We start from the raw sequence: 119,814 nt of genomic DNA, 5'->3' as shown, positions 1-119,814 counted from the left end.
TTGAGACCTTGCACGATTAATTTTATGAGGGGCAGTCAGAGACGGATTACGTCTCACACACACGACTGATGCTCCCATGAACACAATTTTTAAAGTGAAAAGCATTTCATTTGTTAATTTCCGAAACAGTGTAGAGTTCATCCTGATTGATGTCCGTGATGGCCCCTCATAAAATCTAACATGCAGGCAAACGTCATCGCCCAGTACAGTGACACAAAAAGGTGCTGCTACGCATTTTTACATGGGAAGAAATGACTTTATTGAAGAAACAATCTAGAACAAAGAAGAATATAGGGGACACGAGGAGGGCTTTCACAAATCGTCACAAATTTTACAGGCTGGCCCAGATATCTCATCCGTCTCTTTGTCGTGCTGCCTTTCAAGTCTTCCGTCTGCGAGGAAAACAGAGTCTTTCATGTGGATGTCTTTTCCTCAGCACCACCTCTTTTTCCTCTTAATTTCACTCAGACAGACTAATTAAATGTTCTCCTGCAAGTCTTCTCCAGTTCTTCCACATGTATCTAGTTAGTTAGTTAGTTAGTTAGTTCTTCAGCCATAAATACAATATATATAAAACGACGGCTGACTAACAATCCACATTCACGATGGCTGAAAAAAATGAATATATTACTTATGGTATAAACTAGGAGCTTTATTATTAATCGAGACTGGATATTGCATTGTAATATATTGTGTAGAAATGTACTGAAATGTATTCATCACTAATAAATATGACAGTTGAGTAACAAGCCACATTTAAAAGGCATTTTAATCAATGACTCAAATCTGCATTAAAAATCAACTATACCAGTGGGAATTGTATATATTCTTGAAATTATAGAAACCAATAAATGAATAATTAGTTCATACTAGTTAATACGCATTTTAAGAAAACAATTAGTTTTCTGATTGTTGAAATTACAAATTGCCCCTCTATGTCATGACATGTCATGACATAGAGGGGCAAAAAAAAATCCTCAAAATTAAAATACAACTTTCAACAGGACACTCTTGCATTTCAACAGGTAAACACAACACAAACATCTCTATTTGGTAGCACTTGAGATCGAAGAAAAAAACAAGAACTCTCATGAAAATATATATATATATATATATATATATATATATATATATATATATATATATATATATTTAAATATATATAAACCACGGTCCTGATAATAACAGAAGTACAGAGGATAAATTAAAATGTCTCATTTGGCAGTGTGACTTTACAGCGCAAATATTTGACCACTAATAATTATAGAAGGTTGTGTTTTTAGTGCACAGGCGGCAATGGTGATGTTGACTAAAGAACCACAGACAGCAGCAGCAAAAACATGGGAGTCATTTTAGTAGACTTTCTCGTCATGCCAGCTCTACATGTCTCTCCAGGTGTTGCCTTACCTATAGCAGCATATTGACAGAAAAAGAAGAATAAGAAAAACTTTATTTGTCTCACAATGGAGAAATTCCCAATTTACAGCCGCAAAGTTATGAAAGGGAGACAAAAAGTATAGAAGCTGCGGTAAAGGCAGCCACTCTCGCCAGGTGTTACGTTACCTATAGCAGCATATTGACAAAAATTGACCATCTTATTAAAAGCCTCTTATGTGTTGTCTGTCTGCAGCCTCTCATATGCAGAAGCAGCTAATTGGTTAATTGGATGGTGACTGAAGTAAACCAATTTCAAACAGGCTTGGAATCAAGGGTTCTCCTAGTTTCATGTGCTCCGAAATACACACCAAATTTGACATCTAAAGTTTCTACCACTTTACTAGAAAGGTAATCTTATGACAGTTTGATAATTAAAATAAATTCTGACCTCTCAAACCAATAATGACTGCCGCCAAATGCCACTAGGATGGATAGAAGCACAATACAATAATAATTTGATAAGCAGAGGTGACAACTTATAAAATTTTGCCGGAGCATTGTTTGTCATTTGTCAGCGGCCTGGGCACCCGTCGATCATCGTCCGTCAGTCATTATTTCAGGCCAAACCAAACTGAAATTGTCAGTCTGTCAGTCCCCCCCCCCCCCCTCTAAAAAACATATAACTGTCCAACAGATGAAAAATCCAACGTGATTAAAATGGTAAATGGAGTGCACCATATATCATTGTACCCTCGTCATACGGTGACTACCCAAAGAGCTTCACCCACACTTACAATTGGCATACATTTCACAGATACACTAATTTGCGAATCTATTAAACTGTTAAGTACAGCGGCAGCATGCTGGTGGAGGTAGCCACTGTTTAGCTTCCTAATAATCCAAAAGATTTTCATCTAAGATTTTAAATGCGGGCAGCCCGGTAGCCCAGTGGTTAGCACGTCGGCTTCACAGTGCAGAGGTACCGGGTTCGATTCCAGCTCCGGCCTCCCTGTGTGGAGTTTGCATGTTCTCCCCGGGCCTGCGTGGGTTTTCTCCGGGTGCTCCGGTTTCCTCCCACATTCCAAAAATATGCATGGCAGGCTGATTGAACACTCTAAATTGTCCCTAGGTGTGAGTGTGAGCGTGGATGGTTGTTCGTCTATGTGTGCCCTGCGATTGGCTGGCAACCGATTCAGGGTGTCCCCCGCCTACTGCCCGGAGACGGCTGGGATGGGCTCCAGCACCCCCCGCGACCCTAGTGAGGATCAAGCGGTACGGAAGATGAATGAATGAATGAAATGATTTTAAATGCTCTACCTTAACCACAATACTGCTCTGCATTGTGACCAAGGATAGAGTCCAAAACTGTGCTTGCAGTACTCCTGTCTATGAATGCTCGTCTTTGTCGTCATCTTCTTTTCCTTGGTTTATTGGTGGATTAAAGCTCTTTGGTGCGAATCGCCACACACTGTTCAGGAAGCACAAAGTGCAACCAAACAAATCAACACACGAGACCAGAGGGGGCGTGTTTCTATCAGACATCACCAAAACGGTCGTCCATCAGTGACGGACTGACGGATCGCCCGTTATGCTGGCAGAATGTCCACGTGCCACAGCCCAACAGGTTGGAAAACACTAATTTTGTAATTACGCTCCTTAATAAAAGCTCAAGGTCTTAAATAATAAGATGTCATAATTCATATCTAATATGATAATGTCTATTATTGCTCTCTACCGAATGATAATTCTGTGTGAATGAGTTCAACTCATGTATGAATGTCAACTTCATCATCTCGTCATTCACAGGCCATGAAAACACACACTTATCATCTTTTTGACCGCACTACCACCACACTAGATTTCCAATGAAACAATGTGCTTTAATCGCAGACTTTTGTCTTCAATTTGAGAGGGATTTGCAATACACCAAAATCAGGTATTGTTTTGGACATATAAAGGCAATAGATCTATATTTATATAGCTCTCAGTTACGATAGGGGGCTGGCTAGCTGCAGGCTAGCATCAATTATCCTCAGATTAAACCGAGTTTCCGAGAGAAACAAAACACCTCAGTCATGAACATAGCGATATCCAACCAGTTGTAATTCCAACATCCGTTTTATTAACCCGGGCTCTTCAGTGGGACATAGAAAGATTCGGTGGGGATGGCTTCCGTTGCTGACTTCAGTGAAACCAAACGGTGCGGGGAAAAAAGCAGCCCCTGAGGCTAGATCCGCCTCACTGCAAGATGATGGCTTCTGCGTCACTGGAAGAACGTAACCATGGATGCCGCCGTAACCGTGCATGCCGCCATCTTGTGTTCATGCTCGTGATGGAGGAAAAAAAAGTGTACCAAAAAACGCGTGTGTGTATAGAATATATATATATATATATATAGATTTTGCTGCCCTTGTATAACATATAATACTGTTAAAGTGCTTCCTTGCCTTAAATTTCATGAAAGTGAAACTATATTATCCTTCAATTCCATGATTTCCTTGGGACAATTTTGTCTTTTAAATATAGTGCATAGTACCTTTTCTGCTCCCATGGGTCATTTAAAAATTGCCAAAAGGAGCCTAGCTTGAAAATATCACTACATATAAACTATTTGAACTGACAAAGTAGAAAAGTGCATGCTAAACATTTTGCTAATACTTACATATAATAAAGTGCAAATTAACGGCCAAAGCACATACAAACGCTTATGGTAAAGTGGTTCCTTGAGAACATTTTTATTGAAAGGGTTGAAAAATAATCACCGCACATGGCTGACTATTAAGCTGGCATGTGTGGCCGTAGGGCGCAAACATCATAAAGTTGCTGTCAATGGTGCCATTGTGAGTGTGCGTCGTTGTCCTGCCACCATCATCATCATCACCACCATCACATTCTGCTTTTCACCATCACTCTTGCATCTAAGTCACAGTAAAAAAAAAAAAAAGACAACCATATCTCTATTTTTCACCGTGTTGATCTGTGTTGAATCTTTTCATTTACAACTTGCTGTCAAGAAATGAAATGAAATGATAGTTTGAAAAAAAGGACTGCATTTGATCTTACTATTTAATTGTATTTACAGTAACTGGTCATATTAATGTATTCTGGATGTTTAGTAAATCTTTTTAGTCATGATAAGTTGGTCTGTTAGACACCACAAATCAGTCAACCGAGACATGACAACATTGTTGCTTACGTATCATTGCACAATGGTTGACAAGCTTGGGAAATTTGATCAGATAACAATCCGGATGGTATTTTCCATCTTTGGGCTGGAGGACACAACATCAATGATTTTCCAAAAAGAATTGGAAATGTGTATTCGTCAGGCTACAGTACACTTGTCCACGTTGCTTCAGGCCATCTCAGATGAGCTGGGCCCCCGAGAAGCCGTTTTTCTTGGTGTTGTTTATTTCTCCGGTTACTCCAGTTTTTTCCTGTTGCCATTCACGTAACACAGTGGCCCGTGGCTTACTGTGACTATTAGCTTTATGTCCAAATAAACAGGCACCGATTTCACGCCATTTATAGTTGTAAGAAAAATGAGACGAGATCATTTCCATATTTGTAATTTTTGTGGAATTTTTGTGACAATGTGCCATGGGATATTTAAAATGGCTGCCTTGAATCAGTTAAGTATGGGTGGTTGGGGGGTTGTGGGACTTTTTATAAACCACTTCTATGGCAATCTGCACACGTCACTACATTGAGGAATCAGCATCTAAGGTGAACATGATGACTTTTATTTCATGCTCCAGATAATGTATGCAGCACTGTTACATGCTCCTCTCATATTGTGCTTTTGTATGGTATTATGATTGATTATTGATCATGACATGTTAGTGCTTGTATTCAGAAGTGGAAGAAGTCATGTCAGACCTCTTTGAAAGCCATGGACCACCTGCATGGGCTTTCACTGCAATTAACAAAAAAAAATAATTGACGCTTTTTCAAGTTTTGATATTTGAATGCCAATTTAAAATGGAACAAAGGCACGATACATTGATTTTCATCCCCCGCTCTCCTCTCCCAAACCCCGAAAAGATTTCTAAATGTCCCTCATCCGCTTGCTGTTCTGTTCCCCTGTCAGAATGAAGTTAGTAGCAAATAGATGCGGGCGTTTCCAAACAATAGTCCATTCATGATGCCTTTGCAATGCAATGATGATCCCGCTCTGGCCTGCACCAGCCTCCACAGCTGCACTGGAATGTAATCCAACAAGTTCTATGCTGCCACCCCCCACCCCCCCACCCCCCCAAAACCCAACATCCAGCCCTCCCTCCGGCTGCCTCCTCCATCTCTACCACGGTCACCACATCACCACTGCTAACACCATTGCAACCCAAGCCCCCCACCCCGCCTCCCCCCCACAAAAAGAGGCAAGAAACTAGAAGGAGGGAGCTGAGGGGGGGGGGGGGAGCACAAAGAGAGGATTCATGGTGGGTCACATACACTAGCAGGAAAAAAGAGCGGCACCCATTTAGGACTGGTGCAGCTGCACTAATTCATTGGGTGAAACTGAGAGGAGGCAAAAAAGGAGGGGCAGAGGTCAGAAAGCAGAATCATTTTTTATTCGTCCCACTGCCTCATCCACAAACACCTGCATCCCTTACTTCCTTCGAGGGTAAAAAAAAAAAAACAAGCAAGATGCCAGGCCTATTTCTTATCCACGTGTCACCATCTCATGACCCGTTCCCAATGTGACCGTTGTGTGTGTGTTTTTTTCCCAGCACTTTACAGCCTACACATCCAGATGACATAAAGCCCTCCAGCCACACAGTCACGGCAACCCCACTGTGTCATCTTCAACCATACAAGCTCAAAAATCTTTCAAAAATCTCATTATGCGCTCCTAACGAGGTGTACAGGAATCTCTGGAACTGGTTGTCCAAATACTTCAATCACATGTTTTGTTTTTTCTTTTTCTCAGTGATACTTGCAGTTTGGAATTCCCCCTGTGCAGACTGACTTCTTCTGGTTCCACACCAGCCCTAAGAGGGGTTTTTGGTTTTATTTGTTTGGGTTTTTTTTTTTTTGCGATTAGTCTACAGCCTCTCCTCTTTGACATTCTGGAAAATGTCTGCACCAGAGTCACAACAGCGGACCAGCACTTATCTGCCTGTGTCTTTTTCACAGAACTCAATGAATTGGTGTACAGAATTTGCTGCTTTTTCACGCATTTTTAACAGTATGCAGACAAGCCTGAATTTAGTCTTCCGTGCCTTTAGTGTTGTACAATATTGCAGCACTGAGATCCACTGGAGGCATAATTAAGTGGAAAAAGGCGGAAAAGGTCCCCTAACTAAGCTCCAGTTGTAACCAAGCAACCGAACAGAGAAAATACATTTTTGTGAGTGTTGTTATATTTTCTTTATGCCTTGCTGCTGGGCGTATGTCAAAGTAGCAGCCCTTTGAAGATTGATTCCTGTCTGACAGTTTGGATGCCCATTTCGGTGGTTAACCCTTTCATGCAACCTGATAACATGATAAGCTGTCAACTGTGGTAACCACTGCCCCTGAAAGACAATGGTTAAAACTCTTGATGTCTGTCGGTTTTACAATATAATATATATTGTTGTTTTTTTTTCTCTTTCTCCTTTCTTCTTTCTACATACATTCTTGCTGCTGGAGGCTGTAAATTTCCCCAGTGTGGGACGAATAAAGGATATCTTATCTTATCTTATCTTATCTTATCTTATCTTATCTTATGGAATATAATATGTACAGTATCTATAACGGGATTTTTCATCGATTGGGGTGAGTCTGTATTGCATCATCAATTCTTTGAATGTCGTTTGTCTCTACGCCAAGTGGTACCGCATCCTCCATTTTGCATCTGTTGCTTCCAGATATGATTCAATGACCATCAAGCCCACATATTCAACAGAATTCATGACAATGATTTCATCAACACATCAATTATTATGCCTAACCCTGCTTCCGAGAGTTTCATACAAGTCAAGCCAAACTACATTCAGAGTGCTGGAAAATCTGTATCATTTCAGACTCTTTTGTCACTATTTGGAACAAATGCCAGCATTCTTTTCCTTGCAGTGGCACGAGAAGCAGGAATGCCTCTCCGCCAATTAACATCGATTTAATGCAGACTGTGACCCGGCATGTGAATATTTGACTTCTATCTACATCTCTTGTTTGCTGTCGACAATTGTACGTTTTTCTTTTTTTTTTTTTTTTACTCCAGCCTTTGCTCTCCATCCAACGTCACACATTTTAAGAATTCCCCTCTGACTGTAGAAGAGGGTGTTTTTGTTTTCTGTATGCAATGCGAGCAACTTGGTCTAAATGTCAGTGAACATTAACATAATTTAACTCCCGATATAGAGATAATTCCTCAATAACTTTTTCACAAGATGGCTACTACACGATAATTTTTTAATGTATTAGTAAATAATGCAAGAGAAGAGAATAGAACATGCATGTAAATATCGTGGGTGAGCCCATCTGCCTCAAAGTCAAGAGCTTCTATGTTCGAGGTTAAGTGGTGCTGAGCTGCATGGGCCTGGGCAGGTTCAACATCTCAAATTTTTAGATTTGAATTCCGAGTGTCATGATTGGGTATAAAAGCCACACCACAGAAATGCTCATGTGTTCACAATCAATGATCGGGTAAGATCTACCACTTTGTGAAGAATTCTGTCAGTAAATAGTCCGACAGCTTAAAAACAACATTGCTCAACGTAAATTTGCAAGGAATTTTGAGATTTCATCTTCCGCAGCAGTGATTCCTAACCAGTGTGCCATGAGAATTTATCAGGTAGGCCGCAGAAAATTATACTATGTCAATGTAGCCACATAACAGGCCAAACAAACAAATGCTCTTCCACTCAATGACAGAAGATACATAATTAACCTATTTATACATTTCTTCTGAACTCTTTAGCTTAGTCATGTGTCATGAATTATTTTTTTCAATGTGAAACATGAGTCTTGAGTCAGTAAAGCTTTGGAAACACAGATCTATTGCCCATAATGTCATCAACATATTCAGAGAATCTGGATAAATCTGGCTAAATGAAACCAACATTGAATGCCCATGACCTTGGATCCCTCAGGCAGGACTGCATTAAAAACCATCCTGCCACCTGGGCTTAGGAACACTGAAGAAAATCATTGTCAGTCAACACAGTTCATTGCTACATCGACAAATGCAAGTGAAAACTCTTACTATGCAAAGCGAAAGCCATATATAAACAACACCCACAAACACCACCGGCTTCTCCGGTCGAGAGCTCATCTGAGATGGACTGATGCAAAGTGCAAAAGTATGCTTTGGTTTAACGAGACCACATTTGAAATGATTTTTGGAAATAGGGATGTGGTGTCCTTTGTGCCAAGGAGGAAAATGACTGTCTGGGCTGTTTTCAGTACAAAGTTCAAAAGACAGCACTTGTGACTGATCTTTATTTATTTATTTATTTATTAGGGACGTCCTTGCTTAAACACGTGTTAAAACACTGACAGCAGTCCAGGCCTGCCTCACATTGAAAATGTGTGGCTGCTTTGTGATACTCTTCTTATTGTTGTTTTTTGGTATAATCTACTCTGTAATTTCCACCACTACTATCTATATTGTTACTGGAAAGAAATGAATTGACCCACTGTGGGCATAAGAAAAATCAACGGAATTCTGTTCTATTTTAGTCTCAAAAATAGATTCCTGGATTCAAACCTTATCTTATCTGCACTGAAATTTGTGAAGTTCTCTACAGGCCCATACGCCGCGCTTTGCAAAATTAGTGCAAATCAGTTCAAAAACAAATTCTGTCCTAGTTATGTGTCGTTTTGTTTGACATGGTATCTTAGTGTGCTTTGTATTTGTTGCATGTCTAATATTTAGGCAATGCATATCGCTACCTAAGGAAGGACAACCCTATGATACAGTAGTGGTCTACACAACTGCAAGCCACAATAATAAACAAACTGAATCCCTGACTGAGTCAATCAAAACTAAACCTTGGTAGCTATTTACCAGACGCATTTTGGATCCAGATCTTGAAGCGAATAGTGTTAGAATGTAAAGATGCACTCAACGTTGTGACCAAAAAGTTTCGAACGATTTGATGTGCACCTGAGGAGTGACCATTTCACCTCCCCACAGATCATGAGACCTTGTCATCCCATCCTCTCCCCACTGTTCCCACTTACCCTCCCCCCCACCCCTCCCATCCCAGGCCAGGAAGAACTGTGTCTCAGACTCTCGTGACACTGTGGTTGGTGTGTGCGCAGATATGGAGAGGCCCATTACTGCAGTCACATGGCAGGTTAGCACAGGCACTGGTCTACCATGTGAGCTTTATTTTCCAGTTTTTTTTTTTTACTTACAGCCACAACCACCAACCCCCTAGGCTCTGACCAACAGGCTCACACAGGAAATGTCACAAAATGCATGTGGATGCTTTTTTTAAAGCTATACTTTCGATAGTAAAGATCGTTTTAAGGGTTGATTTGCATTATATGTCACTTGAGTTAAGCTGTGTTGAGCTAAGTATGTTGAATGTAAGTTTGGCAATTGTATGATATGTTTTTTTACACAGACATGAAGTAAAATGAGATTACGTGTTGTTGTTGTTTTTGTTTTGGTCAGGCTAAGGTGAATTTAGTTTATTTGGGCTGAGCAAAGACATGTTGCATTATGTCGCATTATGTTATGTTTAAGTAAACCGTGATGAGCAAAGATATATTACTTCGATAAATTGAACTAAGGTGATGTGAGTTAGATTTTGTTAGACACAAAAAACTGCGTTGATGAGTCAGTTTACAGTATGTCACTGTACGCTATTTTAGGGTTACTTTTCCTCATGTGTTGAATTAGTTACATTGTTTGACATGACCTTAGATTTTGTTTAACTAAAATTAGTTGTATCAAGTTTGGGTTGAGTTGGTTTGAAGTAGCCTAAATGTAACGTATATTTGACAAACAAAAAAACAACAACGATTTTGTCTTCATACTAAAACGGACGACTCAATTTAGAGAATTTGATTAATTGGACCTAAAGGCCACGGTCATATAATAAGCCATTCTTAAAGTATGTAGCTGATCTGCAGTATATCAAACGGGCAGTGGTGTGTTTTCCAAATAGATTTATCCGTGATATGGATGAATGAAGAAGGCCTGTGTTGCAGCTTGAACATGAGAACAACCTGCAGGAGAGGAAAAACAAACCACAAGACATTTTATCAACGTCATCTTGCGTGCATAACAATTTGCTTCTTTTAATGCCATCAAGCAATTTAAATGAAAGGAACTAGAATACTTCAGGCCAATTTAAAAAATGCCGCAGGCCATGGCTATACATGAAGTGTTATAGAAACTGTTCGTGTGCGTGTGCGCGCGCGCGTGTGTGTGTGTGTGTGTGTGTGTTGTCTCCATTAACAGGAACGCTATATACACTCATTAAAATTAAAAGTTCTTGTAAGAGCGCGGGGTGGTGGGGTTTATTCATTCAATGTTACGAAGCGCGTGATAATTTATTTTGCTTGGAGTTGTTTTTACGAGTTGTTTGCACAATTATTGAAAATATTATATTTATTATACTTATAATACAGTTCGAACATGCGTTTTGATTTTAAAATGTCAATTCCAAATAATGTATTAAAATGTGCATTTTTACGATATTCCTTGCCATAAAGATTAAAAAATGTAACCAAATGGCAATAAATTCATGACGTTTCTACCTTTTTGAATTAAAATACTTGCACTTTTCATTTACATTTATTTCACAACTTCATAACTTCACTTCGAAAAAAAAATCATCCGTCAGATTTAATAATTTCCGTATATTTAAATATATTCTATTTATGTGTATGTAACGAGTACACTTTAATGATAAATGCATTTGACTAAGCACGGATGCATAAACCAAGTGTATTGAAGTAGTCTTCTAATTTCTAAATCTAATTTAATCAGAAGCGAAAAGTGAAAGGTATTACAGTGCAACAATAAAAATTCATAACGAATGGTTCGATAGAAGCCCCCCACCCCACCCCCACCCCAATAAATGACTTCCACTTGCGTTGACGAGCGTAATTACAGCGCGCGCAGACCCACAGTTCGCTCCCTGGGGGTCGTGCACATCCAAGTGCATTAAGTCAACTTCTGTGCGCAAAACCGCAGCTTCCTCCCTTGTGCGCGGCGCCAACCTGAAGAGCAAACACTTTTGACACGCACTCACACGCGCGCAAAAACGAAAAGAATACAAAACTCACTTCCAGGCCTGGTCCGATGAGTTGATCAGTGGGGTGCAGGCATCGTGGAGGTACCCCCAACCCACTCCATCTTTTTTTCCCTCCTCCCTCATCTTCACCACCAAGCAACTTCACCCCCCGCATCCTCATCACCATAAATCCAGAAACTTGCAAATATATATAAATATATTATATGTGTGTCGCACGCGGAGAGCAGGCAGGCAGAGGCATCCCTTCTGCTGAAGAGGAATTTCTCTGTGTGCGCGACTAGTGTCAATGCTCGGACATAAGGGGAGAAAGGACGCACACATCGTTCTCTGTTATCATTTTTTCCCCTCCTTTCCTCTCTTCATGTTTGCAGCACAAAACTTCTTTTTGTTCCCCATTTTTTCATTTACGAGGGTTAATGGATAGAGGCTTGGGCGTTTGATCACATGGCTACAATTCACCTGAGATGTAGACAAAGAGAGCAAAGAGAGACGAGCGAGAGCCATGACAGACACAAGGGTCATTGTTGCGCTCCCAGTGCGGGGCAACCGTGCGTGAGTGTGCTTGAGTGTGTGTGTGTGTGTGCGTGCGTGCGTGCGTCTGTGTGTGTGTAAGTGTGTGTGTGTGTGTGTGTGTGCGTGCGCGTCCTTCCCAGAGCAGGCCACGCTTATCTGAGCAAATCGCGGCCTTCCAGCATGCACAGATCCTCCACGTCACGCCAGGCAAGATGCACAGCATCAGTCTCGCTCTGCGTGCAGGAAGAGGAACGTTCGCATTAAGTAAGAAAAAAAATCCCCCCCCCCCCCCCGGTTGACAAACACATGAATGTGGGCCTGTTCTTTCTTTTCAATGGTCGCTTCTTAACAGCAACTGTCCGTTTAAACAACCAACGAGTCTGTTTTAGGATGAACAACTGAGTCAATAGTTTGTTTTTTATTCAGCACTTTGGCCTGCAAGTTCAACAGATATTAAAGGGAAATTCAAATGAATTAGAAGTTCATTTTAATCAGTCGTTAGAATGTTTTAATTATATTATTAAGAAAATGATTAATGCTCATTCGCAAAGGAATGCCAATATGCTAAAAAAGCGCGTGCCTGTGAGTGTGTGTGTGCGCGCGCGTGTATGTATATATATTTAAACAATCTTGTTTTTGGTTTGAAATGTAGTCGCCAAACGTTGGATTAACATCACTGAGACATATTTTGTTTGCATTCATCTGTTAAATAATGCGTTGTTCATTCATTTTGAGACTTTGACTTGCAATGTAATCGATGCCATTTAAATTAATTTTAAAATCAAATTGTAATCATCATTCGTTTGAGAGGTTCTATATTTCAAACCTGGTTTTATGTAGCACCACCACCACTGGGAGGTTCATTGTCGATTCTTCTGGTTCTTTTGAAAGATGTTCTGTCAAACACCCATGATACCGTGTAGTGCCGTGTCGTTATTATAACAGGATTAATATCCAAGGCATGCCTTTCATTTATTTGGAGTGTATATTTGCAGTCCAATTAGCAGTCATTTCTCATATGGCCTATGATCAAACACGATTTCTGATAACGTGCTTTCGTCTCAAATTGTCAATGAAGGGCTTTTTGGACCTGAAATCAGATGCAATAAATATTTGATTAGGGTGACACCACCACTTAATGCATTAATAAAAGTTCAGGATAAGAATCACTGTTTATAGATGGATACATTATGTCCATATTATATGTGTATATCTTGCAAACATTTATTGGAAGCCTTTATAGATTATTCCTCGAAGCAAGATTGTGGGTCGCTACCTTAGTATGGACACTACCACACACCTGTCTCGCTCATTTTTCGTCATTTTCACAAAGATCTTCTAATCCCAAAAGCTATAATTCGACATTTCCTGTATGACACCCAATCAAACCGGAGAACTCCGCCAATTTGGGCTATTTAGATTCCCCTCCCTTTCGGATTTAATGCGGCCGCAAGATGTAATAAGTCAGTGGATGATTGTTTATTTGTTTGATGTAGCATGTCAACACTCGCAACAAAGCTGGCCTTCTCCGTACTCTAAATGGGCTCACTGTGAATACGTTTAAAGCGACTCCCATGTCACATCTCACCTCTTCCCGGTTGGAAACGGTGCAGCGACGTACGTACGAACGGGCCCGGCGTTAACGCCATCCTGCCCTCGTCCAATCGGCTACTGGCAGGGCGGGACGAGAGCCAATGAAAGCGCTGGGTTGAGCTACGGTGGGCGTGGCCGAGTGTGTGTGTTGGAATGCTGCCTCTCTGGGAATGTTTTCCACTTTCAATCCCCCCCACTTTTTTTCTCCCTCTCGCAGTCCTTCTCACAAGGCGCTCTTTAAGCTCCGGTGTCGCCACACAGAGCAGCCATTCATCGGCTCCACGTCCAGCCACACGCACTCCCATGTTGAACCACTGTGCGTCTCTACTGGTATGTTATGTAATTTTTTAACAAAAAATAATATTTTGTAAGTGAATGAAACGTTTAGTTTTACGCGATATTGATTTGCTAGATTTTTGGGGGATTTGGGGTTTGATTGTGATTTGATTAAATGTTTCATATTTGTTCGATTAATTTTGCGACATAAGATGCCATATATGCGGTACACCTGTAATTTTTCAAACGTACTCATCAGAAACAAATGTGATAATTTAATTATGAAAGTTGAGTATAAGTACTCTATGTTATGTTTTCTTGCAGGCGTAGCGGATTTCGGTGCGTAAAAAAAGGATCTGGTCACATTTACGCACCGCTATGGCTTCGTATTAGAGGAGTCCACACGAAGTGGCACCATCGCAAACTCCACATATTCTATTTCAAACTCTTTTAAATCAATTTAAAGTTGTTGTTAAACAAACTAAACAGTTTAAAAATGTCCGGAGAGGAGCACAGCATGTCCGAAGCGGAGCTGAGCCCCGGAGGTTCGGACGACGCTCACTCGCTCTCCCCGAGCCACGCCGGAGCTCCACCCGGTCACGACTCACCTCTGACCGGACCTCCGCCTCAGTTGACTTCGCTCTGTGTGGCGGACGGCTCCGGGGATCACAGGTCCACGGTCAAGTCGGAGGAGGACGACGATCGCTTCCCCATCGGCATCCGCGAGGCGGTCAGCCAGGTTCTGGACGGCTACGACTGGACCCTGGTGCCCATGCCGGTGCGCGTCAACAACGGAAACAAAGCCAAGCCTCACGTCAAGCGGCCCATGAACGCCTTCATGGTGTGGGCCCAGGCGGCCAGGAGGAAGCTGGCCGACCAATACCCCCACCTGCACAACGCGGAGCTCAGCAAGACCCTCGGCAAACTGTGGAGGTTTGTACGAAAAAGAACACCGCGCGCACACAGTCACACTTCATTTCCTGCGCAATTTGCGCCAAAAAGTAGGAAAATGAGGAGCCTAGATTGGTGGACGCGAAAAAGACAAACAGCAACTAAAGCGTGTTGTTTGTTCGAGCGTGTTTAATTTGTGCTTCAACCACGAAGTCATTTGAGCACCCAATTACACGCGCGTCTCCATTTACGCACGGCGCCAACGCGTGCTATTTGCGCATATTTTAACTTCCACATTAACTTTGGAGAGTAAAAACGCTCCTTGTTCTCCTTCCTGCAGGCTGCTCAACGAGAGCGACAAGAGGCCATTCATCGAGGAGGCCGAGAGATTGAGGAAACAGCACAAGAAGGACTACCCGGAGTACAAGTATCAGCCCCGGAGACGCAAGAACGGCAAACTGACGCCCGCTAATGAGTCGGACAGCCCGGGCGAGGGCGAGGCCAGCCACTCCCAGTCTCACTACAAGAGCCTGCATCTGGAGCACAATGGGGGTGCGGGGTCACCTTTGGGCGATCTGCACCACCATCATCATCACCACCACCACCCTGCGAGTAGGTGGCACTCTATACCAGTGGCCAAGGACAAAATGTAGAAGGGGCTGGGGACAGTTTTCACTTCGGGGGGAAAAAAGAGCAAAATCTCATAGCAATAGTAACAGTTGGGCAGCATCAATTATAAAAGAGATGAAAAGGAGAAAAAACATTTGGTTGCACATGATTAAAATATGCCGACCCTACGTAATTTTCTACTCTTTTCCTAAAAAACAAAAACCCAAAACAAAACAAAACCCTCAATTGATGTGTATTCGTTGAACAAATGTGAATTCTGTTAAACCGATGTAGACCGACATGTTGGATTTAAGTAAATCCAATAGAGCCATTTGTTATAATAATACTAATACTAATAATTATCATTATTATCATTTATTTATTTTGTGAAATAGTGGTCACTCACTTCTACTGAACAAGTACGGTGACCCTGAAGGGTTGGAAAGGGCCATTGGTGGACAGATGGTGATTACCAACCAATTGGCACATAAGTGTGTTCTGACTTTGCGGTCCTTACTGTAGGTTTGCTGCAGGAAATTATCCAAAGTGTTTTCTTTTTTTTGTTCAAATGTAACTTTGTCGAACGATCTATGTCCGCAACGTTTCGTGACAGGTAGAAAAATGACATAGTCTTCCAATCGGAACAAGGTAATTATTTAACTTGTGTATCCACGTTTTGTGAGATTTTTTTTTGTATGTTTCTAATATAAAATATGGCTCAATATAGTTTGTTAAATCACCATAACTGAAATGTATAAAGGTAAATAATAATAATAATAACAAACCAAAAAAATCATAATAATGGCTCACCACCAAATAAAAATGTCCCAACAAGTGATGCACAGGTTAATTTATGTATACGTAGCACGGTGCTCCACTGGTTAGCACGTCCGCCTCACATTACAGAGGTCATGGGTTCGATTCCGGGCCCTCCCCTTCCGGTGTGAAATTTGCATGTTCTTCCCATAACTGCGTGGGTTTACTCCCACATTCCACAAACATGCATAGGTTAATTGAACCACTCTAATTTGTCCCAAAGTGAAATTTTGAGTGCGAATGTTTGTCGATGTGTGCCCTGTGATTGACCGGGAACCAGTTCAGGGTGTACCCCCGCCTACGACCCAAAGAGTGCTGCAATAAGCTCCAACACGCCCATTACCCTTATGCGCATTGGTGTCAAACTCCGGCCCTGGAGGGCTGCTGTCCTGTATGTTTTCCCATCTATCCCTGTTGCAACACACCTAATTCAAAAAACAGGATCGATATCAGGCTTGTGCGGAGCTTGTTGATGAGCTGTTTGACACCTAAGCTCTTGAAGACAAGCAACTTGGATTTCTTATTACGTATCTTATGCCAGCTCGTGGAAGAGAATTAATTGTTCAGCCTTCACTGTACATTACTGGCATAAATAGTTAAACAAAGATACAGTAATCCGTGTAGATACTGTAAATCAGGGGTGGGAAAACTACGGCCCGCGGGCCAGATCCGGGCCTTTGGTCTTTTTAATCCGGCCCGCCGAAGATTGGTGCACAATTAAGGTTTGATTGCATTTGTTTTGTTTGGACTTGTAATGACGTGTATTTCAACACCAGGTGGCGCAGTTACTGCAAGTTGCAGAGCACAGGGAGGGAGGGAAAGACGAAGAAAGAGGGAGAGAGTAATGACCAAGGGAAAGTGATATGTATCTGATTAAACGAAGTGGGTAAAAAAGTACAAAAGATTCAGGAGACACCTGGAGTTGGAAAGACTCAAATGTGTCGAGCGTGAAAAACAGGGGGCTCAGTACACATCCTTGAGGAGAACCGGTGCTCAGTGTGATGGTGAGGAGAATGTTACATTATTACTGGCATACAAAGACATTGTGCTATCTTATTTATGTTCTATTTCTAACTTTTGGCCCGGCCCTCCACAATATTTTCTGCTTCTCATTTGGCCCCGCCGGGAAAATAATTGCCCACCCCTGCTGTAAATGATAAAATGTCACAACAATATTGTGCAGTACAGTGTTTCTCAAACATTTTACACCAAATACTACCTAAAAAAATACTACGCTCGTCAAGTACCACCATCATAAAAACATGAAAATGCAGTGGGTTAACATTGTAACCTAATGTTGATTAAATAGAGGAAAATAAAATAACAATTCAATTAAAATAAACGTATTTCACATTAAAGTTTCATGAAGAATTGTAACAAAATAAATATTTGAAAACAACACTGTACTCTATTAAAGAAACGCGCTGTATTGGATTTAAATAAATGTTGAAGCTCTTGCGCTAGATTTAATTCAGTGGTTTTTTCCTTTACCACCAAAGCAAGCCCATGTACCACCAATGGTGTTCCTACCACTTAGAGAATCACTTTTATTATGGGATTTTCCAGCTCATAAGATACTTCATTAAATGATGTACCATATGTATAATCCTGGTTCTGTTAAACTAAGCAAATCTGTCTCTTCCAGGTCAGGGTCACAGCCCTCCGACACCCCCAACCACCCCGAAAACAGATCTCCAGTCAGGCAAACTGTCAGACAGCAAGCGCGAAGGGGCAGCCGGAGGGGCTGGAGGATCAGGGGGGTCCAGGGGACCACTTGGTGTAGGGGGCGAAGGATCCTCTGCTGGTCCTTCATCATCCGGCTCCAAGCCGCACATCGATTTTGGCACAATGGACATCGGCGAGATTAGCAACGAGGTGATGTCCAACATCGAGCCTTTCGACGTGAACGAGTTTGACCAATACTTGCCCCCCAACGGGCATCCCCAAGGCATCGCCGGAGCCCCCGCTGCGGGGACCTCGGCCTCGTCCTATGCCTACGCCCTGGCCGCTGCCAGCGGCCACTCGGCCTGGCTCTCCAAGCAGCAGCAGCAGCCTCAGGGCTCCCCTACGTCCTCTGACCACTCCAAGGCCTCGATCAAAAGTGAGTCTGGGTCTGGGAGCCACTACGCCGAGGCCTCGTCGTCACCCTCTTCAGGCGCGCACGTCACCTACACGCCACTCAGTCTCCCTCACTATGGCTCTGCTTTTCCTTCGCTGGCCTCCAGAGCTCAGTTTGAATACGGAGACCACCAGGCCCCTGGGGCGTATTACACCCACTCCAGTCAAGCCCCCGGGCTGTACTCAGCCTTCTCGTACATGGGCCCTACACAGAGGCCTCTGTACACCACCATAGGCGACCCCTCTAGTGTGGCTCCCTCTCACAGCCCCACACACTGGGAGCAGCCTGTTTACACCACACTCACAAGACCCTGAGGACAGAGTCCGGGATATATGGGAAGCGGGCGAGAGCAACCATGTGCATGTGTTTGCCAATGGGAGTTCGCATGATGTGCGCGTTTGTTTGTATGTCTCCGCCATATTGATGTAATTAGAGGTTTTTACTTTTTTAGCTGATAAAATGCATCCACAGTTGTTCATTGGGGTTCTGCAGCCAAGCGAAACGATACATTTGGAAACAATGTGTGCCATCCTGAATATAAGTGACGATGTACAGCAATTGGAAAGAGGCCAATGGAGTGTTTTATATACACGAATGATAACCCTGGAAAGGATATTGGACTGACATCATCCCATTTATTAACCAAACTAAAGGAGACTCTTGTATTGTTTTTTAAAACCTTTTTTATATTGGTAGTGTCATTGATGTTGATGTACTAGAGTACCGGTAACTTTATTGTGACTGACATGATAATACTGACACAGCGTCACCACTGCTTCTGGAACATGTTTCGTTCAAACTTTGCCCCCAATTAAGGCTTATTTTTGGCAACGGTAACATTTTTTCTTTGGTGATAACTCAGTCTGTCTGTGTGTTTCTTTGTCTTCTATCCTTTACTGCTTATTTGATCTGAAGCATTTATGGGAATAATAGGAAAAAGAGAGGGAAAGAGAGCTTCTATTTCACATTTTCGCTCCATCTTGGACACTTTACCTCAACTCTCATTGTCATTTTGTGCCAATAGCAGAGGACATTTTCCATGCCTGCTCAGTAAGAGAAAATGTTGAACTATCTCACTTTTCTTTCTTTGTAACAATTTGCCGAATCAACTATGATCGCTACCGTTTTGGAACAAGTTGTAGTACAAAGTTCGATCCAGTCTGTTGAGATGATTGGCCAGCTTTGGGTCCTGCTTAAGGATTACTTGGAATCACATGTACAATAGTTCCGCATTTTTTCTACTTTACCGTTGTTCCTATAGAGCGGCCCAAATAGGCTACCGTACTTCCTCTGTGGCGATGTGAATAATATTCAATACCATATGGGCTTTACTTTACACTATGTGATGCTTACTTTCGAATTTTATACTGACCCTCTTACCATGCAGTTTTTTTTCGCTATAAGTATGCCACACCTTTTGCTTCCTCCATATTTTGTATAATTCTGAATCGTTTTGTAAAGTGTTTGCCAAGTATTTTGCTTCCTTACAACAAATAGTGATGTTGAAATATTATTGTTGTCATCTATTAAATCAATTTATTTATAAAAAAACAATTGTGTAATATCAGTTTCTTTACTATTTATGTCAATATAAGTGAAGAACAAACCATTACCATGTTATTTTATGCAACAGTCGCAGTTAGGATCAAGCACATGCTGCTCTTAGCAAGTGAATACGGAGAAAAGCAAATTATAAACCACCGCTGACGTGTGAACTGTAATAATAACACAATCAGCGCCCCAACAGCTTAAGCTGTTTAGTGTGTTTGTATGCACAGTAGGCTAAAATGGACTACTAATTCCTAGCATTTAATCGGCTGGGGAAGGCGTTTTACTGCAAAAAGACAAAGAGAGCCATTGAGCGAGCAAGAGGGATCGAAAGTGAGAGAAGGGGAGGGTGTTAAGAGGCAGGGAGCAGGCCAATTTCAACCTTTCACTAATGGCCTTCCTTGCACGCTGCCCTCTTCTCTCCACCTGAATAAATGCATGTCTGACAAAATAAATTTCAAAACAACTTCAATGGGGGGGGGGGGGGGGCATCATATGTCCTCCTGTTCCTTTCCTGTGCTAAGTGTGTTTTAACCAAGTGATGCCACAGAACATCTAACGTTGGGGGTAGCCAAACACTGGGTCCAAGTTACATACAGTACATTCAGAATTATAATAATACATAATATACATCCCTTCATTTTTTTATAGCACTAATCTTTTTAGGCTCACTGGTCACCTGACCTGTCAGTCAATCATGTAGAAATAGACAACCGTTCAAAATAACATTCACACCTTCACCGGATGTGAACTGAACTCACATATTGTCACGTTTTGGGAAAGCTGAATCAAATTTGGAATCCCAAAAAGTGCAGACGCCAACAAGGTCTACGTAGCAAACAACTGTTTTAATGTAACAAAATCGCACCGACAAAGTATTAACATGGTCCAAACAGGGTCCAGGGAGCACACAAAAGCGCTTGCACAAAAGGTATTAACATAAAGCACTGGTCCAAACAGGGAGCACAAGAAACAAGTAACAAAAAGCACAAAAGGCAAGCGGAGATAACAAAAACCGCAGATACAAACGAAAAACAATGTATCAAAACACACGAGAGCAAAGCCGAATCACAAAATAAAAAACATACTAACATAATAAACTGCACCGAGAAGTCAAAAGCGAAAAACTACAAGATCTATAGCAAAAAAGGGTCTATGAGCAAGGAAGCAGCCACCAAAACCGCTGAGAGACGAGCTGTAAGGTCCGGTTCACGCCAGGATGGCAAGCCACCTTAGACGAGTGCCCCCACTGCAACACCTCTGAGCGCAGAGGTGGAGGTACAATAAACTTCCCTGCGGGACAGCCAGCCGGGATTTGGGTTCCGCCTTGGGCCTCCTGGATCCTCCGTTCGATCTCCCATCTAAGTGCTCCCAAAATGCAGTGGTCGGGAAGAATGCTCCATGGTTCGCTGCTCCTCTCCGCGGGGTCATGAATACGGGATAGAGCGTCAGGTGTTATGTTCTTGGAGCCACGACAGTTGGTAAGTGTGAAGTTGAAATGTGTAAGGAGAAGCGCCCACCGGGCTTGACGTAAATGTAGTCTCTTGGCAGAGCGAATGTATGCGAGGTTCTTGTGGTCAGTGTACACAGTGAACGAGCCAATGCCGCCATTCCTGCAGAGCCAAAACGACAGCTCGGAGTTCCCGAATTCCCGCGTCATAGTTGGCTTCGGCTGGACTGAGACGACGAGAGAAGAAGGCAAACGGGTGGAGTCTCTGGTCAATTGGGGAACGCTGAGACAATACCGCCCCCATTCCTCAATCCGAAGCGTCCACCTCTACAACAAAAGGGTAATATGGGTTAGGATGCTGCAAAAGGCCTTCTTTAATTCCAAAAACGCATTGTCGGCATCACTGTCCCACCGAAAGGGAACCTTGACATGGGTCAACCGGGTCAGAGGTAGGGCTCTCTGGCTGTAATTACGGATGAACCGGCGATAGAAGTTAGCGAAACCCCAAAAACTTTGAAGCTGTTTTCTAGTGGTTGGTGTTGGCCACTCTACCCCCGGCAGAGTCAGCTCTCAGCTGACCCTTCTCAATCACAAAACCGAGGAATGAAGTAGACTCGACATGAAACTCGCAATTCTCTGCTTTGACAAATAGCCGATTCTCTGACAGACGCTGCAGGACGAGTCTGACATGGTGTTGGTGCTCTTGAAGGATACGGGAAAAAATCAATATGTCATCCAAGTAAACAAAACAAAATACATTCAGAAGGTCTCTCAGAGTCAGTGCTGGGTGCAAACTCACATTTGTCAGTCCGCAAAGCAAGGTTGGTCGGGGTCATGGAACAGTCGGCGACTCGACGTCCTTGTTGACCGCAGTAGAAACAGGCCTGGTCCCGAATCCGGCGCCGTCTCTCCTCTTGCCCCACACGTCCTCCCCCAAGCCGCTTGGCGTCTCCCTCTGCGTCAGCAGTCCCGGTACCGGGGTGATGCTCTGGTTACAAGGACTCGTGGGGAGCCGGCCGACCACCAGCACGTTGGGGCTGGAAAGGGACATGACCCCGTTCGCCTCCACGTTCCCGCTCTCGTTCTCGCATGCGGTTGTCCAGTACAAGGGCCAGATTAATGAGTTCCTCCAAGGTTGTGCTGTCATCGCGGGTTGCCAGTTCGTCTCTCAAAGATACATTTAAACCGCGACGAAACAAACAACAAAGGGCGCGGTTTCCGTAACCACCCCGGGCGGCCAAAGTCCGAAAGGAAATAGAGTACTCGGCCACAGATTGCCTCCCTTGCCGAATATCTAACAGCCCTAATCCGACTTCTCTTCCCATGACCGGATGGTGGAACACACGCCGAAACTCTGCCACAAAATCAGGGAAGGAAGACCGAAGCCCGGGTTGAGCATTACTTACTTCCATCGCCCATGAAGCCGCCTGACCAGTCAACAGGCTCATTACAAATGCCACCTTGGTAGTATCCTTTACATAGGTGGATGGTTGTTGGTTGAAAACCAATGAGCATCGGTGCAAAAATTCTCCACACAGCCCCGGTTCACCACCATAACGCGGTGGATGTGGGAAACTGGGTTCCCGCCCCACGATCGGGGGGGATGGTATCTCGGCGGTCGCTTTAGGTGTTCCCGAGGATGGCGTTCCTTGGTTGCTCAATTGTTCCACCCGGGAACTCAAATTCTCAAGCCGATGAGCCAGCATGGAGACCTCTTGCCGTAGCTCCGCAAGCACTTGTCCCTGCTCGCCCACCAGTTGTCCTTGGCTGGTCAAGGCTGTCATTATCTTATTAACCTCTACAGGATCCATGTTGGTCGGAGTATTCTGTCACGTTTCGAGCAATCCGAATCAAGTTTGGAATCCCCAAAAAGTGTAGGTGCAAACAAGGTCTCCGTAGCAAACAAATGTTTTAATGTAACAAAATTGTACCGACAAAGTATTAACATGGTCCAAACAGGGTCCAGGGAGCACAGGAAACAAATAACAAAAAGCGCTTGCACAAAAGGCAAGGGGAGAAAACAACAACCGAGGATACAAAGGAAAAACAATGTATCACAATACACGCGAGCAAAGCCGAATCACAAAATAAAAAACATACTAACAGAATAAATGGCTTCCGAAAAGTCAAAAGTAGTGATGGGACGAAATGGGTCGAGGCTCCGTAGCTTGTGTCGAGTAATGGGAGGGGCTTTTCCACGAAGCTTGTATCGAGGCGCGTATCATTTCGGAGGAGAGCCATGAAACTGGGCCATACCTACCCAAATTTATTCATCTGTGCCTTGTGAAAGAATATTTTCTAAAGCTGGTGAAATATTGTCCAAAAAAAGAAACTGTTCAAAGCCAGCCACTGTGGAAAAGCTATTATTTCTAAATAAAAATGAATAACAAATTATCCTTAGCACTTGTATTTTGTTCACATACTAAATTACTAACACAAGCTCATTCATATCTTTGTCTTAAGCAAATAGCCATTCAATTCTTAACACTGTTGACCTGTTGGGCTTCTGAACCACTTGATGGCGCCATAGAGTATATGATGCACCACGAAGCTTTGCTACATGTGTAAACCAATTGGCTGCAAAGCTTCATTGCTTCATGAGGCTTCATTTGGCTATCACTAGTCAAAAGCGAAAAACGACGAGATCTATAGCAAAAAAGGTATATGAGCAAGGAAGCAGCAAGGCATAAACAATACTCCGGCAGACTGAAAATGGATCCTTAAGTACAGAGTCCCTTGATAGTAAAATTGGCAGCAGGTGTGCAGTCATATAGTCCGTTCATGCTGCCACCTGCTGGCCAGGCCGAAAAGAAACGTGACACATATAAGCCAGGACAGTACGGAGCCCCTAAGGGGACATGGAAGGAAAAAAAAAACTTTGCGAGAACTCACAAAGTTTTTTTTTCCTTCCATGTCCCCTTAGGGGCTCCGTAGGACAGCGAGGCAGAGGTGTTCAATTTTTTTTCATGGCACACAAAGTAGTTGTAATTTCTTTCAGAGTGCCGTGAAGCCTGAAAACCAACATCATATGATTAGATCTATTGTTATATATCAGGAGTCACCATATCCCCCTCCAACACATCTCACCTTATTCAAATGAACAAATCATCAGCAAACTGTGTAGAAGCCTGATACGATCCTAATCATCTGAATCAATTGGGTTGGAAGAGGAAAACATCTAAAACATGCAGGATAGTGGCCCTTGAGAGCCAGAGTTGGTGACCCCTGTTTTATATTGTATATTTTTAAAAAATGAATTGAATTTGAAATAAAAAATCCTGGACAATAGCGGTAACCAAATATTTAAGTATACAACTGCTGTTGAATTTATGTTAAGAAATTATTTGTTTAAAAAAATGCATCTAATGTCTAACTTTTGGTACAGACTTTCCCCTAAAATGAAAATAATTAATACATTTAGCAAGAAATTATCCTTTATTTTCTTGAGCATTCCACATAAATTGATGTGGCAGGCCAGATCTTGTCCCCAGGCCTTGATTGAAACGTTGTGTGCTCCTCCATCAGTGACCACAATACAAACTATAGTCTCAGGAATACACGACTCGACAGAAAGAAATCTTGAACATAAAACGTCATTCAAAATGTGAGTGAAAGGGAGATTTTTTACCAAAATATAAATCAGCATGTATGGTATTGCAAAAGAAACAAACACAAGAAATGAATAGGAAAATACAGATTTCTTTTTTAGAACTGTAGATAGTCTGTGCTTGTGGTTGATATGTCTGCCTCGTAGTTAAGCGGTCCTAGGTTTGAACCTCTGTTTGGATGTCATTTGCCGCGACCTGAATCAGAATGATTTGCAAAATACTGTACAACGAATATTAACTCCCCGCAGGGAAGTTTGAGGCTGCATCTTCCACTCCAGGCCATGGAGCGGCAGTATACAACAAAGCTGCTCCTGGCGCATGTTACGTCATTACGAGGCGCGAATTCTCCTGCTTCAAAGTCTGTTGTCTTATTTACCTAACACGCGCATACATTGTAAATACCCAAGCTGTGAAAAGTCGTTATTCTGTCGACTGAGGTAAGAATTAATTAAGAATAAAGACGCGGCATACAGACTAGAATCACAGTTGAAATGCGGAATTCCGTCAACATACTAATATAATCTGTGAGCAACAGTCGCCGTCCAGTATAGCATATAGTTAACCTGATTGTCATTGGTTGACATAGCAAACAGGTGTCCGACATAACATGTCATGTCGCCAACGCGATGACGTATCATGTATGTGAAATGTCTTCTCGGGCAGCGGTCATGGATACCAGCGCTTTCGACGCCGATAACTCTGTCAGCTGCCGTCTGTCCTCCATCATCCCTGATGTGTGTAAGACTGAAGACTGCTGCCTGGGCATTGACGAAGCGGGCAGGGGACCTGTGCTGGGTATGCTACGGGTTGCCGTCATCCACTCATTTCATGAAGGCTTTTCAACAAGTGTCCCCTAACCAGCACAAAGCATTTTGGATTGGGGAAAAAATAAAAGAGGGAGTGATTGACTTAAAAGAGAGTGCTGTGCCATCATTGACTGATTTATTGAACTTTGGAACTCTTATTTATCTAGTGGTCTCTAACTAAAAAAAGAAAGAATGAACTTAATTATAAAGATTTGTGCACATTAAAAAATGACTTAAAGTTTTCAAGTAATTGGCAAGTTGGGGAGACCTATTCTTGTACGGAGGAGACTGGATTTTTAGGGGAATTAAATATAATTGCCTACTGAATATAAAATACAATTTATGAACATATATATATATATATTTACAGAATGTAATAATTGCTTTTTAAGGATTTTCTTTCAGGAATGCTACTTTTAAATATAATTCAAAAGCTCACATGCCCCTGGGAGTGCCTTCACCTACTTCAAGGGCTACGCGTACACCCATTTGAGAACCATTGCTGTTTCAATTGGTTTCTGTGCTTGGGATTGGGGAAAATATATATGCCATGCGTAAACTGATTTGAAAATTTAAAATGGTTGATTGGACTTACAGCAGTTCACATTCATAGCAAGGGAAATGTTGAGGTTTCAGTGAGCATGTTTTTAGAATGTTTTAAAAAGCAGGATTCCGGAGAGAAAAATATCAACCGTTTTGCTCATAGTAGGGACAAGGTTCATAATGCAACTTTGTCACACAATGAAAAAAAAACTGTTTAACCTCTGTTTTTGTGGGGTTTTCTTCAATCCAGGTCCAATGGTTTATGGAATATGCTTTTGTCCCATTTCCAAAAAGGAGGAACTAAAGTGCTTGAAAGTTGCAGGTAATTTCTCCTGGTTTTATTCATAAACTGCCAATTTGCAACCAGCGTTATCTCAACGCAATTTACATATGGAGCAGGTCGAGAATCATGAGGTTAACACATTCAGAAATCAACTGAACCCCATATGAGCAAGTACGAGCTGACGAAGGCAAGGAAGAAATCATCTCGTTTCTCTTATCCTTTTCCAGATTCCAAAACTCTTTTAGAGGCAGAAAGAGAGACTCTTTTCCAAAAACTGGACGATGCCAAAGATTTTTTGGGCTGGGCCCTGCATATTCTCTCCCCCAACACCATCTCCACCAGTATGTTACAGAGGTATGGTTGGCCAATGCAATGCAATGTACATCCACTTGTAATGTGTATATGAATGCACCAACAACACGTTTGCTTTTGTCAGGACTAAATGCAACCTGAACACCCTGTCACATGACACGGCCATTGGTTTAGTTCAATTTGCACTGGACAGTGGTGTACAGCTCAAAGAGGTTTGTGAATCGGAGTTTTCATATTTGTGCAGTGGAACTTCTACAGCAGAACATTCCAAAAGTGGTACAGTTTGGTGTTTGACAATAATCCAAGAATCAAAATGCCGACCTGCGAATGTCTGGTGGTTCTTACAGGGTTCCCTATGGAATTTTTTTTTTTTAATTACAGTACTGTAATGCAATCAGAGTACTAGAGCACAGTGTGTTTGACTTTGGAGGTTCCACTTGCCACAGATTCACCAAGCGGAAACACAATGGGGGTTACCTCAAATGTTGTCCGCCATCTCTGCAGGTATTTGTGGACACAGTTGGCCCTGCTGAGAAGTACGAGGAGAAGCTCTCAAAGATTTTCCCAGGCATCGATGTCACAGTGAGGCCAAAGGCTGACTCCCTCTTCCCCATCGTCAGTGCAGCCAGTATCTGTGCCAAAGTCAGTCCCCCTAGAATACCCTGTTCCATTTTATCACTGCAGGCTCTATTCTATGCTTTTACTGTTAAAAAAAAGTGATTATTTGTCAACATACCTCGAACCGCTTACAAGTTTCAGTTAAAAATAGGCTGCAGTAAACTTGTACAAGGGTTTTTCAAGTCGCTACACATAAAATTTCTCTGATGTTTCAAATAGCATTTGGGAGGATTTTAAGTAAAGTGATTTCATGTTTTTTTAAAATGACACAAAGATGGCGGCAACTTGTCACGGTGCTAATATTAATCTCTATAATTTCAGGTAGCCAGGGACCATGTTGTGAAGAACTGGAAGTTTGTTGAGAACTTAGCAGATGTGGATACAGAATATGGCTCAGGATACCCAAACGGTAAAGAATGCTTAATGGTTTCATAATTACTGATGAAATGTTTGCAAAATCATTTTGCTGCTTACAGACCCAAAAACTAAAGCGTGGCTTCTGAAGTACTTGGACCCAGTGTTTGGCTACCCCCAATTTGTGCGCTTTAGCTGGAGCACGGCCCAAACCTTGATTGACAGCAAGGCTGTGACTGTCCATTGGTAAGTGTTCAAGAAATTCTTTAAGGAGACAAGCATTTTTCTTCATAAGATGAAATAGTCTACAGAATCAACAATTACAAAACACCCTGTTTTTTCTGCTACATTGCTGTCTTGTTTTGACGAGGCTGTCTCTTGCAAATGAGCCATGGTTTACTTCAGCTCCAGCGGGTCCAATGCTTAGTACGGCTTTCTGTTGGCATGGTGACAAGGGGCAGAGTAAGGGGTTGGCTACTTGTTAAAAGTCTAAAAAAAAAAAAGGGAGTCGAGACTGCATAACAGTATTGATATTTTCAGTTGTGGAGGCAGCACTTCATCACCAAGTTGCTATTTAATTTTCAATTAGTCGGGTCACTAATAAAACATATTTATTAATCAGAATTAAATGCCGATTTTCTGTTTCCTTGCCCTTGGTGGTATACAGTAATCCATAAAATGTGCAAAAACAAGTTTCATAGCAAAGTCTAAAAACTCAAGAACAGCAAAGTTATCGGCGCTTCCCATAACTATTAAGATCAAAAGAAAGACAAAAATGCTTTAAAAATTAGCCATGGCTTGCATGAACATTTACATCCCCTAAAGTGTGAAACCCGCAATCGCTTTCATGTCTGGCATACACTTAATGTGGCAAACATTTGACCTGAGGAGATGAGCGCTTACCACAGTGTGAAAAATCACACTTGTTGCTTAATCTCCCTTCAGGGACGATGACGAGGAGGACGGCGAAAAGGCAGCGCAGCGGCTGGCCAACAGGTCCATGCTGTCCTACTTCAGTGCGCCAGGTGGCGTCACAAACCCAACACAGACGCACCGCTTCTTCATAGAGCGCAGGCTGAAGAGTCTGGACACTCTCTGAGGACTGGCCTTACATGTACTGTGAGTTGCTTGCTTCCACACAGAAGACAGCAGCGCAAGTATTTGGAATATTTTCCTTTGTTCAATCGGTTTTACTCATAAAATGTGTTTTACAAAATGTATCCAGAGTCTTTGTTTGAACCGGAGAGGTGAGCAAAAATGAGGCAACGTTGCAAAAAGTATTATTTTAATCCGAATGGTGCTCTCTAGTGGCAGTATGAAAAACTACATATACTATAGTGTTCAAAGACTTGTTTTACAAGGCGGAAATCCACATTACTCAACCCAAAAATCCCTCAAATCACTTATGGAAGGTCATACTGTATAATGTTGCACAGCTTTTTAAATGATTATTTTTTAAATAAAGTTTATTGCCAATGCAAAAAAAAAGACCTTTTCTTGCACAATCAGAACAAATGATTGGTAGACGCTTGTATTCAACAACATTGCTTCACTCAAATAGAGCCTCAGATTCTCGTTCAAATTACTTTCAAAAGCAAGTTCATAATTAAAGTAAATACGCATTTGAAGCCAGATTTAGGCTCCCATGTGTTAGACACGCTTCATATCGTAAATGCAATACAAAGACATTTAGATCTTTGAGATCAGTCTCGCTTTTCTGACTAACAAGCATGAAAAACACAACTAAAGAGCTGTTGTATTTACAGACAAATTTAAAGGATGAGACATGAAGATATGAAGACATAAGGTTCGCTTCGATGCAAGGTGTTAAGGCGTTGTGCTGGTCTTGATTTTGGATGGATGCCAAATTTTGCAGCAAATCCTTTGCAGTTGCTGTTTTGAAGTGACAACTCTGCCTCTCCTTGTGTCCACACTAAGCAATGAAGTATTATTTACAAGATGATATCACAATCGAGAAAGATGCACCGTCCACCTGCAGCCCGTCGTCAGTTGATGTTGGGTTTGTGCCGAGACTCGTGGATCTTTTTCCCACAGTTCATAGCCAGAGTGGACACGGCGAAGGAGGACAGGATGATAATGGAGCTCCCCACGAAATGAGATGAAGCCCCTCTGGTGGTGGCCCTCAAGGCTTTCTTGGCGAATGAGTCCCGGTCGAAGGCTGTGGTGGTCGTCGCGGTCTGGGCAGCTGCTTCCATGGCTGGTTCTGCTTTTCAAGCTGGTCTCTTGTGTGTTAGATGCCCGGTGCGAGGCAGGAGGACAACACCTTCCTGGGTTTAATGTGTTGAGTGCCGTCTGATTCGTCCTCTGATCCTTCCTTGACATTCATTTATAACCTCCCCCGCCTCGTGTCTCATCCTTCTTAGGAGGCCAATTCTTCTCCTGCGTCAATGGGGTTAAAAATAGTTAGCATGTCCACCGAGGTTAAATTGGCGATCTATTTCAGATCAAGATCGTCTGCCTTAATGCCATTAGATCAGCCCATCGTTGTTTGACAGTGTTGAATGGAGTTCCTCATAAGACAAACTGGGAAATTATATCATCAATACACTGTACTGCCAATTGGAGGGCCATATGTCCATCACAATGGCAGGGTATTTATGAAGTTTGCTGTGGTCACAACCTTTTTGGTGCCTGTTCTGGGCAGCGGGAAATATGCAGTGGAACGGCTACCCATTGCTTTGATTGTGAGACAACGCTCTTCTTGTAGACTATGGGTCGGAGTATTCATTTTGTTATTATCGATAACCTAGAGTTGCTTTAGCCATACTGTACTGAGCAGTCAGGGCAGAAGTCTGTGCTTTCCTCCATTTACACACTGGTCAGACTTTTCAACTGCCAAGTGGCAGCTGGTCTGGGTGGCTTTGGTCAGCATTAGGGAATGATTCACTCTGGATTATTGTTAGTTTGTCAACACTTAGTTTGTTCATCCCAGGAAGAGATTGTTGGTACGCTTCTGTTAGAAAAAGAAAAGCCCACAATGCTCACTGAAATAACTAGAAAATAACGAGACCAGAATTGGCCAAAATACATAATGATAAGTCTCAAGGTTTCTTGGAGAATGTGCTTCGAACAAATAAGACGAAAATGGAGCTTCTAGCAAGTGCATTTGTCACCTTCAATTTATTTCAGTGATCGTTGTGGCTTTTTCTTTCTTTTAAGGAATGGTAACTACAGAATTGATCATAAGCTGATCAGTGAACTTTATTTTTCATTTGAGTATTTTGTTCTTTAAGGTTGTCGGATCAGCATTTCTTAATTTACATTTGTTTATTTAAAAATTCATTTTTATTTTTTTCTTTGCATCAAATGTCTGTGCTGTTCTGAATGACCTTTTATTCAATACTGTGGAGAAGTCATGCTTTGTTATGGTGGTTTAATGTAAGACGGGAATGTACTGTACAGTTTGAGATGAGTTATATATAACACGTGCAGCAACGGGAGTACATTATACATGCATGCTTTTAATGAATCTTCCTATTCAATGATGTACTTACCATGCTTGTTTGTGTAATTTCAATGTACACTATGTATTTACTTGCTTATTTTTCAAGCACCAAATACCTGATAGTTGAGGTCACGCAGTGTCAGCAGGTCTGTAATCCTTCAGTTTGTTACACATCGTCCTAGTTTCTTTTCAGGGCGTCTCTTTAACTACACTAATTGGATTGTGCCTATTCTTCTCCCGACGATTGACACAGAAATCCTCCGTGAGAGACTGCGTGTATACTGGTGACTCACGCAAGGCTGAGGAGTACTTATTTTTCACCCTCACGTTACATAACCGTATTTCAAAAACATTTCACCCGTTAACCATCATAAATGATTAACCACCATGGCTGACAGTCAGCCGTCAACATGTTTTCCTTTTGACGTACTGTGTACGTTGCATCCTCTGTCCACAAGGTGTCCCCATTCTCCAAAAATGATTTGGCCAGTGGCGTCACAACCAAGTTAATAAATTCAGCCCCAGACTGAAAGAGAGGAGGGTCACCATTCTAGCTTTGCCAAAATACATCCAAAGTAGTTAGCCAAACATCCATTTTTCTATACCGCTTAGCTTCATTTGGGTTGCAGGTGAGCTGTGCCAATCAACTAATAATGGGCCCAATCGAAGGGCACATAGACAAGGATTAACACGATATAATTTAACCTTCAAAAATCCCAAAGCCTAGAGCTGAGTTAGGAACCCGAAGCCTAGCAGTCTGAGGTAGATGTGCTAACCACTATTTCACTGTTATGCCCCGAGACATGACTCTCAATCAGTTATTTGATCCAGTTATCAAGCCGATGTTCACCCTGAATGATAATTCACTGCGACGTTTTGGACAATTGGACAACTGTTTGTGTACTGGCAACAGAAACTTTTTCCCCCAAAGTAAAGACACTGGGTGAAATAGTTCCAACTTAAATGACCTTTTTATCAAAACTAGCTGCGAATGGGTTCAAGGATGTCAGTCTAAATTGTCCCTTTCCTGTATTCTTTTGTCCTGCATAATGTATTTCCATTGATGGTCACCTGTGCTCCCTTTTGAATGGTAAGCCGTTTTTCAAAGATATCCAAGTAAAAATGTAATGAGATAGGAATCTTCCATTGTTTCATAAGAAGGGGAAACACAGCAAGTAAAACATTACTATATTAGGTTATTATGACCCAGTTCAGTATAACGGCTATGTGGTGGAGGGATGTTAATGATGTATCAGCCAGTAAGGAAGAACAAGTCAAACAAGAACAACTATTTCTGAGATATGGCAATGGCGCTGATAAGTTTTCATTTACTGGATGTAAATGTGTCTAAAGTGTGTGTACGTTTAGAAAAGTGCATTAGTAAAATGGAGTAATATCTAGCAATGGATGTAAATTATGTAAGGAGCAAATACATTTTCCAGTCAGTGTTTGAACCACTTACCGGTACCTTCAGAATGATGATATCGCCACAACTATCTGTCCATGTCAAGTCACACCACCCCAATTTAAAAGCCACTTAACCCTTCATGCTGCTTATAGATCACTTGGGATGTTGAAGTCACCTTAGCTCACCTCTCCTCTGTATCTCTGACAGCTCTCTGCATGTATGACTGCTGATTGCATGTTGTTTTATTTAGAGGAGCTTCTCTGCAGAGAGCAGGCTTTTAGCACTGCTACGGTCTGACCCACTTGTACTTAAGATGGGAAGAAAGAGAGAGAGAAGGCAGAAGCATCGATGACTGGAGGCAGGCGGATGAGAATAGGGAGACGTCGAAAGGTATCCGTTTCTTGTCACACCAGAACCTGCAATTCAGTTTAGGCTACTTGAAAATTATGATCTCGAATGGTTGCATCGAGTAATCTAATGCAGGTGCAATTGCCTATCAAGAAGTTTAATGGGCATTACAGATGATAATTTGTTTTGCATAGAAAATGCTTCGTTCTAACAACGCAAAGCAAAAGTATCTGCTGTTTTCTTATTAGAATAGGGAAAAAAGGGTACGAGTCTCCTCCCACTATTATGAACTCGACAAACCCCGGCATGTTTTCATGTACGATTTCCAGATTCAACAGTCCTGATGGATGGCTTGCCTCTGATTGAGCCGTTCAGAGCATTCAGCTTCAAGGGCATTGAGACTGAATTACATTGTTTCCGTGTGATTTTGCTATTAAGCAAGTAACCTCGTGAATAACATAAACATGATACAATAAAAGAAAAACCATGCCAGCCATGACAGAACGCCAATGAATTGATCCCCTGCCTATGCTCACGTTTGTACAAGAAAGGTGAACTCATACAACCTATAAATCCGCAAAATAATGCCTGCATGCTATTATTCTATTTTTCGTTTTATTGACACCCTCATACAGCCAATTTGAATGCAGGCCGAGGCACTTGAAGAGATGTGAGCTGACGTAGCGTTTGTGAGACGGGCTTACCGTGTCGGGAAATGAGATCGTGCAAGCTGTAGACGTATTCCACATCCAAGCCCACATGCCGAGCTTTTGCTCAGGAGAGCTGACCCCACGTGACCTCCCTCAGGGCGTCTTTTCAAACGGGCTGACATCATTCCTGAAAGCATTTGTCTGTGCCTGCTTTTGCCACCAGTGCCATGCTGGCCTTCCCGAATCACACAATTAATGAATGAGGGAAGAAAAATGCAAAATTCATGCGCTTTCATTAATTATTAAATGCTAATAACAAAAAGCGGCGTAATAGAAGAGTCCGACAAGCTGCTAACTGGGTCATGCTCGCGAACTGAATATTTCACCTGCAGCTCGCTATACACTAGGGCTGAACGATTTTGGAAAATAATCTCATTGTGGCTCCCCCCCCTCCACCCGCCTACAATTGCGATTGATATTTAGTATGCGCTTGTATGTCCAAGGTCCTCTTCCAATTTTTTTTTCTTAACAAAGGCTTCATGACTGTTTTTATTTTACAGTCAAATTACGAATACATTTGCTGGTTTTACTGGCCCATGACCCTGAGGATAAGATGACTCGAAAATGGATGGATGGTTTAACTTTTTCAACACAAACATTTGATAATTTATGTCATATTTGGCTGAAAAAAAATCTGTGATTTATCGGCTTGCTAATGAACCTTGAAATTCAAAGATTTCGGCAAGCAACATTGACCGAACATGAAAATGTCTTAAAATGCACTCAAATTGGACGCATTGAAAATTCAATACAAACAAAATAATGTATTTCATTAAATATTGTCTGGCATCCTCCAATTCGTTTTCAAGTGCATCACCCACTTTGGACATAACCACCTTCCTCTAATAGACACCTCCTCCCCACCCCACAAGACAAAACAGGGTTATAACTGTAAATACATTCTGGTCATGGACACGATTGTTGCTGACCACATCTGAACTTTCTTGCTAACTCAAACAGCTGCACCTCCAGATGCATGGAAACAGTCCTTCGGATAAATTCACGTGTGGAGTCTTCTGGTGTTGTATGAAATATAATAAATGACCTTCGCCCCCGCCACTTTTTGTAGAAATACAGCATACAATCATTTTAATGTATCATTTACAAAGGTTTGCCTTTTAGCTTCCACATTTGATCCCCAAAGAGTCCAGATTTAAATCATAGAAAGCGATCTGTTGGTCCTCCCCCGAAAGACAAAATGTTCGACAGACACAGCGATGGATTTTGCCCTAGCATAATCCTCCAGAGTAGTAAGCAGTTACTAATACACCGCCGTGTTGTTCCATTAAGAGTTGATTGGATCATCCCTTCACTTGTCAATAGAACCGCAATGCGTTTGCGGGAAGTTTAGTTGATCCCTTCCCCAGAGTAGAATCTCATGTAATGTGTCTGTGGGTGATGATGTTTCTTGATGAATTGCCACAGTGGCACAATGATTCAATGCTCGATCTCGGTTATTAACCAAATAAAGTTCAGGTGTTCGAGCAGCCTGCCAAACCGAGAGTTTGTGCAGTCACGTGTTACAATTTACAGCAGAGAGCTTCCTCAGAATCAGAGGGATGTTGTTGTTTAAAAATAGTAAAGTGGAAATTCCATTGTAGTGTTTTGCTTTCTCTTTGACATTTTTTGTCATAGGGGCTATTAGTCTAACCAAGGTATTCAGATCAATATTGCCTTTGTGAAATATGAATTAAACAGCAGCATTCACCCGTTTTTATCCACCTCAGGGGGCGGCCATTTTGCCACTTGCCGTCAACTGGAAATGACATCATAGTGCTTAAGAGCTCAGCTTGTGAATGTAATATGACCAGAAGCAGAAATCAGGTCAGTCGTGTTTGGTCGTTACCTGAGCCCTGAGGCACCGTGATGCCATTTTCAGTCGTCAGCAAGTGGCAGTGCAAGGCATAATGGCTGCCGCCTGACGGGTGGATTTTGCTGCTTCACATTCCACATATGCAATTTTAACTTTAATGCCATGATTTCACTAGTGGGATGCATGGAAACAAATTGTGAAGACAATTTTGGACTTGACTTCCCCTTATACGTGTGCTATTAAACAAATGAAGACAATCATCGTTGATTAAGTGGAGAAAATATGGCACAAGAGTGACATTACAAACAACTGGACATCCTTCCAAAATTGATGAAAAGGCGAGAGAGCGAGCCAGAGGGAAGGCCAATTGTCTGACAGCAACATTGACAGAGCTGTCGTAATTTCTCTACTGGCTTTTTAGAACGTGTGACAGTCTCCAGTTTTCATTTTAGTCAAGTCAAGTCAAGTCAACAGTATTTATAGAGCACTTTCAAACAGCCATCGCTGCATACAAAGTGCTGTACATGGAGCGATTTAACATACACAATAAACAGTAAGACAGAATGGTAATAAAGGCGGTAGAAAGCACCAAGCAGGAGGGCTTTAAAGATGGGCAGCGAGGAGGCTTGCCGAATGTTCAGTGGGAGGTCATTCCAGAGAGAGGGACCAGCAACAGAAAAGGCTCGATCCCCTCTGAGCCTCAGTTTAGTTCTTGGTACTTCTAACAAAGACTGGTCCACAGACCTGAGGCGCCGGGCAGGTGTGTACGGGCGGATGAGCTCAGAGAGGTAAGCTGGCGCGAGATTATTTAGAGATTTGAAAACAAAGAGGAGGATCTTGAAAATAACTCTAAAATGAATGGGGAGCCAATGAAGGGATGCCAGAGTAGGAGTTATATGCTCCCTCTTACGAGTACCAGTCAAGAGGCGAGCAGCGGCATTCTGGACCAGCTGAAGGCACTTGATGGAGGACTGGCTGACTCCAAAGTACAGGGCATTACAGTAATCGAGCCGGGATGTGACAAAGGCATGGATTACTGTCTCAAAGTGTTAATGTGAGAGGAAAGGTTTTATTTTTATTTATTTTAGTTATCTGTTGTAGTGTAGGTGGGAAAGCAGAAGCCCTATGGACAAGGAAAACACTTGAAATCTCTTAAATGCATGTGGTAAAATGTGTTTTGGAAACAGTAAAATGTGTTTTGGTAACGGGACTTATTAATAGTGGAATTGTTCTGGATACAAGTCACTGCAGAGTATTCAGAAATTGCCATAGCAAACAAAAGCACTGAAAACTGGCTTCCAGATCCAACATTGCAATTTCTGAAGTGTTATTGGGAGAGGTGTCCCACTTAATACAACCACACGTCATTTTAATCATTTGTGTCTTTGTCCGTACGTGGCGCAAAAAAAGGCGAAGGACTTCCGTCGTTGTATTTTGTTCTACTGTAGGCTCCATTAGACTTTAGTTCGCCACCTTTTAGCTCGATGCCTCGTGCTCACAAATATCGCATTAAATCGATCCATGCAATCGCATTCTTTGCTCAGCCACTTTACAGGGGAGTGGCGGGGCGGCAGAGGGTCCCATGTGTGAACTCCATCCGTTCCCCACCCCTCCCTTCCTGATCCTCCGTGCGCAGCGTCTGTTCTCTGGGGAGTTAAACGTCACCGGGTAGTAGGAAGCGGTTGTTGTGGTGGAGATGAGGTTGAAGTAGAGCGGGCAGTGGAAAGGGTGGAACACAATGACACGAAGCCGTGTGCGTGTGAGGAGCACTCGGACACATCCATTCGCTGCTTCCATACGGATCTGAAAGCTTCCCCAACGGCGTCGCCTTAATGTGCGCGATTACAGCGATGTGTCGTTGATCTGGCGTGATGATGGCGATGCATTCATGGAACTCCTGCACGGTGTCACTCCCGTGGATTTCTGGACCCGACACCGGAGGGGCTTATTTTACGAGTGTGTGTTTGTCACTTCATCGCTGCTTAACGTTTGACTTATAGTGAATTGATTCAACCCCGTGGTACAGGATACTCTTTGTCATCGTGATATCCACTCCATCGCTGGTAAATAATGACCACTCAGGCTTCGATTTCTGGCTAAATTGACTCGCAGCGCGTGCTGGGGTGGAGTCACGTGACATCGTGGCGTGGTCTTGTGAACTCGTTTAAAGAAAAGAAACTACAGGGGCTCGAGACACCCTCCAAGAGGTATCACCATGGACGATTCTGGCATCATTCGAAGAAGGCGGCTCCAGGTAAGAACTGTATTCATTGTTAGTTCATCTTTAACCTCCACGTCATTTTTTTCTACTGTACTGTGCAATTGTGTGTGTTTTAACAACGCACGCGTTAGTCATATTTAGCAACCTTAAAACCAATAACACCAACAATTCTTACTTTTGCCATCATTAATTTTCAGTGCGTATTGTATTGGCTCTTCACATTGATATGCTTCACAAAATAAGGGAAGATATCACACACACAAAACAGCAAAACAATATATTTTTCTCTACATGGGCCTATTTCATGCTACTTATTTTTAACCTGTGTGCAAAATGACCAATAGAGCATACCAAACCATATTTCTATTGGTTATCGCTGACTATGATGGGAAGGGAAGCGAAAATGTTCCAATTTGGCCCTGTTATCGGTCTACATGGATAGTGTTTGCACCATTGGCTCGCTACGAGTTACTACTAAAATCTTTTTCCGCTTTATTACAATACATGTACTACATCGCCGACAGTTGCATGTAAAAAAGTACCTTTTTGTTAAACCCCCTTCCAACTGTCAGTCAGTTTCACTACTCTGTCCTTGTACTGGACTTTGATAGGTCACCTTATTCCCTAACAGTCAAACTGGACATGAACAACACAAATTAGAGATAAAAAGGGAAGCCACAATGCCCTCAGTGAGCTATTTGTTCCCCTTTTTTTCTTCTCCAAATTACTTTCACAACTGTGCTTATTGATAGCTCATTGACATGCACATTTAATTTGTTTGCACAAATCACATTTTCCACTACCAACTCAAGTTCATCGAACCATTAATCACCCCAAAATAGTTTTGTAAGGCTTTTCAGGCCACAGATCACAAAAAAAGCAATGACATCCACCCGGTCTAAACCTCCTATCTGGGCAAGGAAAACCCTATTTAGAGGGAAAAAAAACGGAACCATGTCAAGGGGTCATAGATGTAGGGAACCTCCTTACAAGATGAAAATGCTGCAATGGATGTTGAGTGGGCAACATTTATTACATGATCCCATGCTGTACAATAGTTGTTAGTTTTAGTTTTCCATTGATTACAACATGTCAGAGAAGTCACATTCTCAGATTGACAAATTTAGGAATTACACTAAAATCTAATCACGTGGGGACACACGTAGTGAAATCGATTTATTGATAGTTCTTTTGATAATGCGGTCCAGATTGTGAAGAAGACAAAAGAACATCATGTCAGTTAATGCTGACATGGGAAAGCGTCTATGTAAATAAAGACTTATCCACATATAGTAGACCACTGCTGTAGCGCAGTACAATACTGACTTTAAAACAAGCTTACAGTGTTGAGAAAGAAATTATCCTCTTCCATTAAAAAAAAAAAGTGTGTGTGTGTGTGTGTTCAAAAGCAAAATCAAGAGAATGCTTGGAGTTGCATTGTGTTTAAGTGTTCCTTTTTTTGAGGGGGGGGGGGGGCAAAACCCCCCAACTGTGAGCAATTGACGTCCACCCTCAAAATGTTCATAATTGAAGCCATACATACAACAAACCATGAACCCAGAATACTTGATTGTCATTTAAAAGCCATCTCACTTCACCCTTCAACTGAACTCATCTTCATGGCTTTATCTGATTTGATTTTGAAACAAGTGCACATGTGGCGAAGACTCACAGTAGCTACCTTTGCTCAACTGAGCTCCTCCCGAACATGCTTGTCTCTCTGTCAAATTGGATCACTTCAACATCTCCGATATTCTTGGACCAACTGAACAACTACACTATTAGACAGAGCCTTGGCGCCATTTTGTGGCAACTTAGGTTATTTCAGAAAGAGCACAAAAGCACAAATATGTCAGCTTGCAGCGAATAACCAATAATTCAGTGGTATGGCTGGCTATTTGCATGACCACCTAAAAATTCAGTTCAGATAAAAATGGATAATTCTGAATGAAGACCTTTAGTGCCACACATGATGATTTACCGGTCTGTCAAACCACCACGTTGCGAGTATCTGTGGCTGGTATTGGCAGCCTTCACGAAGAGCTGATACCATGAAAAAAGGCTCGAATCAGCCAGTTACTGATACCTGTTATTGCGACTTGCCCATCCCTAGTAAAGAGCACTCGTTCCACTCATACTTTATGCTCTCCATTCATATACAACTACAGTGGTGGTCCAACAGAGGCAACAGAAGCTGATTTTGTATGTAAGTGGGACCACACCGTAGTCTATTGCGAATCTACGCATCAGGCCATAACGCAGTAGTTACAGTCATATTTTCAGTAAGTGATTGTGTTAAAAACAAGGCCTTGAGTAAAAAAAAAAAAAAACGACATGAAAAACAGTAGTTTAGGATGATGACTTATTGCGCATTTTTGTACCGCATGACCACGTATTCTTACGGCCCAACACAAACTAGTTCATTGTGCACTGTTAGTGGCATCTCAACCTCATATGTCGGGAGCATTGTAAACCATGGGCGCCTGTAATCAATTAATGACTGTTAATTTTCCCCACTGTCAATCTTTATTGCCGTCCCTAGAAGCATGTTAGTTTATTTTGGGGGAAATAGTGTAAGTACATGATGTCGATTTAGCTTATCACGTTATTGCACGTTGCATCGTTAATGGTTTCTAGGTTTTCTAATCCAAACCGATGGCTTTAGCGGCTTAGTAACGCTCAACAAAATGGCCGTTGGCCACCCTCGTTTACAATTAAGACCAATTTCCGAGCACATCCGCTTTACAAGTTGTGACCGAAGGCAGCGCTGTTGAGCAGAGTGGGTGGCAAAGCTCTGGTACGAGTTTCAGATGTACATTAAGCCGACTTGAGCCTCAAGCGCCGAAAGCAGCTTAGTACACATCTTGTGAATGAAGTCATTTGGTCGATATCTCGTACGCCGGTGACTTGCGGCAAACGCCGCGGTGAGATTCCTTCAAGGTTTTCCTCTGCCGTGAAATTAATCTCGTAAGGCAACGCAGGCCCCCGGTGCACAACGAGTGACGGCCACTTAGCTGCCTCAACATGTATTAATTTACAATTAAAGCACTCGACTGCGCTTCGTGCCATCTGCTGCACAAGACTGCTCATCATTTATGAAATATAGACACGCCGAATTGGACTACTTCCTGTGCAAATGTTGCCCGGTTGATCATTAGTCGTTCCGACTGTAGGTTGGATAAAAGAACACAAAATCTAAAATGTATGAATACATGACGTGAGGTCTAGTTCACGCATGTCCACTCTTTGAAATTTGCTTGATTTACGTACAGCTTATGCAGGAAAATGCGACACGTGCAAATCGAGGCCAACCCCAGAATCGGTATTGGAGGAACGTGATCATCAGGATTTTAATACGTCTCAAGGTTGTGGGCAGAGAATAACTGCTGTCAGACGCACACGAGCCCGAGCACTCACAACGTCATTGGTATGATGCAGCATGAGGGCGACCAGGAAAACATGAAAAAATAATACTGTGGGAATGAAGTCATAGCATGACAATAGTATGTTGAGATTTTACAAGAGGGTCTATGTACGGAAATGAAACCAAAGAATAAAGTGTGGTAAGATGTGAATCAAGGCAGCATTTGTGATTTCTTGAGAATGGATCCTATCGTCACTGCGATATTTTGCGAAAAGTCAAAAGTTAACAAGAAAAATGTCGGAATTGATTAGACTAAAGTTGCGATATCAAAAGCATGCCCCTCTGTTAAAAGAAATACCTTGTAGGGCACCAGTATCAAAGTCAAGGCCCAGGGGCCAGATCTGGCCCGCCACATCATTTGGTGGCCTGCGAAAGCAAATCAAAGATGTCAACTTTCATGATGCTTGCTAAAATCTCGACCAAAATTTCAAATTCTAATTTGTAATAAATAAGAGTGATACCGTAATCATTTTCTTGTTACCAAACCCCTAATTACAGTCATACAGTAATAGTTGAATAAACCGTGATTCTTGACTTCTTTATGTGGTTTCAGTCATAACGGTTCTCCAAGGGAAACTGTAACTAAAATCAGGCCCGCGACAGAAATGATTGTAGGATGTTGTGAAGTCACGTAGTTGAAATGAATGTTGTTGTTGTTGTTTTTTTTTCATACCAACTGTGTGAACAGTCAGTGGAAACGTGTTTTAACCCTTTTAGGGACAACAGTTTCTACAGTGGACAGCTGGGGTGCATGAAAGGGTTCACGTTAAAAAATAAACATAAACAATAGTCGTAATAATATGAGAGAAATCATACCATAATCAAGATGCCATCATGAGAATAATGTCTTAATTTCAAAAGAAATAACATTTGTGTGTGGAAAAATAAGTCGTTTTTTTCTAATAATTTAATGATTTTATTTGTCATTTTCCTTTTTCCCTTTTGATTGTTGCTCCCCTTCCTTCATACATGAGTGAGTCAAGCTATGCTTTTTGCTTTAATGAGCTTGTGCACCTACTCAATTTTACTGTACTCTGACTACTGCGTGAGTGTGTTGATGCCCATACGTGCGATGTGAAATGGAGCCCCCCCACTCCCTCACCACCACTGAAGTGGTCGATATCAATATCGGAGACAGAGGAGGTCTAAATGTTGAGGATGTGGCACGGTTGTCAGGCCCATTAGCAGGCCTAATGGTGGCCTAAGAGTGCCGTGTACCCCCCCCCCCCCCCCCCCCCCCCCGGGGGAGGAAGCAGAAGGGCGGCCTAAAAAGCCCAGAGGCCTTCAAAGAAGCAGGCGGGAGAGAAGAAGTAGCTGTGGGCTCCGGTTGATCCCATTTAAAGTGTCTTTTCTAACATCAGGATAAGGAGTGCGGCCAATGTTGACGTAAAGAAAAGGGGGCAAATTGTGTCGATCAAGTGTTGACTTTTCACATAGCAGGCGGGCAGAATTTTTTATATGAGTTTAATGTTTCACATATGGCTTCTCTAAAGTGGTCTTTATTACACCTGGTCCTGCCCGTCGAGGCAGTATTTCGGGTTTCTCAGGTCACAACATCCTAACAAAGCGGTTCCGAGGAATGGTGCGCAATGAACCGAAGCGTAAGAATTCATCAGTTACCGCACGTGACCACCATACTTTGGTTTTATTTTGTTTGGTTTATACTTGTGGCCAAGAACTCACTTTCATCGTTATTGTTATCAACTGTTTCCCCAAAACCTTCTGTAACTCCTCCCTTAGCCTCGGTTAATGATGGACTACAACTTGCATCGAAAACAACAATAAAATCAAAAGACGAACATCTGATTTCGAAGTGGTGTGGTTTAGTTCTATTTCTATTAATATAGCACACTAAAAGTTAATTTGTAAGTGCGTATTTGCACATTAAAAAAAAAATCCTACGAAATTCAAATGCAACGCGAAGGCTGAATACCCCAAACAAAACATTTTTTTTAATGTAGTTTTTTTTTAACAGATTTTTATTGAGTTCTATTTCTTTATTTTAACTCATTTTATCGTGTGTTCTATACAAATTATGTATTTTATAAACCCATGGAAAAAGATGAAATCAAACATTTCCTCTAATTTCATGTACTGTAGTTTTCGGGAAAAATGCTGTATTGAGATATGTGGGGGTTCAAGAAGGAAATTGTTTTGTTGACACCATATATCTATTGGCTTTTTGTGGTCACTCATTTACACTATAGTATTACAGTAAATCCCCAACATTTTCCAATTTCATCACAAGGAAGGGAAAATAAATTTAGCCCAATGATCATTACGTATGTACCCCACTTAAGACTAACTTTTCGTGTGTCTGGTGTCTGGCTTGGGCGGCGTACTTTCCTCTTTTAAGATGAGATTCAAGTTGTTCGGTATTCAGATGAGATTATTTCCAACTCTACAACTAAAGTCAAGGTTATTGTGCCATCAGTTATGGCAGGTGTCAGGAGCCTGCTTAATACACTGCTTTCTCGCTCACACACGCAAATCACTGCGCGTGCCTCATCGCTGTCAGGGGCTTGGAGGACACTTTATGCGCGCGCACACACACACACACACACACACACACACACACACACACACACACACACACACACACACACACACACACACACACGTTCAAGGTCGCTGGCAGTGGACTTACGGCTCTTACCATTTGCCCCAATGTGAGGAGCCTAATGGGAAGTGAAAGGAGTGTGACACCACTGATCAGAGGTGACACAGGAGCACTCCGAGGTCAGCAAGGCAGCCATTATTACAGGCCTTTATGGCAAATTCACTTTTCAGGTCTCCCTACAATAACGGTGCAAGTGCATCCATGCTTTAGTTTCAACAGTCGTTGAGGGCTTTGCGTATCCATACAATATCTGCATATGACTTTGCCGGTTGACTGTCAAACAGTAAGCCCTTACAGCATTTGACCTTAGAGTTCAAGAAAAAATAAAGTTCAAAAGTGGAACAATTATCTGGCTGAACAAAGTGAACTTCCAAGAACGGATTGTGTTGGACTTCCAAGCATCTACACATTTACAACTAAAATAGGAGATCTTGTGCAGGTAAACACATATTCCTGTTAAAGTACTTCATGATTAGGTACTAAGGTAAGGATGGGGTGGTGTGTGTGTCATAGGAAGTCATAGAAAACTGGACATTGTGAGAATAGGTCAGCCAACATTGTAAACAGCTGTCTTGTTTCAACCCAGAAGCGTTTGTCTTTTGGGCAGGTGTAGAGTAGCACACATGAGCATTACAGCTAACGCTTAGACAGACAGGCTGAAGCAAAACACGGGGCTCTGCATCTCTAGGGAGTACCATGCATTTTATTTCAAATGTTTATGTTTTTGTCATGTTATCAGATAAATAGTGATTGTGAACTGCAATATTGTAGTACGGGGGTTTCGAGGTGCTGTGCTGTATTGATAAAAAAAAGGGAACTGTGTTTCTTGCTTTAGTACTAATAAGGGTATTCATCCTCAAATATGAATATGCAAAAAACACTATTTAATATTACGCATAGTTATATTGCATGTTTATATATTATTTTGCATGTTGCTGATGGTCTAGTGCAGGGGTGGCCAACCAGTCAGAGATGAAGGGCCAATTTTTTTACTATGTTACTGTAAAGAGCCGCATCATACCCTTCCTCTCGCCCTCGCACACACATACGCGCACGCACACACACACACACTTTTTTGGCCAAAGATCGACTTTTGAAGCGACCAACTTCCCACGAACGACCCGATCGTGCATGTGCAAGCATACACACACACACACACACACACACACACACACACACACACACACACACACACACACACACACACACACACTGAGAGTAATTTGTCCAATATTTTGTTCCGGGCAGTGTGCCGATTTTCAATATGCTAAGCACACGGGAATAAGAGTCACTCCAGAAGAGGCAGCTCACTTCTGTCACTTACTGCTTTGTTCGTCTTCTCAAGACGCACTGTAAACAACACTCGGACATCATCTGTGAGTTTGGAGACATCATTTCTGCTTCCTGGTGCAGTCCAAATCAATTGAAGACTCGAATACCCTGTTGATCATTGCACTGTTTGCTGCAGTTTGTTTTCATTGTCCTCTTGAAGAAGGACCACGTTTGCCGTGGGTTGCTTGTATGTCCTGTTCCAACCGATGCATTCAGAGGGGCGCGGTTTTCACGGTATTCTGAGTTACAAGTGGATAAACAAGAGCCTCAAACTGAGGCGAGCAGAGACAAGTCAGTGTGAGCTATTGGAGGGTGGGAAAAAAAACTATGAAATAAAAACCTTGATATACAGTACATACATGGGAGATGTACTGCATATGAGCAAAAATTCTGATTATATCCTCATTATAATTCAAGGCAAAGGAGCAGAACATAAAACCCCCCATCTATCTTAATATAGATAACTAGTGTTAAAATCGGAAGCCAAGAATAAATCATGACTGTTATTGTGGCTTACATATGACAACTTGAGATTTTGCTTCAGACTTTAGCGAGCATTATGGAATTTGACATGCTTGATTTGCTTTCGCGGGCCACATAAAGTGATGTGGCAGGCCAAATCTGGCCCCTGGTCGTTGACTTTGCATGCAAATATTAGCTGTAATCATGACTTCACTATTGCATTAATATAGGTTGGCTCAATTTCCACTTAGGTACGGTTAGGAACCAAACTCCGCCGTAGACCAAAGACCACCTGTTCATGTTCGTCGGCAGTGTGAATGACTATTAGCATTCCATCTTTCCAAGTAGACAATTGTCTTTTCAATAAAAGCTTTGTACGACTTGAGCTGGATGTCTCATTTTCATGCCGAACTCACAAGCACGAGTAGGTAGTAGTTGGATTCTGTACAGTATGATTACGTTTCCAATTTTCACAACTTTTTCAAGGATACTAACATTTGTGAGCTGCACTGTGCCCATGTTTGAGCTCTTTTCCTTTTGGCTACCATCCAGAATAGGCAAAAAAAGAAAACAGGTGGCATTAGACACAGTTGAGAATAAAGAACACCAAACGTTTCATTGTTGTTTTGTTTGTCATGGCTGCCTTTATTTCCTAGATAGGTTACTTGGTTTTGCAATGCTGGCGAACATACTCTGAACACTCTGAGATGAGTCAACGCTTAAAAGTAAATCTTGACCTCCAATGGACCAAAGTGAAGCATTCTCAGTGTGACATTTGCCTTGCAATCGGCCATCACTTTATTGGCAGCAGAAACAGAACAGAAGCTTTGATTCCGCCCAAAGCGCCGTCAAATACAAATAGCCCTTTTTTTTCTCCCCTCCAAATTCCAGTTATTGTTCATTCCCTCCTTGGAATAGTATAAACTAATTCAAAAAAGAAACACACGCTCCAGCCTTCTCTCATCAGTTAAACAGAGAAAGTTGTTAAATATTTGAACGTTTTTGAAGGGCCCTCTTGCAACATCGCAAGGCGACCGAAGCGCAAATTAATAATTTGTAGTTGTTACACGGAAGCCGTGCATAATGCATTCATTTTCCCAAAGATGTCGTTGTGTGTATGCTTCTGTGACTGTCTGCAAATTCACACACGTCCAAATAAGTCATTTTTCGTAGATTATTTTGTCTAAACTGGAAACAAACAGCTCCTTCTTTATTCTCATGACCAGATTTATTTCAATCAGATTTTTTCACATGAGATCTTTGATTGTCACCATGTCTCACTAAATGGCCACTGAAACAGAGAAATACCTCCTTCCTCTTTTTCTACCCCAAGGAAATAAAAACATTTCTGTACACTCCACCCAGGTTTGCACACCACAAGTGTGTAGGCTGCTTGCTGACAGCTACTGTAACTGTAGTTTTATAACTGGAGTGCCACAAATCCAAACAAGCTGAATGCTCCAAAATATAATACAGTACCGGTATTGTATTTTTTTTTATTTAAACAAACCAAAAAAAGAGAGAAATATTTTCGGTAAAAATATTGGAGGGGATATTTGAGGACGGATATATAAATGTTAAAAAATAAATAGACAATCAACAAAGAGGGAGGAAATGAATATTAATTTAAGATCAATTGAATATTCATTGAGTGTTCATATTCATTGAATATTAACTGAATGAGGCTGCTGCAAGAGTAGTCGTAGCTCCAGGTACCTAACCAAAAAAAGCACAGTGCTTTTTGCGATGCGAGCTGTAATACAGCCGTTTTGTTTTTGTTTTTTGTTTGTTTTTATTTGCTGAAGATTTCGTATATTTGAATACAAACATGGAGCAGCACACGTAGACATACACAATGAAAATACTCAGGTACTGTATATATTATTTATCATTTATGAAATATGACTGATTAATTTTGGCATTTTACTGATTCACAGTACGTAGTAGTAGAACATAGGGGTGTCCCGACACACTTTTTTCACTTCAGATATGATACTGTTATTGCACCCTGCAATACTGTCCGATACCGATACCGATATATAATATCAGCAGGAATTCTGCACGCTTTTACATTATTTTTAGTATGAAATGCTAGAAGAGACTTGGTCAAGTCATACTATGGAAACGATGACTCGTCAGCATCAGAAGTATGAGAACATGACCCATTTATTCAATACTGCTAAACAGAAGAACAGCAGCAGAGTCTGGAATGGACTGCTTGTACGTGAGTGCTGATATCGGAGATTTTATCGAATATAACCTGATGTTTTTTTTCCTCTGATATCGGACCGATACCCAATATCAGGATACATTAGATCGATATCCAATATCAATATCAAATCAGGACAGCCCTCACAGAAGAAGAAGCCAATTCTTCTTTTGCGTAATGATGACTACATTTCCTGCCTCCTGGTTGCCAAGGAAGGCACACCAGAAGGAACAGCACAATTACATGATTTGCAGCATTAAATCATGATGAAAAAGAAGTTACATTCTTAAATTCTATGAAATGATATAATTGTTATATGCTTTTTCACCCTTTCATGCACCCTGTAACCTGATAACATGATAAGCTATCCACCGCAGTAACCACTGTCCCTGAAAGGTTAATAAAATAGAATATTATAGTGTGCTAATTTTCTTAATTAAAAAAACACACACAAAAATGTTTGGGTTATTTTCAGGGAGGCTGGAACAGATTCATTGAACCACTGTAGTAATATACTGTATATATTTTTATAATGCATTGTCACATTTGCATGCAGTTTTCCCCCTCTTTTTGTTCAAAACAAGATCATTTTGTTCGAAGAGTTGATTTTGCTCTTGGACTTGCCAATGTTGTCATTGTCCAGTGAACTGAAAGGAGACACAATATGGCAACATCACATACAGTAGCTGCTTACTGGGTGCCCATAAAGGGAGGCAGCAGGTGTTGGGGTTTCGTCCATTAACTACCCCCAGATCCAAACGCGCATGCACAAACACACATTTGCAGTACACATGCTGTCTGAGTCACTCTGGCCAAGCTTACTTCCTCTTGATGATGTAATTCATTAGCCATTCCAGCAAAAGCACCCCATGATGGGTGAAGTCATTCTCATGAAAAAAAAAATACAGTATATATATATATATATATATATATATATATATACTGTATAAGTGATCACATTCCCACAAGAGCACCATCACACAGGTAGCGACATCCCATCTGTCATCAGTGAAACTGTAGACTTGTGAGGATATTATAATATTTAAAGAAAGCTATTGACCTGTAACTAGTCCGTGGTTTACCTTAACATGATTAAATTATGTAAAGAAACCATAATTTTAATCTGTTGTAATGAAAACAGAAAATAAAGAGTGTAGATACGAGTCCTTGCTTGTTCGTCAATATTACAGAAAATAGACGATGCAGGATTGTCATGGCAATGAGTCAAAGCTATTTTGAACCTGTGATACTGAACATTGTTGCCTTAAATCAATTCTCAGACATGTAAAACATCAGCTCATCCTATACGTTTTTTGGTGCCTTCAAATAAAGATTTTCTTTTTTTTTTTAAATTTTTTATTTTGGGAATGTGTTGACAGAGCTGCTAATCTTATTAGAAGACTGTGCCATACAAATGACGTTAAAGGTCAGATGTCTACATATTGATCTGCTGACGTCAACATCATTGACACGTTCTCAGTTTGTGTCCATAAGTGTGTTTGTTTATTTGACATTGTGTCATAATTTTAATGTAATTGATGGAGAGGAAATCACTGGCTGTCATTAGATGTCACAATCTTCTATTTTATTTATCTATATATCCTTTCCTAACCTATTTATTTATTTGTTAAATAAACACAATGCACTGAAGCGCAGACAGCATATAATCAATAATGCAGAGTTAGAGGCGACGACAAATGGCTATGTGTTCCGCTAAGCATAAATTTGCATTGGAGAAATTGTTACAAAGTCCAAAAGTACAAATCGTTCACGTTTACCCGGAATCTGGCCCCAGCTTTCCTATGTGGAGTTTGCGTTTTCTCCCTGTGGCTGCGTGGGTTTTCTCCGCATTCTCCGGTTTCCTCCCACATTCCAAAAACGTGTGGCAGATTAATAGAGCACTCTAAATTGTAAACCTTGGAATAGAAGGTGAAAAATATTTATTTTTTTGTGCGTGATTACAATGGAACCTGTACTTACGAACGTCTCTTCATACGAAATTTTCAAGTTACAATACGTCTCAACTGGAAAATATTGCCTCTAGTTACGAAATATTTGAAAGGTAAAAATACAGTATGGGCTTGTACTCGCAGCTCCGAGGCAATCGTTCACTATGCTGATGTTTGCCTTGGACATTTGTAGGATTGTTAAAAGCCAACAAAATCAAAACGCCAGGCAAAAACCACTTCTGAGAGAGAATTTCGACTAAAGAGGGCAAAAAACGATGACGAAGCCGTTAAAATGTAAATGACTATCATTTTTATTCTTTATTCTTTGTTTTTTATATTATGCACAACTCTCATTTATCGTGCGGTAATCTAATTGTAATGTGGATTTGTTACATATTTTAATGCATTTTTATGCTTTATGAAACATTTATGTCTGAGTTTTGGGTGGGGGGGCGGGGCTTGGAACAGATTAGGGCATTTACATGGAAACACGTCTCTACTTTCATAATTTTCGTGTCAAGAAATTTATTCCAGAACCACTTCATTTCGTAAATAGAGGTACCACTATACCTCAGTCCTTAGAAGTAGGTTTGATGCTAATCATCTGTTCGGCTTTCAGCCTTTTGGTTTGGAAACTATTTCTGATTGAAATTTTTATTAATGATCATTGTAGACTGCTGTTATTTAAGGACAAGGTGCAGGAGGGTGGGGTGAGGTGGCTGCTGTGTCGTGGTGCCAAACTGAAACTGGTTGAGTTTGGTTTTGCAGGCGCGTGGTGAGACTGTTTTGATGTGAGAGCTGCGGCTGTCAAGTCATGTTTCATCAGCTCGCCTTTGTTGCTGCTTTTGGGACGCTTATGTTTGTGTTACAAAGACAAAGGGTTTGACGCAGAGGAGGAAAATGAATTGAGCACAGCCCAAATGATTAGACGGGGAGAGTGTTTACTTTTGGGGCGTCATTAGTTGTCTCACAGTTGTTGATTTTCAACATCTGACCTTAATGTTGTGAACGTGAGCAACCTTATTGGATAATCTGACAAGAGATATGTAAGACAATCTCTCCAACGCTGAGTCTAATAGACTCAAATTGGCAACGAATGGTGCAACGAGCACAGCAGAGTGGGTGCATCCCACTTGATCTTAATCACATCACCGTTCTCGCTGCTGTGTCCCGTCGTCATAAAATGAGCAGAAACCGTTTTAAAATTGACTTTTGCTTCGCTCGACCTGCCGTTTCCTGTCACTCAGAAAGCCCCCCGAGCATTGACGAGATCGGCTGTTGCGCCGCTCATTGGATTAGCGGTGTAATCACAAACCTGGCCTTGGCGGATCCACAGTCAACATTACAACCGAGATGAATTTACTTATATACTGAGATGGTGATCTGCCTACAAGGAGCACTAGTCCTCGTCTGAAATGATCGATTATTCCAGTTTTAAGAAAAGATCTGCTAAGAAGTGAAATATAATAATTGTCCAACTCTCATTCAACATCACTACTTATCCATTTTATAGTGCCACATACGGTAATCCATCGCTATAACACGGTTCATTTTCTTTTTTTATATATTCTTTATAAATATAAATATATATTTTATATATAATTTTTTACAATGCATTTTGTTTTGCATGCTGATTGGCTAAGTGACAGTAGCATATTGTCAACAGTCTCCGCACATCATCACTGTAGTTTGTCAAATTTTCTCCATGACAAAACCCACAATGTCGACGCAGTGTTCTGTCCATTCTTTCTAAAAAGTGTAGAAACTGAAAGGTACTGGAAAGGCATATGGGAGAAGGAGGTTGCACATAACAGCAGTGCACAATGGCTGGTGACCCTGAGAGAGGAGCACAGCAACCTCCCTGAACAGAACCCAGTTACCATAAGAGTGGCAGACATACAGGAAAGAGTCTCAGATATGAAGAACTGGACAGCACCAGGCCCGGACATGGTCCACACCTACTGGCTAAAGAAACTCACAGCACTCCATGAGCGCCTAGCAGCACAAATGAACCAGCAGCTGAGGGATGGGACTCACCCAGGATGGCTAACCGAAGGGCGAACGATCCTTCAAAGGGTGCAGTCCCATTCAACTATCGGCCAATAACCTATCTCCACCATGGAAGCTCATGTCAGGCATCATTGCGGCTAAGATAAGTGGACACATGGATCAATACATGAGCGAAGCACAGAAGGGCATTGGTCGAGCTACCAGAGGAGCCAAACATCAGCTCCTGGTTGACAGAACAGTCGCACAAGACTGCAGGTCCCGACGTACCAACCTGTGCACAGCCTGCATTGATTACAAGAAAGCCTATGACTCGATGCCACATACATGGATCACTGAATGCTTGGAGTTGTATAAGGTGAACAGGACCCTAAGAGCCTTCGTTGCGAACTCGATGAGGATGTGGAAAACCACACTTGAAGCCAATGGCAAGCCACTTACCCAAGTGTCCATCAAATGTGGCATATACCATGGTGATGCACTCTCCCCACTGCTGTTCTCCATAGGACTGAACCCCCTAAGCCAAGTAATCACCAAGACAGGCTATGGATACCGCCTCAGAAATGGAGCTACAATCAGTCACCTCCTCTACATGCATGACATAAAGCTGTATGCTAAGAGCGAAAGGGACATAGACTCCCTGATCCACACGACCAGGATCTACAGCAGCGACATCGGTATGTCATTCGGGCTTGAGAAATGTAGTTAGATGGTGACTAAGAGAGGAAAGGTAGTCCGCACTGGAGGGCTCTGACTCCCTGAAGGAACAATAGCAGACATTGAGGACAGTTACAAGTACCTCAGTATACCACAAGCCAATGGCAACCTCGACTGGCAACAAGGAAAGCGGCTACGGCCAAATACCTCCAGCGAGTGAGGCAAGTCCTAAGAAGCCAGCTCAATGGCAAGAATAAGACCCGGGCAATAAACAGCTATGCCCTGCCAGTGATCAGATACCCTGCAGGAATAATAAGGTGGCCAAAGGAAGAGATTCAGACCACGGACGTTAGGACCCGAAAGCTCCTAACCATGCATGGAGGGTTCCATCCCAAATCCAGCACCCTGAGACTGTACGCAAGCCGAAAGGAAGGAAGCCGAGGACTAGTGAGTGTGAGAGCCACTGTCCACGATGAAACATCCAAGCTCCATGAATACATCAAGGAGAAGGCTCCAGCGGATGACGTACTCAGAGAATGTCTCAGACAATGGGGAACAGTAGATGAGGCGCTGGGAGAGGGACCATCGTGGGAGGACAAGCCCCTACACGGGATGTACCACCGGACCATAACTGAAGTGGCTGATCTCAAGAAGTCCTATCAGTGGCTAGAGAGGGCTGGCCTGAAGGACAGCACAGAGGCACTCATCCTGGCTGCTCAGGAGCAGGCCCTGAGCACCAGAGCCATTGAGGCCCAGATATACCACACCAGACAAGACCCAAGGTGTAGGTTGTGCAAAGAGGCACCTGAGACGATCCAACACATAACTGCAGGGTGTAAGATGCTGGCAGGGAAAGCCTACATGGAACGCCATAACCAGGTGGCTGGCATAGTCCACCGAAACATCTGTGCGGAATATGGACTGGAAACCCCAAGGTCAAAATGGGAAACACCTCCGAAGGTGGTGGAGAATGACAGAGCAAAGATCCTGTGGGACTTCCAGATCCAGACTGACAAGATGGTAATGGCGACCCAACCAGATATCGTGATCATAGATAAAGGGCAGGGGAAAGCAGTTGTCGTGGATGTAGCGGTCCCAAGTGATGGAAACATCAGGAAGAAGGAACATGAGAAACTCGAGAAATACCAAGGGCTCAGAGAGGAGCTGGAGCGAGCCTGGAAGGTAAAGGTGACAGTCGTGCCTGTGGTGGTCGGAGCACTCGGGGCAGTGACCCCCAAACTAGATGAGTGGCTGCAACAGATCCCGGGAACAACATCGGACATCTCAGTCCAGAAATGTGCAGTGCTGGGAACAGCAAGGATACTGCGCAGAACCCTCAAGCTTCCTGGCCTCTGGTAGAGGACACAAGCTGAAAAAAAAATATATATATATATATGTATATACAGTATATATATATATATATATATATATATATATATATGTATGTATGTATGTATGGCGGCCCGGTAGTCCAGTGGTTAGCACGTCGGCTTCACAGTGCAGAGGTAGGTTCGATTCCAGCTCCGGCCTCCCTGTGTGGAGTTTGCATGTTCTCCCCGGGCCTGCGTGGGTTTTCTCCGGGTGCTCCGGTTTCCTCCCACGTTCCAAAAAAACATGCATGGCAGGCTGATTGGGCGCTCTAAATTGTCCCTCTGTGTGAGTGTGGGCATGGATGGTTGTTTGTCTCTGTGTGCCCTGCGATTGGCTGGCAACTGATTCAGGGTGTCCCCTGCCTACTGCCCGAAGACGGCTGGGATAGGCTCCAGCACCCTTCGCGACCCTAGTGAGGATCAAGCGGTTTGGAAAATGCCCGCAATAAATGAGGGATCACCTGAAACTAAGTTTGCCATTCTATAATACTTTTTGTAGTTTGACTGTGTCGAGAGTATAGGTTGCCCCCCTGCGGTGGATATAAAAATCTACACAGCCCTGTTGAATTGCTGTTTTTGTGATGTATAAAAAGGAGACCAAGATAAATACTAAACTTTTTTGTACCTTTTACACCATTAGTGTGACTTATTAACCGTATATTTGAGAGTGTGGACGTAAAAATAAACACCTGCGATAAACAACTCGTGAGTTGTGTGAGTAAATTCAGGGATACCTCCATATACATGGAGGTGGAGTGGAGACAATCGCAATAATTTGATGGAGAGACATCAGGGCAGGATGTAGAGCTTGAAAGAGAGATGAACAAATTTCTACAAAATATAAGCACGCCTGAAAACATTTAAGACGTGAGTGAAAACTAAAAACATAAACAATGTGACATCTGTTTGCCTCCTGGATTGATTCTAAACCAGACATGTTCAGTTTAATTTTAAAAAAGTCAAAAACTGTGAAATTGAGTGTGAATAGTTGTTTGTCTGTGTGTACTCTGTGATTGTCTGGTGACCAGGAAGTCAGCTGGGATAGGCTTTAGCTCCGCCCCGTGTATTTCATAAAGCACATGCACTATTATAGTTTAAAGGTGAACACTTTCATGTAAAAAAAAAAGTTCCAATTAGAAACTCCCTCATTTTTCAAAAGGTTAAATATTAGGCTATACGGTATAGTAATTATGTTGCGAGAAATTGCTTGAAACCACTTCAAGTCTGTAAATGAGCTGCTGCTCTTTTTGAATAAATGAATGCAGTGTTTTTATGCACTCATTAGCACACGGAAAATTTTCAATCAGTGGCATTTTTTTAATGTATGTGTGACAAGTCTAATGTGTATCCTTTTTTCTCTTTGTTGCCAGAAGGATCTTCCACTGCCACGGAAGAGTAGCAGGTATGTTATTGTTTTGTATATTTGTTTGTTTGTTTGTCATTGCACGTGATGATATCGCTTTCATTATATTTCACTTGCCATTTTCTGCATTGCATGGGTATTTCAATTCAAGAGTAGACAACTGGAGTAGTAAACTGGAGAAGGCTTGGTCTGCTTTATTGAGATGTTATTGAATGAAGGACCACAAGGACCTTGAGCAACTTGGGGCCCCGTTGTGTAATTTGAGAGTTCGTTATTCGCTGTGCTGGTCATTTTGTACACCTTGTATTGGTTAACTCGCAAATATCTCAGTCGAATTTAATATTTGAGTGGATGGGCCTGATAAAATCGTCGCACATACGTAGCATAATTATGGACAATCCTTGTGATTTTGCTTGAGAACACAAATCAACATCTCTGACATTTTGGCAGTTTAAATATCCCAATTATTTAAATTCCAAACACCTTTATGGTGACTAATCTTTTAGAGCCAAGGAGAGAAAAGGAGCCAAAATGTTTGGAGAGCAGTAAGGGATATGTGATTTACAGTATACTAGCACACTTTTTTAATGAAAGGATTAACCAACTTTCCCTCGAAATGTCACATTTAAAGCCAGAGATTAACATTCGACGATAGCTTTGCAAAGCCGGATAACAGTGATAGAGACGTTGTCTCTACACAGGTGGATATTTTCATGTGAATTCCCAGAATCCTTTTTTGCTCCATTTCCAGACTGAAAGCATCCTGACAAAGATGATTAAATGCCTCCCAAAAGACACATGGGAAAAATGAGGATGAGCATCATACTAGAATTAATGTACGAGCAGCCCAACTACAGGGGTCGCCACTACATGAAGACGTCACTTCCGGAGTGAACGCTGGCGAATTTTGGACGCCGCTACTCCCCCGTGATTTTTTGATTTTTAAGTCCATTTCATGTCAATTTTTTATCTTTTATAGCCGACATATTTTATGTCGACCTGCTTTTATGGTCACCGAGTGAACAATGATCAATCCACACTCGATCGGCCGAACTGTCATTACCTGTCATCGAGTATTGAGTTGTCGTTGAGTTGCGGCTAGCGGCTAGCTTACCCACTAACTGTTGCCGTTTCCCGACTTCATTACTCCGGTCCGGCTATGTCAATCAGCTGTGAGTGGCTTGCTTTCTGCTGGTTCGCTCTGTGTGTTTTCCACCACTCATTGGAAGCGCTTCACCAATATGCAGCCACTGAGCTCAAACTCAACTTTAATCAACACGGTCCACCACCGCCTGCTCTGCTCCAACACCCGGACATCCTTTACGTGCCCCGGCGAAGGTGCACTCACCGGGGCTCACGCCGAAACTATCAATACGACAACTCCAGCTCCATCAGGTCGTTCTGGTCCACCGCTCGCCGCCCACGGAAGAACACCGGACGCCGTGCGGATGCCTCTGTGTTGACACGCGTCCCGAGGTCGGATAGCATCGCGGTCGCTCGCAGCTGCACTCCTGTCAACGTTGGCCTACTGAACATCCGCTCCCTTACGAGCAAGGGCCAGTTCGTCCACGACCTCCTGACAGACCGTGAGTTTGACATTCTGTGTCTGACTGAGACCTGGCAGCAGCCAGATGATTATGGTACTCTTAATGAAGCTACTCCACCGGGCTTTGTTTATCACGCTGTGCCGCGCACGACTGGGAGGGGAGGCGGCCTCGCGATGATTCTGCGCGAGGATTGGAAATTTGCACCTGTAAATGTGCCTGCTTTTTTATCTTTTGAAGCGACTGTTATACAGCTCTCTGGATCAACTCCCACACTGATTGCCACTATTTACCGTCCACCAAAACCAAACAAGAATTTTATCACTGACATTACTACACTCCTCACTCATCTGTATACACTATCACCAAATGTGATTCTCTTAGGAGATTTTAATATACACATGGACAATATCAATGACTCACTTACCAAAGACTTTACCTCCTGTCTGGACAGTTTTGGTTTTCAACAGTATGTCAACTTTCCCACACACAGTAAAGGACATATTCTGGACTTGATCTGCTGTATTGGATTATCACCAACAAACTGTAAAACCGATCTCCTCCCATACACAGATCATCTATTGCTTTCATTCAATGTTAACCTGTCATTTTTCAAATCCAACCCACAACGCATTATACATTTCCGTAAAATCAAGGACATTAACCCGGACAATTTAGAATCACTTATCAACAATCTCCCCAGTACTGATTGTCTTTCTACAACAGATGAGTTTTTGACACACTACAATACAAATCTCCATAACATTCTCAATATCCTGGCCCCACTCAAAACCCGAACTGTCTCCTTCAACCAAACAGCACCCTGGTTTACCCCTACCCTCAGACAACTTAAATCAAAAGGCCGTCAACTTGAAAGATTATATAGAAAAACTGGACTCGCCATTCATAAAGAAATGTACACTACCCACTTTCTCCATTACAAGGACTCAATATCCAAAGCCAAATCAATCTTCTACTCTGGATTAATCAGTTCCAATGAAGGCAACCCCAGATCACTCTTTTCACTCATTTCTAAACTCACTAAACCTGCTGACACTCTTCCCTCACATCTCTATTCCACTGATTTTTGTAATACTCTGGCCTCATTTTTTACATCCAAAATCCAACTTATCCACCAGCAACTCACCCCTTCAGCTGCTCCTAACCCTCCTTCTCCATTCTCCCCGGTTCCTACCCACCTATTCTCTGCATTCACATCCCCATCTGTCCACCAAATCTCCATCTTAATCCAGAAGTCCAAATCCTCTACTTGTCAGCTTGACCCTCTCCCTACTGTTTTAGTCAAAGCTTCTATCCCGGCCCTCTCCCCTCTCATCACTAACATTATTCAAACTTCCCTCTCTACTGGCATTGTACCATCTCATCTCAAAACTGCTGCTGTCACTCCCATACTGAAGAAACCTGGCTCTGATCCCTGCGACTTGAACAACTTTCGTCCCATATCAAACCTTCCGTTCATCTCCAAACTTCTAGAGAAAACAGTAGCTGCTCAACTTCACACCCATCTTTCCTCCAATAAGCTATACGAACAATTTCAATCTGGCTTCCGTCCCCTCCATAGTACTGAAACTGCCCTCCTCAAAATATGCAATGACCTTCTTCTCTCTGCTGACTCCGGTTCACTCGCCATCCTCCTCCTGCTTGACCTCAGTGCAGCCTTTGACACCATCTCTCACTCCATCCTCCTCGACAGACTCTCCTCCATTGGCATCACCAGCATCCCCCTCTCCTGGTTCCGCTCCTATCTTTCTGACCGCACCCAGTTTATCCAGCTCAAACGTTTTAGATCTCACCCCTTTCCCCTCACTTCAGGTGTTCCTCAGGGTTCTGTCCTTGGCCCATTGCTATTTCTAATCTATCTTCTTCCCGTGGGTAATATCTTCAGGAAACATCACATTCATTTTCATTGCTACGCGGATGACACCCAGCTCTACATCTCTACCAAACCTAATACCGTACTTCCACCATCCTCCCTAACCAACTGCCTGCAGGAATTAAAATCTTGGTTCACCTCAAATTTCCTCAAACTGAATAGCAATAAAACTGAATTCCTCCTTATAGGCACTAAATCCAATCTAAACAAAATAAACAACTTCTCCATTCCCTTCGAAAGCTCTTCCATCTCCCCCTCCCCTCAGGTCAAGAGTCTGGGTGTCATCCTTGATAGCACCCTCTCCTTCACCTCACATATCAACCACATCACTCGTTCTGCATATTATCATCTTCGAAACATCCACCGGCTCCGCTCTTCTCTCACTCCTCAGTCCACTGCTATACTTGTACACACCCTCGTCACCTCGCGACTCGATTACTGTAATTCCCTTCTGTTTGGTCTCCCTCAAAAAACCCTCCATAAGCTTCAGCTGGTCCAAAATTCAGCCGCCCGCATTATCACACTCACGCCATACATAAACCATATTACACCTGTCCTCCAACATCTCCACTGGCTTCCCATTTTACACCGCATTCAATATAAAATCCTGCTACTCACATTCAAATCCATTCATGACCTAGCCCCTCCATACCTATCTGACCTCATCCATATTCCTACGCCTGTCCGCTCTCTTCGTTCCTCCTCCTCTGTCCTCCTCTCTGTCCCCCCTGCTCGCCTCGTCACCATGGGAAATAGAGCCTTCAGTCGCTCTGCTCCCCAGCTATGGAACTCACTCCCCGCTGACCTTCGTAATACAGCCTCATTAACACATTTCAAATCCCGCCTCAAAACACATCTGTTTCGACAAGCCTATTCACTCAGACCATAAAGCCATTGTTTTATTTATTTATTTTGTTGTATTTTTTCTTATCTTATTTCATGTAGTTTTTTAACATTGTACTCGTGATTTTAACTGCTTGTTGTAAGGTGTCCTTGAGTTTCTAGAAAGGCGCCCACAAATAAAATGTATTATTATTATTATTATTATTATTATTATTAACATAATGAGATTGGCTCTAAGTTTAGTTTTTTTTTTTATTTAAATAATGAGTTTGTCAAGTCATCCATCCATCCATTGTGGATCTAAAAGTCTACACACCCCTATTTGAATGTTTTTGTGGTATAAAATAAAAGGGACCAAGATGGATAATTTCAAAACGTTTTTCACAATTAATGTGACCTATAATCCATATTTCTGGATTGACGCCCCCGTCCCATCATGTAGGCAAGTAAAAATAAGCATCTATGGAAATGTGGGTGCAAAAGTTGTGGTTGCACATCATTATATAATTTGGGATGCGGCTGTGTTCAAAATGAACTAATCATATTCAAACTCGCATTCAGTGCACATCAGCCACCTTTTAAATTGCCTCTAATTAACTTACCCCAAGTGAAAGTTCCACTAGGCTCTTCCTGTTTACCAGCCCATCCATCCCTAATTTTCAACTCAACTCAACTTTATTTATATAGTCTATAGTGCTTTCAGAATAGCTGCAGCTTTATGCAAAACACAAATATTAATAATAATAAAGGCACTTTGCATACAGGAGGCACGGAATTGTATTCCTTCTTGTTCCACAGCCAACAGTTTCAAAGACATGCAAGCTTGGAGTCTCAACTGACCAATATAAGCGCGCCGGGATCTTAGGTGTCCCGATTACAGCGTCTATGACGTCACTCAGGTCTGCTCCAAGCTGAGTTTGTAAGGAAACCAGCAGTGATTGTAGTTTTCTAACAACCAATATATTTATCTGTTGGTGAGTAACACAAATATAGAAAGGGGAAAAAATACATTCATTCATAGCGCCATCCATTTATACATACGCACTGCATAGTTAAAGAAAGGAATCCTCAGCACAGTTTCGTGTTAATATCAAGAGAGCAAAAAAAAAAAAAAAAAGATGTCAAGACATTATGTCATGAGCACGTCGCTGACCTGTTTTGGGTGGTTGGTCATGTGACTTTCCACATCGAGCGGAATTCACTCTTGACATTGAAGTTGTCACTTTCATTTCCGTTGACAGCAGGAGGTGATATTGCTCAACATTTGGGCTCCCTGAGACTGAAAACTGAGAAACGATTCAATTTAATTCTCATTCCATGAATGTGGTATTCATCAGAATAATGTGTTTGACTGGTACGTGTTTCTTGCCTCCTGAAAAATTGGGGTTTAATTTTCCTCTAAGAAGTATTTAGTCTTATTTTACCCTACCTATTTATTTATTTATTAAACACTCGTGTGAAAATTCAATTGTTAAAACTACTTAAACATTGCCTGTATAATGGAAAAAAAGGGTTTTATGATGGGGCAGTTTCTCCCCGGAACAAATTAAATGTTCATTATTTCCAATGGGCCAGAGATTCGAAATTCAACAAATATGAAATCAACCAGCACAGCATAAAGAGACCCTGACTTTACAAGTTTCAATTGTCATTTCCTCGACGTGTGCATGTGTCTCTGTCCGTGGTTCTGAAACTCATTGTGGAGCCGTCATGCCTCTTTCTACTTCTTATGTGAGAGAAAGATTTGAGTTCCCCGCTGCTAGATTGCAGCCGCGAAAAATTTAAACCAAATTGACTGCGCGTCTTTTGTCTGCTACAGAAAAGCTGACTTGAAAAACAAAGACCGATATGGCGGCAAGGGGAGGGTGGGGGGGGATTAATTCCCTGAATATGCTTATCATTTGGGGTGTGAGAATCAATTAAATCTTTTTTGAACATTTTGTAGCCCACAGCCATGAATACATTTTATGACTGCTCTCTTGTTATCCGTCTACTTATCATATAAACCGTAGAAGCAATTGAGGATAGGATGTGTGAATGTATGGCTAAATACATTATATGTGCTTGTGGGTGTGCGCGCGTTTGTGTGTGTGTGTGTGTGTGTGTGTCTTTTATTTGTCTTAGTATTCTGCATACACCTTGAGGGCAGAGGTGCTGTCTGGCAACAAGAGAGTCTGTCGATGTAGACACTCTGCATCTCGATGCATGAGTAATTACGACCCCGCTTCACTTTTACTGTCTGATTGTTGCGCGCCTGTGTGTGTGTGTGTGCTTGGCCCGCTGTGTTTTGCCCGTGGCCTTTGACTTCCAGCATATGTCGCAGCGGGAGATTAGGAGAAAAATAACTCACTTGGGTCATCTGATGGGTGGAGCTCAAGTGTCACTTTATTCGAGGGTGAGCCACAGATTTGCAATTATTGAGCTATAAAAAAAAATTGTCTGGCCGTCTTCATCATATCATGACACCCGCCACTCTCTATGACCGCCCCTCCCTATATCACCACCATCCGCCTATATTTCTTCTCCACCATGTATATTTCATCTACTCCTATGTTAGAGACGACATCCATTATTCAATTAGTCCACTCGGCACCACTGTGCAACTGTCGACCCGCATCAGCTTTAACGTTTGCTGGGTTTGTTTAAGCTCGGGAGTTGTGAGACAGCATGGTGTGTGTGTGTGTGTGTGTGTGTGTGTGTGTGTGTGTGTGTGTGTGTGTGTGTGTGTGTGTGTGTGTGTGTGTGTCACACAAAATGATGCTTCGCTGAATGACACACTGCTGAGCTGCTCCCGTGACATGTATGACATCCAAACTGACATTTTACTGAGGCGGTGGGTGCTTTATGAGCAGATGATTGTTTCCTACAACTACTGAGGAAAAAATACACAACTCATCTTTATTTATAGGTTTGTTTTGTGTGAGCGTAAGTGCTACGGGTTTCTCCCGATAGTTTTGGTGTCGGATTTACTTAGTTTGAAATCAACAATGATTGCAGTACCCTGCATTTTTCAAGCCGCTAAGATTTGGACAGAAACTGTTGACAAGCAAAATTGTAACGCCAATGCTAGTGCTCAGGCAGTATCAAAGGTGTCTTGACTGGGAGACTATTATTAAAGACTAGGTGCACGTGACAGATTGTTTTCTTATTCCAAGCCACTGAGCTATCAATATGTTATTGAGGCTCTAGTTTTAAGTTGGTAGGATGCCAGTATGTCGCTTCAAAGGAACACTGATGGTCTGAAAGCTAAAAATAGTTCACATCCCGGCCACTTCACAACTAGCGGCAGATTGGTGAATACAAAAAGTAAATATTCTTCAAAAAGAGGCTTCAAGTTGTTTCTTGACACCCTCAGCTGATGGTTACTGTCGAATTAAATAGAACAGGACGCGAATTGAATACATTTGAAGGAACCACGTAGCTTCCACTCTGAATGCGAACATACACCTTTGGCACACAGGCTAAAAATTTGCATTTTTGTTGTGGTGTTTAGCTTGCAACAGCTAGCTGAACACAAACATATTGTCCAACACAAGTAGACGGATCATACAGCAATACTCACAGGCATATATTCAAGGTTTTACAGTAACATTGGCCTGATGGCTTTAACAAGATATAAGGACAAGAAAATATAAGATGTTGAATATTAAATTTGATTTTATCCTGGAAAAAAAGTAACTACACAAGAGTAATATTTTCTTAAAGACTTAAATGATACAGTATAATGATGCTTCATATGTAATTATCCCTGAACGTATCATATTATATCATATCATATATATATATATATATATATATATATATATTAGAGCTGTCAAACGATTAAAATATTTAATGTAATTAAAAATGCAACTGTCATAATGAACTCAAATGAATTAAAAAAATAATCGTGATTACTCACACATTTTTTATCGTTTCTGAATTTGTCCTATTTTTTCCCCGTTTTAATGCTCTCATCAACTTGGAATCATTAATCAGTTTTCTATGTGCCAAATGCAAATATTTACTGAAATAGCAATTTAAATTTTAAATTTTACATGAACATTTTCCACTTTGAGCAGTTGTTCACACATAATCTCTCACACAATATTACTGTCCATCAACACCAGTGAAAAAAAATATTTTGTCACACAACAGCTGCTTTAACAGCTTTTTTTTTTTTTTTAAATCAAAACAGAGCAATATAACATTATAAAGTGCACATCTAAGGTAAACTAGTACTCAGCCTATAGTAGATTTAAACCATGGTTGCATACTTTGTTTTTCTCAAGTTTGCTTTCAACACAGCACTCTGTTTCTGTATGTTTGTTGGAGAATAACGAGACCCCGGACACCAGTGTTCGTTATGTGCCGCTGTATTCAAAACTGCCGGCCGTACAAACAAGCGCAAGCACCTCCCACGTGCTGCTGGGGCAAACCATTCTGAAAGAGGGGGGTTTCACTCCCCCTAACACAGTCAGGCTATGTTGATTATGTTGGTCCTTCTTGCGCGGAAGTCTCTCTACGGTTTTTGTGTCTGCCTCATTTCGGATGACTACACTTGGTTCGATGACAACACTGGAGACGTTTAATTTTCGCTAGGTCAATACAACAGCAGTGCACTGTCACTGTCAGACGAACACAGAGAAGCTCCACCCGCTCTATTTATATGGACACGGAACGCTGTAACCTTCCACACAAAATAGTTCCAAACAAGTAACAATCGCGTCAGTGGCATACATGTACACCTGTATGATACACAGAGAGAGATGAACAGGTAACTTTGGTCTTGTCAGTGAAGCAATCTGGCAACTTTTAAAGTAAACTTTCCATTCATAAACTCTAAGTATCCGTTGTCGGTGTCTCCTGCTGCCATGGTTCTGCGCAGTATCCTTGCTGTTCTCAGCACTGCACATTTCTGGACTGAGATGTCCGATGTTGTTCCCGGGATCTGTTGCAACCTCTCATCTAGTTTGGGGGTCACTGCCCCGAGTGCTCCGACCACCACAGGCACGACTGTCACCTTTACCTTCCAGGCTCTCTCCAGCTCCTCTCTGAGCCCTTGGTATTTCTCGAGTTTCTCATGTTCCTTCTTCCTGATGTTTCCATCACTTGGGACCGCTACATCCACTACAACGGCTTTCCTCTGCCCTTTATCTATGATCACGATATCTGGTTGGTTCGCCATTACCATCTGGTCAGTCTGGATCTGGAAGTCCCACAGGATCTTCGCTCTGTCATTCTCCACCACCTTCGGAGGTGTTTCCCATTTTGACCTTGGGGTTTCCAGTCCATACTCCGCACAGATGTTTTGGTAGACTATGCCAGCCACCTGGTTATGGCGTTCCATGTAGGCTTTCCCTGCCAGCATCTTACACCCTGCAGTTATGTGTTGAATCGTCTCAGGTGCCTCTTTGCACAACCTACACCTTGGGTCTTGTCTGGTGTGGTATATCTGAGCCTCGATGGCTCTGTTGCTCAAGGACTGCTCCTGAGCAGCCAGGATGAGTGCCTCTGTGCTGTCCTTCAGGCCAGCCCTCTCTAGCCACTGATAGGACTTCTTGAGATCAGCCACTTCAGTTATGGTCCGGTGGTACATCCCGTGTTGGGGCTTGTCCTCCCATGATGGTCCCTCTTCCTGCGCCTCATCTTCTGTTCCCCATTGTCTGAGACATTCTCTGAGTACGTCATCCGTTGGAGCCTTCTCCTTGATGTATTCATGGAGCTTGGATGTTTCATCCTGGACAGTGGCTCTCACACTCACTAGTCCCCGGCCTCCTTCCTTTCGGCTTGCGTACAGTCTCAGGGTGCTGGATTTGGGATGGAACCCTCCATGCAAGGTTAGGAGCTTTCGGGTCTTAACATCCGTGGTCTGAATCTCTTCCTTTGGCCACCTTATTATTCCTGCAGGGTATCTGATCACTGGCAGGGCATAGCTGTTTATTGCCCGGGTCTTATTCTTGCCATTGAGCTGGCTTCTTAGGACTTGCCTCACTCGCTGGAGGTATTTGGCCGTAGCCGCTTTCCTTGTTGCCAGTTCGAGGTTGCCATTGGCTTGTGGTATACCGAGGTACTTGTAACTGTCCTCAATGTCTGCTATTGTTCCTTCAGGGAGTCATAGCCCTCCAGTGCGGACTACCTTTCCTCTCTTAGTCACCATCCGACTACATTTCTCAAGCCCGAATGACATCCCGATGTCGCTGCTGTAGATCCTGGTTGTGTGGACCAGGGAGTCTATGTCCCTTTCGCTCTTAGCATACAGCTTTATGTCATCCATGTAGAGGAGGTGACGGATTGTAGCTCCATTTCTGAGGCGGTATCCATAGCCTGTCTTGGTGATTACTTGGCTTAGGGGGTTCAGTCCTATGCAGAACAGCAGTGGGGAGAGTGCATCACCTTGGTATATGCCACATTTGATATATATATATATATATATATATATATATATATATATATATATATATATATATATATATATATATTAGAGCTGTCAAATGATGAAAATATTTAATCGAATTAAAAATGCAACTGTCATAATTAATTCAAATGGACTAAAAAATTAATCGTGATTACTCACACGTTTTTTATCGTTTCTGAATTTCCTTTGACATTTTTTGTCCTATTTTTCACCCATTTTAATGTTCTCATCAACATGGAATTATGAATCAGTTTTCTATGTGCCAAATGCAAATATTTACTGAAATAACAATTTTGATTTTCAATTTTACATGAACATTTTTCACTTGGAGCAGTTATTCACACATAATCTCTCACACAATATTACTGTCCATCAACAACAGTGAAAACAATATTTTTTCACACAACAGCCGCTTTAACAGCTTTTTTTATAAAATCAAAACAGCAATATAACATTATAAAGTGCACATCTAAGGTAAACTAGTACTCAGCCTATAGTAGATTTAAACCATGGTTACATACTTCGTTTTTCTCAAGTTTACTGTGAACACAGCAGTCTGTTTCTGTATGTTTGTTGAAGAATAACGAGACACCGGACACCAGTGTTCATTATGTGCTGCTGTATTCAAAACTGCCCGCCATACAAAAAAGCGCACGCACTTCTCCCGTGCTGCTGGGGCAAACCATTCTGAAAGGGGGAGGGGGGTCCACTCCCCCTAACACAGTCAGGCTATGTTGATTGTGTTGGTCCTTCTTGTGCGGAAGTCTCTCTACAGTTTTTGTGTAGACCTCATTTCAAATGACAACACTGGAGACGTTTTGTTTTCGCTAGGTCGCTACCACTGTCAGACAAACACAGAGAAGCTCCACCCGCTCTATTTATATGGACGCAGAACACTGTAACCTTCCACACAAAATAGTTCCAAACAAGTAACATCCGCTTGTGACGTGTGCCGCGTTAATCTCGCGAGAAAAAATTTAATCCCGTTAAAATTCATTTAAATTAATGCCAATAAAAACGCGCTAAACTGACAGCTCTAATATATATACAAATACACACACACACACACAAATCCATCCATCCATCCATCCATCCATCCATCCATCATCCATTAAATTGGGGAGCTTGAGTTCAGATCACAGTGTTGTTTGTCACAAGCATGGTCAAGGAACAGATTAAATTTGTATTTCAATGCACCACTGTGTTCAGTGCTGTTGGTTTCTGATTAAGGCGGTGATTGTTGCATGCTTTGAATGTGACACAATGCTGCACATTGATATGTGTCTTAAAGGCCAGTCCTGTTGAAGAAGTGGCTTAAAATAAAATATGAGATGAGTAGGATTTATTCATCTTGACAATATGACCATAACCGCATTGTCACTGCGCTCGACATCAGGTTACATCAACAATTTGGCTTCAGACTTCATTTTCAATTTATCATGTTGCAAATTGACTCCCACCAGGCGTTTCATTCATTTGAAAAAAAAAGTGCCACCCTGCTTTCCTTGTGCCAGCAAGTCAAAATGTGCACAATAACACATGCGCCCCCCCCCACCCCCTCACTGAAGCCGCTCAGCCCCCCCAGCACCCTGCCCGCCCCACGCTGTCTATCCTCAAATTAATCTCCGCTCGGCTGCTCCGTCATCTCTCCACCGCCTCCCTCTCTCCCTCTCGCATTCTCCCGTCTCACTCTTTCATCTTTTCGATGGTGTTGGTGCCCCCCTCCCTTACGTCTTTCCCTCCGTCTGTGGATCTGCCCCCCCCCCTTTCATCCACCCCTCCCATGCTCCATCTCTTCCTTGCTTGGTGCACACAATCCAGGGGATGCAGCCCTCATATTCTAAACTCTTGTCTCTTGCCTGCCTCACATCTCTGAATCTCCCTCTCTTGTGATGCGTGTGTGTGTGTGTGTCTGTGTGTGTGTTGAACTGACATGTGGGCTATAGCGGTTGCCTCTTAACTGCCTCCGTGAGTGTACACGTGTGTGTGTGCGTGTGTGTAAGTGGAGGCTCAGCTGCGCTCATGTTCACCTGCCAACACAGCCTCTGCTGCTAGCGACATGTTTCGACGCACAAAAAGGTAACATGTCTGTTTTGTGTCTCGATCTTGTTAGCATTTAGCTTGCTGCGTGAACTCCGCCTGTGTGTGTGTGTGTGTGTGTGTGTGTGCGCATGTGTGTGTGTGTGTGTGTGTGTGCATGTGTGTTATTTTCTGGTGATATTTCCATTGTCCCTGCCAGCTATCTTGCTGTCTCACAGTTGTCTCCATTTAGCTTGAGTGATATAGTGTGTGTGCGGGTGTGTGTTTTTGTCGTTTTAGCAGGCCCAGTTGCCTCTGTGTGATAAATATAACACGGAGATATGGACAACAACACTTCAGTTGCATCATGATGATCAAGCCTGTGTGCGCGTGTGTTTGTGTGTGTCTATTTTTGCATATTTTCATTAGAGTTTGAAATGAAGGACTAGGAGTGAACAATTAATCATATTCAAATCAAGATCATAATGTAGTAGGAAATTGCAAAGACTAATTTTTGTCGGGAAGATGGTTGATTTCGGTCGGCCAGTCGGCTTTTCTTTTTTTTAAAAGTTACATCGTGTCTCGATAAGGTAAGTCCTTAAGTGCAGTCCACATGTTCTCTTATTATTTTATGAAACATGAAAAATTTAAGTGCTAAAGCCACAGATGTGTTTAAATTACTGTCATTTGATTTATGACTGACTGACTTGTGTTTACGGCACACTCGTCTGGTAGAATTTTATCAAGTCACTGTTATCAAGTTGCCGCAATTAAGTTTGAAGACTGCAAGTGAAAATGTTTTGTCAGAAACAACTCGAATTGAAATAGATGAATAAAATGATTTTCATGTTAATTTGTGGATCAATTGCCCTTTTTTAGCATCAGCCAATCTTAGAAAAAACAAAACATTGATGAATAATAAATCTGATCATTTATTGTAAAAAAAATGTGCATCGTATTTTTTTAATAGTATTTTGGTATCTTTCCTTTTCTGCAAAATTTATCAACAGTAATCTGAAAAAAGCTTGAAGCAAGAGAAACGCACGTTGAAGAAAGTAGACATACTGGCAGACACCGAACAAGCTTGGCAATAGGCTGTGGTTTAGCTTCAAGGTCAAAGGTCACATTTTCTTGTGTTGTTGGTCAAACGGAGTGACAAAGATGGGTAAACAGGTCAACGATGTGTCCCCACACAGATGGGAATACAATATGTGTTAGCGTTGGGTATTTTTAATGTTCTTCATGAGTTCATGTGTTTATGCGCTAGCATGTTGAAGTAAAGCCATTATTGGCAGCGTCCAGGGAGTGCTTGTGGACAGCCAACAACGAGCAGTGCAGTGCTGAGAGTGCTGTCTGCCTGGCACCAATCCTGGCATTTTCCTCTCCCCCGACACCACTCGCTATTTTCTTCCCCCTTCTCACTGTGCCTCTCCTGTTGTTGCCTCTCCTCCATTTGAGACTTTCAGTTCTGTCCCCTCAAGTCCGCCATCTGTCACCTATCTTTCTATTTCCTGGCCTCTCTAATAGATGATGTGTCTGCTCGCTCTGTGTGTTTGCTGTGCAATGGTAAGCATCTCAAAGGGGATGTTATTTTTGATGACTCAAACCAGCTAGTATACTTGAAATGCCTGCACAATCTAAAGCACGGCACACACATACAGATTTTTTTACCATCTCCACCAATTTCTTTTTTTTTTTTTTTTATTATTATTTTTTTTAATTAAATGTGAGCGGCCCCTCTCATGATGAGAATGAAATGAGCATTTTCACACTATGGGGCACTTGCTCAGCGGCTAGCAGCTCAGACTTTAGCTGGCAACAGGCGCCCTATAATACGTTGTCAGCTAATTCAAGACATAAATTAAAACTATCTCGAAAAATGTGGTATTTTGTTGGTCTCGACGATTAATCGAAATGTAATCGACTTTTCTTGAGGGTGGCACAGTCGTCTGCTGGTCAGCATGTCAACCTCAGAGGTGGAGGGTTCGATACTGGCTCCGAACTTCTTGTGTGTAATATGCATGTTATCCCCATGTTTGTTTGTTTTTTTTTTGGGGGGGGGGGGGGGGGGTAGGGGGGTTAAATAAAGTCCTTAGGTGTACCTAAATTTGTGGCCATTGAGTGTGTAAAAGAATAATGTTACTGTTAAGCTTTTCTGGTAAACACATCATGAAGAAGAGAAGAGAGAGGTAATGGAAAGATGGGCGACAGATGGTGGACTTCAGGGACAGAATTATGAAGGAGAGGCAACAACAATAGAAGCATAGAGAGCAGGCTAAAGTGGAGGGGGGGGGGAGAATAATGAGACATATTAAGGTAGTGGGAAAATAAGCAACAGAGACCTGTGCACATCTCATGTTGCCAAATAAATAAAAGTTTTTATTAGCATATTTGAATACAGTATACAGTACTTGCTGACAATAATGGATGAAAAGATGAAATTATCGTTCAGTTATTGCAAATCATTATGTGTGTGTGAGCAATAAATTCCAGGCTGGTTTCATAGCTGCCAAGACATTACAGAAGTAGATCAAATTGTCTCGTCCCCCTGCTTGACAGGGGGCTTAACGCAGTCAATAGGGTTCATCGCCAGGCCATTGCGAATGTCTGGGGGGGGGAGACCCTCATCTGAATCTGTTTTATGGCTTCTTGGATATTTCAGTTCATGCTAACTTTGCCATCCCTAAAGAGCGCAACAAGGATGTTTTCCTGGCTAGCGTTGGGGTAATGTGTGCACACTGCCAAACAGACTCGGTGAAAAGGAAGAAAATAAGAGCAAACAACACAAAGGAAGAGGGAGCAAGAGAAGTAGCAAAAGACAAGAGTGAGGTGGGATAAAGGCACTGCCGCAGGTGATGTCTCAGCCTACATTTAAGACAAACCCACTGAGGTTAACCGTATCCAGGACAATAGCCTTTAAGTCACTCACTCTGTCTGCTTGTTTGCCTGAATCCTTCCTGCGTCCGTCTTCTTGCCATTTGAAGTTGCTTTGTTTGTTGACACCATATCAAAAGCAGATGCCTATCAAGTGGTATAAAAAAAAGATTCCTGACCGTATTTCAATGTGCTTCAAGTGATATTGTTTGAACTCAATGATAAAAAGAAAAATGACATTAGCTGGCCAGTTGGTGCGCCGAGCCTCAATTTCTTCTTTTGCTGATGCTCCTAATGTGACTATAAAAAGTATTTAATCAGAAAAAATGTATTTAAAACACAGGACAAAAATGTATGATAATATTTTGTATTGTTAGGTGTTTTTTTTTTTTTTACATCTGGGAAACGGTGTTGCCTCTTGAGGAGTTACTTACATGCAATTGGGGCGCCCATGGTGTCGCTTGAAGTGTACATGGAAATAGACAGCGGATATAGTCATTCAATCGGAATTGGGCACTTGGACCTACAGTGTAGATCCCGCCTGTAGCTCACTCCTTCCCACTGCATGTTTTTTCTTGCATTTTTTCTCTGCAGAGTGTGCCCTGACATGCGTCCGTACATCTCTACGGTTTGTCGCACCTAATGCATATGTCCCATGTTATACATCATTCTCATTGGTATGCAAATTACATTAGGATGGTGTACAGTATATTGCATGGCTGCTCTCTTAAATAAAGCAGCTGCACCGATGTAACCAAGTACATGGAAACTTACTTCCATCCTCGGGTCCTGTTGTTTGTACCATGACAGCACCATCTGTTGATGGCTGGTGTTCGGGATGACCCAAACCACATCACACACGGTGTTTCTCTTTTGATAGTTTCACACACAGACATACGCAATGCAAATGCCCCTGTCAGCCGGTACACTTAATTATCCGTCGATGTGGGATTTGGGCAGGTTGCTATTTTTCACTTCCTGTGTTTGATTATTGCTGGTCAGTTGTTTTTTTTTCAATACTTGCCAAGTAAACAAACTGGTATTCTCTTCAAAATGATATACTAGCACCAGGAATGATCATTTTTATATTTATAAACGCCTCTCTTTTTTTCTCTTGCTCTTGTTTTTTCATTTGAACATTTTCTTAACCAAATAGATATATAGAGGATTTCATGAGGAAACTATTGCCACGGCTGTGGATGTTGCACATTAAGTACAATAAAGACCGATCGGTGACAAGCCGTTTAGTCAAAAGCGCCGCTAAAGGGGTCAATGTCATGATTTTGATTTCCGCCCTACTTCCCAAACCTGTAAACAGGCAGTGAGAGAGAAAAAGAGAGAAGTCACCTGACAGGAAGTGCGTCTCGGTGGATCGATGGCTGAACGGTCAGGAAGTGTGGAGTGTCCTCTGTGCCCTGTGACTCAGCAGACGATCATCTTAGTGACTAGACTATTTCCATTTCCTCTCAGGGTCCAATGTTAATCCACTTTCAATTTGTCCGTTAGGTCCAGTTACATTTTTAGTTTACGGTATTTTCACTTTGATTTCCTCTTTCGAAAGTGCGTAAACATGACTCACAACTGGAATGATGAAACTCCATTAGGTATTGGCAATATGTCCTTAAAATAAAATATCCTTTTTTTCTCGCAAAACTCTTAATTAGTAATTTGAATCAATCCTCCCTCCCCTTCACAAAAAACGAAATTAAAAAAAAGCAAATGACATTCAAAACATGTTTTTGCTTTATTTCTCATGATTCCAAACCAACTTTGAAAAAGTTAATTTCCAGAAAGTATTAATTTAGCAGTACTTCTAACATATTTTTATGTTATCTCTCTTTTCACAATAACATAAAAATAAGTTCATGTGACAACTTGAGATGCGATTGGCCTGACTTAGGAGCTTTTCCAGATACCAGCCATCATTCGACCCATTTTTCTTTTTTTGGGTGGGGGGGGGCTGGTTTGGTTTGCGATCGCAAACTTGAGGTAAGAGCACAGTATGACGGAAGTGACCTCAACTCCACAATAAGAAACACTTTGGCTAATAATGAACAATATTTCATAAAAGAGGCCTTCAGATGTTTAATGCCACTCCCACTTGAAATTTACTGTCTGAGAATCTAAAACAATCGCATAGCTAAAACCTTTGTCTGCTAGCTTGCTGTTAATGCCAACATATAACGGCAAATGGATATGTAGGCTTTTGAACAACTGATATTTGAACACAAACAGCACAGCAACACAGTTCGACATTTGCTATAACCGCTCACGGTCATATATTCTTTATCCTTTGCAAGGATACTGGGATGAGCTGAGATGGGCTGTTCATCCGGCTGTCTCTTATATTCTCCTATATTTCTTTAACTATTTATTTTATTAGAGCTAAGTCGTTCATAATTTGTGGCTCTCAATGGGAGCAAATTAATTCAAGCACAGCTTCTTTTGGAGGAGAGTCCACTATTCGAGGAAATCATGGAATCATTTTTGGTCAGTTAATATGCGTGTGTTTTTTTTTTCAGCTCCCATTTTACATTCACAGTCACGTCTGTAGAAGAGACCAGTGGCTCCGTGCTAGCTCAGTGCCTGCAGGGGGGATAATTGGTCGTCAAAGCTTCTGTGTGAATCATTACCGCAGACTTAATCGTTGACCTTCCTACCGCACGTTTGCTGTAGCATTAACCTGGCCGCTGACGGTCACGGAATGGTGGCAGTGAGTCACAATTAAGGCCATCACACTATTGTGTGTTTGTTTGTGTTGTTTTTGCTTTCTCTCCTACACTATGCCAGTCACTCACCGTTACTGTTACTGTAACTGTAACTGTACAGAGCCATTGTTTCAAAGGAACTGATTGATTCATTATTTTGGCTTTTACTGATTTCACGACACTAGTGAGGATAAGCAGTTTGGAAAACGGATGGATGGATGATTTAATGACTTCAACCTCAGATACTAATGCAGCGTGTTATACCGGAGACAAATTCCGTGTGTGTGTGTGTGTGTGTGTGTGTGTGTGTGTATATATATATATATATATATATATATATATATATATATATATATATATATATATATATATATATATATATAAAAAATCCTCATCTCACCCCTCGGGTGGTGTCCGTCCCTCATTCAGCTCGGGTCCTCTACCAGAGGCCAGGAAGCTTGAGGGTTCTGCGCAGTATCCTTGCTGTTCCCAGCACTGCACATTTCTGGACTGAGATGTCCGATGTTGTTCCCGGGATCTGTTGCAACCACTCATCTAGTTTGGGGGTCACTGCCCCGAGTGCTCCGACCACCACAGGCACGACTGTCACCTTTACCTTCCAGGCTCTCTCCAGCTCCTCTCTGAGCCCTTGGTATTTCTCGAGTTTCTCATGTTCCTTCTTCCTGATGTTTCCATCACTAGGGACCGCTACATCCACTACAACGGCTTTCCTCTGCCCTTTATCTATGATCACGATATCTGGTTGGTTCGCCATTACCATCTTGTCAGTCTGGATCTGGAAGTCCCACAGGATCTTCGCTCTGTCATTCTCCACCACCTTCGGAGGTGTTTCCCATTTTGACCTTGGGGTTTCCAGTCCATACTCCGCACAGATGTTTCGGTAGACTATGCCAGCCACCTGGTTATGGCGTTCCATGTAGGCTTTCCCTGCCAGCATCTTACACCCTGCAGTTATGTGTTGGATCGTCTCAGGTGCCTCTTTGCACAACCTACACCTTGGGTCTTGTCTGGTGTGGTATATCTGGGCCTCGATGGCTCTGGTGCTCAAGGCCTGTTCCTGAGCAGCCAGGATGAGCGCCTCTGTGCTGTCCTTCAGGCCAGCCCTCTCTAGCCACTGATAGGACTTCTTGAGATCAGCCACTTCAGTTATGGTCCGGTGGTACATCCCGTGTAGGGGCTTGTCCTCCCATGATGGTCCCTCTTCCAGCGCCTCATCTTCTGTTCCCCATTGTCTGAAACATTCTCTGAGTACGTCATCCGTTGGAGCCTTCTCCTTGATGTATTCATGGAGCTTGGATGTTTCATCCTGGACAGTGGCTCTCACACTCACTAGTCCCCGGCCTCCTTCCTTTCGGCTTGCGTACAGTCTCAGGGTGCTGGATTTGGGATGGAACCCTCCATGCATGGTTAGGAGCTTTCGGGTCTTAACGTCCGTGGTCTGAATCTCTTATATATATATATATATATATATATATATATATATATATATATATGGATATATATATATATAATATATATATATGGATATATATATATATATGTATATGGATATGGCCAATAAAGATGATTCTGATTCAGAGCCCACCCCACAGTTCCCATACTCTGCTTCCTCAAAGGAAGGTGTGTGAATGGAGTTGAGATCATCGAAGTTTTGAAATTACTTCACTTAGATTTCTTATTAGTTACTGTACATTCGCAATCTTTTACTTATTGACAACCTCACTCGAATCCCAATTTGCCAAACTTAACATACATACCAGTGCCATAACACTGCCTCCGCCATGTTTGACACATGATGTGATATACCTTGGATCATAAGCCGTTCCATTCTGTGCGTTTTCTCTTCCTCTCAGTCTAATACAAGTAGATCTTTTTTCATGTAATTGTATTGTTTAAGGAACAGTTTTTCAAGTCTGATATTGTGTAAGGAAGCTCAGCGGCAGCCCACAACCGCCCCACACAATGGCTGCATGCGTAGTTGGCCACGATCAATCGCACTCCATCTCCCTGACAGCACCAGTGGCCACAGCACTAGTCTTCTGTCACAAACACACTGAGCTCACATGATGGATTGCACAATGGATTATGATGGATTATACAACTGGCAAGCACATAAAACAAACACACGCAGACTCTGTTGTCCCAGCACACTCGCGGTGTTGTCATTGCGGGATGAGATCACATTTTGAAATTCAGTCTGGTGATTTCTATTACTCGTTGTTGTGAAGACATACGAGAGCTTTTGCCTTCTCGGGGTTCAATTTGAAATGTGCTGCCACGGTTTCACGCTTCCCCTGCCGTCACCTCTTCCTCCTTCCTGAGGCATTGTTCCTCATCTTCCGTCTCGGTCAATTAATTGCACATCAAGAAAATGTGTTGTTCATTAACCTCCTTTGATTTGAATTTGTTCGAATAATGTCAAGGTGGAAGGTCTTTTGCTTTGATTGAAACTGTTTTCAAGTCTCACTTTAAATGTGTACGGATTCCCCCACACGGTTAAAACCAATAAACACTTTACCTTAACTTTGACATCAATGATGGACACACATGGTCTGACGGGATATCTGAGGTATGTAGTTTAAAACGTAGCTTTCACAGATTGGCAAAAACTTATTGTAGGGTCATAATGGTGGCATTTTGTACTCAGCGTGAAGTTTGACAAATATAAATTTTCACTTGTGCACGTTGGAATGAGTCACGGCTACTTGTTGATTCCTGTGCGGGTCTCCCGTAGACAAGATGATTGATTAATCAGCAGTCAAGACTACACAAGAGCCTGACTGGACTGTGCTCCAGTGATTCAGCCTTTCCATGTCGGCAAATGTAAATGCACATTTACGAGATGTGAAAGTGAAGTATGGAGTGGAATGAAAAATAATTGTGTTTGTATGGACATCAATAAAGGGAAGTTGCCTCACATTTTTGTCTTTCTCTCCATCATCTACTTCCTCTCTCCTCCTTTCGAGCCACATCTAGAGCTAATGCATTTCTCCTAAATATTTCAATCTGCCGCTCCTCCGTTCTGCAAGTCTGAACACGCGCTCCCTTGACCAGAGCCACAGAGGCGTACTGGCACCGATAAAATCCCACTCTGGTTTTTTGATGTCTCGCTGTGCTACAGCAAACAAGATTCCGAAAAAAAAGAGAGATAAAGGAGGAGAACATGTGGGAGGGCTTCCAGACAGTGGGCTATAGTTTACAAAGATACAGACTTTGCGTCTCCTTTGAGATATATGAAGAAATGTGTGGTTTCTTTTCTTGCACTAGCCAAACAACTGGAGCAGGCCGATGCATTCATCAAGTTTCAGTTGAGTCACTGAACAAATGAGATACTAAAGCCAGACATGAATTTTTCTCTGTTCCACATGGATATAGCGCCACCAAGCTTATCGAAATAAAAGATTGCATAGGACAGTGTTCCAGTCGGGAGCAAAAAGTCTTTATTCCCTTGAACATTTACTAAACAAGATAAGGGCAAAGGTCTTCTGGTCTCAATTGATTAATCAATAAAAGTATGGATGAGTAATGTCAGTACAAAAAGTTGTAATAGTTTGGGATTTTTCTTTTTTTTTTTAGTCAAGTCAAATTTATTTGTATAGCTCTTAATCACAAACGAGTCTCAAAAGAGGCTTCACATATTGCCCACAGTTGACAAATATAACCCAACAAAGAGGCAAGGAAAACCAGAAAAAAAAATCTGGGGGAAAAACAAACCTTGAGAAGGGGCCGCAGATGGGGGAGAACCCCTCTTCCAGCCCTAGTGGGCAACATTTAACACAATTTGCTGCAATAAAGTGTTAGAAATAGTGTAAGAGCCCATTTGGTGAAGAGCTGCAGGAAGTCGTAGTTACAACTGTAGTTAATTTTTAGCTCACTTTGACTTTAATTTTTTTTTTTTATTCTTTTAGTTTTAATTAGTTTTGAGAATGGTTTTGTTAGTTTTCAATAGTTTTTTAATTGTATTTTTTTTTTTAAAAGCTTCATTTTATTGCAGTTTTTATTAACTTGCCCTATGATTACAATCCAGCTCACTTGCCAGCCTAATAAGGACAAGCGCTACAGAAAATGGATGGCAGGGTTGGAATATTACACACCTTAATGTTTCTTTTACTCTAAATATAGGGTGTAAATCATGGTAAAAGCGGATATAATGTGGTTCATTTTTCAATAACATCATGTTATGTTTTCACATGAGCACGCCTGTAAGTATGCTCATGCGAATTGATGTGAACACAAACACAAGAGTCACACCAGTTAGTGAGTGATGAATTTTTGGTTGTGTTGCAGTTGCCGAACGAGCAACCGGAAAAGCCTCATCCTGACCAGTACATCGCCGACCCTGCCCAGGCCTCACTCCCCACTGCCTGGACACATCGGTCAGTATAGAAAATAATTTGCTTGTGAATTACCATCATGTTGACGTTTCATGCGATGCAAAAAAGTAGTCCATCTTCTTCGATCGCCATGGCAACAACATTGATTCTAGTTTCTTTGTAACAAGGCATTACTGTGATTATTTATTTATTTATTTTTAGATGCTCAGATCACTGAATACTGCACTCTTTTGCAGAAACAAATCGATGAAAAAACTTGATATTTACCACACATCTTTTTGGGATCATAATCTGCCAAAATGCACGTTTTAACGACTCTACAAGCAGCAATGACAACTTTTACTTCCCTCAAGTTTGTTAATATGATGACCTAATGTCTGTTTACTTTGGTTGAAAATGTCTCCAAAAATTGTGAGTATATTCATCATATACTCACAATTTTATTCCCACTTTGAATGGGGGAAAACAAAATATTCCCCACTTGATACAGCTCTTGTTGTGGTCGTTTTCTATATGTCACTAGGAAGCAGCCCATTGGACAGCCCACGCAACTTCTCACCTAGTGGTCCCGCCCACTTCTCTTTTGCCTCTTCAAGAAGGTTTGCATCTCTTTCTTATTGGGAAGGGCTAACGCTGTGAAGTTGTTGATGGGATTAATTTCACATACACAGTGAAACAGGAGGTGATAAAACACGCATGCAAAGGGGGACTGGTCCTCTTTTATCTACTGTGTGTGTGTGTGTGTGTGTGTGTGTGTGTGTGTGTGTGTGTGTGTGTGTGTGTGTGTGTGTGTGTGTGTGTGTGTGTGTGTGTGTGTGTGTGTGTGTGTGTGCGCGTGTGCGTGTGCTACTTAAACTGATAACAAAAATGACTCTCCAGCGCATGATGGCATTTTTGCCACTTCTTTTTCTTTGTCTCCCTCAGGCCTGATGGTCGTCGATGGTCACTGGCTTCGCTTCCATCCTCAGGATATGGCACCAATACACCCAGTTCAACGGTAAGAGTTACTGAAAGGGGCTTAAAAGAGCACACTTGACACTTATGTTTGAGATTATGCCAAGTGAGCAGCATGGCTGTTTGTATATACAGTGATCCCTGGCTATTTCGCGTTTCGTTTATCGCGGCTTCAGTGCATCGCGGATTTTTTCAAACAGATTCATAAATGTTTTTTTTTAATTAATTCCGCAAAAAGTCCGCAAACGGTCCAAAAGAAGCTCCGAAAGTCAGCAAAAGAACAGCGACTCACATAGTGCAACATATACAGTACTACATGTATATGTTTACTGTATTTTGCTATTCATACACTAACCTAACCTAATTTATACATGTTTAAATCTATTAGTATACAGCAATTAAGTACAGTATGTCCAATGCAATTGAGTAGCAACCTGTCCAAGGTGCACCCCGCCTTTCACTGTCAGCCGGGATAGCCTCCAGCACAACCGTGATACGAGTGAGGATAAGTGGAATAGAAATGTGTTTAATTTTTTTTCTTTTTTTCTGAAATTGTAATACTCAGTTCAAAATTTCCCATTGTCGTTCTGTCTGTGAAAAATTTAACATCTGCACAAAACATAATGTGAAGTTTGCAAGCTGAGCCAGGATCGGTCGTGACCTGAGCCCTGAGTACTTGTGATGTCATTTTCGGTGGACAGCAAGTGAGAATATACATTTTTGAAGGTGTAATTTGTACATTAAATATAATGAAGTATCTAATTCATTGTAGACAAAATATTAACTTTTTTTGCTGCTGAAAATTGTGAAATGATTAAAGTATCCCTTCAACACTTTTAGATGTTGTGCTTTTAGTTCTGTGAAGCACATTGAGTTGCCCGGTGTATGAAATGTGCTATATCAGAGGTCCCCAACCTTTTTTGCCCCACGGACCGGTTTGTCAGACAATATTTTCAGGGACCGGCATTTAAGGTGTGGCGGAAATAATACAACAAAATAATATGGTATGAGCTGCATGAAAACTGTTGTGTTTTCGAACTATAATAATAAACACAAGGAGCGTCTAAACTAGCCGCAACACTCTGATCACTATGGTAATGTTTAATGCCTTCAAAATACGATACAACGCAAATTCAAAGGACATTAAAATGACGACTCACCACAGCCCCGAGCTTGATTTTCTGCAACAAGACGGTCCCATCTCGGGGTAATAGGAGACAATGACACCTCAAGTGTGTGGTTTATGTCCACTCTACTCCGTAATTTTGTTTTAGTCGCCGTTGCTGCAGAAAGCCCCAGCCTCACACAGGTAGCATGTCTGAAATAGCAACAGTGATATTGTGGCGATCTCAGAGTATTCAGCCATAACTTTAATCGAGTTGTCTCGAACGTACTTTTAAGGCCACCGTCATTTGCGATCTCCAGCAGTTTTTTTTTTACTTATTTTGCGAGCTCCTGCGTTTTGTTTTTAGCGTAATCGGTCACGTGACGGAGAAGCGTGGCTTGACGTGTGTCAAGCGTGACACAGACGTATTTAACGGAGAATCCGGTAATTTTTCAAAATAAAACATCTGTCGTATTCCGAAATAAATAAAACTGAATTAAGGCAAGTTCTTTCTATGCAGCCCGGCACCGGCGGTTGGGGACCACAGTGCTATATAATTAAAGTTGCCTTACCTTGCATTGCCTTGGGTTGCTGCCTATCCTAGCTGAGTTAAACAAGCAAGAAAAAATACAAGATAAATTTTAATTATTTAGTTTTGGGGGGGGGGGTGGCTAAATGAATGCAACAAATAAGACAGGGCTCTTGATGCTCGGCCCAAATAACGAATGCAGCTGGCTGTGTTTGGCCTGCGGGCCATAATTTGCTCACCCATGCCTTCAAGTGCCTCTTTCCTTCTGGCAAACTGTATTTTAATTCAGCATCTGTTAAAAATAATTTGTGTCCTGCACATGAATATTTATCTCCTCTAAAGACATTTGCGTGTTTCATACATTTTCATGTGTGAAATCACTTGCCGTTACGCCGTTCATCTCGTCGTGCTCTGAAGTTGCCTGTTCCGCTTGTTTCTTTTCGCTTTGAAAGCACTTCACGCTCCACGAGCCTCCGAGCGGCACGCGCGCACACTAAAACACAGAAGAGCATGCAAAAACTTAATAATACCTCATCAGTCGCCAAAAAATGACTGACCTGATTTGTCTGCGCGCGTTCACTCAGTCATCTTGGAAAAGAAAAAGAAAGCAAAAAAAAAATGTTTTGAAAAAAAAAGTGGGGCAGAGATAATTGAAATGAATTGTGCCTCACAGTCACAACGTGTTCGAATAAATTTCCCTACACCTCACTGTGTTCCCTCTGGTGTGGATAGTTAATGAGGTGGGGTGGGTGGCACAGAGGTGATTAGAAGATCACTTTGGCAGACATGTCATGAGCTGTTGTGTAGCGTTATGCTAACTGAAAATCTGCTATTGCCTTGGCACCTTTTGACTGTTTTTTTTCCTGTTTTTTTTTTGGTGTGTCATCACCGTGCTGTATAAACTGCTACTTAGATTGTAGCTCCCGTTTCACTCATCATGCAGTCGATACATGTTCCTCTCCACTTCCTGCTTCAATCCTTCTTGCCTATTGGAGCCATTACTAGCCTGGTTAGCCATAGCCTCAGCCCTGCATATTGATGAGAGCAGATGAAAGGTGTGCACGCTCGTGTGGGGAGAATTCATACGTCTTCTCTAAATGCATGCATAAATTCTTCTGAAACGGGAAGTAGCGGAGCGTACAGCGTAAATAAGAACCTCTTTGAAAACTGGCACTTTTAACCTTCTCTTTGGTAAATATGAGAAAGATCTGCTGTATATTTTGTTCATGTAAATCCGGGCAGGGCAGCGCAGCGGATTAGTGGGTTGTCTTCTTCACAGTTCTGAGGATGAGGGTTTGAATTTCTGTTTCTGTGGAATATGCATGTTCTCCCTGAGCTTATGAGGTTTTTTTCAGGGTGCTCTGGCATCGGTGTTCGGTTCACTGAATACTTTTCTTTGGATGTGAACATGAGTGTAAATGCTTGTTTGTGTCTATGTGCCCTGTGATTGACTGACCGTCTGTCCAAGGCATACCCCGCATTAGAGATAATTATTCATTCATTCATTCATTTTCCAAACCGCTTCATCCTCACCAGGGTCGCGGGGCGTGCCGTAGCCTATCCCTGCTGTCTCCGGGCAGTAGGCGGGCGACACCCTGAATTGTTTGCCAGCCAATCGCAGGGCACACAGAGACGAACAACCATCCACGCCCACACTCACACCTAGGGACAATTTAGATTGTTCAATCAGCCTGCCATGCATGTTTTTGGAATGTGGGAGGAAACCGGAGCACCCGGAGAAAACCCACGCAGGCCCGGGGAGAACCCACGCAGGCCCGGGGAGAACATGCAAACTCCACACAGGGAGGCCGGAGCTGGAATCGAACCCGGTACCTCCGCACTGCGAAGCCAACGTGCTATCCACTGGACTACCGGGCCGCCCTAGAGATAATTAATGGATGGATAATTTATTTTGAATATAGTCATTCTAAATGGAGCCAAGTGATGTTGTGTGTTGGCGTGCTCTGATGTAGGCACTGCACTGTGGAATCGTTTGAAGATGAAGGTTGAAATGAGGATGAACGCTATGGAGACACATTTGTACTGTGTGTGGTTGCTTTCTTAAGGACCCTGTGGCGTTTTCCTCTGTATGTCCATTGGGGAGGATCGGGGAAAGCTTCTGTGACCGGACTTCCTGCATCCCTTGTCATTATTGCACTCTTCAGCATCCAAGTGGCTGAGAGCAGTTTTCTTAACAGCAGAAATCATTGTGTGGTCAATGCCAAGCATGACATCCCATTGGGAGGCACGCTCATTCATTCTCCTATTGATCCTGGTTGGCGTTTTCCCCGCTGAGCTGGCAGAAAAGCCGCTCTCAACACCTCCGAAAGGCAGCAGGCCACTTTTATTGTATGAGGCTCTTTTATTCCTTGCAGAGTTTTAACCTTTATGTTCGTCTGCTCTTCTGCCCTTCTTGATATTTTCTCTGTTCCTTCACCGCTCTCTATACTACCTTGTGTTCATGTTTTTCTTTCTTTTTTTTTTTTGCACCCACTCACATGATGGTACACTATGTGCTTTCCTTTCCTACTCCTCCTCGCTTCTCCGCTCGCTCATTCTCATCAATTATTAGCCGCTTCACCGGCATCAAAGGAGAAATGAAAAACAAAAGATAAAACAAAGTCATTCTCTCTCTTCTTGGTCCAGTCGTCCAGCTCGTCCCAGGAACGTCTGCACCAGCTGCCCTTCCAGCCCACCATGGACGAGCTGCACTTCCTGTCCAAGCACTTTGGCAGCACCGAGAGCATCACGGATGACGACGGGGGCCGCCGCTCACCGCACGTCCGTCCTCGCTCTCGGAGCCTCAGGTGAAACCTCCGCCAAGGAAAAAAAAAAACATGTCCAAAATGTCCCGTTTCGTTGAAAAATCACGAGGAATGGATGATATTCCACCTCGCACCTCTAGATGTCAGTAATTCCCTCTCTGCTGAATCAGCGGCCCATTGCTTTCTCCAGTACAAGCTGAACTCAATGGCAAAAAATACAAATGAATTCCTCTGTCTCCAACTTCATCCAGATCTGCACCAGTGTTTCACGGGTGCTTCCTTGGCCCATGCGCAGTCCCTCTCCATAAATTTGTGCACTTAGTGTTACGACCGGCCCGATCTGGTGGCGTGATGAGATATCGGTCCGATCACTGGATTTTCAGATGATTGTGTCAACTGAAAAAAATTGAACCGCTGGTGACTTATTACTATAAAGTGCAAAAGGTTTGAAACTCAAAATCAACTGACTTTGACTGGGGTTTGATTGCCAAAAAAATGTGATTGGGTCTCCTCTTTAGATTTCTGTCAAACTGCATCCATCTATTTTCTGAACAGTGTATATACAATGAATCCAAAATTGTATAACACGAAAATGCTTGAAATTAAAAACATTTTTATTTTAGACATGGCTTTGGTCTGAGCACAAAAATATGAATAGTTGGGTTTTCACCTGACTAACCCAGGATAGGCTCCCTCGAAATTCGTAAATCGGCAAATACCAAAATAAATGGCAACACAGTGCGATTGCGCAAAAATTATTTTGTAAAACCAAGAGCAGAAATGCCAAATATGATCAAGAAAGAGTTTAGAATTATGATCCATCACAGTGTATTGCAACGAAGCACGACACATGCCCCTCAATGGCTTTGAGGTGGTGATGGTGATGGCATCTGTGCAATCTGATCAGATGCTATTTTTGTCCTTCGAAAGGGAGGTAAATGTACTTTGAAATCATTACCAAATCATTTTTGAATTATAATCACTTTCTGGCAAGAAAACACAACTGACTGAAATGGTTCTATTCCAAAGTTCAAACGCAAATAGGTGTTTTTAAGAGTATTAACTCAAATAACAGCAAGTATCGTGTCATTTTTCTAAATGTGGGATGTGTGCATATAAACCATTACTGTACTTTACACTATGTGTTATCTTATGATGATGATGCACTGCTGTCATGGCACCAACACTGAGTGGCAGACTGTAATTTGGGATTAATTAAAATTTAATATTCAGGGAGATTAGATTAACGCAGAATGTCAACGTGTCCATGCCAATCCAGTCCAAGTGATGCTGATGATTTTGCAAGCGTCATATATGGGATGCGTGGCGAGCTACATTCAAACACACAAAATTTGACTCGTCCATGAAATACAGATAAATATGCGACACTGAAAATTGTGAAAGGGTGGCCACCAGTATCCTGTCTGCTGCAGATTCATTTTACTACCCTATCGAGAGGTGACACATACGCTCAATATACTGTACATGCAGGCAGTTGCGAGTGACAATAAAAGCACCAAAAAAAAAAATCTTTATCGCAGCAGTCTTGGTTGAAAAGACACACACTGCGAGCGCTGTCAAGGAGGCCGCAAAACTACCAGGCCAATTTCTGTGACACATAATGGAGAAAAAAAACAAAACCTTTCTTATCCTTCTTGCGATGTGTGAATCTTGCACCCTGCGTTTTGAGAGAGCAACACCTCCTTTCTTTCCAGGGGTACAAGGCTCACGCTCCCTGCTTGCACACCCCAAAAATCTTCTCCCAGTACCTAGAGAACATAGGACACATCAGTACTTATCAACTCTCAGCCGGCCTATTAATCCGCTCAGCAGATCCTATTTTAGATAATACTCCAGCATGTGTGCGGGCTTTGCCACAGCGCCACCCCCCATTGTGTACCTTGACATGCCTCATTGTTACTATTCATATCACATCCATCTGCCAGGTTTGTCTATAGCATGTTTGCTCACAAGACATCTTTTCATCATCATATGCTCTTTCATACCTCTCAGTGTGCCATTGTAGTGTCCGTATAAATTGAAAAAAGGGATTATATTAATGTTATGAGCCTCCTTTCAATGCATGTCTCTCAAAGCTGTGAATGATTTTCTTTTTCTCAAGTGTGGGGGGGGGGGGCCACCAAGAGTTCCACTATGCTTCCAACTGCATATTTTACTCGCTCTTTGATTTTCTCATTGAGCAATGTTTTGCCTTTGTCTCTTTCTCCTCAGCCCGGGGCGCTCGCCATCCTGCTACGACAATGAAATAGTGATGATGAACCATGTGTACAAGGAGCGCTTCCCCAAGGTCAGACACACACACACACACACAAGACAAAGCCTTGGCTCCATATAAAAACACACTCAGGTTTACTGATATTCGCCATGGCATAAATGTAGTGAATCAATTACCAGTACTCTATACAGTGCATATACGGTGTAAAATCTACTCAGACCTGTTAAATCATTCCACCTACACCTTTTCCATTTCATTGTGACCTATATACCTTGTGAGTAAAAAGAAGCGCCTGAGATTGTTGCATGTGTGCGCAGCCTCTTATAACTGGGGATGCGATGCGGCTTTTCCCTTAATTATTCTCGCAGAAGCCTCAATGTTTTGTGCTAATTGTGACTGCTATTTCTTCATTCCCTCCATGGTGTCTAAGGCCCGAGTTCCAACTAAAAACAAAAACAAAAAACAACAAAACAACATTATTCTTCAGCTGGTTTTGGGGCCTTAGATAATGTGGAAGTGGAGGAAATTATAAACAGTTGAAAATAGCAGTCATTGTTTGCACAAAAGCTTTAGCCTCTCGCTAAAAGGGGAAAAAAATGTTCGGAGCATTTACGATAATAGCTGAATTTCAGAAGCACTTTGAATGGTGGCAGGTGCGCTAACCAAAGATTTAACATGAGTTTGATTGTGATTGGTTAGTTGTGAACAGTGCCACACGGCAGTTCTAAGCAGGCAGGTTATAGGTCATATAATGGTGGAAAATGTTTTATGGATGTGGATGTAAATCTATTACAAATAGCAAATCTTTCATGTGACTTCAATAAATAAACAACGATTCATATTTAATATACTGCGGAAGGGCATTAGTAAAGTGGCACACATTTACTGTCGATGAATGCAAATCTATTCTGGAGCCAACAAGTCCTTAGTTCCTGTTTGTGAACAAAAACATTCACTGTGTCATGTTGATGTCCTGGTTGTTGCAGAAAACAAAACAAGTCAAATCTGCAGAGGGAACAGAGGCACAAATGGCTTGAAAAGCAAACATTACAAGCTGTGAAGTGAGCAGTGATTTGACTCACTCCGTTTTTACAAATAAAGTACATGTGAGGAGGGGTGAAGGGCATTCCTGGAGCCTTGACTCTTATCCAACAAGGGCAACTAGCTTTTCCCACCTGTGCAGCTGTGGTTACAGTTAACCTCCGATTCACATTTGTTTCAGTTGGTCAGTTAAAAAACAGAAAATCTTACATTCTGTAAAAGTAAACCACAAGAGAGACAATCGCCAGGGACCGATGTTCTGTTGGCAAAAAGTTAAAAAGAAGAACCCCCCCCCCAGTTCAAGTCGAAATGTCCTCCAGCATACATAATCTTCATCATCGTCATTCTGGATTGACTTGCTCGGTGACGTCACTACCACGTCTAACCACATGCTTTTTTGTCGACTTTCCAGTCTTAACAGCACCACAGCTGACAGCATCTCCATTTTGCCATTCATTTCCAGTTATGATAATCAATCAAGGGGTTAAATTAGGCAACATAGAGATACAATATTATTAAAATATTTTCATAGTTTACCTCTCCCACTTAAATCACTTAAATGTATGAAAACACATTTTGTAAAGTATTTCCTAGTGCCAGTTTTCACTCTGGTCGTACAGTCCTTCAAATTAAAGACAAATGGCTCTATTTTGGGAGATGGCACAGCTGCGTTTCATCATAAAAACTGACACGTCTTGATTTTTGTGCCAGTGCAGTGCCAATGGTTCATCTGTCTGCACCATGCTGGAAATTTCCATGCGCGGAGGGTGGGCCCTTTGACAGTCGCTTGGTGCATCTGACATTTTGATGGCAGGAATTCATCTAAACGCTATGCCTGTTGGAATGACATCTAAGTTTTGGTGCAGCTAGTCTAACGGGATTCGGTTACATTTGATCGGGGCACAGGCTTTTTTTTTGAGTTCGGTGAACATGTATGGTGGATGTCACCGTATTTCATTTAGAAAATATGACCACAGTCCTTTGAATCATCGATAAGTCAATTAATTTCCCACTGGTTGCGCCAGAGCAAAAGGAGGGTGTAAGAAAGATCGGGGTGGAAGATTGGTCTCCAAGTGCTCACTTCACATCTATGATCTTCTTACCCAGCTTTACATCATCTGCAGTTCCTTTTAAGTGTACTTTGTGCGCCTTAACTTGCTGCGAGACTTGAGCAAATCACTTTCCTTTTCCGCCATGTCAAGGACTGTCAGTATGCCCCTTGCAAGTTGCACAGAGAAAGAGGAGCTGCTTTGATTAATTCAAAATCAAGTCGGTTGTGTTCACACCCACAAAAACAAGCCTCCTCGCTGCCCATCTTCAAAACCCTCATCAAAACTCACTTGTATTCTTTGGCATTCGACTCAGCATGACTTAGATTTGTTCTTGATTTTACTGTTTGGTAAATTCTACCAATTTGTTTTATTGTTTATTGTATATGTTTAATTGCTCATGTACAGCGCTTTGTATGCAGCGATGGCTGTTTGAAAGTGCTCTATAAATACAGTTGACTTGACTTGACAACGCTTGCAAAATGTCGGGGGGGTTTTTTTGTTTGTTTGGGGGGGTTTTTCAATCCGTTCGCACGCATACCAACACTGGGTCTAAGCCGCCTCCGTGCAGATTTAGACCACACCTCGCGCTCGACTTACGCTAGGCACAAAAATAGAGTCCAAAGTATGCTCGCCCGCAAGCTGTTTGTCACGCCCACTGGAGTTCTTCTGTAAAACCGACGCATCAAACAAAAGAGAATGAAACACTGTTTATTTAAACACCAAAATGTTCAATCAACCAATATAATTTCATCTCGTGCGAGTCTGCATGCTGAATACCAATTCAGAATCCAAAACATTGATGGGCTAACGGAAATTACATAGATGTTCATAATTATAAACCTTAAAATAATTGCTGATTCTACCCACAGCAGCGGCAAAAGACAATCAACCTTTTATGATGATACTAGTGTAGCCTGTACTACCGGAGACAAATTCCTTGTGTGTTCTACATACTTGGCCAATAAAGATGATTCTGACTTTATATTTACCATTTTATTTTCTGGACACCAAATTGTTCAATAAAAAACATGTCGCCTAACGAAAGCCTGCCAGCTTAATGCTAGCATATCATGGGAAACGCCACGGAGGTGTAAACAAATCCGCATTGATGTTCCAATAATTGTTACCCTTCAAACAATTGCTTGCAAATTGATTGTTTCAAAAGTGCTTGTCAAATTTATAACCCTTTGTATGAATCACCATCCAAGAAGTAACCCTCACGTTCAGAAAGGTTGGTCAAAAACCTGCATTCGATGTTTCCAGTGAAAATTACTATTGCGGCGAGTGATTAGTTAGTTAGTCACAGTTACTTTTTGAGATTCATCATCCCACTAATTTGACGACAATAGATGAATAATCTGTGTGTTGTCCTCCGCTAGGCCACAGCTCAGATGGAGGAGAGGCTAGCAGAGTTCATCCACAACTACTCCCCAGAGAGCGTTCTGCCTCTGGCTGACGGCGTCCTCAGCTTCATCCATCACCAGATAGCCGAGCTGTCTCGAGATTGCCTGACCAAATCGAGAGAGGGTCTCATTACCAGTGTTTACTTCTGTGAACTTCAAGAAAACTTGGAGAAGCTCCTGCATGACGTCAGTAACAAAGCCTCCCGTCTCTCTTTGGCTTCCATGGCCAAAACTGGCTCACTCTCCGTTCATTTCCATTTGCCTACAGGCGTACGAGCGCTCAGAGAGTTCCGAGCTCACCTTCGTCATCGAGTTGGTCAAGAAGCTCTTTATCATCATATCTCGGCCAGCCAGGCTGCTGGAGTGCTTGGTGAGACTTTCTAACTTTTATTTTTTAATTTTTTTTCAAGTTGCAGACACCGCTTCGGTCAATAATCAATTGGAAGCGGGAGACTCTTGAAGTAATGAGAATCGGCATATCACAGCAGGTAACCGCAAGGTTGCTATTTGAAGAGTCGGTTGTATTTATAGATTGAACTTAATCAATAAGCTTCCATGGCTTTCTCGCCTGGAGATTGTACAAAGGTGCTACTTAACACACAAACAAAACCATTTCTTCAAAATTCAAAATCACACCTGAAGTAAAAAACACATGTTCTTTAATACAGAACATATAACCCAGGGGTGCCAAACGCATTGTAATTCAGGGTCCGCAGACATGAGAGCCTTATTTCAATTCTTAGTACAATTGCGTTCATGGCTATGGATAATACTAAACTATAAATAAAGTTGTCATTAGCATACGTGATTATCTTAAGGCTAACAGAAACGAAGAAAACAAGACCCACAATTGCATTGGAGAAAATAATAAATGTATCTACAACTCAATTGAGACAAATATTCCAAGTAACGCGTTCAGGCACAGCGGTTACTACAGTGAGCAACTTATCATGTGATCAGGTTACAGGGTGCATGAAAGGGTTAAATCCAATTTTTTAATGTTGATTTCTATTCACAGCGGACTGTAATATTTTTATCCTAATGTTAAAATGTCAATATCAAAGAAGAGCTAAATTAGTGTAAAAATACAGTTACGAAGATTGTTTGGTATCAGGGGAACAGAAAAAGGATACCTTGATTTGTTTTCACTGCTTGATTGGATTTGTGTTTCAAAAAATATATATTGACCAGGCGTACATGCTGTTGTGCTTTATAGCTTCAAGATGGTTTTTACAAACCATCAACTTGAACAGTTTATCCCCCCCGCTGCTCATTTCTTCACAGTACATGCAAGCAGGCAGGTCGCAAGTCATGACTTTAAATACACGCAGCACTTAACTGACGAATGGCCTCGCATGTTTGTCACTGATGACGCTCCACTGACTTTTGGCTCACCATTCCGTTGCCAAGACGACCGTTGAGAAGGGGTGGATGAGGTCAGACAAGATGCGAATGAGTTTTTTTTTTGTCCCGGTTCTTGAGGTTAGTGGGGATAAGACACTGATCAAATGTCCTTTTCGTATTTAAGTCAGTGCTGAGGTCTGCCGCGTTGGAAATGTCAGCCAGTCGGGAGGCTGTTAGCTACAAAAATATGATCCTTGAGAAAAGCGAGCCATCAGGGGAAGGAGATTAATCCTTCTGTTGTGTCTTTTCTATTTGGTCAAGAGGGGGTGGACGTGGGGGTGTGTCTGAGGACACAGGAGGAAATGATCCCGGCAGGCCCCCCCGGCTCTGCCTTGTAATCAAAATCACTATGTGATTCCCACAGGACAAAACAAGAACAAGGGATAGGTTTAGAAAAGTAATTTAAAGTTGGCTGTTGTACAACACGCTCTCATTGTTTTTTTGTGCATGTTATGACTGTAATTTGTCTTGCACTTTTGGAATTGCTGGTTACGTTGCGCTAAATGGCAAAAAAAAATGTGCACTCAGGGACCACAACAGTATGTACTGTACATCCACACAAAAAGTCAAAAGATGTGAATTTTTGTTGTCTGATAGTATTTAGTCATGAATGATGTTTTCAGAAAGTCATTTTCCTTTGCCATCTTTTAGCGGATATAAACACTTGGGGAATGTGTAAATTGTTTTTCACACCTATATAAATGTATTTGGAGACATTTTTGGGTCTCACACACACACACACACACACACACAAGATAGCAAGGTAGAATTTTAACAGTTTACCCATGAATCCAATCTGCTTTTATATCTGCGCATCCGTTCTGACACTGATGCTGGTTGGTCTTTATGCTCTCGTAACAGGAATTTAATCCTGAAGAGTTCTACCATCTGTTGGAGGCTGCGGAGGACCACGCCAAGGAGGGCCAGTTGATGAAGGCGGACATCCCTCGATATATCATCAGCCAGCTCGGGCTCACCAGGGATCCCCTGGAAGGTGAGTGGGAGGGGAAAAAAGTTTTTGTTCCTACAAAAAAAGATTTTGTTGTAATTATTGCCTGCAGACATTAGCTTCTCCCAAAATATGAACTCACAGATGACAAGTTTACAAGTGTCAGCATGTTTTAGATGTCTATCTCCTTAAACACACCTCTGATTTAAATGATCGACTCATCAGCAAGTTCAGAGAAACCTGACATTGATCCTGATCATTTGAATCAGGTCGGTTGGAGGAAGAAGGCACCCAAACCATGCTGGATTGGGGCCCTCTAAGACCAGGGTTGGACACGTAGATAAACAATCCTTGACATCACCTCACACCTTGAAATCATATAGTTAATAACAGAAGCGAAAGTGCAATGGGCCTATTGCAAAGTACAACTGTCATGACCACAGTAAAAGAAAAAAACTGATAATTTTATATAGCGCACCACCAATAGTTAATAATAATAATAATCCCTCCACCCTTACAAAGGATGGAAACAGCGGCCGGTGCGCTTTCAATTGCAGTATTGAACAAAATTACCCAAATAAATGCAGCTACATTTTCATACATGACCTAAGGATGCAGTGTCACTTAATGCGCAAAACGGCTAACGGTGAACCAGTTAGCAGCCAACCAACTTTCCACTCTTGATTCTGTTCGTCCCACGTCACTCATCTTTTAGTCACACGCATGCAGTCATTCACACTCTACTGTAGACCGTGAGAATGGCGACCCCCGGTGGATAAAAATATTGCCCACAACTCACATGCATATAGTATTGGTATTATGCAAAAAAAGACAACCGCAGCATCCCGTGGAAAGCTATGACAACCGCATTCAATTTTATATATTTATATTCCATTATATATTCTATTACATGTGCACCAAAGCTTTAGTCTTATGCTATATTAATGAGACATTTTTTGACATTCTAGATGAGACAATATGTGACATCTGGAATGAAAACTGCTGCTGCTGCAGACGTTCTGCCGGGTAGACGTGCGGCAGCATCAGCCTCTCTAATTATTCATCGCGACTCCAGCGCCACCATCACCGCCTCCAAACCTTTAATTAACACCTGTCAGATGGGCTTGGGTCTGAACCAAGGCAGGCTGTTCATTAAAACGACGGGCTAAATAGCCTGGAATGACTCCTTTGTAAATCCATGAGAAATATTTGGCTTCTGTCTGATGAATTCTGCTCAAGATAAGACGATTGTTGCCGCTATGCACGTGGGCGCGCTATTCCAACCACGTCGCTTCTCCCACTTTTTTTTTTCTTGGCACGCAATTGAAGGCTGCGTGCGCCACATCAAACCCAAATGGACACAATTGATGGTCCTCTGTTCCGTCAAATGCTCTTTGGTATCCTTCGTGTGTTTTTGTGTGCTTTAAATGAAGCATTCAAATAATAATCAGTGTTCTCCAGCGACTTTCACACGCGGTACATTTCTGCTGGCAAAGAACAGGAGGAGTGGGAGGCAGCGCTGAAGGAAATTAATAGGAGCGGTCTTCTTTATACTGTTTTCTTCATGTGACACATTTGGCTACATTGCTCTGAAACGGAATCACAGTTTGCCCGTGGACATCCACATTGTGATGTGAGGCGCCCGCCGCTTTAGCTAAAACAAAGCATTTCCTTCTGTTTTGAAGCTGTTTTTTGTTTTCGTGTTTGCCCCCCCGCCCCCAGATATCGTGAGTCTTGACAGCTACGACAGTGAAGGTCCGCACACGCCAGAGACCGATGACTCAACAGAGGTAGCCGAAGAAATGAAATACAGTAACGCACAATCAAAGCTTACAAAATGCGCTTGTGCACACGTCCTTCACCGTGTATAATGTAGCACATCAACACACTCCTCCACCAAGACTGACCAATCGCAATTCTGATCGTGATCAAATTGCAAAAGCAATATTGATTCTCATTTTTAACTCTTTCATGCACAAATAATTATCACCCGTAACCGGATGACATGTTAAGCTGTCCACTGCAGCAACCGCTGTGCCTGAAAGGGTCATGGGCAAAATGTTTTCGTCTCCGTTGCCAGGGTAAGGGGAGAGTCATCAAACCACCTAGTGAGGAAGACTTTCAGAGCATCAAACTCATCAGCAACGGCGCTTACGGGTAAAGCACACGACTACATTCAACGACTATTTTAACAGTTCACATTGGGGCTGGATTAGCAACATGGTGCCCACAGGCAGCCCACAATCACAACCTGAGTCGCCTGTGGCCTCCTCAAAATAGCATAGCCCTGATTGGACATTGTGATTTCCTAGGAATGCTGTACAATGAATCCTTTGAAAATGGATACTGGGCACACACACACATACAGTATCTATATACGTGTGTGTGTGTGTGTGTGTGTGTGTGTGTGTGTGTGTGTTTATATATATATATATACATATATATATATATATATATATATAGAGAGAGAGAGAGAAATTAAGTGTTGCGAATGACTCTTGAATCTTGGTTTTAATTGATCGACCGTTGAAGCAACATCAATTCTCATTTCTAAAGTAGGATTTGACATCTGACCTTTGGTTTAAAGACACACAATTATATGTTTGTGTCTTAGTTGTCTGTTGTCAATCTCACTGTCTGTCCAGGGCTGTGTATCTGGTGCGCCACAGGGAGACCCGGCAGCGCTTTGCCATGAAGAAGATCAACAAGCAGAATCTGATCTTGAGGAACCAAATCCAGCAGGCCTTTGTGGAGAGGGACATTCTCACCTTTGCAGAGAACCCCTTTGTTGTTTCCATGTTTTGTTCCTTTGAGACGCGCAGGCACTTGTGCATGGTGCTGGAGTACGTCGAGGGTAAGGTCAAGAGACGGCCATTTTGTTTTCCTGCACGCTAATTTCGTTTTCAACTGTAATTACACCAAACTGATGGCATGGTGGAAGAGTTGTGAGCACATCCACCACACAGTTCTGAGGTTCCAAGTGCGAATCTGGTCTGCGGCCTTCCTATGTGGAGTTTTCACATCCCCGCCATGCTCGTTTGGTTATTTAAGACTAGTCTGGAAGTCCAGAAACATTGCCATGCCAACGATTGAGTCTGGTCACAGTCAACTCAGTCTGAGACGGGCAAACCTGAGCAAACTGACAGCGAAATGAACCAATCAGGAAAGAGAGGACGTTACATCAGGACAAAACACGCATCTTCTTTTGAAATAAATGCCCTCAGCTACTGAGTTTTTAATGACTATGTGTTTGTTACAGAACCACTAACTATTAAGCCCCATTTCAGCGTCATTCGACAGCAATAAGTCTTCATCAGATTCTTGACATCTGTACTGAACACTGAAACATCAAATGTCAAATTTAGCAACAATGCTGTGACTGTGTATGTGTGTAGGCGGTGACTGCGCCACCTTGCTGAAGAACATCGGGGCTCTTCCTTTGGAGCTCGCCAGGATGTACTTTGCTGAGACCGTTCTGGCCCTGGAGTACTTGCACAACTACGGCATCGTTCACAGAGATCTGAAGCCAGACAAGTCAGTCCTAAATTATCTTTCATGTCAGCTATGTGGAAAATGTGGTCGTGAAACAAAAAATAATCAGACATGGCGATAGAACAGATAACAAACAAAGTAGCGTTGTAGTTCTCGAGATCGGTCTTGGTCTCCCAGCCAGGCTCTGTCTCTCGCCACACAACAGGTTCCACAATAACATCAAAATGGCATTAACATAGTTAACTGCCAGGAGAGCATGCGGCTAGGTTGCCCCCGCTGCTGGGTGGAGCACTCTAGAACGGATCAGAGGGAAATGTTTTAATTTGATCAAACACAAATACAATCAGTTGTCTTTCATGGAGGACTACGAACATCCAACAATATTTACTGTTGAGAAGCTGAAATTTCAAAGCATTTGGACTATTTTAAATTAGGCATCAAAATGATTCATCGATGATCAACAATAATATTGGATCAATTTGTTGTCGATTTTTCAATTAATCGTTTCGTTTAACGTGAAGTGTGAAAAGTGATTGATTTGATTTTTCATACACGTGTGTGTGTGTGTGTGTGTGTGTGCGTGTGTGTGTGTGTGTGTGTGTGTGTGTGTGTGTGTGTATAAAAAATCTATACATTTTATATGTATTGATTTTTAACACATACACACGTGCTCCGAGAGGAACTTTGTACATATATACTGTATTTAGGGACAATATATATTTTTTATGATTTATTTTTGCCAAATTAAAGTGCTTCTGTTCAGTAGGGTTGTGACTTAATGACCATGGGAATGTCGTAGTCTTGCAGTAAGGCCACTTGAGAGGTTTAATCCAAATGAAGGTTACCAGGAAACTTTACTGACAAAAGTAGAACGATGGGTTCAAGCATCTACATTGTATTATTCAATGGCTAAAAAGACCTCAGTGGCCGACCCCCCCCCCCCCCCCACTCAAAAAAAAAAAGCAGCAAATTGGATACTTGAAATGGCACTCAATCACACTCAGACCTCCGCCAAGGCCAAACAATCCAATTTGGTTCAGCCACAATCCACCTGCTGCATCAAATGTCAGAAGAATATTAACTCAAATGAAAAATCTTGTATGGTTTCACCACTATATCTGTCAGTATTTAAAATTAGTTATTCGTGCACACTAGCAATCCATGACAATAGTGTTTATTTCTTTCATTTTTGTTGGTTGCAATAATTATTCGTATTGGGCAGTAGCACTGGTCAAAAGCTATATTTACGGAGATACGAGTCACTGCATTGTATGGCTGCCTTTTGACACACGCTATTGTCTCTCCTTTTGTAGTCTGTTAATCACCTCCATGGGCCACATCAAGTTGACAGACTTTGGCTTGTCCAAAATGGGCCTGATGAGCCTCACCACCAATCTGTACGAAGGACACATTGAGAAAGACGCAAGAGAGTTCCTTGATAAGCAGGTACTTTTCTCCGGGTCTCCTTCGCGAGCGGGACAATGAGATGAAATCAGGAGAGAGAAAAAATCAGGATGTTGGATTGATGCAGGGGCAAATGGCAATCAAGGAATCATTCCATCTTTTACAGTCGTGCATCCCACCCTGCCGAGTTTTCCTGCAAAGTCATTCATCTTCACACAAATGATGCTTCCTGAACCAGCGAAGCATGATGCTTTCCATCTTTGTGGCAATCCCATTATAGCTATTGTTTATACTCTTTTTAAATGATTGTAGTCGTAATCAGTCAGGGTGATGCATGAGTCCCCCTGGCAACTATTTGCCTTTCGCATAGGAATTTACCAAGCTACATTTTGTACTCAGACTATCCATCGATTTTTTTTTCTTTGTTCCATCTTTTTTTACCACCTTCTTCGACCCTCAGGTGTGCGGGACCCCTGAGTACATCGCCCCAGAGGTGATTCTCCGTCAGGGCTATGGCAAGCCGGTGGATTGGTGGGCGATGGGCATCATCCTGTATGAGTTCCTTGTGGGCTGTGTGCCTTTCTTTGGAGACACTCCTGAGGAGCTATTTGGACAGGTCATCACTGGTGAGAAGATATTATCCCCATCAACTCAGTCCAAGTTATTTTAGTGATTTGCTATCAATTTTCCAGTCAATTTGTCGCCCCCGATTACGAGGGATTCTGTACAATTTAAATAAAAAAAACGTCAATGTATTTCCAGAGAAACCCCCTCTAGGTGTTTGACAGATGTCCCTTTTTGCTTTTATATTTGTATTTTATTCAGATTATCTGTTGTGCACATACATTCTTGTTCCGTCAGATAATATGGTTTGGCCCGATGGTGATGATGCCTTACCTGAGGAGGCCCAAGCCCTCATCTCGGCCCTTCTGCAGACCAACCCTCTCGTCAGGCTGGGCACAGGTGCTGACTCTTGCGCCAGCTCTTCCACCTGTAGCCATTTTCCAAGGGCACATTTCCTCACGCCGTGTGTGTGTGCGCGCGTGTGTTAGGTGGAGCGTTTGAAGTGAAGGAGCACCCATTCTTCACGGAGCTCGACTGGAATAGTTTACTGCGACAGAAAGCCGAGTTCGTCCCACACCTGGAGTCGGAGGAGGACACCAGCTACTTTGATGGTACACTACATCTCTATTACGTGCGGTGATTCTGTCACACGCTCAAGTGGCGCCTCATTTATTTTTTACTACCTTTGCCAGCACGCTCGGATCGTTACCATCACATCAACACATACGACGGGGATGACACCAATGATGACGAGCCGGTGGAGATCAGACAATTTTCCTCCTGCTCCCCTCGATTCAGCAAGGTCAGAATCTGCTGTCAACCTCTCCCATTTATCTCTCTGAGGTTTTCACACTGTCATTTTTTTTATTACAATCCTCCTTCCAGCTGGGCTACCTCTACTTTTGTCACACTCGCTCAGCCATCTTATTAAATGAGAACAGAAACACAAATGAGGTCTGACTGGGCTTGAAGTATTTTTCTAGACCTGATCACCCATGCTTGAGCTCCTCTGAACCTAAAGACCCTCATTGTTTCGTACTGCATCTCATTTTCCCGCTGTCATTCATTGTATCGATCTCTCACACTTAACCTCTTGCATAAGACTTTCATTTTCGAAATAAGCAGCACCAATTTGACGGCCCAACTTAAAATCACTGTCCAGTTCAAGGTCCAGGTTTGAAACTGTTGACTTAAGATAAGGAGCCAGGGAGCCCAAGTCCACAGGATGTGATATACAAGGGCCACTGGGACCAAACACCATCACTTCAGTCTTCGTTTTATTGAAATTGAGAAAATTCAGTGCCAGGCAGGCATTGATTTCCTCGAGACGGGATAAAAGTTGCCTCAATGAAAAAGCGACTTCTCCTATACAAGAAGAAAAAGCGACTTCTTGTATAGCAGTGGAAGGAACTATCATGTTTCCTTAAGATAGAACCCAAAGGGAGCACATACAGGAAGAACAGCAGAGGCCCCAGAATTTAACCCTGTGGAACACCACATGACAGCGAGGCAGTTTGGGACTCAGAGCAACCAAGTCAGCCAAATAGAACCTAAAACACTCAAGAGGGCTACTGCCAATACCCACCAGGTGCTGCAAATGAGCCAACAGAATACTGATGCACTGTATCAAATGCTGCAGTTAAATCCAATAGAACCAGACGCACATACTCTCCAGTGTCATTTGCCAGGAAGATGTAATCAAAAAGTCATCCAAGAACTGCATGTGCGCCACTTTTTCAAGATTTTTTTAAAATAAAAGGCAGTTTGGAAATTTGACAGTACATCTCAATCAAGGTCAGGTTTCTTGAGCAAGGGTTGCACCACAGCAACATGTAGAGAGAGAGAGAAAGAGAGAGAGAGAGAGAGAGAGAGAGAGAGAGAGAGAGAGAGAGAGAGAGAGAGAGAGAGAGAGAGAGACAGACAGAGAGAGAGAGAGAGACAGAGAGACAGAGAGAGAGAGAGAGAGAGACAGAGACAGAGACAGAGACAGAGACAGAGACAGAGACAGAGAGAGACCAAACTAATGCCACCCTATCAGATGATTAAATGTGTGTTTCAATAAAACAACTTGGTACTGCAGTTGACTTAATGGGCCAACTGAAAAAGTGAGCACCCTTCCAAATATGTTGATGAAATGTGCCACAAATATATTCTGGCTGTCAACATCACTTTGCTGCCGAGTCCTCAGCTGTTCCTTGTTACCATGGTGAACCGATGAAGTCCCTTCCAGTTTCTCTTGATTCTCTCTTGTTGTCCTCCCCCGCACACATTTCTTTGGCAGGTCATAAGATGTGCGAATGTTTGGTTGCTTGTAGAGCACTGGCTTTATTAGTCATGAGGTGACAATTTTGCCACCTTCAATGTGATTTGACAGCACAAAGCTGTTTGTAGTATGCTTGACAACAGTAATATCTGTTTATATTTATTTCATGGTGCTGTTGTAGTCTGTTCACTTTTGGCCTCCGTTTTATTTTGACTCATGTATACAAAATCATTTGATCTTGGAAAGGCTTTACAGTCCATTGTAGATGACCAAGCTAACTGCCGCCGCGATCTGGCTTACGAACCAAATGTACAGCGCGGGATTCCCCTCCGTTGCTTAGTAACAGTCTTGATCGACTCTGTACGTTGTTTTCCTTCTTGCCATAACTCACGGAGGCATGGCGTGGTCCTGAGCACATGGCCTGAAAACATGTCTGGTAAACGGAAGCGAATCTCGCTGTCTGAAAAGTCTGAAATTGTCTCTCGCTTTCAAAAGGGAGTCTCCCAGACGCCGGCCGCACTGGCAGTTGCCTATGGCGGGTAACATTTGCTGACTGAATGTTTTCAGTGATGAAGTGCTACAGTTGTTTATTTCATGCCTTATAAAATATTTTTTTCTTCATATAAACGTATTTCTAATCTACATGTTTATACTGTATTACATGTTCATGGTTTTAGATCTCTAAATGTTCATACTGTATTATACATTGTAATTGGCGGCCATTTTATCAGAAATGGTTAAAATGAACTATCGATTTAACGTACAGATTAATTATGTCTGATTGAAATTTCCCAAAGCCCAAAGACAGCCTCCTGTGTTTTAATCTGTCCCGACCACTGACCTTCCAATAACACCGACGTTACATGATAATCCAAACAGGTGTTGGCCATGTGTCCTTATTGTTGCCGCGATGTCTCTTAAAGGTGTACAGCAGCATGGAGCATCTCTCTCAACTGGAGCAGAAAGCTTCCACTTCCGTATCCCGTCGGGAGCACAAGGGCTCAAGGGAGGACAAGGTGACTAAGAGAGAGAGCCTGGGAAGCTTCAGCATGCGGGACAAGAGTTGGAGGACTGGATCTCCCGAAATGTAAGCAGTGCGGCGAAAGCTCTGGATATTTGTCAACATTGTCAGCCTCACTGAAATTCAACTCCACACTTGCGTTTCATAGTCACGTGTGAGTTCACAAACAAAGTGAGAGAAGCTTGCAATATACTGTATCACTGAAGTGGTCATTTCTTTTCTGGGTTGTGTCGAATAACCCAAATCTGTCTGCTTGTCACGCTAAAAATCCACAAGCGATAGACTTCTTGAAAAGAATGATTGCGGGTTGATTTTATGCAAAGAACTACAAGTGCTTCAGTCGTACTTGATAATCGGCAGATGTGGCTCCTTTGCCCCTCTTCTGTCACATTGGTGTGGAATAGAAAATCGACGAGACTTCTCACCACCGCAGGGTTTCCATTTTTAGCCCAGCGAGATGAAAAATGCAAGCTGATCCCGGGAGTGATTAAACATAATTCCGCAGTGCCACTATATCTTTGCTTGTCACGCTGCGGCTACCTGCTGGTTTTATCCCTGAGAGATAAGAGTGCACATGCAACAGAACGAGTTTGCAATTAGATCCCATCACTCTTTTTAGTCCTTAAAGCAAAATTCCGCCGGCTCCATTCAAATTCAACGAATCATTCATGCATTCTGAATTCAAACAAGATTGAGGACATTGATAAGATGGTTTATTTATTACCTTACATATTGGATTTTCTTTTTTACATGCCATGTATCAAGTTCATCTCTCCAGTTATGAATCTTTTTTAACTTAGCTCCTATATTGGAAAATGCTGGTATTTTTTTTTAAACACACATTTCATCTGAAAGATTAGCAGGGGCAGGAATGATTGTAATCTTAACAATGATATGACGATTCAATGACCACCAGTCACATTCAGTGTTTGTTTGAAAGCAGGATCTTTTTGATTGCGTGGCGGTACCATTTTAACATGGAGAACGCTCGACCTCATTCAACAGTATTTCTTCCTTTAAAGTCGTGAAACCGTAAGGCTCACGACAGCTTCATTTTTGTCTTTGTTTCAGCGTGTCTTTAATACCCCATCGTGAAATTCTGTATTGTAGAATTTTTGAAAACTGTCAACAATCAAAAGTCACCAATTCATTTTTATTATTTGATCTGAGCTAAAAATCATCTCTCACTTCAGGAAAAACAAAATCATTTTGGGGGAAAATGTGAATGTGTGGGATTTAGGAGTACATTTGTTCAAAAGAGATATTAACAAATGAAGCGAAATGCTTTGACCGTCTGCTCTGTTTTCAGGAAGCGCCTTTCCTGCTCTGAGTCCCTGTACATGGAGGGTGATGCAAGTCCTCCTTTGGGCGCGCGGCGACGGTTCTCTGCACTGATGGACACGCATCGCTTTGCCTCCCCCATTGAGGGCGAACCGGACTTTGTGTCCAAGCCAACCCCCATCAGGGTTCGGGGAACGTCCCTGGATGGGACCGGCGTTCCGTCGACACACCACGGGGAGCCGAGGAACAGTTTAAAAGAGATCAACGGAGCAGGTGGGTGCAAGAAGGAGTCTTACCTACTTGTAACCACATTTACCAGGACTTTCAATATGATTCTTTACAGACAAGTCGCCCAAGCAAGGAGAGACTCCCGGAGTTGTGAGCATTAACACATTGGGTCCAGCTCCCGCGACAGTCGGTCGCGATGTGATGATGCCTCTGTATGACCCTCTGGGGGCCCGGGCCACCAATGACCTGGTTCTCCGGAGGGCGCGGCACCCGCATTTGTCTGGAGATGGAGAGAAACGCAACTCCAGAGCTGGAAACAAGGTCATCAAATCCGCCTCGGCCACAGCGCTGTCTGTCATCATACCATCTGGTAAGGGTGATGGGAAAAGGGAAGTGATGATGGCATTTATTTGTCATGCACCCAACGACAGGTGTGCAATGAAAAAGATCCTGTTTCACTTAATTATTCTTACAATCATTTCTTTTCTACAAATCACTTATCTTTGTCTACTGATGCCAGCAACATGTCGTGATAAGCAGAAGAATAAAATGCTCTTCCACTTGATGGCAGGAGGCAGAGAATTAACCAGATATTCGTAACTCTGCCTCTTCCAGTGGAGCAGCACGGTGGCTTCTCTCCATTGGCCAGCCCCATGTCCCCCCACTCCTTCTCGTCCAATCCCTCATCTCGCGACTCTTCACCCAGTCGAGACTTTTTCCCGACTGTCAACGTGCTGCGCTCGCCCATCACCATCCATCGCTCGGGAAAGAAATACGGCTTCACCCTTCGGGCCATTCGGGTTTACATTGGAGACAGCGATATCTACAGCGTGCATCATATCGTCTGGGTAAGAAGCCTGTGGTCACTGGTTACATCAATCAATCTCGTCTCAGTAGAGCACCAACTTCCTGCCTAGTCCAAAGATATTCATCTGTTGTTTGTGTTTTATTTATGTCATTAATATTCACCAATGCAAAACACAACGTCATATATTTAAAGCAGGGATGGGTAAAGAATATATTTTGCATACACCATTTTTTTGAACGGCATCTATGAGTGGCACCTGTCTGCTCATTTGTGTTGTCAGCATGTGGAGGAAGGTGGTCCGGCCCAAGAAGCCGGTCTGTGTGCAGGCGACCTCATCACTCATGTGAACGGAGAGCCGGTCCACGGTCTGGTCCACACTGAGGTGGTTGAGCTTATCCTCAAGGTAGGTTTGCATCGTATTATGTTGCTTATAAGATAAGATAAGAAAACCTTTGCTGAACGTGCCAATGTTTATAGTGCATGGAATTTTAACGACTCAAATTCAATAGCTTTTGTTTGATTAATTTCACATCTCGGCGGGGTTTACGCATAAAGTGCCTTAATCATTTATTGGCTCTCACCCACACAGAGCGGCAACAAGGTGACGGTAACGACCACACCGTTCGAGAACACTTCCATTAAAGTGGGTCCTGCCCGCAAGGCCAGTTATAAGTGTAAGATGGCCCGGAGGCACAAGAGGACCACGGGCAAGGACGGCCAGGACAGGTACGTGCAGCCACATCATTGCCGTCTTCGAGTATTTTGACACGCATGGGTTGTTTTGATCCCATATATTTTCTTTTTCCCCATGGTTAATTTAATCAACGGTATATATTTCTGTTTTCTCTTTACATGGCAAAGTAAAAAGCGAAGCTCGCTGTTCCGCAAGATCACCAAGCAGTCCAATCTCCTCCACACCAGCCGCAGTTTATCCTCTTTGAACCGCTCGCTGTCCTCTAGTGAGAGTCTTCCCGGCTCGCCGACTCACAGCCTCTCTGCCCGGTCCCCAACTCAGGGGTACCGTTCCTCAGCTGAGCCATCGTACCTGGGTAGGTTATTAGAATAACAGTGAACCCCGATACGCAGTTCACCATTTGCAAATTTACCTATTTGTGCACGGCACTGTTGGCGACCGGTTAGCATGTCTGCCTTGCAGTGCAGAAGTGCAAAGTTCAATTCCGGCTCCTGCCTTCCTGTGTGGACTTTGCCTGTTCTCCCCCGTGCATGTGTGGGTTTTCCACCCACATTCCAAAAAAATGCATGGCTGCTTATATATCGGTATCTATTTTAGTGCTATCATGCGATCAAAACTTTTCTGAATTAATCATAATTTTTCATAATTAATGACGATTAATCGCATTTTCAACTGCAATTTTCTAAAAAGCTTGCAAGAGATATTGGTTTGAGTCACTTCTTGAAATTAATGTCAAATCATCAAATTCAAAGACTGTTCTTTGATCCTTGAATTTGATTGTTGAACTGCTGAACGGTACGCCAAAGACTTACAATGAAAATGGTATTTGAATTTGGCTTTGCAAAGTGCACGCATTATTTGGGATTTCTCCAAATTGAACTCCCAAATTAATTTTGACAGCCCTATTTTTTTTAAGCGTAACAATTCGATGTGATTAAATCAAGCCGATTTTCCCATTCACAGAGTTTTACGTGACAACCCTAATTGGTATGTACTGTGTCTGGACTTTTTATGCATCCTGGTTATTTTTCTCTTAACAGGCGCTTCCTCTCAAAGCAGCTCTCCAGCCTCGAGCACTCCAAACTCCCCGGCGCCTTCACAGCACATGCGGCCCAGTTCCCTCCACGGCCTCTCCCCCAAACTCCACCGACAGTACCGCTCTGCCCGTTGCAAGTCTGCCGGCAACATTCCTCTCTCCCCATTGGCCCACACCCCGTCGCCCACCCAGTCCTCCCCTCCTCCCTTACCGGGCCACACTGTAGGAAGTTCCAACACCACGCAGTCCTTCCCTGTTAAGCTCCACTCATCACCCCCAGTGGTCCGTCCCAGGCCAAAGAGCGCAGAGCCCCCACGCTCGCCCCTTCTGAAACGCGTACAGTCTGCAGAGAAGCTCGGCTCGCCTTTGACCCAGTCCAGTGCGACAGGAGGACTCGGGGGTCCGTTGAGGAAGCACAGCCTTGAAGTGCAACATTCTGAGTACCGCAAGGACGCCTTCCTGTGTGAACTTGGCCTCCAGAGTCTGCTGGAGACAGATGGTGAGAGTTTGCCACCTCATCCTCCACCCCTGCCGTGCTCCTCGTCTTCCACGGGCTCGGAGACTCGCGTGCTGAAGCCTGTGAGAAGATTTGGCAGGCAAGAGTCTCCGCTCAGCAGGGAGACGCTGCTGGCCGGCAGAGAAAGGGAAGAGAAGGAAAGGGGAAGGGAGCGAGAACGGGAGGTCGGAAGTGAGTCGGTCCTGGAGCGATTGAGCCGGGTTGAAACAGCGGCGCTCCAGACATCCTTGACGAGAAGGCATCATGCAGAGCCCTTGAGTTCAAGACCAAGTGGAGAAACCACGACGACAGCTACAAGCAATTCGACCAAAACAGCGGAAAGTCTAGATGGGCACAAGAGGTCAGAGAAGATAACCCAGCGCCCAACTCCGAAGCAACTGGACCTCAAAGCAGCCAAAGGTTGTAAATCACCTCAAGAGCACCTTGGGGGAAGTGGAAGAGAACCAAAGCAGGAGGGAGACACTAATAATGGTCCTTGTTTACGGAAGAACTCTACCGCTACTCCTGACAAAGTCATTAACGCTACACTTATCGGTAGTCCACTGGCTTTGCGGAAAGCCTTTAAACCCTCCGGTATGGGGGACAGCTTGAGAAAAGCTGAGAGCAGTGACTCAAGGACTTCAGACCTGAGCTCCAAGAGCCCGAAACTGCCTGCTCGGATCCTTGCCCCTGTGGTCCCACCGCACGGGCCGCAGTTGAGTCTGGGGAAAGTCAGACAGGGTCTTGGGCCTGTCAACTGCTATCGGGGAACCCTGGACTGGGAGGACAAATGTCGCCTGGAGGTTCTGGAGGAGCATTCTCCTTCTCCTTCCCCGTCCCCGACCGCGGTGACCCCTTCCCTCTGCGGACCGTCGCTGTGTAAGTCACGGCCCGTCTCCCCCGGCGACAAGACGAGCTTCGTCAGCCAGCTGACTACCGTGGCCAAGAACGTGCTGGGCCCAATCAAGCTGGGCTCCCAGGAGAGCTCCAGGAGCAAAGAGCAGCAGACCAAGGCGGCAGACGACAAGCAGGCGGCCACAGCTGGAAGATCTGACACGGCAGGAGGTAGTCGAGGCCTTGTGGCCGTGGTGATGCAAAGCCCTGCAAGTTCATCCCTAGAGAAGGCAGCCCAACCAAAATGTGATCCCTAAGCGGAACTGAAACCACAAACTATAATGCCTTCATTGGATAAACAATGCAACACAAGTCAAGCACTTAGAACGTTGTACATTCCAATTTTAGAGCTTATCAAATCTTATTTATTGATTCCAATCATTACCTTCCACCGGGATGAGAAAAATCCGCTATAAAGGTGCATTATCTTTGGATTATTTTAATAAGAAGATTCTTCACGTATTGTGGAAGACTTTATCAGATGTCTTTATGTGTGAGTCCATGTGGATGCATGTCCCTATGGTATGTACTGTACATGTAAAAGTAGAGAAGGTCAGAAGGTCGCAAAGTGCTTTAGTCATCAAAACTGTGAAGACCAAATTTAGTGGCTCTGTTTTGTTGTCAATTGTGGCACAGTCTCTCTGGAATGTTTGCATCAAACAACATGCGAGAGATGACTGTTCGCTTATTCTGCATGCGGCGTTTATTTTGGCCCAGCGGAAGGCGATGTCAGCGGGTGTCAAGTCTCGCGCTTGTGCGTGTGTGTTTGTGTGTGTGTGTGTGTGTGTGTGAGAGTGAGTGAGTGAGAGAGAGAAAGGGTCTGTTATTGGTGGTTGTGGTGCTGACAGCTGAGGCTCAGCGCTTATCTCCTCCTAGCAGGAGGGCCACCGCAGCCGTTCTCCCTCCCGTATGATTGAAGCCTTCACGCACATGCACAGACACAGGCATTGCCACAGGAGGCAACCATGTCATCAGCTGATATTGGTGCATTTTAATCCATATCAATCCCCCGTGCTCTCTGAAATGTGTTTGCCTGAAAGAGAGCCGAGGAGTGCAAACAGCGCTCAACACACTCGATTCAGCAATGACAAATAAAACAATAGGGCACCCATCATATTAACTTTGTTGTTCCTGCTGAATAAAAATGAACTGCTTTGTGCTTGTGTTAGAGGTCGCGCTCACAGTAGGCAATCTGTACCACACTCAAGCATGGGGACATCTAAATTCTCGATTGTTGAACTGTATGCTGGATTAGTCTTGTGCTTAAACATGGTATAGTCATTGGCAGAGCTGTGTGGTGGCCAAGCCACCTCACTTCCAGGGGTAATTTCAGATGCCTGTAACTTTCCTGCCATTTCCGGGTGGATTTTGTATCCTCAGATCTCTTGATAGTCTACTATAGTTTAATTATATTAACTCCATACATACAGAACTAACTCACAATTGATCTTTAAAAGCACTAGATTCTTGCAATCAGTGTTGAATCAAAACCATTTCTTTCACTCAATAGTAAGTAAATTAACTGAGAAGTCATTGTTTATCATACCAGACATGGTTTAATGAAATAAAATACAGTCATCCCTCGCAATTTCGCGGTTTGTTTATCTTGGCTTCGTGCATGCGGATTTTTTTCAAACATTCATTTAAAAAATGTGAGTGTGTGTGTGTGTGTGCGTGCGTGCCCATGTGCGTGTTAGTGCGCTCTGCTTAAGCGCAAAGGCCCACGTGGGGCAATTGTTTTTTTATGCATATGTTAATTGGTCACTACTTCGTGGATTTTCGTTTATCGCAGGTGGTTTTAGTCCCCACTAACCGCGATAAACGAGGAATTACTGTATCTAGAACCTTGCTCAATACGTTCATAATACAAGTCATTGGATTGGATTGGATAAACTTTATTGTCAAATGTACTGTATGTGTAACATACAGCAGAGATGAAATTTCTTCCCTCTCAACATAAAACAAAAGGAGCCACTGCCGCTATCAAAAGAAAAGTTAACAAAAAAAAAAGACAAACTAATACAAAACAACACATGAGACACAGACAAGCGTGCACTCTTAACCACTTTCCAGGATACACTTTGTTGTCTGAAGCAGTTATAGATAAAAGAGGAGCAGTGGATCAAAGACGTCATGCTGCAATGTGCACACGTCTACTACAAACTAAGCTTGAAAGCAACAAGAAGCTGTAGCATCCATTAACGTAAAAGAGAGATTGGCTCTCTTCTCCTGTCCCATGTAAGTCCGCTTCAATTCCAATTCCATAAAAGAGCGTTTAGAATTGTGATGGAATGAGAGATTTTTTTTTAATTAATGTTTTTTACTTTTAAATATGATTTGAACGAATGGGCCATCAATCATAGTACAGTATATGGCTGTCGGTGACAGTTGCTAACTCTGACTCGCTGTTGGCAAGCAAATATAGTACAAATCGCAAATTGCATGAGATAGAAGTTGACCGTGAGAAATGGCATCCAGTAAATAAAGCCCAGCAAAACGTAGCTTTTAACTTTAACGTGATCTTGCTTGTATTATGAGTGTGTTGAGCAACCTTCTTGGATATGTGTGCATTTTATTTCATGAAAACCTGACTGTGGATGGTATGATAAACAATGACTTGTCGGGGTTCTGAAGAGATGGCCAGTGCCAAATTTCTGAATATCCCCCTCTCCTTTCCTCCTGGCTTGGTATTTGTGTGCCCTTCCGTCATACAAAAATAAGCATACATAGGACATGAGCACCTGCGACAACAAATGTGTTGATTTGAGCCCAAAATGGTGGAAAACAGGCATTTGCAAAAATGTCTCAATGGAGAACAAAGGTTGGGCTAAATATGAGATAGGGTTATATATATATAATAAAAGATATAGTGGTGTAAGGTAGCCAAAATAATATGGTTACATGTTGCTTTTTAGTGTTTAATGTCAATCAGAACTATGATCGCATTCATCTCCATGTAAGTCATAACAGTAGCTAGTCAGTTTACATTATGCAAACTGCACGATGTCGGACGAAAATGATCTCACTTCAGTTTTGTCGTGCATTGTTTATTACCACTGTACTGCTTAAATCGGTTACATTTTAGTTTCATTTTAAAACGTGCAAACACATTGGAATAGGCCAGACGGTCCTTTGTTTGACTTTTAAAAAATTCTGTTCGATCTTCCAAAGACTACAGATGTAGTCAGTCTGTTAAAGGGAAGTTTCATTCATGAAGAAAACCAAAATGTGGAGGGAAGATGACAAAAGATTTTGTCTTTTATAAGGCATTTATTGATTTTGAGCCAATGATTAATTTTGTGATCCACATACCATTGTGTACAGTACTTCAATTTTTATTCCCACTCGTTTAAAAAAAAATGCAGTGCAACAAGGAGTTCATGCAGTTTATTTAATGGTACTGTACTGTACTTACCCCCAGTGGTTCCACCTTGATTGACTGAAATGTACAATCACAAACTGCAACTAAAACAATACGGACCTTTATGTGGTGTAGAACAGACGCAGCCTGGTTTACTGAATATGCATTTATATGTGTCAAATGAACAAGTGTTAGCAGTATTCAACTAAAACACAATTGTTTTTTTGTTACGTTTTCCGTACTTAAGTGGTCATTTTCCTCGGGGTTATTCGCAAAGATTTCTCTTGAAAATACTGTACGGATCCAGATGGGGTTCTGTTATGTATTGACATCATTTTAGTTCCCTGGTTAAGTTTATGGAGAAAACTAATTGTAATATTTTACTGCTGTCGTCACCATTTTCAGGCCTTTTAGAACAGTGGCGTTTACACTAGTGTGACACATTTGAGACTGCAGAGTTTTATGAATGCACTTTATTTGGGGGCACATTTGTACGTGCGTTACACTGAGGCTAAATGACATTTCTTGAGTTTAATAAGTCACTGAAAACATTCAACTTTTAGTATCTGTTCATAGCTGATAATTTATTTATTTGTACCTTGATTTTAATTTTTGTTTGTGATAAACACCTGAAGTGCAGTGAGTGGAATAAAATGTGGAGAGTTGTTCCCGAATTTGTTTTTGTTGTTGCTGTTGTTATGCATAGCCATTCACGCTGATAGTTTTAGATCATGCATTCAAGTATCAAGTACAACTTAATTGTCAAATGTGCTCTATGTGCAACACACAGCACAGATTCATTTCTTGATCATTCATTCCACATTGACTGCTCACCAAAAGGTCGAATTTTTTTTCAATCCTATTAATGGAAAATTGAATCGAATTTATGGACGGTAAATATGGCGTTAATTTTTTTTTTTACATTTTACCCAAATAATTCATGAATGATTTAATTAATACAGCGATTCTCAAATTGTAGCAAGAGTATCACTGGTGTTATGCAGGCTTCCTCTGTGAAGGCATCCCTGATTGACATGTTCAGACTGTGCATAATACAATACAGTACAGTACAGTACAGTACAGTACAGTATAGCATTACTATGACGTTATTTTTTTTATTTAAGACTCGTGATTTGTTCAGTAAAGTTTATTTTTTACCCAACATTTATATATATATATATATATTGTGATGCCATTCAGGAGAGAGAAGGATGCACGCAGTCGCTGATACAATTCGTAATTTTTAATAAACAAAACAAGTCATAAACACACGCATTCAAAGCAGTTGCTGTTAGCCACAACTCACGCCCATGCGCTCCCACTCTAATTTACAACCGGAGCCAATATTCCCGCAACCTGGCTCCTCCCCTCTCTATGACGTAACACAATACAAGAACCAGATATTACAATATATATACACACTAAAGTGTACAAAACACGAAATATAATGCAGCCTGCTTTCTTTATCCATTCTTTTTTCTATACAGTACCACCATGGAACCCCAACCAACTTTTTCACGCTTACTTGAAACTTCACTTCCGCGTGACTCGTCAGGGCCAATAAGGAGACGAGTATGACATTCCCCCAATCACCTTGCAAGGAGTCTCCGTCACCCAATTGCATTGCGATGAGGAACAGCATCAGGAAGTGCTATTTCTAGGGGAAGAACATCTTCCCCTTGTATCGGCGTTTCTCTGTCGAACTATGTATCGACTGTTTTGTTTTCAATAGACAAACTCGTATCATGATATAAGCAGATTTTTTTTAACGTTGAAAGTGCACTGTGAGGCCAGGTTGACCGGGAGCTTGCTGCCGCCGGCTATGCTAATGCTAATATCAGGAAGCCTTAACAAGCTATTAATACAGCGAATTAAGCAACTGAAAGAGTCACTGCAAGAAAGGGGAATCAGCAAAATGAACCTACGTACGACTGATCGAGTAGTGTGACGGGTATGTACAGAGCTCTGTTCAAGCGAGCTAGTTATGTTATACCTAAATGTATGTTATGTTAATGCCTTCATGTTCAATGTGTACATTTTTAAATAGGTATGACCCGATGACGGAATTACTTGGCGGGATTATGTGTCTGTTAAAATGTGGCCCCAGATCGTTAAACTTTTCATTAAAATGTATAGCCATGTTTGCTGTGAAATAGTTAAAAGATGTGTATCTCCTGTTTCGTGGGAAACGGTTCTGTCTTGAGTCAAATGACAGTCTCGTGGTTCCTTCAAATAGTTACTCTCATCGGTTTGATGCTTCTTGTTGGGGAAGTGAAAGCTATTTACTGTGAGTCCCCATTGTTGTGCAATGTTTTGGTCGTAGAAAAATGACCTGAGTTTGCATTGAAACTGTTGACGTTGCACCCATTCATACTTTTTCCTGGAAGTGACAATAATAGCGCGGCCAATAATAGTAAGTGTGCATAAGTATGGAATTAAAAATCCTGCGTCTCAGTTGTACTCTTGTACCTAGTATGAAGTCATTTATTACTACCGGTAATTTGTAGTTAACAGATTATTGAAGCAAAACTCACCTAATACCTGCTGCTGCTCATATATGTTGTCATACAAATTCCAGCTGGCCTACTCAACACTGTATTCATGATTATGAATGCGCGAAACTGAGAATAAAATCGGAGTATTACGGGCACACGTAGAGTTGTAGCTTTTGTTGAAATGTTTTTATTTTTATTTTTTTAAATATTCCCCAAGAAGTTGGAGCAACGTGCTGATTTGGCACAGCGCCGGTCCCCAATTTTCCCAAGTGTTTTATATTTGAACAAGTCATTCACAGCCACATCCCCATTGATCAGAGGGTGTGCATACTTCGTCTTTGTTGTCTATTTTTATTTTCCTTCCAGAAAAGCTTTCTCTCTTTTTCATTTGAGTTGCATGTATTGGTGAAAAAATGCAAAATTATTGATCCTGTTTTTTTTAATCGATTTTAATCGCAACAACATTTGAACAGGGATGTGTCGACTTTTCCGTACTGTAGTTGCAATGCTGTCGGGTTTTATTGAGGGAATTTGGGTTTTTTTTTACATCTCGTATTTCAATAATTTTCCTCCGGATGTTACTTTAAACAATGTTGCTTCTCATTCAAAAGCCCCGAGGCTTATGAATCTTGAGTACAAAGAGTCAATAGTTAACACTTCCTCTCACCCTCTTCCTCTTCTGCCCCCTCCCTAGTTGTTCTGTGTTGCAATGAGGCACTCCAGAGTCCAGCTCTGACCGCGGCGGGCCATGAATTCTGTTTCTCCCAACGCGGTGCAGTACACGGGCGGAGTGATGCACAGCGAGCTGGTGGATGGCCGGAGGCCACAAGCCCCAGCGCAGAAAGGCAGCTTCGGACTCAGACCACCCCAGAGTCCAGATCCCAGCAAAGAAACAGGTGGAGAGCCTGAGGAGATGGATAAACTCAAAGCCAAATTAATGTCAGCGTGGAACAACGTCAAATATGGTTTGTTGAAAATTTGTTCTCCTATGAACATGATTTATGTGTCTATGGGACATCCTCGATGATGAATGGTGAAGTTGCTGATCCGTTGTGTTGAGGATAACTTTGTTGTTTCTGTGTAGGGTGGACTGTGAAATCAAAAACCTCTTTCAATAAGATCTCACCAGTCACTGTCCTGGGGCACTCCTATTTGCTCAACAGCGAAGGTAACCCATCAATTATCCATCGATCCAGTTTTCTTCACGGCTTATCCTGTTCAGGTCCGCAGAGTAACAAGTGGAACGTACAAACCATAGAATGATACATTCAAGGTCGATATCCTAGCTGACTTTGAGCAAGAGAGGGCACGTTTATAAAAGCAGTCATCCACATTCATACCAATGGCCAATTTAGAGTTACCTCAATTGCAGAGGAAGCCGTAGGACTCAGAAGACTACCCACAGAAGCACGTGGAGAACATTCAAATGTCACACTGAAAAGCAGCCATCCAGATTGAAACCCAGAACCTCAGAACTGTGAGGTCAACGCACTACAGACTAAGCGTCCTTTCTGTGTTATCAGTCAGTCAACGCCTAATTGTATTGGCCTTTTCATACCTTTTACTTAACAAAAAAGAAGTATTAAAATGGCACACCCACTGGGATTTAAGGGCAACGAAAGAGAAACATGTCAGGAAACACCATTGTTAGTCATTGGGGGTTAAACACTTGAGGGTTAGTCACGTGGCCTGACATCATGGAAAAGTACAAACGAAAGAACATCAGAAATAGCTTGGCGTAAGAAAAGTGGAGGCATGCAGACCAAATATCTTTCCCAGGATGTTGTTTTACACATGCATTTTTCACAAAGGCAATACTGTCAAAGAAATCACCGTTCCCAGGGTTTTTGTGTTGCCGTGAAACCCGCTTTTGTTGACATTCACTCACCAATACGTTATGTAAATAGTAAAAGAAAAACAACAATTAAACTTAATTTTCAGTCGAAGTTGTCCTGATCCAATGACATCTTTTTTTTTTCCGATACTAAAGATTCACTCTGCGAAGCCGCACAAGTCAAGTCAACAGTATTTATAGAGCACTTTCAAACAGCCATCGCTAAAAATACAAAGTGGTGTACATGGAGCAATTTAACATGCACAATAAACAGTAAAACAAATCGACAAATAAAGGTAGAAAGCACCAAGCAGTAAAATCAAGAACAACTCTAAGTCATGCTGAGTCGAATGCCAAATAATACAAGTGAGTTTTGAGGAGGGCTTTGAAGATGTGCAGCACAAGTACATTTTGCAGAAAAAAATCAATCAGGCCATCCCTTTTATTCACAGAAAATGTTTGAAGCAATTCTCCAAACCGCAAAGTCACATTTAAGGTGATATTTTAGTTGAGCAAGGTCTCTTAACAATGAATCGATTATCAAAAGTAATGGATTCATTTCATCATTGATGAGTTTTTGATTGATCAATTAATCATTGCACTGCTCAAATAAGTCAAACATGAAAAGAGAATCACTCGCTAATAAGCCTATCTCGGCATTCTTGCCAGAAATGTTCTATCATTTCAAAAGAAGCGTGACTGAAACGCCTGAGCATCTCATCAGATCAAAGGCATTCCGTAGATGGCAAAACATGCTTCTGCTGACATGATAAACATCACATCGCCACAAACGTGTCACATGGGGAGAGTGTACACACTCACACAGCCTCTTCTTCCTCCTCCCCGTGTGTTTCAGACCAAGTGGAGCGCTTCCGTCTGGCTTTTGTGTCCAGGCTGTGGCTGACCTACAGAAGGGAGTTCCCCCAATTGGAGGGCTCCAGCTGGACCACCGACTGTGGCTGGGGCTGCATGCTGCGCAGCGGTCAGATGCTGCTCGCTCAGGGCCTGCTGGTCCATCTGATGCCTCGAGGTTTGGCTCCCAGTCTATTTTGATCACCGGCCACAACAGTCGGGACACTTGCTGTACGACATCATGAGGTCGAATCCAAAAGCTCAATCAAATATTCCGCCGCCAAATTTTCGAATGCTCAGCTTTGATTGACACTGACAGGTATGATTATGGCTTCGAGTGTAGGGGTGCCTATTTGAAGAAAAATAGCCCCAAAGCATGGCGCTGCCGCAACCATGCTTCACTGGAGGTGTGGGTGATGTGTTATGATTGTGTAAAAACAACAAAAAAACATTCGGAATTATGCCCCCCACCCCAAAAAGTTCAGCCTTTCAAACTACATCCACAGTAATGTGAAATGAATATATCTTGAAAGGCGCTTATAAATAAAATTTATTATTATTATTATTTCTGACCATGTTTATCACAACTGAGCTTTCCTATCTTTTCATAGGCAAAGTATTGAATCTCATTGGATGTATTGGTGTACTAAAAATGTCTGACCAACGAGTATACATTTGCTCTTCAAAGTTAAAGATTAAAGACTATTCGGTTTGTTGCTTGGACCAGCTTTATTTTTGTTGTATAGATTGGACTTGGCCAGATGCTCAGCAGTTAACGGACGTGGACTTTGAAGCGTTGCGAATACGCTCACCGGTGCGTGTCAGTGGGGTGCCCATCCCCTCTTTCGGCTCACCGCGAGGGTCCGGCACCCCCGAGAAGACGCCGCCGAGCGATTTGACGCCGAATCGTAGCGAGAAGAAAAGGTTCGAATGTCCTCAGAATCGACAAGCCGAGCCCGTCCACCAAAAACTGCTCACCTGGTTCGGAGATCAACCGCCGACACCTTTTGGGGTGCACCAGCTAGTGGCAATAGGGAGGAGTTCTGGAAAGAAGGCCGGGGACTGGTACGGCCCGTCCATCGTGGCACACATACTGCGGTAAGGCTCAGCTGCTTAATGAAATGGTACCGAACTTTGCATTTGACGGTGGATTCAAATGTGTCTTGATTTGTAGGAAAGCCGTAGCTCATACTCGTGTTCTTCCCAACCTGGCCGTGTATGTCGCTCAGGATTGTACAGGTAACACTTGCGCATCTCAACGTCTGCTCATTCAATCTCCCGTTAACAAATGTTGTGCAGTCTTTTCCTTATCAAGTGTGGGTTCTATTTTAGTGTACAAGGAGGACGTCGCACGTCTGTGTGACCCGCCACTCAGCCAACCCCCCCCAGAATCAGACAGCCACGCCTGGAAGTCAGTCATCATTCTGGTGCCTGTCCGCCTGGGCGGGGAGGCCCTCAACCCATCTTACATTGAATGTGTCAAGGTGGGATTCTTTGTGTCACCCTTATACGGTGGTAGTCATTGAATAAATTCACATTCAAAGCGTTTTTTTTTTTTTTTTTCATTTCCAGAACATCCTTAAGCTGGAATGTTGTCTTGGAATCATAGGAGGCAAACCAAAGCACTCGCTGTACTTTGTTGGCTTCCAAGGTGAGACACGGCTTCCCCGAGTGCCGTTTTGTTTTTCCTGTTAATTTTCCTCTCAAACTACCGGTAATACCTTATTATGAGAACCTGTCAGAGCGCACACGTGCCTTCTGTTTTTTGTCTTCGTGCCAAACTTGCTTGTTGAGGTTTAGTCATCCGAAAGTGTAGTCAAGTTAAACATTTGCGAAACTACGCGCTCTGTTTGCAGCGACTAAAATGCCATCGGGGAAACGTCCGCTGGTTCATGAGCCAATCTACTGCTGCTATTTAACTGCTTTTACCGACATGATAACTTTACATGTAGCTTACAAACCTCTGTGTAATTACTTTCCAGCATTGAAGGTTGTAAAAAGAAGGCCTTTAAGAGTTTGTCAGAAATTTCGGAGCTTGTGTTTCACTGTCATGCTCTCTGGGGGTGAGGAAAAGTGCCAGAGCAGACGATCGCCCCTCCTTTTTAGACAACACACCATTTGAGACAGGAAATACAGTACACAAATGTTGCTATTTTAATTATGAGGAATGATTAGGAGAACCGTGTGGAATGAGATGTTCCCACTCTCCACGGCGATTACCTGTGTCTTCTCTTGCCGTTGGCCAGATGAGCAGCTGCTATATTTGGACCCTCACTACTGCCAACCTGTTGTGGACGTCACTCAAGTCAACTTTCCACTCGAGGTCAGTTTCGCGCAGCCTCCGACGCCACCGTACGGTTTGTGTGTCCATATCACTTCTTTCAGTCCGTCTGGATTTGCATTTCCCCTCTTCTGATCCGATCAGACTGAGACCAATTTGACTTTCACACTTGTGAAAAGTGTGACCAATACAGATAACATGTTTAATTATGGACTGCGGTTGATCTCTCTCCCCCCACCATTTCTTCATTTAGTCCTTCCACTGTAGTTCTCCCAAAAAGATGCCCTTCACTCGAATGGATCCCAGCTGCACCATCGGCTTTTACGCCAGGAACAAGAAAGACTTTGAGTCTTTGTGCTCTGCTGTCACTTTGGTAAGTTTAATAGTCTCTAGCTGCCATGCAACTCCGGAACAGACCCAATCGAAATTCCCCTTTTTCGCCACCTTTCAGCCACATTGGGACAGCTGGCGCTTATTCGCCTGCCAGATAGAATTTGCCTAAGTAGTAGGTTGCCGTCTCTGCCGGTTCAGTCACACAGCTGCTGTGGCTTCACACATTTAGGTCATTAAAGGGTATGGCACAGCAACATTTATTTTCAACAGAAAGCACCTTGGCCAGTAAATCTTGTCTGAAGCCTGCAAATTTGCAGGTGGACGTCGAAATACAATTTACATAATAGAGAGGACCAATACGTGTGGTGTGCTGGTTTTCAACATCACAATGACAGTATTCCACTCTTCCAAGTGTAATCACTGTCTGACAAAAATAACGTGAAGTGACTTACTTTAAAAGACATAGCACAACCTTTCAAATTGCTCGAGGTGTCCAAGTATCTCCAAGCAATCGAAACATCCGCATCTGATGTAATGGTCTTTTTCAGCTCCACAGTAACATCATTTTCACTGCTGCATTATAGACTGGAGTTGAGGATTACAATTAGCACCAACTACAAACTTTACATGCATCGGGTGCTTGCTTGGAATTACGTTTGACTGCTTTGTCCCTCTCAAATAAAAGAGTAAATAAACGGCCGTAAACGGAAACAATCATGTCTTGCCCGACCTCGTGTTTCGGGTAAAAGTGGGTTCTTCAGACTGCAAACTGCAGCGGTATTTCCTCCAAAGTAATTTTCACAACGCTAGGACATCATTGGAACACTTGCGTGTGTGTTTCAGTGGTGTGACTTGATGGCTTTTTTTTTTCCCTGAAGAGAGAAAATGTTTGTGTTTTAGTTTCTTTACTCAAACATACTGGAGGACACTATTTGAGAAAATACTTAAGCTATTGAAAGCCAACAGTGCACACGTTAGCATAATTCAACAAAAGACTGTAATCCCTTATTTGTGGAGATTGTTTCCAATGACAACACGGCATCATGAAGCCAGGAGTCACAACAGCAATCTTCCAGTTACTGTCTCTTCAAAATGAATCATTAACTTAACTTTAGCGTGTCGTCATCATCTTTGTCGTAATTTAATTTAATGTTCTATTGTGCCAGTGGCGACACTTTTATATTCCAGCCCAGGGGTGCCCATTAGGTAGATCCTGATCTACCGGTAGATCTAAGACAGGTCCCAAGTAGATCCGAGGAGTGTCGAGAAGAAAAATCAACAAACAACCATTTGTGTGTCTTTGTACATGTTAGTAATATATTTTTGTGTTAATATACACTGCACACTAATAATCTTATCAGTCTCATTTTCACAAAAAAATATTTAAAAAATAAAATAGAGCAGGTAAATCGTTTGCAATTGCAGCTTGTGATCAGAGCTTTTCGTGTACAATTCACAGAGGGCACGAGCAAAGAATAGGAATGTAAGAGGGCCCAGGGAAGCACTTTAAAACAGTACGTGTGAGCTACCATACTTAACAGGCTGCAAAAGTGCGTCGCATGCCTCCGTTTCTCATCATGGCGTGCGCGCGTGTGTGTGTTTGTGCGCGTGCGCGCGCCGGTAAGGGTAGATCCCGGGAGGTTAGTTGATCGAAAAGTAGATCTTCGATCCAAAAAGTTTGGGCACCCCTGTTCCAGCCGAATTGTCTCCAGACTATTTGTGATGTCCTGCTCTAAGATCAACTTTGGCAATCTCTCCACCATCGAGTGCAAAGATATGAAAACACCTTGCCAATGTTCAACCCCGCACGTAACCTTTGTCCCCGCGACTTGAACACAAACGACCACCAAATTTGTGATCATGCTCGACCGGGTGTTTGTTTTTCTCGCAGGCCCTGTCATCATCCACGGAGAAGTACCCGATATTCACCTTCGTGGAGGGCCAGAGTCACGATTATGGATTGGAGGCGCACAGCAGTAACCACACAAGCCCAGCGCCACATATCCTGCCCCCTGGCAATCCCACCCGGGTTAATCACAGACAAAACAGTGACGAGTTTGTCTTCCTGTGAGACCAGGAGGCAGTCGGTCTATTTTACTGGTGCAGCCTGACTTGGAAACAGAAACTACTTCCCGGCATGAGTTTTATAAGCTAACATGGATCCATTTGTCCTTCATGACAGGCACTCTGGATGAGAAGTCACAGATAAAAGTAACCTGACAGGCCCCCCAAGTCTAAATGTCACATTTCATTGGTCAGGGAGAAGCTGTGCTGTGTTCTCTTTGTGCCTTTGTGTGTGTTTCCTTTCTATTTGTAATTCTTTGAATATTTATCAGGCGTATGAGTGTGGGAGTGTGCATGATTAGTTTGAGCATAAAAGAACGTATCGCACCATGTCACACTGAAGGTAAGACGTCTTGAACTGCTGTACATTCATGTCGCGAATCACAATAGCGCATTCATGATCGCATTCTTCATCTGCCGCTCTTTATTTCACGCAAGGATTTTCCGTGATGACATTGCTGATGATAGAACACTCGATTCCATTTCACATTCTGGGTTTCCTTCCTCAGCAGTTGTACTAGTGTCACTTTTCATGGGGACTGATCATGATCATCTCACCTCCTCTTTGCTCGTAAAGTTTATTACTACTGAAGGGTTGCACTGCTACTGATAGTTGTTGTCCTCATTAAACAAAACACTGAAATCACTTCATCCTGTCTGCTACCTCTTTATGCTGCTTCACATCGTTCAACAATGACCGTTCAAAAAAATACTCAGATAAGTTGGTAGTTTTGTGTAAGAACATTTCATTAAAACTGAAATTGAAGGCAATGATAAGATGCTGCATAAAAAGCGGCCCAAAGAGAAGATTGTGTATTGAAGTTCTGTCAATTTTAGATGTAAAGTGATATTTTGTCGTTTATATACGTGTGTGTGTGTGTATACTGTGTGTGTGTGTGTGTGTGTGTGTGTGTGTGTGTGTATATATATATATATATATATATATATATATATATATATATATAGTGTGTGTGTATATGTAGTTTTTTTTTAAATCTGCATTTTATTGTGTGCATGGTTACATTTACTTTAAATGTCGTGTATGATGTTTTCCTACTGCCATTAGTATA

At 42.4% G+C, this 119,814-nt stretch overlaps 4 protein-coding genes and 2 long non-coding RNA genes across 8 annotated transcripts; 4 read left to right on the top strand and 2 right to left on the bottom strand.

Moving 5' to 3' along the window:
* Positions 1-4,088: 4,088 nt before the first annotated feature.
* On the bottom strand, positions 4,089-12,052 carry LOC127613228 (uncharacterized). Its single transcript, XR_007966107.1, has 2 exons — positions 11,605-12,052; positions 4,089-4,295 (listed from the first exon to the last, which is right to left on the bottom strand). It is a non-coding gene; the product is annotated as an uncharacterized LOC127613228 (long non-coding RNA).
* Positions 12,053-13,815: 1,763 nt separating this feature from the next.
* On the top strand, positions 13,816-19,944 carry LOC127613216 (transcription factor Sox-10-like). Its single transcript, XM_052084159.1, has 4 exons — positions 13,816-14,009; positions 14,280-14,888; positions 15,187-15,458; positions 17,917-19,944. Exons 2-4 carry the CDS (start codon positions 14,452-14,454, stop codon positions 18,702-18,704), a joined length of 1,497 nt encoding a protein of 498 aa, XP_051940119.1. The 5' UTR covers positions 13,816-14,009; positions 14,280-14,451; the 3' UTR covers positions 18,705-19,944.
* A 5,348-nt stretch (positions 19,945-25,292) lies between these two features.
* Positions 25,293-29,367, top strand: rnaseh2a (ribonuclease H2, subunit A). Its single transcript, XM_052084165.1, has 9 exons — positions 25,293-25,433; positions 25,660-25,791; positions 26,596-26,667; positions 26,856-26,982; positions 27,065-27,152; positions 27,445-27,582; positions 27,880-27,967; positions 28,035-28,158; positions 28,858-29,367. The coding sequence occupies exons 2-9, from the start codon at positions 25,665-25,667 to the stop codon at positions 29,009-29,011; spliced, it is 918 nt and encodes a 305-aa protein (XP_051940125.1). The 5' UTR covers positions 25,293-25,433; positions 25,660-25,664; the 3' UTR covers positions 29,012-29,367.
* On the bottom strand, positions 29,181-31,805 carry LOC127613229 (uncharacterized). Its single transcript, XR_007966108.1, has 2 exons — positions 31,495-31,805; positions 29,181-30,312 (listed from the first exon to the last, which is right to left on the bottom strand). It is a non-coding gene; the product is annotated as an uncharacterized LOC127613229 (long non-coding RNA).
* Positions 31,806-37,300: 5,495 nt separating this feature from the next.
* LOC127613205 (microtubule-associated serine/threonine-protein kinase 1-like) lies at positions 37,301-109,559 on the top strand. Of its 3 annotated transcripts, none has more exons than XM_052084143.1 (27): positions 37,301-37,911; positions 55,282-55,310; positions 77,859-77,947; positions 78,429-78,504; positions 78,830-78,902; positions 83,140-83,300; positions 85,491-85,566; positions 88,967-89,176; positions 89,259-89,360; positions 91,256-91,388; positions 93,066-93,133; positions 93,424-93,500; positions 93,989-94,197; positions 94,739-94,877; positions 96,149-96,281; positions 96,700-96,865; positions 97,101-97,202; positions 97,292-97,414; positions 97,496-97,605; positions 99,990-100,153; positions 101,397-101,641; positions 101,712-101,966; positions 102,212-102,444; positions 102,685-102,807; positions 102,994-103,130; positions 103,266-103,453; positions 104,139-109,559. In XM_052084143.1, the coding sequence occupies exons 1-27, from the start codon at positions 37,873-37,875 to the stop codon at positions 105,779-105,781; spliced, it is 5,103 nt and encodes a 1,700-aa protein (XP_051940103.1). In that variant the 5' UTR covers positions 37,301-37,872; the 3' UTR covers positions 105,782-109,559. The 3 variants fall into 3 exon arrangements, with proteins under 3 accessions (XP_051940103.1, XP_051940102.1, XP_051940104.1); XM_052084142.1 differs by having other exon boundaries at positions 55,279-55,310; XM_052084144.1 differs by lacking the exons at positions 37,301-37,911; positions 55,282-55,310 and adding an exon at positions 67,630-68,028.
* Positions 109,560-110,317: 758 nt separating this feature from the next.
* On the top strand, positions 110,318-119,390 carry LOC127613215 (cysteine protease atg4da-like). The gene is made up of 11 exons (XM_052084158.1): positions 110,318-110,836; positions 112,075-112,345; positions 112,465-112,548; positions 114,071-114,244; positions 114,813-115,164; positions 115,241-115,305; positions 115,399-115,550; positions 115,639-115,717; positions 116,313-116,389; positions 116,601-116,720; positions 118,572-119,390. Exons 2-11 carry the CDS (start codon positions 112,129-112,131, stop codon positions 118,749-118,751), a joined length of 1,500 nt encoding a protein of 499 aa, XP_051940118.1. The 5' UTR covers positions 110,318-110,836; positions 112,075-112,128; the 3' UTR covers positions 118,752-119,390.
* Positions 119,391-119,814: the final 424 nt, after the last annotated feature.

The sequence above is a fragment of the Hippocampus zosterae genome, chromosome 13 (genome assembly GCF_025434085.1).
Source record: "Hippocampus zosterae strain Florida chromosome 13, ASM2543408v3, whole genome shotgun sequence".
NCBI lineage: Eukaryota > Metazoa > Chordata > Actinopteri > Syngnathiformes > Syngnathidae > Hippocampus > Hippocampus zosterae.
The sequence above is the reverse complement of the archived record's forward strand: the minus strand, read 5'-3'. Positions and strand labels throughout refer to the sequence as shown.

What these genes read in the sequence shown, in the direction of transcription:
- rnaseh2a (XM_052084165.1), top strand. Translation starts at nt 25,665, where the DNA reads ATGGATACCAGCGCTTTCGACGCCGATAACTCTGTCAGCTGCCGTCTG. An exon ending in GGGCAGGGGACCTGTGCTGG is followed by an intron (nt 25,792 to 26,595) that starts GTATGCTACGGG and finishes TCTTCAATCCAG; the next exon opens with GTCCAATGGTTTATGGAATA. An exon ending in GTGGTGTACAGCTCAAAGAG is followed by an intron (nt 27,153 to 27,444) that starts GTTTGTGAATCG and finishes CCATCTCTGCAG; the next exon opens with GTATTTGTGGACACAGTTGG.
- LOC127613216 (XM_052084159.1), top strand. Translation starts at nt 14,452, where the DNA reads ATGTCCGGAGAGGAGCACAGCATGTCCGAAGCGGAGCTGAGCCCCGGA. An exon ending in ACCCTCGGCAAACTGTGGAG is followed by an intron (nt 14,889 to 15,186) that starts GTTTGTACGAAA and finishes TCCTTCCTGCAG; the next exon opens with GCTGCTCAACGAGAGCGACA. An exon ending in TCACCACCACCACCCTGCGA is followed by an intron (nt 15,459 to 17,916) that starts GTAGGTGGCACT and finishes TGTCTCTTCCAG; the next exon opens with GTCAGGGTCACAGCCCTCCG.
- LOC127613215 (XM_052084158.1), top strand. Translation starts at nt 112,129, where the DNA reads ATGAATTCTGTTTCTCCCAACGCGGTGCAGTACACGGGCGGAGTGATG. An exon ending in CTATTTGCTCAACAGCGAAG is followed by an intron (nt 112,549 to 114,070) that starts GTAACCCATCAA and finishes CGTGTGTTTCAG; the next exon opens with ACCAAGTGGAGCGCTTCCGT. An exon ending in AAGTCAACTTTCCACTCGAG is followed by an intron (nt 116,390 to 116,600) that starts GTCAGTTTCGCG and finishes TTCTTCATTTAG; the next exon opens with TCCTTCCACTGTAGTTCTCC.
- LOC127613205 (XM_052084142.1), top strand. Translation starts at nt 37,873, where the DNA reads ATGGACGATTCTGGCATCATTCGAAGAAGGCGGCTCCAG. An exon ending in CCTCGCTCTCGGAGCCTCAG is followed by an intron (nt 83,301 to 85,490) that starts GTGAAACCTCCG and finishes CTTTCTCCTCAG; the next exon opens with CCCGGGGCGCTCGCCATCCT. An exon ending in GGCAAGGACGGCCAGGACAG is followed by an intron (nt 103,131 to 103,265) that starts GTACGTGCAGCC and finishes TACATGGCAAAG; the next exon opens with TAAAAAGCGAAGCTCGCTGT.